Raw genomic sequence first — 144179 nt, 5'->3', positions numbered from 1 at the left:
GACCAATATCAATTGAGGAAATAGAAGAAACCATAAAAAGACTACCAACTAAGAAAAGCCCGGGACCGGATGGGTATACAGCAGAATTTTACAAAACCTTTAAAGAAGAACTAATACCAATACTTTTCAAGCTACTTCAGGAAATAGAAAAGGAGGGAGAACTTCCAAATTCATTCTATGAGGCCAACATCACCCTGATACCTAAACCAGACAAAGACACTTCAAAGAAAGAAAACTACAGACCAATATCTCTAATGAACCTAGATGCAAAAATCCTCAATAAAATTCTGGCGAATCAGATACAAAAACATATCAAAAAAATTGTACACCATGATCAAGTAGGATTCATCCCTGGGATGCAAGGCTGGTTCAATATACGGAAATCAATAAATGTTATTCACCACATCAATAGACTTAAAAATAAGAACCATATGATCATCTCGATAGATGTGGAAAAAGCATTCGACAAAGTACAGCATCCCTTTATGTTCAAAACTCTAGAAAAACTAGGGATAACAGGAACATACCTCAATATTGTAAAAGCAATCTATGCTAAGCCTCAGGCTAGCATCATTCTGAATGGAGAAAAACTGAAGGCATTCCCTCTAAAATCTGGAACAAGACAGGGATGCCCTCTCTCTCCACTTCTCTTCAACATAGTTCTCGAAACACTGGCCAGAGCAATTAGACAGACGAAAGAAATTAAAGGCATAAAAATAGGAAAAGAAGAACTTAAATTATCACTATTTGCTGATGACATGATTCTATACCTAGCAGACCCAAAAGGCTCTACAAAGAAACTATTAGAACTAATAAATGAATTCAGCAAAGTGGCAGGATATAAAATCAACACGCATAAATCAAAGGCATTCCTGTATATCAGCGACAAATCCTCTGAAATGGAAGTGAGGACAACCACTCCATTCACAATATCTTCAAAAAAAATAAAATACTTGGGAATCAACCTAACAAAAGAGGTGAAAGACTTATACAATGAAAACTACAGAACCCTAAAGAGAGAAATAGAAGAAGATCTTAGAAGATGGAAAAATATACCCTGTTCATGGATAGGCAGAACTAACATCATCAAAATGGCGATATTACCAAAAGTTCTCTATAGGTTTAATGCAATGCCAATCAAAATCCCAATGGCATTTCTTGTAGAAATAGAGAAAGCAATCATGAAATTCATATGGAAAAATAAAAGACCCAGAATAGCAAAAACAATGCTAAGCAGGAAGTGTGAATCAGGCGGTATAGCGATACCAGACTTCAAACTATACTACAGAGCAATAGTAACAAAAACAGCATGGTACTGGTACCAAAACAGGCGGGTGGACCAATGGTACAGAATAGAGGACACAGAAACCAATCCACAAAACTACAACTATCTTACATTTGATAAAGGGGCTAAAAGCATGCAATGGAGGAAGGATAGCATCTTCAACAAATGGTGCTGGGAAAACTGGAAATCCATATGCAACAAAATGAAACTGAATCCCTTTCTCTCGCCATGCACAAAAGTGAATTCAAAATGGATCAAGGAGCTTGATATCAAATCAGAGACACGCCGTCTGATAGAAGAAAAAGTTGGCTACGATCTACATTCGGTGGGGTTGGGCTCCAAATTCCTCAATAGGACACCCATAGCACAAAAGTTAATAACTAGAATCAACAAATGGGACTTACTCAAACTAAAAAGTTTTTTCTCAGCAAAAGAAACAATAAGAGAGGTAAATAGGGAGCCTACACCCTGGGAACAAATCTTTACTCCTCACACTTCAGATAGAGCCCTAATATCCAGAGTATACAAAGAACTCAAAAAATTAGACAATAAGAGAACAAACAACCCAATCAACAAATGGGCCAAGGACCTGAACAGACACTTCTCAGAGGAGGACATACAATCAATCAACAAGCACATGAAAAAATGCTCACCATCTCTAGCTGTCAGAGAAATGCAAATCAAAACCACCCTAAGATACCATCTCACTCCAGTAAGATTGGCAGCCATTATGAAGTCAAACAACAACAAGTGCTGGCGAGGATGTGGGGAAAAGGGTACACTTGTTCATTGCTGGTGGGACTGCAAATTGGTGCAGCCAATTTGGAAAGCAGTATGGAGATTTCTTGGAAAGCTGGGAATGGAGCCACCATTTGACCCAGCTATTCCCCTTCTCGGTCTATTCCCTAAAGACCTAAAAAGAGCATGCTACAGGGACACTGCTACATCGATGTTCATAGCAGCACAGTTCACAATAGCAAGACTGTGGAACCAACCTAGATGCCCTTCAATAGACGAATGGATAAAAAAAAATGTGGCATTTATACACAATGGAGTATTACTCTGCATTAAAAAATGACAAAATCATAGAATTTACAGGGAAATGGATGGCATTAGAGCAGATTATGCTAAGTGAAGCTAGCCAATCCCTAAAAATCAAATGCCAAATGTCTTCTTTGATATAAGGAGAGTAACAAAGATCAGAGTAGGGACGAAGAGCAGGAGAAGAAGATTAACATTTAACAGGGATGAGAGGTGGGAGGGAAAGGGAGAGAGAAGGGAAATTGCATGGTAATGGAAGGAGACCCTCAGGGTTATACAGTGGAGGAGGTAGAGAGAGAGGAGGGGAGGGGAGGGGAGAGGTGGGGAGGGGGGAGGGTGGAGGATGGGAAAGGCAGCGGAGCACAACAGACACTAGTATGGCAATATGTAAATCAATGGATGTGTAACTGATGTGATTCTGCAATCTGTGTATGGGGTGAAGGTGGAAGTTCATAACCCACTTGAATCAAAGTGTGGAATATGATATGTCAAGAAATTTGTAATGTTTTGAACAACCCACAATAAAAAATTAAAAATATAAAATAAAATAAAATAAAATAAAATTTAGCTGGAAACATTTAAAAAAAAAAAAAGATAGCATAGATTTTAAACCAAAGATACTGTAAGAAATCTACAGACCAATATACCTTATGAACAGACACAAAAATCTATTTTAAATATTATCAAATTAAATAAAACAAAATAGAAAAAGGAACAATTGCATTTCCAATGATGAATCCCAGATATACAAAGTCCAACACTGAAAAATGAACCTACCTGATTTACCTTATCAATAGAGTAATAAAGAAAAAAGAAAAAAAATGATCATCTCAATAGATGCAGACAAAGCACTTAGCAAAAAAAATAAATTCTGTGTAAAGTAGAAACCTCAGTGAGCCTAAATTGGAAAGGAACTTTCATTAAGGTCATTCCACAAAACACAGCTCATCGTATACTTAATGCAAAAACTAAACACAGTCTCCCTAAGATAAGGACAAGGGAAGGTTGTGGTCCCTCACTGATCCTGATAAATACTCTACTCCAGGTTATCGATACACCATGGCAAGAAAGGGAAGTAAAAGGCATATGTGTTGAAAGGAAGAGGTAAAACTTTTTATTCAACACTACCATCTACATAGAAAGACTCAAGAAATCTACAAAAAAAAAATCTACTGAAAACAATATACAAATTTAGCAAGGTTATAAAACACATTAAAAAAAACTATTGTATTTTTACTTACTGGCAAAAAAATATAATCCAAAATTAATTTTTTTAAAAATCCATTTACAATATCATCAAATGCCTTAAAATACTTCTGGCTGAATTTGATAAAATTACACAAAACCTATACATGGAACATTAGAAAATAACACTAAGTTTAAGAAACTAAACCAGTGAAAAGATACACCATGCTCCTAAATTGGAAGGTTCACTACTAAAATGTCAGTTCACAACTGCATCTATGGATTCAACACTGTGCCCATCAAAATCCCAGCAGATGTTTTTATAGAAATTGGCAAATGATTCTAAGATTTGAATGATTGTAAGTGCAAAAACTTAGAAAAGCCAAAATAATCTCAAAAAGAAAAAATTGGAGCACTTGTACAGACAATTTTAAGACTTACTAAGAGCTACTTACTATCAAGCTACAAACCAGTATGAGTAATAATAAACATAAATAAATCAGTGAAATGTAACAGTCCAGAAATAGACACACATACACTGTCACCTGATTCTTATTATTATAAGAGTGTCAGTGCAATTAAATGGGGGAAAGGAATAGTCTAATTAACAACAATGCCAGAGTAATGAAATGTCTCATTGGGGAAAAAAAATAAAATCTGACCCTATCTCACATGATACATAAAAATTAAATTAAAATGGATTTCAAGCCTAAGAATAAATCTAAAGCTTCTAGAAAAAAAGTGAGATAATATCTTCATGAATTTGCAGTAAGCAGAGCATCTTAGACTAGAGTTGGGAGTGGGGTAGGACACTAGCCACAAGGGAAAAATGGTAAGCTGGACTTCATTAAAATGTTTTAAATTATGTTCTTCAAACTTACATTAAAACAATGAAAGATCAAGTCACAGAATAGGAGAAAAGTTTTGAATATCTACAACTTATAATAGTGACAATCACCTAACAAGAAATGGACAAAAGATTTGAACATACATATCATAAAAGAAGATTAGATAAATGACCAGTGACATATGAAAAGATACTCAATGTCATTAGTCATCAGAGAAATTAAAATTAAAATTACAGTGAGGTCCACTTGATAACCCACAAGGAGAATGGCTACATTTAAAAGACTTATACTAATCAAGTGTTGCCAGAGATGTGAAACAACCAAACTTCTCACACATAGTTGAGGGGCATGCACTTTGGCACAAACATTTTGGAAAATATTTAGCAGTTTCTCATAAAGTTAAATATGCGTTTAGCATATGACACAGCAATTCTCCTCCAAATATTTATTCAAGAGAAACTGAATAATATTCACAAATGACTTGCATCAAATGTTCGTGACAGTTGTATATGCAATAGCCCAAAGGTAAACAAATTACTGTATATATACACAGTGGAATGCTTCCCAGGATTTAAAAAGAACAAATTTCTGGTAAGACAGCAACATGGATTATTTCACAAGACGTTACATTGAGCAGGGAGGCAAGAAACGACAACAACAACAACAAAAGCATATGTAGTATGAGGTCATGCACATGAGGGTCAGTATGTCTAATTGTTATGGTTAAGATGTGGTGTCCCCCAAAAGCCCACAGGTCAGACAATGCAAGAAGGTTTGGAGGAGAAATGATTGGGTTATAGCCTTAACCTAACTGGAGGCAGGTGGGGTGTGGCTGGAGGAAGTGGTTCTTTGGTGGATGTGGCTTTGGGGTACAGATTTTGTATCTGGCAAGTGGAGTCTCTCTGCTTCCTGATCACCATGTGAGCTGCTTCCCTCTGCCACACTCTCCTGCCATGATGTTCTGCCTCACCTGGAGCCCTAAGGAATGGAGCCAGCCTTCTATGGACTAAGACCACTGAAACTGTGAGCCTTCAAATAAACTTCTCCTATCCTACAATTGTGCTGCCTGGGCCCTTTAGTCACAGCAGCAAAAAAGCTGACTAAAACACTAATAGTCTAGGGGCTGGGGTTGTAGCTCAGCAGTAGAGCGTTCACCTAGCATGTGCGAGGCACTGGGTTCGATCCTCAGCACCACATAAAAATAAATAAATAAAAATAAAGGTATTGTGTCCAACTACGACTAAAAAAATATTTTTAGAAAACACTGATACTCTAGTAGTCAGACTAGTAGTTACCTCTGTAGGTTAAAAAAAAAGTTTAATCTGTACACTTAAGAGTTGAACACTTTAATGTATGTCAAATGCACATCAGTTTTATGCCCTCCAATAATTTTAAGCCACCACACTATGTCATTGATCATTTAACTGTTCCCTGCTCTTCTACTAACACAGTTATGCCCACAAGTACCCATATTCTTTGCCAACTTGGACGTTTCTTGAAATCCTTTCAATAGTGAGATTTCCTGCTCCTTCCCTCATTTGCTAGCAATTTAGTGTCCAGATCAGCTGCCATTTTAAATGCCAGCTACAAGTTCTGTTATAAACAGAATACATTAAAATATTCCATTGGAATATTTTCTCTTAGTTGAAAAACTTATTTTGTATTTTTCCAAATCATCAAAGACTTCATCTCTGATCTCTTGTCTGGCTGTGCAATAAGGATAATTAGTTTCAGACCAATAAATGGAATGCTACCCAACAATGAGACCATCCAGAGAGGCCTGCACAGACAGTTTATTGGAGACACCCCTGGGCACATGCCTGATCCACCAAGTTTCTCAAAGATTTGTGGAATTATTTAAGAGTTGGAAGAAAGACTGTATTGTCCAAAATGCTAAAATAAAATGACAAAATTGAAATTACAAGTGTATATTTAAATGTCTGCAAGATGTAATGTTAGCAGACTAAAAACTACCTCAACATATATGTAAATGACACTACATGAGATACATGGATGTATTTTAATACGTTTGATATGATGTAGAATGAGGCATCCAAAATGGCACAAAGGCCAGGAAAATATTTCTTTGATTATATGTCATGTTAGAACTTTTCTAACACCTTCCCTGACCCCCTTCTTATAGACATGGTGAATGCAATGGCTTCTTTCATTTCTGCAATCACAAAGGAAGTTAGCCTACATGGTCCTGGGAACCAGAGGCCCAAGCTCCTGAACGGAGAAACTGCTGTGGCCAGTGGACAAGAACTAGGCACCTGATGTTTGTCAGAGCCTCTCCCTTTTGAGATCCCTGAGCCTGAGGCACTTGTGGAGTCTTTCTGTTTCTTATTCTTCTGCCCTGCATGCCATCCGAAGGTTTATGAAGGAGACTGGCAGTTTCCTGGGTCACCTGATTTAGGATTGTGCCATCAAGCTACTTCCCTCAACACAACATCCCAGATTCTGGAAAATTCCTAGGGCATATGTCATTTGAATGTGTGCTACATTTTTTGTTTCCTCTGACCTTCAGGGTAGAGTGGAGGAATATTCTTTCAGAATGGAAATATTATGGGTTTAGAAATCACCCAGACCTGTGTCATTCACGTTCATCCCAGGAAAGTTCTCTGAGATCATCATTTAGCATGAGCTGGAAAAAGCCCTGGGCTAGGAGCTCTGGTCCAGGTTCTACTGTTTACAGGCTTTGTGGCCTCACATAAATACTTCCTGAGTCTCAGTTATCTCATCCATGAAATAAAGACTCCCAATTCCACAGAACTGCTTTCTCAAGAATTAGTAAAGTACGTGTACAACGCGGGCAGCTCAGCACCTGGCATGTAGTGGGTACTCAAAACACTGTCAGACAGAGGGAAGATGATGGTTGCCAGGGGCTGGGAAGTAGAAAGTGGGGAGCGACAGCCTAATGGGTACAGGTCACCTTGTGGAATGATAAAAATGTTCTGGAACTAGGTATTGGTGATGGTTTCATAACACTGTGAATGTACTGACTGGCACTCAATTGTACACTTGATTAAAACAATCTACTTTATATTACGTATATTTTATAACAATAAAAGGAAAATAACTGCCAGATTCTCTTCTTCACTCATGGGGTGAAGAGAAGAAGATCCTGAGTCCCATCCATGGGGAAAAGAGCCAAGAACCAAGACAAGAGCAAGCATTTGAAGGGTCACCAAGGTGGGGGGAAGGCAGAGCTGAATTGGGCACCATCGATCATGGCTGGAGGGGAGCGAGGGAAGAGCAAGGGAACGGGAGATACACAGCACAGCTTTTCAGACTTCAAGGGACCAGCTACACTGTGGTATGCAGAGTGTGAGCCATAGATTGGAAAGGAGATGGCAAGTCTGGAAAAAGTGAGTCATGGGAAAGGAAAGAAAATGTCAGTCATCCACAGAGGAAAAGGATGACCACAGGCAGCATGATAAGGTCCAGAGGGCTCCATGTGAGGCTCATTGATAGAATCGCCAAGAGTCACCCCTGCCTATCACACCACTCTGCCCTCCCCCAAACCTCCTGTGATTCTGCTTCTGGATGCGTAGGATGAGGCATGTGGTGGAAAAAGACCACACTTTGAAATTTCACTGCCATCTCCCCAACTTTGTAGCAGTATGGACAAGCCAACTGATTTTTCTCTATCTCAATTACTTTCTTTGTGCAATAGGAACCCCCACTCATTGAGTTGTTAGCACTAATGAAATGGGCAGGTAAAGTGCAGCAGGCTCCTAACACACAGATGCTGTCTTTCTCCTTCTCCAATGGCACGTGTACACCCATGAATCATTCATTTCTCTTCTATTAGGCCAGAAAGCAAGAGAAAAAAAAAAACAGAAGTGAATTTTGAATAGAAAACAGGATCTATGACCCATAATGAATGTGTGTAAAAGATGAGTTTTATTAAAACCAGCGCATAAGCAGCTTTATTCATAATAGTCAAAAATGGAAACAACCCAAATGTCTATCAACAGTGGACTAGATAAATCAATTATGTGATATATTAAGTACTTACACTGCAGTAAAGAAAATAAAACTACTGACACACACAGCGGCATGAATGTCAACAGACATTATATTCAGCAAAAGAAGACACAAAATAGCACAGGTTGTGTGACTGTATTCAGATGAAGCTTATGAGTAGACAAAACTAACCAGTGGTGATGGAAGTCAGAATAGTGGTTAGCTTTGGGGGTGTTGACTAGAGAAGAGGACAAAAGAAACTTCTAGATTGCTGGGAATATTCTGTATCTTGATTACTTAGGTTTATGCATATGTGAAAATTCATCCAGGTATGTACTTAAGATCAGTGCACCTTATTATATATATTATATCACAATGAGAGTGGGAGGGGGGACCTGCCACAGAAATCTGTAAAGATGTACTGCCACATTGCCCTAAAACCTGAAATACCAAGCCTGCAGTTATACAAATGGCTCAAAAACCTTTTTGACAGAAAGTATAAAGATTGGGAGCAAAAGAAATATTTGGCCAAGCCTGGGGTGGGGGAGCCAGCTTTAAATGAAACAAGAATAACAGGTAGTGAAAGGTAGTGAGGAAAGTGCTTCCCTGGTCTTCCCTTAATAGTGCTCAATAAAAGTGTCCTTTAAGTTTCAGTTTTTATTACTGTCAATCATCCATAGTTGTTGTTGTTTTTTGTTTTGTTTTGTTTGAGGGGGGCGGCGGTTCTTTTTTTGTGGTGCTGGGGATTGAACCCAGGGCCTTGTGCATGTGAGGCAAGCACTCTGCCAACTGAGCTATATCTCCAGCCCCCCATAGCTGTTTTAATTGAGTCCATTTTTATAGGGAAAGCATAACTAATAGAAAGGTGAGTTGTAGGCAGGTCTAACATTTTTGACACTTTTTACTCACACATTATTAGAAGATGAACTATGTGTACTTTATAGCCTTTGCTTCTCTGCTGCTCTATACCTATGTCACTTCCTAAGCTCTTTGCCTGCAACCATATGGAGCTGCTACCACATCAACAGTGGTGCCATTTTGATGGTCTTTGCAGTGATCTAAAGATAGGACCCACAGAGACAAAACACAACCAGGAAAATTCAGACCCACTGAGGCAGGCTTTTCATATTTCCCAGCTCCTTTGGACACCTTTCCTATATATGGTAAATTTCCCACATTTATGAGTCCCTCCTCTCCAAGACTCATGTCAGAAAACAATCTTCCCTACCCTCTCTTGGAGCTGGAGTATAAACACATGATCCAGGCTCTGCCCATCAAATACAAAATACACATGACTTTAAATAGAACAAATTGAGAAGCAGGCACCATGCAGAATCCACCTTCTGGCAAGGGCAGCGATAATAGCTGCCAGCTTTGTGGGCAGCAGGAGGAGGTTTTGGCAGCAAAGATATAATCAGAGGTGCCTACCTCTTGGGGTAACATCAGAGGCATCCTCACAGGATCAGTGGCCACTGTTCCTAGGCACAAAGCCTCCAAGCCTAATTCTCCGGATTCTCCTGAAGATTCCATGAGCTATGCAATGACCTTAATAAATGCCTTCCTACCTAAAAGGAATAGAGAAAGTCATGCTGTTTGCACTAAGAACCCTAAATGAATCACCCATATGTCAGTCAGGGTTCTCCAGAGAAACAGAACCAATGGAGTCTAAGTTTCTCCTATAATTAAGAAACATATTAGATACATGCTAGATAGAAAGAGACAGATATAGAGACATAGAGCTATAGATATGGATATATCTTTAATTTTAGGAGTTGGCTCACACAATTGTTGAGACTGGCAAGTCTGGAGTCCACAGGGCAGGATGGCAGGCTGGACACTTAGGAGGAGTGGATACTGCAGTTGTGAGGCTGAATTTCTCCTTTGCCAGAAAATCGGTTCTTATTCTGAAGGCCTTTCAACGGATTAAATAAAGCCCACCCACATTACCGAGATTAACCATCAAAGTCAACCAACAGGAGAGGTTACCCACATCTACAAAAAATACCTTCACAGACACATCTATATTAGTGTTTGGTCAAATAACTGGGCACAATAGCCCAGCCAAATAGACACACAAAACTAACGATCACACTCACCAAACCAAAACTTCAGAATGAGTGTTCAAAGTATGGCCTTCATTCTGATGAAGCCTTCCGGGTGCTCTTGACATGTTTCCATTTGTAAAAATCACATGTCCAGCTCAAGGGAGGAAACCCCCTGCAACCCATCCCATCCACCCACCATCATCACAGCCCTTACCTGGCTCCAACTGCTACTGTGTCTTGTTTGGACCATGGCCAAGATGTCCCATCCTTCCTGCTCTCTCTGCTGTCCAATCCACCAGAGGCTACTCTTTCCAAACTAGTGTGGTTGTGTTGTCTCTGACAAAAAGTCCCACAGAACCGTTATACTCCTTCTGTCAACCCATACCTGCAGCCATTAAGGTTTGGTTGTAAGCAACAGATATCAAGTCTGGTATAAGCAAAAGAGAGACCCTTGGAGCAGTCCACAGGATGAAAGGAAAAGGTCAAGGCTTGAGAAGGTCAGGAATCTGGATCTTGGAACTAATGGACAATCTTTTCAGATCCCAGCTGCAGGGATGAATGAGAGGCAGGCACCTTCATCTCCATGCCACACCACTTCTCAGGAGCAAATGTTCAAGGCCAGGGAAATAGCCCAGGATCCATTTACAGACCCACGCCTGGGCCAGGATATGCTCTTGATAGAACAAGACTGAAGTTAATAAGAGAAGGCAGGAAAATGGCGAAGTAGGGGATCTTAGAAGAGGGGAAACAGATTCTGGGCAACAAGAACAAGATACAGCGACCACGCCTACTTCTAGCACGAGCAACTGGGGGAGCAGAATTCTGCATGCAACGGGGCCAGGACGGCGTGATTGGAGCAGCCCTAACCAACTACAGAGAAATGAAAATTTTCTGGACTATAAGGTAGTTGGCCCAGCCCCAATTTCCCTTGTCGATTCTGGGCCAAGGTTCTCCTGAGAAATGTTGTCCAAAGTGTGGCACATATACACCTTCCCAACCTCTTACCTCACCCCTCTGGCCTTGCCTCTCTCTTTCCTGGCCACAAGGGTCTATGTAGCAGGGTTAATAAAGGCCTTGGACTGGAACTGGAGGGAGAGGGAACTGCCTGCCAGATCTCTGCCACTCCAACTCTGGTCTCCAAGGTGAAGTTCAGAGGACAAAGCAGACGGGGTGAGAAGGGAAGTCACGCTCGGCTTGAATTTATCCTATCTCATTGTTTTCTTCTACCTGCCCCCCCACACTAGAATGTGAGCCCTATATGGGCAGAAACCTTATCAACAGTGATCATTCACTGTGTATCCTGAAGCTCAGCAAAGTAACTGGCACATCGTAAGCACTTAGGACAATAAACATTTGCGACTGAATGAATAGCTAGCGTGTAAGGTGAAGGTTACACCCACCCTGGGTCTTGACCCTGAGCCAGACAAGCAACATGAGGCCTGGCACTGAGTCAAACCAGGGATGAGAAGAACACAGGCTCTAAACTCCACTGGAGCTGGGGTCCAAGCCTGTCTAAGGCACCTGTGGGGCAAGCATGTCACTCGGCCACTCTGAGGCTCAGTTTCCTCTGCTTTGAAATGGGGATTACTTCACCCACATCATACTGTTGAAAATAAATAAGAATCAGGTGTACAGAGTTGGTGCACGGTCGTGCTGTCCTCCCCACGGGCCTCTCCTCTCTGTTGTCTATTCTGTCAGGGAGGAAGTTGTTTAAATCAACTGGTGGGAACAGAATGTGACATCTCCAGTGCTGAGGAATTGGTTATTTTAGAAGAGTGGCCGGGAAAAAAGGAAGTGCTTGACCCACAGGGAGAAATGAAGCACCGAGGTATTCAAGTGTATTCAAGGTCAGCCCCAAGGATCCCCATGGAGAACCTCTGGTACACCTGGCTTGGGGCAAAAAGAAAGCCACTTTGGTGTTATCTCTGCACTTGGGGAATGAGACCACAAGAGATACATAGCAGGTAACTTTGGAAAGAGAATTTTATTAGCTTCATGAGAAACAGCTGCCATGAGTCAAGACCTGGATGGGGACGGAGCTCGAGTGGCTTCCAACCAATGGCATGGAAAAGCCCATCTGTTCTCTCTATATCCTTGGACCAGGTTCCTAGTGGGGGTACCAAGAAGAACACCCCACTTCTTTGCCCCTCCGTGCAAGAACACATTCAGGCAGTGCATTCTAGTTGGTCATTAGGTCCTTCTGGTCTACGGCTATCTCACTGAACAGGAAAATTAATCAAATTAACAGTCTAGACGTTCAGGTCAGGACCAGCTTCTGTTCTGGGTCATCAACCAGGAGCACAACATTCTGAATCACTAATCATACCATCAACATTCTGGAGGGCCACCCAGATTCTAGAATGCAAAATAAGAACCCCCTAACTTACTGAAGATTTCATAAGGAGCTCTATAATCTAGAATGCCTATATTCCCAGAAATCTGAAATTCAAGGTTGTCAACCAGAAACCCAGTGTTCTGACAGGCCAAATGAGAACCACTCCTAACATTCTGAATGGTTAACAAGGAATTTGGCATTCTAGAGTGACAAAATCATCATATTCCAGAGAAGGGGTGAGACCCAAAGTTCTAAATGTCAACCCCAACACTTCAAAGGCCAAACCCCCAAACCGCCATTTTGGAATATCAATCCTGACCTCAGCATTCTAGAATGACAAGCACAAAGCCCTACCCTCCAAAAGACTGCTTCCTAGTCCCTCTCAGAGTTCTGTGGATGGTCGCTCTACAACATGTCCATTGTCCTGACTGGAGTTTGGCACTTGGAAGGACACATAGGGACAGGTCTTGGTGTTGAGGCAGACGAGTTTCTTCAGTGTGGCCGTGTTGACAATGTTGAAGCCTACCTCGCCACCGAATGTGCTTGGTTTCCAGTACTCTGGAGAGCAGATGGGATTTCCTAGAAGACCCTTAAGGGAAAAGGGAGCCCCGATCTCTATCATACTCTCCCCAAAAATGGAGTTCGGTAGGCACTTTTCAAGCAGCAGCCCCGGGTAGAATTCCAAAGCATCGATGTCTCCATACAGCTCCTCCAACTCAGCTGCCATCTCCTTCTCTCCTACGATGGGGAGAAGCCAGAGTCAGAGTCATAGTGCCACTGAGGTTGACCTTGGGAGGGAACTTTCTAGGCCTGTCTCTTTCTGGAGACAATGGAAATTCCAAAATTTGAACAACTGAGCAGATGCCCTACAAAATCTGTTCTCTCTGGAATTGGGGGAAAGGGTCAGAAAGAAAAATACAAATTGACCTTCATCCTGGATGGAGTTTAGGAAAGGAATGGCTACTGAAGAAAGAGTCTAGGGACCTAGATCTGTCACCATAGTGCTTGTGACCTCAAGCAATTCATCCCCCAACTATGGGCCCAAAATACCTGGTCTTTACAATAGAGAGTGTGTGGTCTATGTGGCTTCCTTCTCAGGTAGATTTTAAGACCTTATCTTAGTCCAAGCCCCTTTGTATACTAGAGTTCAAGGGTACAATGTAACATGTCCAAGTTCACACAGACATCCAGTGGCAGCCTTCTCTCTGCCCCTCTGGACCACTAGTCATGAGAGATTAAAGAATGACAAAGACTGCTTTTCTGGGATCATGGGGAACTCATCCACTGCTCCCAGGATGCACTCTGAGACCCACATGTTCACAGACAGTGACCAAGGGAAGGCAGCAAGGGGCTTCCCTACCTGTTCTCCATAAGGCACTGTACAGGGGGCATGTCACACCCTGCTCCAGTGGTTCCTCATCATCTGTGACAAGGGTTTCCAACATCTGAGAATCTTAGGGGGAAAGGGGTGTGTGTGTGTGTGTGTGTGTGTGTGTGTGTGTGTGTGAGAGAGAGAGAGAGAGAGAGAACATGCGCATATACACATGCATGCAGATTCTTGAACACCAGAATCCCTGGAAGAGTATCTGAGAAGTGAATTTTTTAAAATATTTATTTATTTATGTATCTTTTAGTTTTTTAGGTGGATATATTAGTTTGTTTTTATGTGGTGCTGAGGATCAAACCCAGTGCGGGTCGATCCTCAGCACCTCATGCATGCTAGGTGAGCACTCTACCACTGAGCCACCACCCCAGCCCCAAGAAGTGAAGTTTTGATTATTTTGGTTTTGAGGATTGAAGCCAGGGCCTTGAGCAGGCTAAAGACACACCCTACCACTGAGCTACAACCCCAGCCAAATTTGGTATTTTAATAATATTTCTAAGTGATTCTTATGCAGCTGTCCATAAATGAGTATTGAGGAACCTTGAGGCAGAATAAAACTTAAAATCTTTAGCATGAAATCCAAGATCCAAGAGTCTACAGTTTGGCACCAATGCACACCCCACCACCAAGTCCCATCTTTAACTGTTCTACCCAGTGGGCACCTGCTAATTGCTCTTGCTCTTCCTACCTAAATGCTTCTCCCTCTATTTTCCATCTGGAAAATTCCTATTCATCCTTCAAACCAGCTGAAGTCACCTTCTCTCCTCAAGTGGGGTCGTTTGCCACCACTTATGCCCACAGTCACAGTGCTAGCCACCTGTGTTGTCCCGTTCTGTTTCCCTGATGTCTCTCTCACTTTACCACAAGTCCCTCCAGGGCAGGGGCTATGGCTGGGAAATGGCTGCTCACCTGTGAGCTCCTGGAAGGAGGTGTAGGGCTTCATGCCAAACCTCTTGCGGTACTCATTGAAGGGCTGCAGCCGCATCTCTCGAGACTCCTTGATGACATCCACAGCCACATGAAGAATGTGGTGGTCTATGTTCCTACCCCCACCGATCTGCCAAGAGACAAGCGCAGCTGTTGGTCTGAGAGTCATGCCAGACCATCTGGGAGCCTGCATAAGGCCTTAGGAAAGAACCTCATGAGTTCTTTCCAAGTGAGGACAGAGAGCTTGGCTCAGCCCATGATGATGCTGGGGGTCTGGCCTAGCTCTGCCATGCTATGCCCTTCAGATTCTCAGCTTCCTCAGTTTTGAAGCTGACCTCTACAGTTTCTCAAAAGCTGCACTGTTCCCCACTCCCTTGAGTCACATCAACACATGGTATAATCCTGTATAAAAGGAGAGAAATAAGGTTCAAAGCCCAGATGACCTGATGAGGTAAGGAAAGAAGTCTCCAGAAAAAGATTCCAATTTATAGTATTTGAGGAGCATTGGTCTAAAGAAAACTCTACGGCTCAGATGAAATGACAATGTGAATGCTAAAGAGACAAGTCTGTTTCCACAGAACAAGTATAATTGGTCAAGAAAAAAGAAAAACACAGTTGAATGAAACTAAACAGCTTGAAGCAAAGCAGACAAAGGAAGCAGAGGCTGGTACCAATCCCAGCTCAAACATTTACAAGTTGTCATGCTGTTGTAGGTTGAATTTTGTCCCTCCAAAAGGTGCACTGAAGTACTAACCTGCAGTGCCTATGAATGGGACCTTATTTGGAATACATTTGCCTCCTTACCCAGTTCTGCTCCAAAACTATTTAATGGAAAATTCCAGAAATAAACAATTCATAAGTCTTAAATTGCGTGCTGTTCTAAGTAGCATGATGAAATCTAGCTCAGCCCCACTCAGTCTTGCCCAGGATGTGAATCATCCCTTGGTCCAGCATATCCACACTTTGAGCTCCTGGCTAGTCAATCACTTAACAGCTTCTTGGTTATCAGATCAACTGTCACGATATCAGGGTGCTTATGTTCAAGTAACCCTTCTGTAGAAAACTAACCCTGAATCATATGCTGTGTCATTCATCTCACTTCATCCATTGCAGAAGGGTGAGTGCAGTACAATAAGATATTTTGAGAGACAAAGAAGACCACATTCACATACTTTTATTACAGTTATAGATATTCTATTTTATCATTAGTATTACGATATACCTCTTATTGTGCCTATTTTATAAATTGAACATTATCCTAAGTATGTATATATAGGAAGAAACAGTGTACATAGGGTTCAGTACCATCTGAAGTTTCAGACATCCATTGAGGGTCTTGGAAGGTATCCCTCACTGATAAGTGGAGACTTATTTGTACAGTCTTTACAGATAGATGTAATCATCAAGTTAAGAGGAAATCATACTTGATTAGGGTGGGCCCTAATCCAATAAGTCTATGTTCCGGTATCCTCGTAAGATGAGAATAAAGACACAGGGACAACACTGGTGACAACAGAGACAGAGATTGGACTGATAGACCTATAAGCCAAGGAGCATTGAGGATGTCAGCAACTGCCGGAAACTCAGGGAAAGACATGGAACGGATGGTGCCCTAGAGCATTCAGAGAGAGCATGGCCCTATTGCTACCTCAATCTCAGACTTCTAGTCTCCAGAACAGTGGAAGAATACATTTCTGTTGTTTTAGGCCACCCAGTTTGTGGGGGACTTTGTTATGCCAGACAAACATAGGGACCTTGGGCAGTTATTGAGCTAACTTTGCGTTTCCTCATATGCAAAAATGGGGAAGGTAAAAGCATCTACCTGATAGATTATGGTAAAATAAATGACAGAAAAGATGCAAAGCAGTTGGAGTGTTGGTCACATGGTCACCCCCCCAGAGAGTGGCCTTGTGAGATGATTTTCGGGGAAAGCCAGATTTGATCACTTCTCATGCTCTTTGGAATATCCTGAGAGTCAGTGCATTTCTGTTGCCCTTTTGTCTTGTCTTTCACGTGCATTGTCAAGGTCATTCTTAATAAATTCTTTGGAAACCACACAGTCTCACACAGGGGTTATTGTCTCTATTCACATCTGTGTCCCCACAAAGAACAGAGGCCATAAACCAACCACCATAGGCTGGTGGCAGCATGTGCTAACTCCAGTTGAAATCCCAGAAGGAAGTCCAAGTCTATATGGTGCCACAGCTTCCTACCAAGACAATCTGAGTGACTCTAATCTGAGTGTCTCAACCAACAGAAATTTATTTCTTCAGGGTTTGGAGGCTAGAAGTCCAAGACAAAATTGTCAGGGAACTGGTTTCTCCTGAGGCCTTTCTGCTTGGCTTGCAGAAGGCCATCTTCACCCTACATCTTCACAGTCTTCCCCCTGTGTGTATCCAAATCTTAATCTCTTCTTAGAAGAATACCAATCATATTAGATTGTGGCCCACCCTAATTTCCTCATTAGCCTTGATCAACTCTTTGAAGACATTATTTCCAAATATTCTGAAGTTTGAGGGGTTAGGATTTCATTGTACAAATTTGAGGGAAGATAGAGTTCAGTCCATGACAGAAGTGTGGATCTAAAAAACACGATGTACAAGATTTTTCTCATGTTACTATACCCTGGATGTCCTGTTCCTCAATTGCAAGTATGATTCTAATAACATCAGAACAGCACTGAGCACCATGCCTCACATACAGCAAGTGCTCAAATAATGTTAAACTGTCATAGGATGATTATCCCTTTCTGAGGTGTAAATGCCAAAGGAACAAGGACCCAAGACTCACATCAGTCTTGTTCATCAGTATATCCTCAGCACCTGCATTAATAATGTCTGGTGTTATCAAATGAACAAATGAACAAGACAATTCATGAAGGAATGCCTATAATCATCCTTTTAAAGTGACAACACCCCCACTTTACAGGGGAAGGAACTGGGATTTGAACCCAGGTCTATGGAGCCCAGAGCCCTCCTGAACCCACCCACATGGCTCCCAGGCTTACCCGGCCAGCTTTCTGGCGAGAGAAGGCATCCACCAGGGCCTCGACCCCGTAGTCCACCAGCATGGAGGTATTGAACAAGAACTGCTCGTAGGTGTACTCTTGGGAGCCCACCTTGAAAGAGTCGGGCATGAGCGGATGCCAGTGGTAGAGCTGGTTGAATTCCACGGCGATGCGGTTTTGGTACTGGAACTGGGCTCTGAACAGCAGCTCTGGGTCAAACTTTAACTGCAGGAAGTAGCCACTCAAATGCTGCACATAATCCTCAATGACAATCTTGATGGTCTCCCCTGCGCAGGGGAGGATTAGAAATCGGGTCAGGAGAGCACAGTGACAAGATACCTGGCTGGCAAAGCATGCCCACTCACAAAAAGTGCTGCTTGCTATGGTATCCTTATTGTTGCTAATTTTATTTGGCCACTTCCACTTTGTCTCCTTGAAACAGGGTATGAAAATAGAACTGTCTATTTCTCAGGTTTGACCAAGGTCCCAAGACAGAAACACCACTACTCCCACATCCCAAAGGGAAGTTCTAGTCCCACGTAAGCTGAACATGCAAAGGAGGTGTCCAAGGTTTGGTTTTGCAACTCATGGGTGACCACCCTCCCACAGCCCACTAAAATAGGTTGGAGTAGATAAGTAGAGCTCGACTTAATGAGGGCTCTCTATACTGGCACCCTGGAGGGGACTTCAAAGAGACGCCCCCTGACAGCTGTTACAGCAACCAAAGGAGGGACCCTAAGGACAGAAGGTGAGCCTCTCCGTGAATATGTTTGAAAAAAATACATTTCTTATAGGTTTTTATATATAAGAATTCTTATGGATAGATTTTTTTTCCTTTTCCCTCTCAGGAACCAGCTACATAGTAAATATCAGGGAAGAAGCAAATTGAACATTCCATAACAAAATAAAAACTGGGGCCAATTAGATATTAAAATAAACTAATATTTTGACCAATTAGCCATTAAACACAAATTGGATTTTAGTAAACTGAACAGGAGCCACAGAATTTGGAATGAGCAGACCTGGGTCCAAATCCTAATTTCGCCATTTGTAGACTCAGACCAAGATAGTTAGTTAATCTCTCTGAAGATTCGTTTAATCTCTCTTTCCTTATCTGTAAAATGTATATTAATCTCAGGATAACAATATTCATTGAATCAGACCTATTTCAAGTGTCCCTCTGCTGAGTGGCATTGGAAAATTCACTTAATCTCTCTGAATCTTAATTTTCACAAGTGTAATCTTATCTGGTTCAAACCAATAACGTTTAACTGTGGTGGAGTTACATGAAGCCCTGGATGTGCAGTGCCCTAGGATTCCCGCCTTTGGCCTTCAGAACCAGCTAGTGCAATGAGGGCCTCCAGCCTTACTCTTGCCCTCTCTGGTCAAGGTCTCTTCAGGGCTGGAACTTTGGAATCAGCCCCTCCACCCTCTTCGGGCAGTTCTTGCCTTCTAGGCTCCAGTGAATTAGGCACTATAATTGGGACCAGTCATGCCCAGTAGTGCCCAGAAGTGGGGGCAGGGGCTGGCTACTGGTGACTCAGAGAGACCATGTCTGGACAGGGGTGTGAGGAGCTAAGCTCCCAGGCAAGAAGCCTTCTGACATTTTAGGTTGCAGACTCGCCCCCGTAGGGAACACAAAAATATCCTGTCCCTGAGTCACCTAGAAGCTGCCCAACTCCAGAAAAGCAGACACATGCAGAGCAGGAAACAGGAAGATGCCTGAAGGCTGGGCAAGCAGGGGTTTGACCCTGTGTGTGCTGGGGACACCAAGTGTGCATCTGGGGGGCTGCTAATCAAATGTGCCGTGTGTCACTCAGTTCAGCTCATCATCAAACACCACAGTCACCCATTCTCTGCAGACCTACTAGGTGCATCCCATTCATCAACTCAGCACACCCTTTCAACCATGATCCGCCCCCAAGTACAGATTCCAGGACTGAGGCTCACAGACCTGGAGCAGCCTGCAAGCAGTTTCCCGGCAGGTAAGCAGAAGAGCCAGGATTCTAACCCCGGCCCTGTGTCTCAGGACTGAGCAGGTGGCCATCCTGGGCAGGGCTTGTTCGGAGGCCTCACCTATGAGGATGAGACGGGTGGTCTGGAAGAGCTGTTCATCATCCCAGGTTGGGTGCTCGGCTTTCAGCAGGTCACACACGCGGTTGTGCTCACGCAGCCAGAGTGTGGCATAGAGCATGAGCCCGGGAAGCAGCCCAAACACCTCCTGGCCCACCGCCATCTGGTTTTGGGGCGGGATGCCCCGTGGGTAGTGCATCAACACCGGAGCCTGGTCCACCGAAGGCGGGTACATCTCCCCATCCAACACCTGTGGGATGGAGTTGCCTGGCAACCTGGGGGCGGGGCATCCGCAGCGCCCAAGTCCCCACCCCCACACTTCAGCTGCTGCCTGACCTTTACCAAGGCTGTCAAGTCTACCTCCCGAACCTCTCTTCAAATCAGGCTCCTGCTCGCCAACTCTGCGAACACCACCCTTGTCCAACCCACCCTCATCTTCCTCCCGGATTCCACTCCCTAAATGGGCTCCCTGTGTCCACTCTTTACCCCACATAGTCCATTCTCTACACTGAAGTCAGCACCACCTTTTAAAAGACTCACATCTAATATCCCTCGCAGGCTTGAAACCCTTCCAAGTCCTCTCTCTGATCTTAGAAATCAGAAATCCTTACTATGGCCCCCTGCAGATATAAACACCCTCATTCAGAATCTTACATTTGATTGCTGGGTTCAGGAAATATCTTACATCCCCTCCAAGTCACCCAAGCTGCTTCCTGCCTCCAAGCCTTTGCACACACTGAACCTTCTACCTGGAGAGCCCTTACCCCTGCTTGGCCTCCCTAATCCCTCCTCCCTTTTATGCAATTCTCTCTTTATTCCTAACTTCCTAGAGAAGCCTTCCCCACCTCTGAACACTCTAAAAGCACCCACAGCTTCTCCTTAGTGGCAGCTGTTACCAGTGTAAATGGTTATATGGCAGTTCCTTCATTAATTAATTCATTCATTAAATAAAACTGATGAACTACTACATGCCAACTACTGTTCTTAGTCCAAAAGATTCAAAACTTTGTTTTGGTTTTTGCTCATTTAGATTTACAAAATCCAATAAGGTAGCCACTAGCCATGTGCAGATCTTAAGTACTAGAAATTTGGCTAGCGTGAATGAAGAACTGAATCTAATTTAAATTTTATTTAGATTTTTACTAGATTAAGATTTAAATTTTAAAACTGATACTGCAACTATTGTAAAATCTTTAGGTATGTTGAGAACAATTTGGCTATGTGAATCTACTTAACTATAAATTTTATAGAATCTAAATACAGATATTACCAGTGAAAATTTAGCATCCAAACTAAAATATTCTTCAAGTATAAATATACATCAGATTTTATAAGATTTAGTTTTAAAAGAGTAGTGTAAGATTTTTTTTTTCAATACCAGGAGTTGAACCCAGGGTCTGGTGCAAGCTAGGCAAGTACTCTGCCACTTCTGCATCCCCAAACCTTTTTTAAAATTTTATTTTGAGACAGGCACTCCCTATATTGCCTAGGGTGACCTCAAACTTGCAATCTTCCTGCCTCAGCCTCCTGAGTACCTAGGATTACAGATGTGTACCACTGTGCCTGGCTGAGGACTTTATTAATAATTTTTGTATTGATTGCATGTTGAAATAATAATATTCAGAAATACCATATCAAGTAAATATACTATTAAAATCTATTACACCTGCTTCTTTTTCATGGGGCAACTAGAAGATTTAAATTACCTATGTGGCTCACATTATGTTTCTGTAGGACATTGCTAGTTTAGACAGGAAGTTCTCATGGAACTTACCTCCTAGCATTTATGTCTGTGGCCCCTGACAGGTTGAGGTTTCCTGATGACAGGACTGCTCAATCACTTGTGCAAGGCACATCATGGCGCCCAATTAATATTGTGGAAAAATTAAATGAATGAATGCAAACTACAAATGTTTGAGACAGACAACCAAACCCCTCCCAGCAGGACACAGGGTGCCAGGAATGTTCCTCATTTGGTTTGCGTGACTGGCACTCCTTCCCAGGGTTTACTTACTGTCTCTTCTCCTGGCACACATCTCCAGCTCCCATGGCTGGCCCTTTGCGGACATGTCTCACCCTTCCCCACAGTAATTTGTGCCAGGAAGACCATGGGAGACCCTTCCCCCCGCCCCACCCCCAGGCCCAGCACTACCTGGTACTTGAGTTTCCCATCCTTAAAGAGCCGCAGGTGATACTGGCGTTCCAGATTGTCTCCATAAATGTGGCCCAGGTCTACCTGAGGACAGAGAGAGGTCCACTCACATCACCTGAGACCTGCCCCACCAGTAATGACCCGCAGGTACCAGGATAGGTTCACAGCAGTCCTGAGCCCCTCCTACATACTCACCCCATGGCCCAAGGCCTTGGTGAAGCCAGGACCCATTTTGCCAGAAGTTTTGAAGAACTGATGGGTGAAGTGTTGTGCAAAGAAGGCAAACATGAGGTTGGTGCCTTGGGGGTCAGGGATAAACTTCCTCCTGAGCAGGAAGCGGTGGCCCAGGAGCTGGGCATCTGGCAGCTGCTTCTTCCCTGGTGGCAGAGGTAGGAAATATAGCTGCCCGGATCCTGTCTGGGTCTTCTTGACCTAGGGATTTCTGGGCTCACCAAGCAAACTGGCCCAAGCAGGACACCCAGAGCAGCCTCCTCTGGACCACCTCCCCACCCACAGCAGTCCCTGTACCCTCTCTATCAAAAGACGTAGAAGTATTTATGGGTGATATTTGAAACTGATATCTGGAATCTGCTTTAAATAAAAATTAAATACTTCAATGAAAACTAAGATGGAATAGATGCAATATGATTGGAAAGCTGTAGTACTGAAACTAGGAAATGGGTACATAGTTCATTAAACTTTCTTCTTGACTTTTGTGTATATTTGAAATTTTTCCATAATGAAAAATTAACCACCCCCCTCCACACACAGGACTCAATTCCTGGCCCTGGAGCAAGGTATCCTGTGTTTGCAACTGGTAATGACACCTTCTTACTATGTGAACATAGATAAATCATCTCATTTCTCTGAACCTCAATTTCTTCATCTGTAAAATAGGGCAAATGATACCTATTTTGTAAGTGGATTTGAGGAACTTCCTAAGATGATGTAATCATGACAGAGAACTAGTGAGGTTGAATCTTTTTGACCAAGAGTCAGCAAACTTTAAAAAAAAAAAAAAAGCAGGTAATAAATATTTCAGGCTTCACAGACCACATGGTCTCTGTCTCATCTATTCAGTTTTGTAGGAAACCAAATAGCAGGGAAGCAGCCAAAGATAACCCACAGACAAATGAATGTGACTGTGTTCCAATAAAACTTTATTTACAAAAACAGAGGGCGGGCTGGATTTGGTTGGCAGGCTTTTTAGTTTGCCAACCAATTTACATGATGCCAGACTTTCTGTCTGAGGCTTAAAAAAATCATCATGAAGCAGGTGCCTGTCATTATGAGAATACATACTGAGAGTCCTTAATTATGAGTTGGCACCAAATCCCCCTCACAGAAAGGAATAATAGTTTTTTGGTTTTCTTTTTTTTTTTTAATGTTCTGATAAAGGTGTCCCTTCACCACACCTCATATAAGACTCAATGTTGAAGATTACAGAAAATGGAAACTCTTTGAAATGACATAGCCAGCTGGATTTCTCTGACAGAAAGAGATATCAAGTACCCCAAACGAAGATCAACAAAAGGAAAGTTAGAGGGAGTGGTTCATGACCCATAATTTGGAATCCTCACTCATTGACAATGGGCAAAAATTGATTCCAGCAGTGTTGGCAAGATCCAGGTGTGCTGGGAAAATAAGTTATGCTTTGGGAATAGTAGCTAACCATGTGCGTGAAAGCCATAGAGACCCAAGCCAGGACTTCAATACCTATGCAAGGCTTGAAACCTGCAAAAGTACGGCCACCAGGCTGCACAGAAACAGCTTCAGCAGCGACACCATGTGGTGGGAACTGGAGCAACAGCAGTGGTGGAATGATGAGCCTCTCTCCTTTTCTTGTTCTTGAAGCGGAATTGAACTGAATAACTCTGAACTGAGTAACCCCCAGGCTTCTGGATCATTAAGGATGGAGTGAGAAGAAGGTCTTAGAAGGAAGACCCTTGCCAATGAGGCCAAGTGGGTCTTGGACAACTAAAGAAAAACCCTAACCTTATTTGAACTTTACCCTGGTAAAGCATGGGAATGATTTACGTTAGTAAAGAACCAACACAAAGTTAGGACCCAACACAGCACCCCACTCACTCCTCCCCACATTTCCTCATCAAGTCACCCCTACCCCAGCAGAGTCCCCCTCATCAGTAGATAAGGTTCAGGCAGAGAGGTACCCTGGAAATAGGGAAACATTGGTCTCTCTCTGCCTCTGACATTTTTTAGGTGACCTCAGGCCTAACCCTTTGCTGTCCTTTCCTGTCCTCATCCCTGGTTCTGGATGTGTCAGCTGTCTTGCCTTGGTCTACCCATCCGTGAAATGGGTCAATAATTGCTCTTCTACCTCCATTTTGCCAACGAGGAGAACTGAGCACCCCATACAATCCCCAGGTACAGCTCCTCACCCCTTCCCATTACCTTTGGTCCCCATCGGCGTTGGGCAGTCTTGGGGCACAGAGGGCAGAATTTGGGTGTAATAGCTCGCATTGGAGAAGGACTCCCAGCTGATGTAGTTGTACGCTGTGTTGTACGTGGGAGGGCTGGGGATAAGGTTGGAACGCACTGCAGGGTGAAAATAATGGTGACAACAGTGTTCACACCCCAGCTGTACCCCCTTCCCTCCTCCTCTTGGGCTGGGGCTTGTTTTCTCTGGCATTGTAGAGTCTCCCCACCCGCTGCCTTTATCAGATGCCAAGAATCGCAAGAACTGGCAGGAGTTCTTGCTCCTCCGATTAGGGAGGCCCTGCCCCACACCCACCTGTGAGTACCAGGCGCATGAGCGTGTCTCGGATGAAGGTGGCATTGACAAACTCCCAGAGCCAGCGCCCGTGCGTGAGCAGGAAGTGGACAAAAGTGGGGCTGGGCCGCAAGGAATTCCGGAGCCAGGTCCAGAGTCCAGCTGCAGGGGTGGGGGGAGCCAGTCAGTCAGCCTTGCCGGCAGAACCAGAAGTAGCCAGGTGGCAGGTAGGGACTGGGAATGAGGGCCCGGAGGGAACAGAGTAGTACTGGTGGGACAGGGGTAAAGATGGAGACATGACAGAGCCAAAACCAGATGTGGGGCCAGGGGCCAGGGCCGGGGAGGGGGTAAAGAATTCCCACAGAGCCAGAACCAAGGAGTGTGGGAAGACCAGGAGCAAAAGCTCATGTAGAAGCCAGGCCAGCGAGAGGGTAGAGCCAGGCAAGGAAGAGAAGGTGGCCATGGACAGAGATGAGAACAGGAAACGGGGTCTGGGAGGAGGGTCCAGGGGCAGAAGAAAGCTGAGGAGAGGAGGGGTGGGGGTGGGGGCCTGGCTCACGGATGGTGCAGTTGGGGCCGGAATAGCCCGTGCGGGTACAGTCACACTGGTAGCGGTCCAGGCCGAAGCGGACACAGACACCCTGGTTCTGACACGGATAGTAACAACAGGGGTTCACTGTGGGTGAGAAACACGTGTCAAAGACCATGTGGGGACTCCTAACCCATCCAGCCCTAAGGGGGAGTGAGGGGCCCGAGGAATGGACTTGGGTTGCAGCTCTGTCCTAAATCAGGGGTAGCCCCTCTCTGTGGACACTGAGCGTCCCGTCCCCTAAGGGTGCCCTCTCCCCAGTTCCCACAACCAGGAGCATAAATCCCCATTCTGCATTTCCAGGCCCAGCTGCAGCCCACATTGGGTCCCAAGGGATAGTCCCCTCTTCCTCCCTGCTGCCACCAAAGGGGGCAGAGGAAGAGTCCAGACCCCCAGCTTTGTTGCCAAGGCTAGGAAATAGCTGATAAGAGGCTGTGGCCACAGGCTCAGGGAGCAATCACTTCCTGCCGAGTCAGAGCCCAGCACCAACAGCGGGGTTTGTAGGGTTCAGAAAGGGGACAGAGATGGGGGTGTTCTTCCAAACTAGCCCCCAATTTCTGAGCACCTGGACACTAAAAAAATGAGATCTGCCATCACAATGCCTACTTTGCAGAAGGGGAAACTGAGGCCAGAAAAATGGAAAGCCAGAGAGGATAGCAGACAACGGTCACACCAGACCATGCCTTCTCCTTCACTCCCCCACCGCCCCCGCTGGCTGGACAGCAAGTCCAGGGAAATTTTTCAGACCCTGGGGACAGAGTGTGCACTAGAGAGAGAAGGGAAACTCCAATGCCCCACATGCCTCAGCCCCCATTCCTGAGAGGCCCAGTCTTGACCTGTCAGGGTCCTGTCTGCACTCTAAGATCCTGAGGAAGGTCATGGACCAAGGGAACAGGAGAGACATGGCCAGCGAAGTCTCCGGAGAGGGTGAGTGGAGCTCAGTAGCCGCCTCCTTCCTCCTGGAGAAACCCCCAAGTTCCTCCCTGCATCTAATCCAGATCCCTGTGGCCACCCACCCTGACCTTGCTCAAATCTACACCACCTCAGTGATTCTTTAGTGGCAAAGTTAGACTCTTGAGGCTTATTCAGGTCCACCCCACCCCCCACCTCACAGAGTCCCCCTTGCCTGCTCAGCAGGAGAAACCAAGGCTAAGAGAGAGATGGAGACTTGGCCAAGGACACACAGCAGAACCAGGTAGACCCTAGACTCCTGGCTCCTGGCAGGAGGCTCCTTTCCTGGCCTTCTGCAGAAAATACCAGAAACCCTTCTGCAGACACTTCTTTAACTGGGCTCGGAGCCAATGGTATAGGGAACTCTTACTCTTTGTGCAACTGATCAGCGGGGGCCAAGAAGGTAGCAAAAGTAAGAGCAAACTGGTGTGAGACGGTCAGTCAGCGCAGGGTGCCAGGGTCAAAGGGCACTACCTTGGGCAAGTCCTGGCCCTCCAGTCTCCATGGCCTCTCGTCACAGCACGGGGTTTAGCCTGGGCAGCAGCTTCCTCCTACCTGCCCCCCACCCAAACCGCCTTCTGAGAGGGCCCCCAGCACCCCCCACACACACAAGAAAAAATAGCAAGACTCATGCAAAACGTTTTGCTTAAGCCCTAGTGATGCCCCACAGTCTCACAATGGCATCTCTGCGGCCAGCGGGGGTGTAGGAGGAAGGGGCCTAGGGGAAGAAGGCTGGACAGAAAGGCCTTATCAGGCTGCCACAGGCAGACCTGGCAGGCAAGACCCAGGGAAGGGGCCTCCCCTTCCCATGGCCACAGACCCAGAAAGGCCAAAGGGGCTCAGGATCGGTACTCCAGCTGGCTCAGGAATGTGGTCCCCCTCCCCGCCGGGATGCTCCTCCTTGATCCCTCCTGCCCAATTCACCTGCCCAGTAGCCCCTGGAGCTCCCCACTGCCCAGCTCCCAGTGATAGCAAGGCTCTCTAGCACCAGAGGTGCATGGGGCTAAGGCCAAGCCTCCCCTGGGCTCCAGGTCCCCATTTCCACCACAGCAGGGTTCTCAACAGGGTCCTGAAACTCAAGCATGCTGCCGCAGCCCCTCCCTCACCACCCAACAACCAAAGGCTTCTCCATCCTCATCCAGGTTTTGATCCTCCAGAGTCTCTTCCCCATCAACTGGACCCTCCCTTGGAGCCCTCACCCTGTCCCCCAAAGCTCCCCCCAATGTCCCCACACTTACTCCTCCCACTCTCCCTCCTCCTGGCTGTTCTCCACCACAAGCTTCCAAAAGAGGGGGCCACACCTTCCCCAGGGTCCTCCTCCCCACCCAGGCTGGGCACACAGCCTAGGCTCAGCCCAGGAACTAGGGGGATCCGGTCACTCAGGGAGCCAGATGAGGTGGCCAGAGCTTAACAAATGTCTGTGGAATTAATAAAAGGACATGAGGAGACTGGCCACTCCCGGGTTAGCCTTCACCCTCGCAGCCTACCCTCTGAGGCTAGAGGCAAGGCCTCCTGCTGTGCCCCCAGTTCTGCCCCTCCTGGGCGCTCAGGACCTTCAGTGGCTGCCCACACAAGGCCCCGCCCCTGCCAGGAGGACCCCTCCCTCCTTCCCCATCCCAGCTCTCCTTTCTCCTCCCCAAGCTGTTTCCATAAACTCCAGCTTCCCAGGACAAGAAAACTCCTGCCCAGTGAAGACAAGAGCCCTTGAGCCCCAGGGTGTCAGGGAGGAGACTGGTGCTGCTTGACCACAGCTGGACTGTCACCGTAGGGCTAGGAAGCCAGGGCTGTAGCTGAGCAAGTCTATGACCTTACATTCCTACACCCATTTATCTCCCCAGCACTCCCTAGGAGCGGGGAGGCCTCCCCATTGCACAATGAGGAACACAGGCCCAGAGGAGGCTGGAGACCTGCCGGAGCCCCTTGGCTTCCAAGTTGCAGAGCCAAGGCTTGAAGCCCTTTCTCTTCCCTCGCCTCCCCTCCCACTCCTGGAGGTGCCCAGGTCTAGATCTGGGGAGGAAAGGGAAAGGAGAGTCACTTTGATCCACAAGCTGGGAATGACCACTGGTGAGGTAGGTTCGTCCCTGTTCCTTCAAGATAACCCTTGAAAATCCTGAATGTGCAAAACCAAGACCCCAGTGATCGCCATCTCCTGATGCAACCAGACCTCCAGGACCTATTCATATGGAAGATTTCATTGAGTCTAGCTTCAATCCTGCATGTTTTCATTCCAATCCAGCTCCGTGCTCAATACAGGACACCCCTCCATCAAGGTCTCCAAGTGGGGAGGTGCAGGCACTGGTCTAGTTCACCTTGAATCTCCCTCACCCAGCACAGGCCAGGTATACCACATAGGTATACAGGAAAGGTAAATTAGAAAGTTACTATTCTTGTTGGCTGTGTGTCCTGTGTGTCCTTCAAGTCCCTTGAACACTCAGGGCCTTATTTTCCTTGTATGTCCTACTGAGGTGATGGAGCAGGCAGCTCAAAGGCAGCCTTCCCTGACCTCCCCGCCACATACACACACACGTAGGTGGAGTCAGTCTAGCTCTCTCCATCACTCTCATCAATGTCATCTCCACGTCCTGCCAGCAGAGAATTCTACCCCCTACTCTCGCTGAGGGCAGAGACCCTGAGGCTGCCCATAGACACACGGGCCTGGAGGTCAAGCCGGGCTACGTTCCCGCAGACAACCACTGTCCAGGACCACCTGGCTCCAGAGCCCTTCCGAGGATTTCGGCAAGAAAATGCCCCCAGCCCAAGAGCTGGGGCTCTGGACACAGGGCTGAGCGTGACTAGGAGACAGGCACAGCCAGGGAACACCAAGTCCTCCAGGATGTGGAGGCGGCAGGCAGCAAGAGAAGAGGCTGCACCCAAATCCCCTAAGAATAATATTTAGAGAAATCCACGGGCCTGACAGCCAAAGGGAAAAACTGGCCCCGAGTGGCCAGGCCCCGGGCAGCCCTACACCTCGCTGGGCTGGCAGCTCGAGGCCCTCACAGCCTAGCCGGCAGCTGGAGGAGCCCCGCTAGAGAGGAAGCCCCTCCTGCCCACAGGCCCAGCTGGTACTGGAGATTGGGAGCAGCAGGCTGCAGGCAGAGAGAGAGCCAGCACAGGCTGGGTCCCCACCCCACATGCCAAGGTTAGCTGGCCCTGGCTGCCCCACCTGGCACACAGCTCGAGTATCAGGTCGTGCCCAATCTATCCCTACCTAGGAAGAGGTCACAAAGCCAAACTCGGGAGCTGGAGGGAATGAAATTGAGTATTACAAAGCCCCCCGACACAGCCTTCCCCCCGACCCCGAGCTGGGCCCCATCTCTTCCCCTACATAGAGCAGAAGCCACACTCCCTGCGGACACCTGCCCTCTTGGGTAAGTCTGCAGCCTGGTCTTCTCATTTCTTGTCTCCTTTGACCTCCTCTGGGATTAGAAAGCCACAGACTTCAACTTCCTGGGGCAGATGCCCGGGTAGCTCGGGCTTGAATTTACTCACAGGGCATCCAAACCTCCTGCCCTGCACCCCATCGGCCATCCACTCTTTCCTTGAGCCTTGCTGGGTTTCTTGGCCCTCTGACTGGGTTCCTGGGCCTCCAGTCCTGCCTCAAGTCATTCATCCATCCTCTTTCTCTCACTCCCAATGACCCTCAGCTCTGGTCCCAGCTTCTCATGCTGCATCTGTAGGCCCTGTCATCCAGCACCTGCCTCAGGTCCTATGGCTCCCTACTCTCCCATCTACCTCTCAGTTCCTTGCACCTTGGCTCATGCCACTGCTTCTACCACAAAGACCTTTGTAGTGCTTCACCATAGTCCTGGTGTCTCTCCCACCTGCCACCTCCTTCAACGTCCAATTCAAATGTCACCACCTCCAAGAAGCCTTCCTCAATTCCTCACATTGAGAGGCAACTACTCCCCCTCAACTACTCTTAAGCCCCACCCCTTGCGTTCCTAAGCCATGGCCCTTGATCCCCTGGATAAACCGCTGTTAGCATTTGTCTCTCCCATCAGACTGTGCGCTCCTCCAGCCTATGTCTCCCAGCCCCAGCCAAAGACTGACAGAAGTAAGCCCTCGGGAATGAAGAGAGCAATTCTGTTGAAACGCTTATGATTAACAAGTAGAAAAAGTTAAAACTATACATATATATGTGGCTCAGGCTGTGGCTTCTTGTGCATCTCTGGTCATCAGTGCTCTGTCCTAGCAAGGAAGATGATACCAAGAAAAATCCAGGAGTGGACAGGGATAAACTTGAGCACTACGGATCCTCTGGCACAGCCTTGCCCCCCAAGACGGACTCCATCTCATCCCCCACAACAGGCACAAGCAACAAAGAGGCTGGACCCAGAGGCCTGGATGGGGTCAGATGGGACCTTAGAGAAAGGACTGGGCTCATCTGGGGACTAGCAAAATAGATCGTGGAGACAGCCTGGTCAGGCTGCTGCTCTGCCAGCTCACTGTGGGGCCTCAGACGAGTGGGCTCACCACCTCTGGACCTCCAGTCCCTCTTCCATAAAATGAGCCAAACACATCTCCTTCGCGGGACTGTTGTGAATTCCACAGAAGTCGATGCCCACAGCAAGCCTTTGTAAACTGTAAAGTGCTGGCCACATGGATCTTCCTTCTCCTCTTTCCACAAACCAGGTTTTTGCTGACCCAAATCCTTTCCTAGAGCCTCCATCCTTTCCTTGGCTTCCCCAATGCCATCAACTCAACCAGAGACCTGGTCCAACTCACAGCCCATGTAGAAACCGTTCCTCTCTCCTCTGAGCACCAAGTTCCTAAAGCATAGGGGCAGAAAGCAAGACCACCCCCCTCCTTTCCTGTCCTTTCTTAGTCCCATTTTACATACAGGAAATGGGAACTCAGAGAAGGATGGGCCAGGCAGGTGGTGGGGGTAGCTGCATTCCGAGTGTGCAAAGGTACACACACACAAACACACACACACACACACACAGTATAAGCTGGGGGAGGAAGACTGGCTGGATGAGGAGTGAATTCCTTCACCTGGCTCATGCCTGTGGGAGGGAGGGATGGAACTGCATAGAACTTGACTTTCCCCATAGTACTTGGTGATAAAATCAAAAGAGTTTGGGGCGGGCACTGCCAGCAGCCGGTAAGGGGAGCTTTCTGTGGAAAGACTTTGCAGAGTGCCTGGAGTCAGAGAGTCCTGTGTTCAAATCCTGAGCCCGCCATGTACTATGTGAGCCTGGGAGTGTCTGCACCTACTAAGCCTCAGTTTTCTCATCTGCTCAATGGAGACCTCATAGGTGAGGGAGGATTAAACCCCGGGAAGAGAATCCTGGCTCTGTAAATGAATGTCCACCTCCCATCCTCGCGGAATGGCTGATATAGTGGGGTCTTCACCAGGGGACACCTTCTCTACTGGGGCTGGGAATTAGGATAATTTCCCAGAAAATTAGAGGCTGCAGAAAGGGAACTCGTTGGTCGGCCAGCTTTTGCCTCAGCGCTTCCTGCAAAAGAGGCCCCTGCAGGAAACGGCGGGCTAGCCGGGGGAGCAGGCTTTTGCACAGCTGGGGCCCAGAACAGGTAAGGGGTCTGGAGAGGGGCTGTCCCTGCTGCCCCTCTGCCGCCGGCACGATTCCCTGCCTACCATCCCCTGTCCGGCGAAAAGAGCCTGGTAGTCCCCCAGCCACGGCCACACCCCGGGGGGTCTCCATCCCATCAACGGACTCGGCCCCCTCCGCTTTCGCAGGCGCTGCCCAGAAAGGGGAAGCTGTGCCCGCTGGAGGGGAGACGAGGGGCTTGGACCAAGCCAGGGGCGCAGCACCGGGCGCTCCCGTGGGCGCGGAGGGCGCCGCCTACCCGGTGCGGGCGCCCCAGGGTCCGCCGGCAGGACCGGAGACGGCGGGAGCAGGAGTAGGAGCAGCGGAAACCGGAGCGAGAGACTCCTCCCTGCAGAGGAGAGAGACAGGGCTGAGCCTGGCGTTCAAGGCTCCGCCGGGAGGCCGCGAGGACGCACGGGAAAGCGGGGTCCCACTCACGGCTCATGGCGCGGGGCAGCTGCGGGCGCGCGAGCGGACGGCCGACTGCGGGTGCGTCCTCAGGCTGCCCCAGCTCGGCCACCCGGCCCGCCCCCTCCCCACCCATCCCGGGGCTCCGCCCCGCCCCTCCCTCCAGCTGTCACCTCGGGCCGCGGCCGCTTACTTCCTCTGCTCCAGTCCCAGCCAAAACATTTTATTAATTATTGCATGATTGTCGCTAAGGCGGCTTTCCACCTGAGACCCTCAAGGCGCTTGGCCTTTTAAAGCCAGTCGGTGCCAGAAATGCGCTCATTTAGTAGATAGGAAACTGAGGATCACCGACCGTGGGCAAAGCTGAGGACAGCCGGGGCCTGGGGCAGAACTGAGGCTGGAAGCGACTAGCCTGAACAGTCCAGCCTGCACGTATTTCCCTGGATGGGACTCTCACCACCCCTCAGACAGGTCCCAGGTCCAACAGGGAGGATATACTTTCCCCATGGGCGGGACTCTACCCTCTGGGGCATTCTGTCGGCATTGTCTCCTCCACAAGAATCAATGTAAGTATTCAAGTCCAGACCCGAGTTTAAGTCCAGACTTCACAGCCTACTAGCTGTGTTACCTTGGACAAGGTACTAACTGTTGCTGGTCCTCAGTATTCTCATCTATAAAATGGGCATAACAACAAAAACATCCCATAAGGGTTTGTAAGCTTCAATACCATGGAGCTGGCATGCAGTAGGTGCTCAGCTAGCAGGAGGCTTCTTTATTTCTCTCTCTTTTTTCCCCAAAGATTTCCTAACTCAAATTCCAGGGACAGGTCTGATGCTCTAGCTGGACACTTTACAGAATCCTAGCATCTGGATCCTCTTTTTCACAGCTAGGTAGACAGAACCTAGAAGGGGCAAGGAACAGGGCCAAGGTCACAGTACACACCCACAGTTCCTCTTCCTCCGTTATCCCAGCATACCCCACCACTCTGTGGGCATCACGGTGAGAAGGCTTGGCAGAAGGATCTGAGATCCTTGTGCCAGCTCCCAGACATCTCTGGGTGCCAGGTGGGAACCATGCCAGGAGGGAGAGGTGAGACCTGCTGGGTGCCCCTCCTCCCTTCATGCCAGAGCTGTTCCCATGCTCTGCTGGGACCCACGCCAGCTGCCCCGGGGAGACAGAGCAAGCCAGGGCAGACTTGGGGAGGGACTGGGCCCCTGAGGGTGCTGGGGCCAGCTTTAGCCTTCCCACCACACCAGATGCAGGCCCCTTGGTAACTACCTAGACAGGCAAGAAGACATGAGCCATGGGATTATTAGCAAGAGGGATGGGGTCAAGATGGAGATTTGGGGTCCAATTGCCCAGAGAAAAGTAGACTTTCTGGTGGTAAAAAATGAGAGGAGCTGCAATGGGGTTCCATCCTCCACTCCCAGGCTCTTCCTCCCTGTGTGCCCTGGGCCCAGCGACTTACCACGCTTGTACCTCCTGCCAGCACCTTACTCCCAAGCCTCCCAGCCTGTACTCAGAACAACAAACACTGTGTGACCCTGGAAACAGGGGAAGCACCTTAAATCGGGAGAATTGAGTTCAAGTCTCACTTTTTCCATGCTGTAACCTCAGACAAAACTCTGGGCTTCTCTGGGGCTCTGTTTCCCATTTGCACAGCAGGATGACCAGATCAGACTGTTTCTGAGGACATGTCCAGTTCCAGCAGGAAGTGAATGACCAGGATTGGTGACCAACACTGCAGATCTCAAGATGAACGCACTGATGGGGAGGCCAAGAGAGAGGACACAGTGCAGTGCCGTCCTCCAGTGATAGGCTGGACAGAAGCATGGAATAGGAGGACGGGTGAAATGGTGGCCAAAGTTCCAGGGCTCACTGACCAGCTGGCACTGGAGCTTAGGGAAGAGATGGTGAGGGAACCTAGGCTTCCGGCTTGGTGTTGGCAACGGAAGGGGAGTCAGCTGGGCTAGATGGAGTTTGGATTTGGTGCACCTCATGCGAGGGGTCCAGCATGCAGCTGAATTCACAGGGGAGATGTCTGAGCTTGCCCTGTCCCAGCCCTGGGAGAGGGGCCACCACACAAGGTCGCCTTTCCCAGCCCCTCTGCTCCAAACCCTATAGCCTGAATGGTCAGGAGGTTTGCTGAGCCTATGATGGTGAGTTCCCCGGTCTGCTCCAGTGTCCTTAGAAAGCTTCCTCTGCAATCCCATCCCCTGTTCTCTCCCTTAGGCAGCTCCTGTGCCTTCCCCAGTCACAGCAGGGCTGCCTGGGTCACCCCTCTCTCCTCCTTACTGGATTCTGAGTGTCTTGGTCATTCTAAAGGACAAGGCCAAGCACAATATCTGCAGATAGAAACCTCCAATGATGTTGTTGCTCTGGCAAATCATTAAATGTAGACCTTCTGTAAGTGAGAGAGGGGTCCAGGGCCGGTTCATCCAGGTGACTACCAACCCATCCTTCTACTGTGACAACCTTTGAAAGTGTCAGTGCCTGCCTCAGTGACTCTGCCTTCCTCAGCTGGGCACATTGATCAGCAGTTCCAAGAGCCCCACAGGTTGAGCTCAGCCCAGGCCCTGAGCTCCTCCCAGTCAAGTCAGCAGGAACCCCTTCCCTATACCCCATTGGTAACAAAAGGTGAGGTTTCTGTCTCTGCAATCCCCCTGCCTACTGCTGCTGAGCCCCACCCACTGTTTAGAAATCCAGAGCTGACTCCTACCTGAATCACTCAGGGACCCGGCCCCACCCAGCCCCACCTCTGTGGGCAGGTTCACAGTCAGGCAGCAACGCTCTGGAATCAACCCAACAACTCTTCAAATTCCAGCCCCAAGCCCCCATCCCCAGCTCTTATTCAACAGCCAACTGCCCTTTGTGGGCCTCAGCTTCCCCATCTGTAAAGTGGGGTTAATAATTCTGTCTTCATAAGGGGTCATTGTGAGGATGACATAGTCTGTGTGAGCATCCCCAGCTGTCAGTGGGAGCTCAGTGTGGGTTCTTTACTGCCTCTCCCCTACTTTCCCTTCCTGAGCAAGAAGGTTCCATGGAAAGTTCTCTTTACCTGCTTAGTCTCCATGCTAGTTTATGTGAAAGGGAAAATTCAGGCCTGAAAGATTTCCCTAGATCATGCAGAGGGAGTAGCTTACAGTTGGACCGCTTTCTAGGCAGCACTCAAGATACTGAGGCTTTTGGGTACATCATCTACCTCAGTCCCATGAGGTAGATTTTCTTCTGGTTCCTATTTGTATAAACAGGAAAACCAACTGACTTGCTAAAGGCCACAGGCTATTAGGTGGTGGAGATGGGATTTGAGCCCTGATCTGTTTGATTTCAACATCACAAGCTTAATCAACTACCTGCTACACCCTGTGGCTGGTTCTCTTGGATCTTCAATCCTGTGTCTTTAAAACAAACACTCAAATCCTGGAGACAGCAGGCCAAGAAGAAAGATAAACAAGTGAGATGTTGGAAAGTGGAGAGTCCCCAAGCTCATCTGGGGAGTTTCCACTGCAGGGTCCCCTGTCCTACAGACCTCAACACTAGGCAGCTGTCGCCATCAGATTGGCACAGGGTGGCTGAGTGCTCATGCCACTGGTATTCTCCCACTCTCCACCATCAGAGTAATCTGCAGAACATCAGACATCAGCTCCTGGGATCAGGAGGCCCAGCTGCCTGTGACGGAGGAGCCCAGGGAGAGAGCAACTGTCTGGCTAAGGAACGGTAATTGCTCAAGAGGTTACTGGGGTTGTAAAATGTCAATCCCTCCGCCCTCTCCTTCTGCCACAGTTAAAAGAAGAAAAGCTTTCCACGGCCCTCCTTCAGCAGGTAGAATACTCTCCTAACTCTGCTGAGAACCTTCGGAAGCTCCCAGCAGCCCCCAGACGTCAGCCTGGACTTCAAGGCCCATCATTTGCTAAGCAGCAGGTTGTCACAGAAGAGCCCTGGAACAAAGACCCAGAAGACCTAACTTCTTGTAGCAGGACCCCCTAGAGTCACTGTGTGGCCTTTGTCAAGTTACTCTCCCTCCTGGACCTCAGTTTCCCTACTTGTTAGATCAGTCTGTTGAACTAGACCTGCTCAAGGTGAGGAGCAGATTCTGGAGTCAGGCAGACGTAGGTTCAGAGCGCAGATTCAGCGTTCTAGCTGTGTGGCTTGAAGCGAGTTATTTGTCTCTTCTGAGCCTCAGTTTCATCACCTGAGAATGAGGATAATAATAGTAGATTATTGTGAGGATAAGATTCACTTAATCTAGTTCCTAGTTGTCAGGAGGCATTGAGGAAGTGATCATTACTGTTGGAATAATTGTAATTAAGAATTATATAATTAATTCTGTCACTATGGTCTTCTGAGGTGTGAGGGCAGGAAATGTTCTAGACCCCTAGAAAGAATTTAAGAGAAGATGGTTGCAGGCAAGTGCTAGCTTACTGTGTCAGGAACGCACCTGGGAGCTGGGGGTTTGGCCCAGTGGCAGAGTGCTCACCTAACATGCACAAGGCCATGGATTCGATCCCCAGCACTGCCAAAAAAAAGAAAAAAGAAAAGAATGCATTCGGTTGCATGTAACAAAACTCCCAAACATAGAGGTTTAAACCTAAGAAGGGAGAGGGGACTCTTTTCCTCAAGTGACAGTACAGAGGTAAGCAGCACAGACGTGCTCAGTCATGCCTTCAGGGGTCCAGGCTCCTTCCATCTTTGTGCTCCACCATCCCAGAATGTGCTGCGATGCATCCTCATACATCTACCTCAGACCCCTGTTCCAAGCAGGAAGGGGTGGGGAGGAAACAGGCAGCCCTGCAGATTACAAGGTACATCTCTTTCACCAGAACTGTGTCACATGGCCTCATCCAGAGGCAAAGGAGGTTGGGAAATGGAATTTGGGGGACAGCAGGCAAGGCACAATGAGTTGGAAATGGAGATGGGGACAGTCAGCCATCAGTATCCACCAGACTCTAACAAGAGTCTCTTTCTGGTGTGGACTGGGGTTCTGATGTGTAGCTTCTCAGAAAAAATCAGGAACAAATAGATGCTTCAGACTTCAAGATGAGCAGCCTTTTCCTGTCCCAGAATGACGTCTGGGAATTGCAGGACCCTAGTGAGTCTCAGCCAAGAGTTCCCAAGAGAAAGTCTAATCCAGCCCCAGGCAGGTGACAGAATCAGACTCAGAGCAAAACAAGATATCTCTCCTCTGTGTCCTATGGCCTCTTATAAAATGAGCAACCTTGTAACAAACTGTATAAGAATCAGTTGTGCCTGATGCAAAAAGCACCTCATTCCTTGAAACCTGCACCCTGCGAATTGAAATTTAGAGGGCAGGAATTTATACTTCCAAACAGCTCTTCAGTTCTCAGGCAAGAGCTGTACAATTCTGTTGTCTGGAGCATTTCAGATAGAAATGGTCTGACTCACCCCGTGCATTGAATACATGTCCCTGTTTAGAACCCTGTTAATAACTTACTGCCATTTAGCCATCTACAGCTTGGAAAAACATCCTACTTACCTCACTTTCTCTTTTGATCTACTCAGCAACCTTTTCATATGTTTTCACCTATGAATAGGTAGCCCCTGAATAAGTCAGATGTTTTCCGATACAAGTGACAAACACCAGACTCTGATTTTGACAAAAGAATAGGAAGTGTAGTCTCTCAAGCTGAAAATCTGGAGACAGGTGTGGCTGATCCAGGTACCAGCTTCCCCTTGCGCTCTTATCACCCCTCTTTCCCTTTGGGTGCTCCCATAGTGGCATGAATAAGGACTCAGACATCTTCACGTCTATACTGTCCTCCGGCCCCAGTGCCCTTTGAGAATAGAATATCTTTTTTTCTGGCAGCCTCAAGAAAAGTTCCTGGGACACTTAAAGTGCCCATCCTTGAACCAATTGCTATGACCAGGAAGATAGAATGTCCTGATTCTGTTAGTCCTAGAATATGTGCCCACTGGACTGAGAAGGGGAGCAGGATGCTCCCCAAAAGAAAACTGGGTACAGTTATCAAAAGAGGCAGGAAAGGGTGAAGAGCAGGCAGGAACAACTGATGTCCACTGTACTCTCTTTCTCCACTGGACAGACAAGAAAAGCAGAGCTCAGAAACTTATGGCTTTTCCTGCAGCCTCAGAGCTGATGGATAGGGGTAGTCTGCTGACTTTTACTCTTAGGTCTGGATGGAGAGAAAAGAGAAGGTCCATGTGGGTGGGAGCTCCCCAGAGTCCAGTCTGCTTCAGTCTCCTCTGTAGGGATGCTGGGAGCCATGTTTGAACTGCTCTGTTCTTCCTGCCATTTGCTCGAGCAGGAAAAGACATTCGTGTTTGCTGAGCAACCAAGGCATGCTGGGTACTGCTGGGCCCTCTACAGACATAGTGCTTCCAACCATGTTTTTCAAAGGTGGGAGTTGAAGCTCAGAGAAGTGAAGCCATGTGCCCTAGTCACACAGTCTTGGAATGGAAGGGCTAGGACTCAAGCCAGGTCTAGAATGAGTCCAAAGCCTGTAACCTTTGCTCGAATGTTTTCTCGATGGGGTGCTACTGACATTTTGCGAAGGACGGTCCTGCACAGGATAGAAAGTCTAGCTGGCCCAGAGTAAGCTCAGTCACGGCGACAACCAAATATTGCTGCCCTTCATATCCAACCTCCAGCCCAGGAAGATACTTCTGCCTCCAGATAAGAACCACAACCACCACCCAAAGCAAGTCTGGCTCCTTTCTGTGGGCCCAAGACCTGACATTGAGAAAGCATTTGATAAATGTTTGCTGAGCAAATGAATGAAAAACTCTGGAGCAAAACACGACTAGTACAAATGCCAACTCTACCACTTACTAGCTATATGGCGTTAAGCAAGTCATTTGACCCTTCTTTTCCTCTGTTTCCATGTCTGCAAAATGGAAGCAATGCTTGCGTTATTCCTGTAGCATTGTTGAGGGGATTAAATGGGTCAATACCCATAGAATGAATGCTTAGGATGCTGCCTGATGCTTAATAAGCACTGTGCATCAGCATCTGTTGAAAAATTAAGCAGTTGAATGAGTGACTGTTGTATATGTGCTTGTGTGCACTTGTGTGTGTGTGTGTGTGTGTTTGTAAGCTCTAGGATCTTCATTATAGTGTACACACACTTTTCTGTTTGTTATTTCACTTAATCTTCTTCATTGCCTATAAGAGCACATTGTGCTCATTGCACAGATGACCAAACTCAGGCAAAGAGAGGCGAGTCGACACAGCAAGGGCCTTCTGTTTACTTAACAGCAGCTTCAGAATTTTAGACTGACTTCTCTGCATTTTCCATCCTTTGCAAATATACATTTTGTAAGTCAATGGTGAGTGAACAGGTGTGTTCAAGAGCTGCAAAGAGACCAACCTCTCAGATTCCCTGGCAAGAAGGGTCCATCCTGACCCCACAGCTGTGAGGAGCCGGTCTTCCCTCCATCCAATATGGGGCAGCCCAGTGGGAAGCGGAGTGTGTGTGAGTCACTGAGGCTGGCGAGAAGAAAGCCCAGCCATCTAACCAGGACCACAGGACCACAAGAAAGAACTGAGTGGTGAGCAAGCTCTGATCAGCTGCCTGCCCATAGCCACCCACTCTTTGAGGAGAAGAGCACTGGCTCTGTGGGCATCCCAGAACCCCAAAACTTTACCCCTCCCTCAGGCCACCCTCTGGACAGGAACTGGATATCTCCTCGGGCACCCAACACACAGCACATATGAATGACCTCACCGCTCTGCAATTCCTTTCTGTTCTACTGCACCCTTCCTACACTCATAAAATGGCATCTTGGCCAACCTCCAGACAGGCCACTGGACGGACACCTCTTCTCTCAAGGAGTTCTCAGACAAGGGGGTGAGCCTCAGGAACAGAAGACAAAGCATAAGGGAAGAGCCTTGGGAACCTTACAAGGACTCACCTGTCTAGATCTCCAGAAGGATCCCAATTTCCAAATGCTAGAGGGCCATTAACCAGAGCCTGGCCTTGCTGCTGCCTAGCTGAGGCTGCGGGTTCCATTTTCAGGCCTCCATTAGCATGGCCTCTCTGGGCTTCCCACTCTGAGTTCTCACCTCTTCTCCAACCCTGCAGTCCACCTTGCCTTCCCTTCAGTCTCCTCCGACGTTCACTCTCTCCCTCCCAATCCATCCTTCCCCCAGATTCTTCACTCCCTCTCACCTCCTTTGTCCACTGGTGTCCTTTTGGTCTTCTCCCATTCTCTTGGCATACAAGAACATACCTACCTGGGTTTACCTCACACCAGCTGTTGACACTGGCACTGGTGCTTAAATTCCTTAGGTCATAGATGCTCTACTATAAAGAGGAAGTATTTTTGTAAGGACTTAACACAACAGTGCATATACAAACGCCTAGCCTTCCTTTTCTCCAAAGGCTCCCACCCAAGAGTTGGGTTAGGAGATGGGGAGGGGAGACCTGACCTCTGTTCTCCCTTTCATTCTCCTTCAAAAATCTTCTTTACCAGGAATTCACCCAAACAGAACTCCTTTTCTGCAGGAGTGAAGATTCCATGAGGGAATTCTGATCTCAACTAGTACAGGCCCTAGCCTCGGAGGCATTTAGGAATCACTATCAATATTTGTTCAAATTACACACATAACACAATAACACACATGTGAGCACACACACATGCAATGAGTTTCCGATTCCCTTCTTTCCATCTCAAGATGCAGAGTTGTGAGCCTCCATTACCAATGGAGAGTAATGTTGAGACGGATCGTTTATATGGCAAACAGCTCAGGTTCACAGGTCTGCTTTGACCTCAGCCGTGGACATCTCCCTCGCCTGGTCTCTCCTTCCTGGGATCTCACTTCAACTTCCTGTGACGTGGTTCTCCTGGAGCTGCACTCCTCTTTACTCTTGTCTGCTTGGAGTCTTCTCACTTTCTTATCCAGACCAGCTCAGCCTAATTCAACTGGATGAACCCATTTCCACTCTCTGAAATTCAACTCAAGTCAACTTAGATCAATGCATTCCATTCAACCCAACCCAACCCAACCCAACTCATCCTAACACAGCTTAACTGAACGCAGGTCAAACCAACTTAACTCATCTCCACTCAACCAAATCCCCAATCCGACTCCATTTATTCAACCAAACTACACTTTATTCAGCCCAGTCAGCCCAGCATGACACAACACAACCCTACTCTAACCAAACCAACTACACTCAACCCAACACTGAGTAATTCAATGCAAACCCACCCTTACCCGGCTCAGTTGTCCCTTTGAATCTGTCTTCATTCCAACCTAAATACTTTCCTCTCCTCACTTACATGTCTGCCCCTAAATAGGGAGACACAGAGTCAATGACTAATCTAAAGAAAGGTGAAAACATTTTTCTTTGGACTTTCCACATCCGTGCTCTTCTCCCAACCTTGACCATATCCCCATATGGTTCAACCTTGACTTTACCACTTACCAGCACCCTTTAATGAAGACCTAAGGCGTGAACTCTTAGCCCTGTGAGGACTCTCACTCTCACTACCCCCAGGGAGGCAAGATCTGCAGGAGGTAAGAGATTAGAGGGTAATAGAGATCCAACCCCAAGGGACACTTGATGAACACAAGAGGGACAACCTGACTTGGGCACCTTGCAGGGAAAGTAGAGTCTGGCTTTACCCACAGAGAACTGAATCCTCTGTCCCTGATCCTCTGCCCCATCCACTTTGTCCTGCCTTCTCTGTCCTCCTTTTCTTCTTTTCCTACCTTTAACTCAGCTTTGGTCTCTCTTTCCCCTCCCCCCCATTATCTCTGCATCTGTCTCTGTGTGTCCTGTGTTTTCATCTCTGTCTTGGGCCCTCTCTTCCTCTTTCAGTATCTTTATATTGACATCTCTTTCAAACTGACTCTTCTATTCCCTTCCTGTCCCCGTCTTTACTCCTGGCACAATCTGCTCCATGTTCCAAGCTTTGGCTGAGGAGTTGTTTCTCCTGAACAAAGAAGCCTCCATCCGTCCCTTCCCTCCATCCTTCCCCACCAGGGGAACATCAGGTCACCCCAGGCTTCCTGAGAACCACTTAGAGGCTGCTTCCTAGGCCTGAGGCCTCCTGAACCCAGGAGCTCACTCTGGAGCCCCAGCCAGGAAATCAGCATCACGCACGCTAGAGCCGGAAGGAAATTTAAGCTGATCTTCTGTTTTTATGGATGAGGAAACAGACCCACAGACTGAAAGGGGTTACCCATGGCCATTTGGGAGTTAGTGGAATAAAAGAGAGACCCTGACTTTAGTGACCCCAAACTCTGAACCTCGAGGGAAATTGGGTACCAGCCTACTGGACAGGGAGTGGCAGAACTACAGTGCTGGCCACAAAAGCCATGTCTATGAATGGAACAACATCAGCCTTGCCACACATCTCAGAACAGGGCCCCTGGATCTCCTTATCTCTATTTCTCTCCCTCTCTCTCTTTATCTCATAAAGTATGTTATCTGGAGGGTGGACAGGAAAGAAGACAGGAAGCATTCAGGGGCCCTTCGGTGACAGTCACCCACTTCTGGTCAAAACCCAGACGTGGTTCTGAGAGCAGACAGGAGCCCTCCTAGGCCAGGGGAGTGGAGGCAACAGGTGTTTGACCTCAGGCACCCACGACAGCTCCCTGTGAAGGACAGGGGCAGAGTTTTAACAGACTGAATCCGTAAGGCAGCCACTGAGCCCTTGGCCACAGGCTCCCCGCCCCGCCAGGAACAGCCCCCAAGACTGTCCTGCTCAGGGTGAGTCTGCAGGCTGAGGGCCAGGACTGCATTCCTCCCTGCCCCACCCACTGCCCGCCTCCTGCGGGAAGCAGTGTCCCCTGGGGGCTGGGCCAGATCCAGGCCGGGGTGTCTCTCAAAGCCCCTGTGGTGTCCACCCAGCCCCTCCCCAGCCCAGAGTGGGGCTCTTTCTGATCCTCTCTTGCGCCCCAGATGCTGCACAGCCGACTGCACCCCCTCCAGCTCTGGAGACACCTCTGTCAGCAGCTCAGAGCTCCTGGGCAGGCGCCACTGGGCCTTCCTCAGAACCCTGGGATGTCCGAAAATAGAAAAGGAGAAGAGAAGGCTGTGGGCCGTGTGGCGGCAGAGGAGAAGCGGGAGTGGGGTGAGGAGGAACCAGGCTCAAAGGCGTTGGACAGACATCACCAAGACCCATCTGGACCTCGTGTCCATTTCCCTCTCTACCCTGCCCTGAGCCATTTGCTTCCTGATTCTAGAAGGGGTCTTAAGTCACTGAACCCAAACCTCCATTCAACAGATCAGGAGACTGATGCCCAGAGAGAGACAGAGCTTGCCCAAGGACACACAGCCGAGAAGCTGGAATCCAGGACTCCTGGCCTTTGGACCTGAGTTCTTCCCTAGAAGACTCTTAAGAAGGAGCTTGTTGGGAGCCCTGATGTCTGCCCCATCTGCCCAAGGAAACCCCGACCCCTGCCCCTGATAAGCCCTGTTTCTCAGATCCCAGAGCTCAGCCTGAGAGTGACCCTGAATCCCAGTTCCTCCCAGAAACTTAGGAAGCTCCTGCCCTCCTGCCCTCCTGCCCTCCTCCCCTCCTCCCCTCCTCCCCGTGCCCCTCCAGTGACCTCAGCTGCTCGGGTCTTCCTTCCCCTTTCCCCAGTATCCCCTTCCTCCCCTCAGCCTGGGCCCAGCTGAGATGGGGCAGACAGGGAAGGGGGATCTCCACCCTACTTCCCTGTGCTCAGCTACATCTGGACTTGGGGACACAACAGGTCCCCATCCTGTGGCAGACCTGTAAGGCCGGGGCTCATTGACTCCCTCCCCACCAGACAGTCCTCATTCTTAAAAGGTCTTGGGACAACAGAAATTGAAATCTACTTCCCTGGCCTCTGGCTGGCCCTGTTGCTGCCTCGGGAACCCATGGCTCAGGTCACATTCTCTGCCTAATGGCCCATCAGTGACAGGCAGGCTGGGGTCACAGTCCCTGGCAGCATCAATTCCAGAAGTGTGGGTGTGAGTTCCTCCAAGAGGCCTGAGTCCTGCCTCAGCCCCTAGTAGCTGTGTGACCCTGGGCAAGCCACTTGTCCAAGCAAAGAAACAGCGTGGGCAAGCGTGGCATGCAACGTGGGATCTGGTTAATCCCAGTAAATGATTAATATTATTATGAGGTCGAGGCTGTTCCCCAGTTCCGGCCACAGTTCTTCACTGGATTTGTACTACTTATTTTCAGATCCTTTCTCTGGGTCTAATCCAGTTTTTAAATTCTGTCCTTTAGTGGGGAATTCAACACTGAATAACCAGCTCCTTAATGCTTAACTTGTACTGGGGATGGCAGAGAATAAGACAGATCCTCCCAGGGTCCCAAAGCACCCATGCTCTGATGAGGAGGCAAGCATTCACCACTGAGCAGGTTATGACTTTAGGATAAATCCTGGGTCAAGGGGAAACAGTGCACCTAACTCAGTTCCAAGGATCTCCCGGGAGAAACTGTACTCTTCCCAGAGAGAATGCCATGTGCAAAGGCCCAGAGGCAGAGGAGCACTGTGAGGAGGGAGCAGGTGCAACGAACACATAACAACTAGTACTCTGACAACACTCACTAGAAGCTGGGCAGCGTTCTAAAGATTTCTGTGTAGTTATGAAATTGGTCTTGCCCTAAAAGAATGCCTGGCTTTTCTCTGGGCTTCCTGGAAGTAATCTTTGGGCATTTTGAATGTTATGCCTGATAGGAGACACTTTGTTTTCCTGGGGCCCGTGGGTCATACTAGATAGATTAATTGATGTGATTAGAATGGGCTGGCCACACCTGTAAAGTCTTAGGTGGGGGCTGGCCATGCCCCAAAGACCAAAACTGTGATCTTAGGCATGGGCTTTGGATCCTGCTATGTCAGCCAAACTGGAGAGAGATCGACCACATGAACAATCAGCCTAACAAGCAATCAGCCATGCCTACCAGGTGGGAACGGAACAGCGAGGCTCAGGAGAGCTTCTGTGCTTGGCAACACCCCAGACTTATGGTCAACACTAGCAGAATGATGATCCCTGATTCCACTGGCAGAGGACAATGGAATTATGTCTGGAAGGAGCCTCTGGGACTCTGCCTGTCTGAATGTGTATCTTCCCTATAATAAGCAGTAACCCAGAGTACAACATCCTTCTGGGAGTTGTGTGTCCAGCAAGCAATGAAAACTGAGGGTGATTTGGGTATCAGACCTTATTGGGTATCAGGTCCCATTTAGCACAGCTTCTTATATGCTATTTTATTGGCTGTTCATAGTAGCTCCCTAAGAAGGTTGTTGTCATTAATCCTGTTCTATAGATTGAGAGAGTGAGTTTACATAACCTGACTGGGATCACACAGTTATCAAATGACAAAGGTGAGATCTGAAAGCTGGCAGTCAGGCCCTAGAGTCTGGGCCTTAACCACTGTGTTAAGGAGGGGACCTGTGAGAGACGAGCTGGGAGGTAAGCCGCCCAAAGAGGTTTCCTGGCAAAGAGGCTGAGCTTTGTCCTGGGGGCAGGGGGAGCCCTTGCTGGTTTTAAGCAAGGGCTATTGGGTATCTGCGGGTTTCAGCAAGGTTCCTTGGATACAACGTGGAGAGTGGATTGTTGACAGGCCCGAACAGGAGGAAGACAAATGGGAAGTTACTGCGGCACATCAAATTAAGGTCAAGATATGGCTAGAGCCAAGCTGGTCTTAGGTATAGAGAGTAGATCTACCTAAAAAGTTGATAGGACAGGACTTGGGAGCCAAGATTTAAACCCAGGTTATGAATTAGACAATTAGGGTGCCCAGACCCTATTATCCAGAAAGACAGAAGAAAAAAACGGATTTGGGGTGGGTCATTAATGGTCCCAGAGTCCCCAAAAGGTCAATGCCCCAGAATAGGGCTTCTCCAACCCAAAGCTTGCAATCCCTTCAGTAGACCCTCAGTTAGCAGGACAATTCTGTTGAGTGACCACGAGATGGCAGCATAGGCCACCTTTTTCTAAGGCAGACCTGGCGGACTGGATGGAGAAGAGAGCTTCTGTCTGCAGGGGATGCAGATCCACCAGGGGAACACAGAAACTGGAATGGGGGTCACAGCCAGAGGCCTGAGAAGGCAAGTTCCTGCAAGTACAGAGTCCACAGAGCCCGAATGAAGAGGCGGGAGTCCTGAGTTCTAAATGCTGCCTGGGACCTAGCAGCAGCAAGAGCCTGCCCCTCTGCCACTCCTGTTTGAGAGATTTAATTCCTTCCCTGGCTTCCTACCTCTGATAGCTGTGGATTTTAAGCATATTTTTAGAGGCAGAAGCTTTTTTTTACAAACAAAATCCTAAGAACCACACCCCAACGCTACCCTATGTATAAAAGGGAGAACGGGCACACCGCTGTTCTGCTCTGCTGGGAACCCTTCCAAACTCACACAGAGGATAAAATCCAGACCCCTGTCATTGAGGTCTTTACTCCTACTCTCCAGTGCCATCTCCCGCCATGCTGTTCATCCCGTTCTCTCTAGACCTTGCCATCTATACCCACCCTGCAATGCCCTCTCCCTTTCCTCTTGATTAGTCCCTTAATGTCAGGTCCCCTGTGACCTCCTCCCTCCCCCACCCCCCACTGCCATGGCACTTGAGTTCTCCAGCAGCACCAAGCTCCTGCTGTGGCCAGGCACTTCAAACAAGGCGACATCACCTCCCTCCCCCCTGATTCTGTGTGCCTCCAGGGTGGGGACATGGCGGACTCCCCAGCACAGCAGAGGGTGTCCAGCTCACCCAGCAGGGAGCTGATAGACCGGCCTCTGCCTGACCAGGCTCCCTGGGCACACATGGGGCCCAGTGCAAAATGAAAACCTGATGTCCCTTGTTCACATATTAGTGTCTCAAGACAATGACAGTGGGACATTAAAACAAACACCAGTCACACCAAGGAAGCCACCCCGGGAGTCTGCACCACACACGGGGACTGAAATCCAGCCAACCGTGTCTAGGCTGAAGGCTTTGTCAGCCAAGAAGATGGTCACCCTCTTCTTCACTCAAGGTCACTTTCTGCTGATCAATCTGAGTCCCAGCAGTGCTGCATCCTCCCCAAACAATGGAACTCAGCCAAGTCACACAAAGGTGCTTGGCCAGCAGGCACCCTGCCCAAGGCCCCTGAGACTTCACGGCCCACCATGCAAACTGTGCTTCCAGACTGCTTGTTGGATGAGGAGAGGGAACGAACATCGACACAAGAAATTGGAGAGCAGGGACTAGCACAAAGTCTAGCACTCATATGTGGATCCATAATGTCTGATAAATGAGTAAATGAATGGACACATGGACAATGAAGACCCGACGCCACCACCACCACCACCACCACCACCACCACCCCATGGGCTGGGGATACAGCTCAGTTACTAGAGTGCTTGCCTCAAATGCACAAGGCCCTGGGTTCAATCCCCAGCACCACAAAAAAAAAACAAAAAAAAACAGACCTCTAAGTAGGAGCTTGAGGAATTACAGCACTGAAAAAAAGATGGGTAAATCCTCTAACAGAGTTTTCAAACTATGTTCTCCAAAGCTTAGGGACCTGCAAAGGTATCTTTGGGACAAGAGGACATGGGAAACACCAGGCACCAAGGAATGGGGCCCCATCCCACCATTCACACTTTAATTTGTCTTATGTACTGGGCTTCCCGTGTATACTTTTGTTTGAAGAATGCTCCTGGCTTAGGAAGGGCAAGAAACTTACCCAGAGTTCACACAGCAGAGACTGGAAAGAAGAGGCCTCTGAGACATGAGGTTAGAGGTCAGCCTGGAGAGACCAGATGAGAGCCAGAGGCACTAAAACACAGGCAGGAGAGTAAGTGTTGGAAACCAGAGTTTTACACTAAAAATGTGAAAGCAGGACAAACTGGAATCAGGGATAGCAAAGCTCTCACCAAAGAGATTCAAGGTCAAGTTCCACGTTCAGAGGTCAAAGGTGGGAGTTCCTTCATGGTTATAATCATTCAGTCAGTATTTACTGAGCACCTATTATGTACCAGGCAGCGTTCCAGGCCCTATGATATCCCAGGGCTCAGATTCTTGATGCGAGGAAATAAACATTATTATAAGAAAATAAATAAATGAGCCGACCAGCTAGAGATAAGTGAAATGAAGAAAATGAAATGGGCTGAGCAGGAGGGGCTGTCCGTAGGTGGGCTAGTTGATATAGAGTGGTCAGGGAGGGCCTCCCTGAGGAGGTGACATTTGAGCTGAGCTCTGAATGAGATGGGGCCAGCTGCAAGGCAAGGGGCAGGGGCGGAGCGGCCTGCCTGAGAGCTGCAGATCCACACTACGGAGGAGAAGGCTGGCGGCTGGCAGGAAGTCTGGCCCCTGTAACCATATCCCCAGGAAGGAGGAAGCCAGGAAGGCGCTTTCAGCAGTCGTATTCATCAAGGCCGCTGCTTCAACCCCGGGCACCACCAGAGCCTCCTCAGGGCCCATCCACCTTCCGTCACTTGAGGAGGGGACACTGAGGGAGGGAACGCGGCTGCGGCTGCGGCTGCAAGAGGGCCCTGGATTGTCTTCCAGACAATAAATGCTTCCAGGTTCCTGGGGAGCATTCCGTGGGTCACCGCTGCATCTGATCTCAATTACCCCCCACTCCACCCCCCCCCGGTGTAGGGTTCCTGGGCTGGGGGTGGGCAGGGGTGGAGGGGAGGCCATTCTCCATAATCAGAATCTCCTGGTGCAGCCGATGAGGTCACCTCTGGACAGGTCCCCAATATTTCAGGACGCAGGAAGGTTATGCCCAGAAGGACAGGTTGCACTTGAGTGGAGACAAAGCGAGTCTGCTTCACAGCCATTTTGCTCTGTGACCTAGTGCAACTCCCCTGACCTCTCCAGGCCCCCTGGGAAACTCTGAAGATCTTTTCTTTTCCTGCCTTTTTCCCACAATGAGGCAAAGTGGTCCAAGAGGGCAGAGCTCAGGGTTGGAACGAAGTGGAGTTGCTAACTGCTTACTTTTCCCTGCCTTGTCTAGATCTTAAATATATCCCTGCATAAAATCATCATGCAAGCTTATAGGGGTTAACATCTCCCAGAACAGACCAGGAGCAAGCTGTGGATCCTCAGCCTCTTTAGGGGAGACACTCCCCTCCCTGGGTCTCAAATGACTCATGCCCACTTGCCCAGAGTGAGGATTGGAGTAATAAGCACAAGCGGGTTAGCCCTCCTTGTTGTATATAACCCACAACCAAAAAACCGCCACACTTCCAAGCACAGGAAGAAAGCCCCTGGGCTTGGAAATTTTCTATATGACAGTGCTTTTTATTACTGATGATCTTGAGCAAGGCTCTCTCCTTCCAGCCCTCAAGTTTCTCCATCCATGATAGTGCTTGCACAGTGTCGCCCAGAAGAGGGTCTTTCAGGTCCCACCAGAGCAGTCCCTTTAGCAGGTAAAATTTCCCCCTGGGTTTCTCGGCCTGCGTCCCCTCGAGGGTGCCAAGGGACTCAGCTCGGCTAGGCTGCTGCAAAGGCAGGCCAGCTGACCTGGGGGCGGGAACGCGGCGAGCCCCCGCCTCTGGGGGGGGGCTCCAACCGCTCGCACTTTTCAGCCTCGGAGGCGGCGAGCCAGGATTCGAACCCGGGCCCCGCGGGCTGTAGGGCGGGGCCGCTCCTCCTTCCCGGGCCGTGCCCGGAGCGGATGCGGGGGTCAGCGGAGCGCCGAGCTGCGCTTCCTTCCAGGCTGCTGTCCGGCCGCGCTCTGCGGGCTCTGCTTTCTCCTTTTATGTCCGCGCGGGCCGGGAACTCCCTACCCGGCCGTGGCCCCCGAACAATGCGCCGCTTCCTGCCCGCCCCGCCGGTCTTGGCCCTCGCTCCACGCCCGAGCAGGGTCTCCCGCCCTCTCTCCGGGTCGCGCCCCGGGAGACCTCCGGGAGGGGCCTCCGCTGCCCTCTGAGGTCCACCGTTGCAGGGTCCAAGGAGACCCAGGGATGACGAGGCGGTAGCTGGGACGCGTTCATCATTTAAATGTGCCCGGAGCACCCCGATTACGCCCTGTGTTCATGCACCCACTATGCACACTTATAGTTTCTGTAGGTCACACTCTCCTTGTGTCATGCACGTGCCTGGGCTATGCACTTCAATCTCATCTACAGAGCGCACTTGCTCCCACATTGCTGCAACGCATACTGCGGACATGCACTTGTTGATTCAGCCAAAGGTGGTTGGGCATCTGAAATTGCCAGGCTCTGGGCCAGACACTGAGAACTCAGCAGTGAAGAACACTGCAATGGCCTTGGCCGCCTGACGCTTATATTCTAGTGAGGAGAAAACCCTGAACATCCTATTAAAGAACAGAATTATCTGTTATGGTAAATGATACTTTTATGGAGAAAGATAGAGAAGGAAATGGCCTGGGGAAGTGAGGCTGTTTTAAATAGGGTAGTTATTGGTATTTTAACTTTAGAAAGTGACATTTGAACAAGGACGCACAGAACTTGAACCACAAATAGATACATCTCAAAAGTATGTGCAATATACCCCCAATTATAAGCATTACACAAATGCATACCTTGTTTACACCAATATGCCTACATATATATTCCATGGTGAAACACTCCGCATCTATTTGCACCTACTGGACCAAACACATGCATGGTATACAGCACCCATGTCCACTCTGCATATCTCTATCTGTATCCACTGCATCTATGTCCACACTATTACGTGTCACCTCTGTGCTCATACACACACAAGTAAGCATGAAGCTTACTTCCCACAACTTTTCTGTGTGGTGAGGGTGGGGAGGTGTTACTGGGGATTGAATCCAGGGGCATTCTGCCACTGAGCCATCCCCCAGGCCCTTTTTATTTTGAGACCAGGTCTCACTAAATTGCCAAGGCTAGCCTCAAACTTGTGATCCTTCTGCCTCAGTATTCCAAGTCACTGGGAATACAGGCATGCACCACCATGACCGGCTCCTGCACCTTCTTTTGAAGCTGTTTTATAAGTTCCATATGCACGTATCATATGCCAATAACAGCAATGACATTTACTGGGTTATTGCTATGTGCTAAGACATCATGCAAGGTGGATTATGTCATTCTGAGTCCTTCAGACAAGCCCGTGCTATAGGTACTGCCATTAATTCTGGCAGTTGAAAACTCACACCATAGTCTGACTACAATGGCTTTGAGTCCTACTTCACTATTATTTAGCCTGTGGAGAGCTTCTGCTTCCCCATCTGTAAAATAGTAGTATTTTATAGAGTTATAGAGACATCAATGAGATAAGCTACAGCACAGCAGCAGGCATATAGTAAGTGCTCAGTAAATGTTAGGATTATTATTTTGCAGATGAGAAAAGTCAGTCTCCCAAAGGTTAAAAGACACCTGCAGTCACACTACCTGTCAGCAGAAGAGCCAGGCCCAGATGTCAGGTCTGTGTGATAGCATGGTACAGCCTCTTAAAGCATTCCATGGTCCTGGCTCCAAAGGTCATATTGCCAGATCACACAGTGGGACAGGGCTTCTCTCTCTCTCTCTCTCTCTCTCTCTCTCTCTCACACACACACACACACACACACACACACATACACACACAGATTCCATATGCTCAGATCTTTAAAATGTGCATCACACAGCTTTCTTGTACCCATTGAATAAACATAAACTCATTCAACATCTATATAACCATCACCCACCCACAATATGCCAGGCACATAGCTGGTGCTGGGGGACAGTGACCAAGAGGCAAAGCATTCTTCCTTCCAAAACTGTTTCGTTTATTCATTCAACCAATATATACTCAGCCCCTGAGTGAACACACCAGCACACACCCTGGTGAACACCCCAGCCAGCAGGGGCCATGAACACACGACCCACATACACATACCTCCCACGTGCCTCATTGAGAGATAAGCTGCATGTAAGCCTCATATCCTTTACACCTATGCTGTCACTTGTACCTGCCTCCAAACTCGCACTCCACAGGCAGTACACACACACAAATGTCCCTGCACCACATGTACCTCCTACACTGTGTCATTCCCACCCCATTAGCACACACTTCCCTTAGGTCATTTACCTGTAGACACACCTTACACATTCCCAGCCTGTGTGACTCATGTGCCTGATTCTCCCTGAGTGCCCTACATGGGCTGCTAGAGAGGCAGAGATCAGCTCCTTTGGCTGCCTCTGGCATGGGGCTGGGGAGGTCAAAGAGTCAGGAGCTGAACCCCCATGATACGAGAGAGAAGGTGGCCCCTGGCTTCACAGCCGGTCCCCAGGAAATTGTATTCAACACCAAACCAAAGCGGCCTCTTCATGGCCCAGGTAATCAGACCTCTCCCGGATTCAGCCTGACAGTTTAAATGTTCTAATTCCGCTGCCAGGGCCCAGCTTCCCCACTCCACTCTCAGCCCAGGCCCTGGCCCGCTGTCTTAATTAGACCCACATTTTCATTACCCTGAGATTAGACAGGTCCCCTCCGGCTGGCTGGAAGACGCCCACAGCTGCACGGGAACCATCCCCTACACGAACGCATTTACCTGATTATGGAGTTTATTTTATAGCAATTGCTCCAGAGCCCTAGAGGCCTCCTTTGTCCTGCCCCTGCTCCCCAGGCCCCAGAGGCCTCTACCAACCCCGGGACAAGTGGTTTCTGCCTAATGTTCTATTGCCTCTTCCCCCAGGCCCTGACATCCTGGAGGCCCCCTGCATGTACTGGGTCCCCTTTTTTAAATCACTTAAGGAATTTGGGGAGGGAAGGAAAAGCATTCTAAGAATTTTCTCCTGGGGTGCATATGGGGACCCCTAGGGAATCTTCTTTCCAAACCTGTGTTTCATTTATTCATTCAACAAACATGTATTCAGTCCCTGAGCTAAAATCAATCCCTTGCTGAGCAAGGGTGATCATTTGCTCCACAACAACTGTGCGCCAGAGAACACACACATGGCCACTGCCTTCCTGGAGGTCACAGGCTGGAGGCAAGACCTCGATTTTCACAGCATATATGCTTGGATTGGGGTGCTTGGACTGGGGCCTTGAAGGATGACACAGACAGGGAAGGTGGCACTTCAGGTAGGAGACACAGCAAGGCTTGCAGAGGGAGGAGGGCTGGGAGGTATGAGGAACTAAAAAAAAAAAAGAAAAAAAAATGATGCTGAAGTTTGAGGTGTGAGAGCCAGAGGTGAGACCCAAGACGGGAGCTAAGTGGGGTTCAGATCAGAAAGGGCCTTGAGACCAGACTAAATTGCCTGCACTTTATCCTGTGGATGTGGGGGCCATTAAAAGGGTGTTCATCTGTTTTTTTCTTCTTTTATTTTGTTTTGTTTTTTACTTTTTACTGAAGATTAAACCCAGGGCACTTAACCACTTAGCCACATCCCCAGCCCTGTTTCTGGTTTTTATTTAGAGCCAGGGTCTCACTATGTTGCTCAGGCTGGCCTAGAACTCCTGGCTCAAGAGATCCTCCTGCCTCTGCCCCCAGAGGAGCTGGGACTACAGGCTTTCACCACCGTGCCCAGCTCCATAGGAAGATCTTAGGTAAGGGAAGGACCCACATAGGCATGGTTCGAATGTCCTGCATGTATTGACTCACCCCAACATCAGCCCCACGTAGCAATTCCCCCAGGCCCACAATCCCTCATCCTCCACACTGTAGACATTCAAAAGCTTCACTAACTAAAATGGTTTTTCCTAGGTCTTATGCTGAAACTGACCTGAACTAATAAAGAGAGCCTGCTTTGGGGTCTTCATTTTATTACCTGGTGTGTGTATTCATAGGTTTTGTTGAAAAAAAAATGTGAATCAAGTGGGTGGGTTGGTTTGTTTTGGTGTTTGTGTGTGTGGAACTGGTAATTGAACCCAGGATGCTGTACCACTGAGCTACATCCCCAGCCCTTTTATTTTTTAGTTTGAGACAGGGTCTTGCTAAGTTGACCAGACCAGCCTCAAACTTGTGATCTTCCTGCCTCGGCCTCCCACCCACTTCATTCACATTTTTTGTTTGTTTTGTTTTTTGTTTTTGTTTTTGTACCAGGGATTGAACCCAGGGGCGCTTAACCACTGAGCCACACCCCCAGCCCTTTAAAAAAAAGGGCGGGGGTTTATTTAGAGACGGGGTCTCACTGAGTTCTTAGGGCCTCCTTAAGTTGCTGAGGCTGGCTTTGAACTTGGGATCCTCCTGCCTCAACCTCTAAGCTGAGCCTCCTGAGCTGCTGGGATTACAGGTATATGCCACCACACCCCTCTGCTCTTGGCCTTTGATGCACTGAAATGAGAGTGGTTCCTGATCCAGGGGTGAGAGGCCCCTGGGGATGGGAGAAGGAGTCAGTATGATCCAGCACTATCTCTGCACCTGGGCCTGTGTGCCTCTGCTAGCCCCTGACCTTGCAGGCAGTTTGTGGACATTACTAGCCCAATTTCATAGACAAGGTAAGTCAGAATCAGAGAGGCATTGGCTTGGCCAAAGTCCTACAGCAGGAGGCTAACAAAACTAGAAGAACCCTCACATCCTTTCCCAGGGACCAGCAAGATGGAGGCACAGCTGGGCCAGGTGGGGCCAAGAAATGGACCTCAGCCAAAAGCTGATCAGGATCAAGAGCCTCAGCTAGGCCATCAGGCAGCACAGCCTCTGCCTCCAGTGCCTGGGTGACAGCCACAGTCCCCATTTCCACTGCTGCTGCGTTTCTCTCTCTGCCCGCTCTCAGCTCCCCCGAGAAAGCCCTCCCCAGTTCATCTGCAGCCAGCTTCCACCTTGGGGGCCAGGACCCTCCCATGCTGCCTTCTTCACGCCCCTGCCCTAGCTAAAGCCTTTTTGAGTATCTGATGCCCGCAGCTTCCCCTGTCCAGGAATGTGGGGTCCTCCCTTTGGAAGGCCGAGTGGTGCTAAGAGACAGCACCAGGTCTGGAGCCAGGCCTGACCAGGGTTGGAGTCCTGGCTGCACCTGTTACGACAGTAAGATCCACGACAATCACTCTCCTCCTCTAGGTCCCGAATTGCTCAACTGTAACATGAGATTAACAGAAGCATCTTCCTCACAGGGCTGTCTTCAAGACCAGGTGAGGTGATGTTCTTCAAAGGCCACAGCTCAAGGCCTCAACTTATCTGGCGCCTGTTGCTACAGTCACTCTTAGCTACTTGGAGTGTTGATGACGGTAAGGTCCTCTGATCATTCTTTTCCCTGAAACAAGAGATGCTTGATTTTTAAAATAAATTTTATATATATATATATATATATATATTTTTTAAGTCCTTGAGCCTGGCCTAGACTTGCCAGGGTGTGGCCCCTGCCTCATTTCCTGACTGAAGCTTCCTCTGGGGAATCCTTGCTGCATCTGTGCAGAGCACTCACAGTTCCCTGTTGCTTCTCCAGGATTCCTATCCCCACACCCTTGCTTGTGCTATTCCTGATACCTGGCACTCCCTCTCTACATCCTATTTATGCAGATCTAGATCTATAATTCATTCAATATTATTCATTTATTCCTAATAACTGTTTGTTGAGTGTCTAGTCTGTGCCCAGTTCTGTATCAGGCACCTTCATATAAGTTAACCCTTGTGACAGCCTTTCAAGGGAAAGAGAGTGTCTGCATTTTTACAGAGGAGAAAACTGGCCTCAGAGAGGTTGTTGCTTGTCTGTGATGACCCAGCTAGCAGAGGCAGAGTTGGGACCTGGCACTGATCTATTAGCCCCCAGAACCCAGTTCTTTCCTCTTCACCCTCCATGTACCTGGCACAGGGTCAGAAAGCAGGCACCTTCGGGGAAGCAGCCCTCTGTGCCTGGGTGGGAGAGGTAAGTAGAAAGGGAAGGAGACTGGCCAGGTGGGCCAGGCCCAGATTTTGACTGGGTTAGGGAACATGTTCATTCTGCTGGGTGGTGCTAAAGGTGGGAAAGGCAGGCAGGGAACCTCCATAGGAGCTTGCCACAGACAACAGCAGACGTGGACCCAGTTGAAGACAGGAGTCTAGATAGGATGACCCCAGTCTGCCTGAGGAGTCAGTGAAGCCTTGGAATCCTCCCCACCAACTCCAGGCCTTCTTCCAGGCCTGTGTGAGGACAGAGGGGGCTATGAGACCCAGAATGAGAAATGGCTTCTTCCCTCCAGTTCTGGACTGGAGGGAAAGATGGAAGGCCCAGCGCAGGCCCATGCAGGAAGGCTCAGAAGAGATCAGAAACCAGCCCCACCCCAACCTTCTCCTTTAGGAGCCAGCGTTCAGAGTTCTCCTGGGGATAGGTCTGGGGTCTCAGATCTCCCAATTCCAGGCAGAGGCCAGTTCTGGCTAAACACATTGCTGAGAGCAAAGTAGCAGATGTAGCCTGGCAAAGGGACCAGGTGACTCGTTAGACACAGAGATGGAGAGAGGACCAGGGAAGCAGGTGAGAGGAGAGGAGGACCATAGAGCCGCAAGGAAGACAGAGACAGGGAGAGATGGAAAGAAATGCACACAGAAAACGAGCCTGAGAAGGCTAAGGAAGAGCTGAAGGCAAACTCATGAGCAGTGAGGGGCGGGACCATTTAGTGAGGGAAGAATGGACTTGTAACTACACATAGAAGGACAGAATGACAAGAGAATGGTCACCAGGGACAGCCAGAAGAAGAGGGAAGCAGTCCCCAGACCATATTAGGAGACTCTGGGTCCAATGCTGTGTGACTCTTTGCTAGACATTCCCCTCTCTGGACCTCAGTAGCCACCCCTGTAACATGGAAGCCCCATGCTTTGGTTCAGGTTCCTAGGTGTCTAGTCAAGGGTGGGACAGAAAAGAGCCTGGGCCTGGGGCTAAGCGTAGATGTGTCAAATTCATGCCTGTGGCTGGCTGTGGTTGTCTACATCAGAGTTCCGTCATGTCCTTAATGACAGTAGATCTGGTCACATCCCTGATGGGTCCCCTGACCACTTTTGCATCTACATGTCTCTCTCTCTCTCTCTCCCTCTGCCCCCGCCCCAGCCCTTCTCAGAGTCCCAGACCCTCCACCATCTGTGCCACCTGTGTTCCCATGTGCAGAAGGCTGAAGGAAGTGAGGTTGGGGCTGTGCGGTTCCCTGTCCTGATGCTGCCCATGGGGGGGTGCCCATGGGGCAGTATGAGGTGCACAGCCAGGTCCCCTCCCTTCTCCAGTCCCTTCCAGCCTTGATCCTGGTGTTGAATCCGGGCCTGGACTATTCCTGTGACAGCCACCAGGAGCATCTAGAGGACAGATCTGGGTGGGAATGGGAATCTGTCTTTAGAGAAGCTGCAGTCCTGGGTAGGGTGACTCAGCAGAGCCCAGTCACCACCTGCTGACCTCAGGGATCATCTTGGAAGTAAGCCAGCAGAGGCGGGTTATGAGACCCAGAGCACAGGGCTGGGGCAGGGCACAGGTGCTCTAGGAGTCACAGAAAACACCTCACCAAGGGGCTGTGTAAACAAGAGGAAAGACAGCCTCACCTGCAGAGAGGGAGCGCCCACCACTAAGGGAGAACCAGCCGGTGCCACGCCTCCCACAAGGGATGGTTAGGAGCCTCTTGAGGCCCAACTGCCCCAGGCTCTGAACTGCCCCACTCCCTTGGGCTGGCTTTGGACTTTTGCTGATTCGCCCTTCCAGCCATTGCTCAAGTCTCCAGGGTCAGTAATGGCCGCTTAAAATTGACACCAACACCAAAGGCAGCATTGGTGGCGACACAGCTGGGTGCAGCAGGGACGCACTGTCTGATTAGACCATCAAACCACCCCTATCAGTTGTTAAAGAGCCACGGCCCCAAGCGTCTTGGGCACACCTCTGTGAGCCCAGCTGCCAGCCCCAAAGGAATTCCATGTTCCTTTCTCTACCCAGAGCCAGAGGCCGCCCGATTCTGGGCATCCCCGTACTTCAGTTCACCAACATCCTGAACAGGGAGGCCAGCCTCAGCCATGGAGGCTGCTCACTGACGGGCACCCCCTCCCCGCGGCCCCTCTTCCAAAGCCTGAGCAATCAAGGCTAGCTGCCTCCCTGGGCCGGCGCAAGTACCCGCCTCCTCCCGGCCCCGCTCCTCGGCTGCAAACCCAGCTCATTTGCATGTGGATCGCGCCTGCCACCATGGGTGCTGGGGTCAATTGAAACTCAAGAAAAGAGAAGAAATTTATGCAAAACTGTTGATTGCATTTGTATGTAATGAAATCATCCAATATTCATCTGACTATAGAATCTAATCTGAGAAGAGAACTGAAGGACATGAGTGTCACTGCAAAACCGTAATGAGCCACTGTAGTGATTAAAAAAGCTCTTGAGCCTTCTGAAAATCCAGGCAGAAATAGCGTCTAATCAACTCTGAATACAGGAGGCGAGATTGGGCTGGCGCGCTGCGCACGGCCCGCCGCCGCGCTGGGGGTGCGTGGTAAACCCTGGCGGTCGCGGTCTGTGGGTGCCAATCGCCCGGCCACAATCAGCCGAGTCGTCGGTGCACAAAGCAATCGCCGCCTCTCGCCACGCAGAAGGAACCCAATCACAGCAGCTGTGAAGAGCAGCTTGAGGCTCTCACACCCGCCTTAAAAACCTCCCAAGGCCCCTTCTGTGTTCCTCGCTACAACTGGGAGGATGGGAGGGTTTGAGGATGTGGGACTGACACACCTGGACACATCTGGGACCCAGCCAGCCCCAGGCAGGGAGAGTCAATGTCTCAAAGGAGCCCTGGTTCATCAATGAAATGTCACCGCCTCCCAGAGGCCTTCCCTGATGACACCATCTAAATTCTCACACACATGGATTCTCTAACTCCTCCCCAGGCTGTTTCCTCCACCATGCTCAGCTCCACCTGGCATCATCTCAGGGATTCATCTGTTTAATGTCTTTCTCTCCCAAACAAACTGTGTGCACGGTGAGGGCAAAGGCCTTGTGATGGTTGGCTCATTGCTTCAGATCATGCAGAACCTGGCGTGGTGCTAAGGATGCTGTCATGGGCATGGGCTAAGATGCTGCCATGTTTGTTAAATAGATACATAAGTTTCATGAACAGCCAAATGTATTTATTCATGCATTCAGCAAATACTTGTTGAGCGTACAGTGTGTACAAGGCTTTGTTCTGGGCACTGAGTATGCTGTGGCAAATTTAGGACAGTCCCTGTCCTCTTGGAGTTCACAGTCTGGGCAGAGAACAGTTATTAAAAATGTTACATATAATCAGAATAGTGCGGTGCTGGGGACATCCAGAGACTGTGTGAACAGACTTCCCAACCAGGAAGTCTGCCAGGAGGCAGTGACAAGCAGTTGGGAGCTAAAGGATGCATAGGAGTTAGCAATAAGGTTGAGAGTGTCCTAGGCAGAGGGAAGGGAATGTGCCAAGTCCCCGGAGTGACAGATGCGTGTGGGGAGCTGAAAGAAACCAGTGTGGTAAGAGCCAGAGAAGGAGAGTTTGGAATGAGAGGGGTCAAACCTTGCCACTTTAGAACTTTGAGATCTTAAGAACTAAGGACTTTGGTCAGGCATGGGGAGGCATGCCTGTAATCCAAGCAGCTTGGGAGGCTGAGGTAGGAGGATTGCAAGTTTGAGATCAGCCTCAGTATCTTAGTGAAGTAAGCAACATAGGGAGACTCTCAAAAAAAAATTTAAAAGGGCTAATAGTAAAGCACCTCTGGTTACAACACCTAGTACAAAAAAAAAGGAAAAAAAGAAAGAGAAGAATTGTGAACTTTTTCCTGGGAGTGATAGAGTTTCTGACAGGAGTGTCATGGTTCATTTTGAAGAGCTCACCAAATGGAGAATGGCCAGAGGGTCAGCTAGCAGGGAAGGAGACTGGTTAAGAGGCAATTCAGTTTTCCAAGCAAGGGGGAGCCATTACACATTTTTGAGTAGGGCCACTCATGGCAACAGGTACGTTTTAAAATGGCTAATCTGACCCAGAGAGATGGAGCAGATGATGGGAAATCAGGTAGGAACCAGAAATCAGTCTGGCGGCCACTTCGTTCAACATTCCAGTCATCCCTGTGGGGAAGCATCCTCTCCACACACTAATTGATGGTTCCCAATCTGCTCTGGGTTTGGACACCCAGTCACCTATCATTAACATGGGTTCTAAGCTAGAGTCAGTTAGTTCTGAGAATCCAAGAGACTGTGGATCACAAGGCTGCTTTTTTTCAGCAAGAACTTTCCAACATCAAAGGGCTCTTGTGAGTCATTTGCTTCTTTAGGCCTTAAATTCATCACAACAAGCAGGGAGGCCGCCTAGATGATCAGTAAGGACCTTCCTTGCTCCCCAAACCCTACAATTTTATGTCCCATGATCACTTAAAGACATTCAAGCCCAGTGACTTAAAAATCTCAGCACGAGGTTGAACCTACTATGGGAGACCCCACTGGGCACCAGGGGAGCAGAAAGCAGCCAGGAAATCTGAGTTCAAGTCTCATCTTGCCTCACTTTGGTTGTCTATGGACAAGTTCTTGCCCCTCTGTGCCTCACTACCCCCTTTTGTACACCAAGGGACTTGTCTGGAAGTGGGGAGGGCTTAGCTTGCCTGGACCTAAGGCTCACCTGGACCCAACAGGTCAGACCAGAGCTCCACGTCCAGTACTTACTGCCCACTGTGACCTTGAGCAAGCCAGCCAGCCTTTCTGTCTGGCCTTCCTCATCTGTAACATGGGGATAATGAGATAGAAACCAGAGGGCTGTTAGCAGAATTAAATAAGGTAACAGCTCAGGGGCTGGGGTGGAGTAAATGCTCTGTAGATAGTGTCTGCCTGGGTAGATGGCCCAGGACTGATGGTCCTTATTTCCTCTCTACAATGACTCCATTTTAAAGCATCTTGGATTTTCTGGTGGCTTGTGGAATTTACCTACAGCTTTAGGTACAAGGATTAAATACGTTTCTGCCCCTTTGGGGTGGGTTTAGGGGACACTGCTGGTCTCTAGCTGGCAGCCTTTTAGCAGTACTGCCACAAACTGCCACAAACTGCCAGCAAACTAGCCATGGGGTGATTCCCTGGCCACATCAAACATGGCCTCCTCCTTTCTCCCTGAATATTTCTGAATAGCAGCTGCCCATCCATCCCTATTCTAGTAGCCATATTTAGAATTTCAGGAGCCCCACCACCCCACCCTTAGTGGGTTATATGTGTTGGATCTGAGATGGGGTCAGAGCCTTCCTGGTTTGCTTCCACGGTGGTAGGATGGGAGAACTAGGTTCAGTCTCAGATACCTCTGTGCAGCTCCCCTGTGCTGGCTGCCCCTGCTCTCAGGGGACTGCCATCTAGTGAGGTAAGACAGTCCCCAAACATCACAAGGGGAACACACAGGAGGAAAGTGCTTAGAACCCTGTAAAAAATACCACATCAGAATGGCTCCAGAAGACTTCCTACAGGAGTTGGCACTTGGCTGGTTTGAAAAAGAGCTACGATATTCTCTCTCTCTCTCTCTCTCTGGGAAAAAAAATTTAAAAGTACAGAGGGAAAGAAAATAAGGTAACAATCACTCCTATTTTCATAGTCCTGAATTAACATTATGTCAAGGTGTGTGTGGAGGGGGAGAGGTGTTTTGCTTTTGCTTTATACTGGGCACTGAACCCAGGGACACTTTACCACTGGGCTACATCTCTAGCCATTTTTATTTTTTGAGACAGGGTCTCTTTCTAAGTTTCCCAGGCCAACCTCCAACTTGCACCTCCCTCAGCCACTTGAGTCACTGGGATTACAGGTGTGGGTCACCACGCCCAGTTATGTCAACTTTTCATATATATATATATACACATACACATACATACACTTACAAATGTCCACACAAACTTCTACATGATCACCATTATGAATTGAGTAAGTATCCCTCACAATGCCTCCTTTCAAAATGTTACAATGCAAAAATTGAGTCAGAAATAATTTTATAAGAATCATTTTATGTTGTGTTATTATTACTTATATAAATCGAATGAAAGAGTCCATAGGAGTGCACTTGCTTTCTGCACTGTCCATATCATTTGAGCTTTGGGGGCTCACTGTCGAAACATATGGCCCTGGCTCAACAATGTACCAAATGAAGGTACCGGGTTTGCTGACCCTCCAAAAGGTGGGATTTACGTCCTCCATGGATAGATGTAATCAAGGGCCAACGTTCTTGGGAGAGGGAGTGGCAGAGGCAAAGGCCAGGGGATAGGAAAGCTGGGAGATGTCTGGGGAGGGTCCAGGACATGTGCAGGGGAGATGGGGGAGGCTCATGGCCAGGCAGGACTCTGCAGCTGGCACACTGGACATCAGAGAGTGTGTGGAAAGGCTCCCCACTCAGAGTTAATGGCATGCCCTCAATAATTCCACTTATCCACTCTGAGTCCTCCCTGGGGAGGCCTCTGTTGCTCTTTCCATTAATTGTCTCATTAATGACCCACCGAAGTCAAGTACCCATTGTTCCCTGGGTCTGGGGCAGCCTCCCTGGCTTTTCCCCCTGGGGATTTGTAAACGTCTTTCCTTCCCGGCTTCCCTTTGGCAGGCATCCTTATCTAGTCCCTGCAGCAGCCAGGGCTAATGCTGTACTTCCTCAGTCCACACCCCGCCCCAGGAGCTGGGGCTGGGCAGAACCCTGCAGCTCTCCCTCCTCTCCTCTGCCTCCTCAGTCTCTGTGTGAGCCTCATTCTGGTTGTCTTTTTCTCTCTCTGGTTTTCTCCCTGGACTTGTTGCCTTCTCTCCACATGTGCTTTGGCTCCCTCTGTCTCTGTCTCCATGTGTCTCAGTGCCTGCCTTTGTAAGTATCTTTCATGGTCTCTCTACACATGACACTGTCTCGTTTTTTGTTTTTTGTTTTTTTTTTTTTTTTGGTACTGAGGTTTAACCCAGGCATGCTTTCCCACTAACCTATATTCCCAGCCCTTTTTAAATTTTTTTTTTTTTTTTTTTTTTTTTAATATTGAGACAGGGTCTTGCTAGTTTTTGAGGCTGGCCTCGAACCTGTGATCTTCCTGTCTCAGTTTCCTGAGTCCTGAAATTAGAGCATGTAACAATAGGCCTGGCCACACTGTCATCATCTGTTTCTGTCTTTGGACTGCCATCCCCCGCCCCCTCTTGCTGGGTCTCTGTCTCTGGCTGGGGGTCTCTGTGCTTATAGTGTGCACGCGTGTACATGAATGTGTTTCTACTTTTGTCTGATTCTACCTCCGTCTCCCTCCCTCGTCCCTGTGTCTGTCTCTGTCTCCCTCCCTCTCTTCTGACTCACCTCCCCCTACCCATCCCTCCTTTCTTGTGGGTCTCTGAACCCTCCTGATTGACTATTGTCCTGTTTCCAACCTCTGCCTCACCACCACTCACTCACCCACAAGGTTCCTGACACCCACACAGGTCAAACCGCCTCCCTGGGTTGCTTCTCTCCCTAGCTACAGCACCATGGATGATAGCCTCAGGGACATCAGCACCAGGAGTAGGCGTGAGGTCCCACAGCTCTCAGACTCAGGAATTCAAGCATCTATAAAGTTAAAAAATAAAAATTTTAAATAAATAAATAAAGAGAACCATCAGAAATTGACCAACTATTCATTTTTCTAAGTGAGGAATTTTTTTTTGTTTTTTTTGTTTTTTAAGATCACTAACTTCTCATCATTTCATAATGGAAAGAACATTTTAATACCCAAAACAAAAGCAGGAAGAACAAGGTCTAGGAATATACTATAGTCTTTAATATTATTTTTAAATTAAATTTAGACAAAGTCCATAAATTTAATTTTATTAAAACATTTACCGCATTGCTTTTATTTTACTAATTTTACCCCATAAGGGTGAAGTTGTCGTCAGGAACCATCAGTTTCTCTGGCTCAGTTGGAAACCACCTATCCTATTCAATCCCCTCCCTGGTACACAGAAAAATGATGTGACCTTTATTGGAGGTAAAAAGAACAAAATTGGGGAAGGATCTGGAAGGTCTTGGTACCCACTCAGCACTGCACAAGGCCCTTTTCAGCCCCACTGGTCTCTAAATTTATAAGACTGCCTAGTGGGGGTCAGACACAAGACTCCCTGGGTTCCCTGGTCCCCTGGATGTCTTTGACCACGTAACTTCTCTAGTGCTTGTGTTCTCATTTGCAAAATGAGCAAAATTACTAGTTTCTAGAGTTACCAACAGTCAAGAGTCTAGTGCTTATTAGACACTATATCTGGAAGGAGGGGACTGTAAAGCAGTATCTTAGAAGAAGGGAAGCTATTTTGGTTGAGGCCAGTTCCTGGAAAGAAGAGTGGGAGGGGCAGGTGCTCTGCCAGGCAGGAGCTGCTATACTGGGAGATAAGAGAGGCTCTAGAGCCCAGCAAGGCTGCCTGGGAACTCAGGAGTCCAAGGCAGGTATGGGATTAGGGCAAAGACCGTCCCTGCCTCTCCAGGGATCCCACCCAGCCTGTTCAGGCACTCCAAGTCCAGAAGTCAGCATCGTGTCATAGATCATGCCAACCCACCAAGTAGCAGCAAAAGTGACACTTCCTCAAGTAGCATTCCTGGCTACAGATCCAGAACCAGGAGCCTGGGTAGGTGCCAGTGATTGTGGACACCAGGTAGTACCTTCAGCAGCTGTCTGGAAACTCTCAGAGGAAACTTAGGTAGAAGATATGAGCAAGCAGGTGAGAGAACTAGAAAAACTGGGTAACTGATGTAAATGTGACTCTATTTGTCCTCAAGCTCTGGCATGTTCATGAATCAGACTAATATTTCCTCCACATCTGCTCAGTACTAAGCACTGTGCTGGTCAGGGATGTAAAGACTAGAGGAAAAGGAGAATTTCTTGCTAGAAACTTACACAGGGATCATCTAGAGGAATCTGCCTCTGAAGTGGGCCTCTGAGCTCAGAGCCCAGGTAAACCCTGCCTGGGTCATGTGCCACATCTGTCCCCTGCTGAGCATCACCAGAAAGGAAAGTAGGAGTGCTTCAAAGGAAAACAGGACAGGTGACTTACTGGATGTGGCAGCAGGGCGTGAGGGAGATGAAGGCAAAAGTGGCTCCCAATATCCTGGTTGGGTACCTGAGTGGGCAGTGACTCTGACCCTGAGAAGGAAACAAGGGCAAGCAGCCAGGCTGTATTCCAGGCAGGGCTGGCTGAGGCTGAGTGTGATGCTTCTGAGGCAAGTGCAGGTCAAGGGAGCAGGAGAAATACCACGATGAGCGAATGAATGAGTTGGTGCAAGGGAGGTCAGAAAACTAAGAGGACTTTGAAGTCTAGATAAGTTTTGCCCATTGGGTGGGGCAGGGATTTAAGGGACACATATTAGATAAAGAAAAAAGCCTAAGGAAAGGCTAGGAGGTGGGAGAGAGGAGTACATAATTTCAGAAAAGCTAATAATTTGATTTAGCTTAGGCACTGGTTGTCAAGGTAGGTGTGAGAAGTACATCACAATTAAACAGATACATACGGGCCAGAATGCAGATCACAGAAGTCACTGAATGCCAAGGTGAAGAGTTTACATAATTTAGTAGGCAATGGGGAGCTATTGAAGGCTTTTGAGCAGAAGAGTAACATAATGAGAAGTTTCAGGTTGCTCTAATTTAACAGCATATAATAGATTAAAGGAGAGTCTACAAGAATGGAATACAATACAGGGATCATCACTACTTATTTTTCATTCAATGAAAACTGAACTCCTATGCAGAAGTAATCTTTCTCCTTAATATAATCTCTAGTCACTAATCTGCAGAGGGTTGATACTCCAAATCACTTAGTGTTAACACTGAATTATAAAGAAAGGAGTAAATGGCTTCTCTAAAATCAGTATTATCAATGAATGTACATGAGTTTAAGTTACCACTAAAAGGAGTTTCGTATATACAGACACTAGAATATTAGTCAGCCTTAAAGAAAAAGAAAGTCTGATTCATGCTACAACATGGATATCTTTTTTTTTTAATATTTATTTTTTAGATGTAGTTGGACGCACTTTTACTTGTTTGTTTGTTTGTTTTTATGTGGTGCTAAGGATCAAATCCAGGGCCTTGCACATACTAGGTGAGCACTCTACTGTGAGCTACAACCCCAGGCTCAACAACATGGATATCTTGAGGACATAATTAATGCTAAATGAAATAAGCCAATCCCAAAAAAGACAAAGTTCTCAGAGTAGTCAAATTCACAGACAGAAGGCAGAATGGTGATGCCAGGAGCTGTAAGAGGAAGAAATGGGGATTAGCATTAACTGGTGAAGAGTTTGAGTTTTGCAAGGTGAAAAGTATTCTGGAGGTTGACTTACAACATAAATGTACCTCACACTACTGAACTGTATGCTTAAAAATGGCTAAGACAGTGAATAATATGTGTATTTTACCACAATTAACAATAATAAGAAAAAAGAGTTTCAGAATGGTTCCTGGAACAGAACCCAACTCTAAAAAAGAAACATACCCAAAACATGGTGCATCTGAAAGGCTAAAAATAAAGAAACAGGGAAAGATACACCATGCAATGCAAACAGAAAGCAAGTAAGGGCTATGATCTTGGTATATAATGAGACAGAATTCATACTCAGTGCACAAAATAAAGATATAAGAGTTTGGAGTCTAGCTATGCATCAAAACAACATTTTCATAAAACAGAAATTATAGGAAGAAGAAATAGATATGTTAGTAACAGAAGACTGAAATACATAACTTCTAGTCCAGACTCATCAAAGAGTAAAAAATTCAGATAGAGAAAAACTAAACACTACATATCATATTTCCTGTATGTACAGAAAAATGTGTACCTCCTAGAAAATATTCCTTTTCAAGAGAACATCATGAAAATTAACCATATATTAGGACAAAGAAAGACTCAATAAGTGGCTTTTCAGGATATGAGCTTTAAAAAAAAAAAAACACACCTTTATTTTGTTTATTTTTATGTGGTGCTGAGGATTGAACCCAGGGCCTAGCACGTGCTACGTGAGCGCTCTACTGCTGAGCCACAACCCTAGCCCCCAGGATATGAACTTTTATTGATCATAATCTTTTTCTAACTTCACTAACTCAATAGTTTCAATGGAATAAAGGATGTAGAAGCCCACTGAAAACTAAAAAGTACCAACTAAATATTAGTTAGCCATTGTGTCAATACTATCACTGTCATTATTCACTGCTTCATGCTCATTTGCTTACTCCCTGGTTCTCTGACACTTAGAGAACTCTGACAATCAGCAAGGGGAGGCTATGAATACAGACAGCACTTCTTCAGTGCTTACTATGAATTCTGTATGTACAAACACCGATGGCCATTATTTCTGGGTTAAAAAACAAACTTCAGGTACTGTTCTATTTTACTGTATTCTTATTATCATAGCTTTCTAATTGTTTTATAAAGTAAGACTTCTGCTTCTCTTACGTCACCTTCCAGGCACAGAACATTACAATCCATATTTTGAGCAAGCAATCAGTGAAGCACTTGGATTAAGGACTCACATCAAAGTTAAATCTGGATTTGAGATTTTACTCTAGTACTCACTAACTATGTGATGACTATAGGCAAGTATTCCCTTTCTGAACTTCAGTTTTCTCATACATAAACAGAGAAAATTGTAGTATCTCTATCAACTAGGGTAAGTTTAAAGGTAGTGACACATGTCAAGGGTCTACATGTAGTCTACAGTAGGTATTCAATATTAGTCTGAGGTTGCAGAAAGAGGAGCACAATTTATCAAATTATCTTAGAATAGGGGTCCTTTTTTAATTAAAAAAGTCTGTGAGTAGAAATATTCTCCAGTGTACTTATTCAATAATACTATAGAGGCAAGAATTATAGTAGATCCCTATTATGAAATACTGTACTGCAAGGAAAGAATGAATTCTGTATGTACAAACACAGATGGCCATTATTTCTGGGTTAAAAACAAACTTCAGAATATGAAAGAGTTCCCCTCCCTCCTTTTAAAAAATTATTTATGTACAGAGAAAGATCTGGAAGGATATATACCCGATTTTAAAGGGGGGGTAAAACTAGAAAATTGTAAGAAGTCTTGCTTTTAATTTTTTCCCCCATTGTTGACGGACCTTTTTGTATTTATATGTAGTGCTGAAAATCAAACCCAGTGCCTCACACATTCAAGGAAAGCACTCTACCACTGAGCCACAACCCCAGCCCTTATTTTTAATTCTTTATATTGTTTCTTTTATAATTTCACACACACACACATACACGAAGGAAAAAAGTGGGGAAAAGCTCTTTGGCCTGTTGTGGGGGGTTGTTTTGATTTGATGGAACTTTAAAAGTTGATGAACTGAACAGAGGAGGTGGTTAATTCTTCTGCCAAATGTGAAAATTTCCAGTGCAGCTTTTACCTTAGAGAGGGAGAATGCAGGAGGGTGGGGGGAAAGACTGCTCAAGCATCCTTGTAACTCAGCACATCCTAGCAGGTAGTCTCATTCCTGCCACCACTGCAACCCTGACACACAGAACAACAGAGAAACTTTGATAAATGTCAACCGAAATGGAGCAATCAGCTGAAAGCCATTTGCTGAGCTATCTGACTGCCCTGGGCTTGAGACTTTCCTTTATTCATTTATCATGATATACGGCTTTGGCCAACATACACACAGGAGAGAAATTGTTGACATGTGGAACCCAAGTACAGAAAATCTTTCATTCTTTCCTCCCTGGTCTGTTCACCAAATAAGTTTTTGTTTATTTAAAGACTACAGAGGATTTGGCTGTTAAGAACCAAATGCCTTTGGAGTGGAGTTACAACATAATTTATCATTTCCTCTGTTTATTAAAAAATCCTGCATCTTTGAAAAGCACATTTGCAGTGAGTTGGGGATTTCGGCCACTCATGAAAGACTGTTGCAAAGCCCCTGTGGCTGTCCCCCAAAGGGGCTCCTTTGCTCTCTTCCTGTTCTTCAATTTATCCTGTGCTAGCCACCAAGGGGTGGTGAAGGAGATGTGAGGACAGGTAAACCCGGCAGGAGATTATGTTAGTTCCTTTCATCTTGGACCTAATCCTGACCTTAAATCCTCACTGGCTATTTCATAGCAGTTCCCACCAGGATAAGCAGAGGAAACAGCATAACTTTCTTACCTATAGCAGAGGACCGAGTCTGGAGGAGTCAACTAGTAGAGAGAAGCAAGATGTTGCATCAAAGGAACTCAGCCAGGGTCTGCTGCTGTCCAAGTAGCTCCAATCCCAAGGCAGATGCCTGGCTGAACTAGAACTCCAGCCAAGACACTATAAATAGCAACTTAGCTTGGTGTACTAGCTACCACTAGAACGTGGGTCACATCTTGCACATTTTTTTATTCCTGGCACAAAGGACAGTATCTGATAAACAACCAATGCTCACTAAATGCTTGCACAGGCCTCAGGATGCTGTGGCATCCTCCAGGTGACTGAACACTAGGAGATATGAGAGGGTGGCTTGCCCAGAGAGGCCATGGGAGCTCGGTGTAATACCCCCGCTCCCACAGCTGCCTCTGTGCACCTCTTCATCTGGCTGCTCACCTATGTCCTTCACAATAAACCAGTAAACTCATTTCCCTTAGTTCTATATGCCATCCCAGCCAATTACCTGAATCATGGTCAAGGAGGGGGCTGGAAAACCAGTTTGTAGCCCCTGATTTGTGACTGGCATTGAAGTGGGGGCAGTTTTGTGGGGTTGAGCCCTTAACCTGTGGGATGTGATACTGTCTCCAGGTAGATAGGGTCAGAACTGAAGTTCAGTGTAAGACATACGGTTGGTGGCCACTGGAGAACTGCCTGCGTGTTGGGGGAGACCTCACACATCTTTGTCACAGAAGTGATCCACACTTGAGTGTGAGAGAGTAGGAAAAAGCAGTGTTTTCCACTCATTAGTGAGCAGAGCAGGCTTTAGAATCAGGCCTCAATTTGAACCCCAGCTCTGCCACTTGTTAGCTATGTAAATCTGGGCAAGAAACTTTACCTTTGTAAAATGAGACTGACCATAAATAATAAAAATCCTCTACCACCTTCCAGCTCTGTTACTTGAGGAGGATCAGTTGCCTAATATTGTCAAATCTTAGTTTGCTATTTTGTGGGGGAGATTGAACATTGGAGATTGAACCCAGGGATAGGTTACCACTGAGCTATATCCTCAGACATTTAAAATTTTTATTTTGAAACAGGATCTTGCTTAGTTGCAGAGGCTGGCCTCAAACTTGCTGCCTTCCTGCCTCAGCCTTCCCAGTAGCTGGGATCACAGGCATATGCCACACAGGCCAGCTCCAGTTTTCTTATTTAAAAGGAGGTAATATACACCTGTTAAGTTTACTATGCATTATAACTATAAAGCTTTAGCTGACTCTAGCTCACAGTGGCTATATTGTGAATGGATGAAAGAAAAAAATAATTGGGGATAGGGATTAACTTAACTTGGCACTCAAAGATGGGCCAAAATAAACCACATGTCTATCAACAACAGGCAGTAGGCCCTGGGGGTGGAGAAGGTATCTAATTACAGTAAAAGTTGAGATTAAGGACAAGAGTAGAAAAAGACAAAAGGACTGTTACATCACAGAAGAAACCAGCATTTATTAGGTAGCTACTATGTGCAATTTATTCACAATGCGAAAATACGAATGCCTTCTATATTCCGGGTATTATGCCAAGTCATAGACTAACTGGTAAAATAATAATAATCATAGTTTGGGTACAAATAAAAGCATTAGATTGAACTGAGAGCCAACAGTGGGGGTTTTAGGTTAGGGGGTAAAGGAAGGATTCCCAGATGACATGATAAGAAAAGTAAACAGGCCTGGCCTGTTGGTGAGGAGTAGAAAAATGATCCAGGCAGAGAATGGAGCATGCATGAAGTTGATCCACAGGCAAAAGCTGTTCTTGGTTGCTTTAAATACAGGTACTTAGAGATCATCCACCCCAACCAACTATGTCCTTTCTTTTGTAGCTGTTATTCTTTCCGATTTTTTAAAATTTTTTCATTTGGTAGAAATGGGCCTCTAGCAAAGGGGTTCAGTCAGAGCAGAAGGCCCACATCAGTCTGAACAGAGTTTAAAATTAGGAACAGGGCTTGATTTACTGTTTGAAAAAGGAGGCTCCTGAGATGAGGAGCAGGCAGTTCAAAGCCTGCTAATGATCCCCATCCCTTGGAGACATCGTGGTCAAGGCAAATGCCCAAGTAAAGACACTCTGCCAGCAGTAGATGTTCTCTGAGGGCTAACCAGGCCAGAAGGCTCAGAGTAGAATGGGGTGAGCAGGGGGAAGGAGGAAGAGAATGAGCAGATCTGAGTATCCCACTGGAAGGCAGAGCCTTCCCTGCACTGACAGCACAGTGACAGACTTCCACGTGGATGGAAATGGGGGTGGGAGGTGCCAATTTGCCCCCATGGGATCCACCAGAAACTGGCTGGTGTGTGGTTGGGCTCTGACAGACTTTCATCCAAGGAGTTCTTTGGTCTTCACTGCCAGATGCCTGTCTAGCTCTGCAACTGTGTCATCGGCCATTTGGCTGATCTGCAAGAACACAAAATGAGATAGCTTTTTAACCAAGGCTGCAGAAAGATAGGGGACAAACATTCCAGAAATATGAAAAGGTTATCTAGGAAAAATTACAGTGATAAAAGTTCACATTAACTGAGTACCAGCCAGCTGTACTAATAACTTCAAATATACATTCTTGTCGATTCCCAACAGTAATCCTGTGAGTCAGATACTATCATTATCCCCATTTTACAAATAAGGAAACTGAAGCAGTTGGATCACTACTTACAGGGTAAAGAGCTAGAAAGCTGCAATGCCAAAATCTAAACCAAGGTAGTCTGACTCCACAGCCTACATTCTTAACTATTATATGAAACAAAGAAGCCAGACTGTCTCTTAATGGGCCTCTAGAATTCTTACACCTCAGCTAGTCTACCAGTTTAGAATGTTTTCAGATGAACTGATAAAAAGAATATTAAGATCCCAAGAGTTAAGCAGAAAAAAAAAATGCCTTCAAAAAAGATGAAGTACATCTGGTTAACAAACATGGAAAATTCAATAGACACTGAGGAAATGCAAATTAAAACAAGATACAGTTTGGCTATCATAGTTAGCAAAATTTGATGTGTTTTTTAATTACAATATTCAATGGATAAGCTCATAGATCACTGATAGGAATTTAAATGATGCGAATGTTCCTATCATTTAATCCCTGAATTCTCAACTGGGAAATTATCATATGAACAGGATCTGAAAAATTTTTAAGCTCTAAACACATAGATATTTATCCTGATTTTATTTTTAATAATGAAAAATCAGAAAACCCAAAGTTATGGAATGGAGAAGTAGCTGAATATATACAGTCATTAAAAATGGGTGAGACTGTGTCTGGGGCTGTAGCTCAGTGGCAGAGCACTTGCCTACCATGCATGAGGCACTAGGTTCGATCCTGAGCACCACATAAAAACAAATAAAATAAAGGCATTCTGCCACCTACAACTACAAAAAATAAAACTTTAAAAAAAAAAAAAAACCTAAAAATAATTTTTAAAAATTGGGTGAGACCATCTACTTTTCATGGAGAGAATGCACACAGGTAAACTTCCAGTTTGAATGTTTTATAACAAGTATGGGTACATTTGTAATGAGAACAAAAATGTCTGTTTCAATAATTCAAATAGAGACATACTCATGTTATCCTTCACTTAAAGCAAAATCAAGATTCAAAATTCTCTGTGTATATGTTTTATATATATGTATATTTTATATATATATTTATATGTATATATATATGTTTTTTATATAGGTCTATGTGTATATATGTCTATGTACATATGAATATATATTAGAATTATAAATATACATATATATTTTATATATCAGAAATAATCTATAAAATATGTAAACAAAAAAAGGCCTAGCCAGGCATGGTGGCACACACCTGTAATTCCCACAGCTTGGGAGGCTGAGACAGGAGGATTGTGAGTTCAAAGCCAGCCTCAGCAACGGTGAGGCACTAAGCAACTCGGGAGACCCTGTCTCTAAATAAAATACAAAATAGGGCTGGGGCTGGGGCTCAATGGGTGAATGCTCCTGAGTTCAATTCCTGGTACCAAAAGAAAAAAGGAAAAAAAATGGCATATTTTTTAAAAGAAGAAGGAAACTTACCAAAATATTAACAGTGGTTATCTTTTAGTGATAGGAAGATAGAAATATATTATTCATGTCTCTTATCAGTCACATCCCACCTAGCACATCTCAAGTTCTCAGAAAGCATTTAGTAAGTGAATAATTATTAAAGTTTTCTATGCTTTTTCTATGTTTTCCAAATTTTTTGCATTAAGCATATATATATGCCTCTAAGAATAAAAAAAAAAAAGCCAGTATGATTTACTAGGTACTAAAGCCTCCCCCTCTGTCTATATGGGACTGAAGGGAAGAAGCTTAGGTGGGAAGCTTTGAGGTAGCAGCATAGTGCCCAGGATCTGTGTGCTAAGCTGTTTGACATTTTGATGTGTGAACCCCAAGCTTTGGTCAGGAATTGGAAACTAAATGCGCTAGAAAGAGTAGAAACTAAAAAAGACTTGCAACTGGTCCCATGTAGGGAGGCAGCCATCTCTCACCATAGCAACAGCTGTACATTTTTAAGCTGGAAAAGTAAAGCTCCTGAGGTTGCCAGACACTTTTCTAGACTGAATTTAGAATGGCAGTTTGGTCTCTCCTCACTAAGCCAGTCAAAACCCCTTGAAATGTTTCTGGCCTCTGCAACTGCTTTGCATGAGGTGGAGCACACTGCCCAGCAGGACTCCAGCCATAAGCCTCCTCTACAGAAATGGCACTGAGTACAGTTTGGCATAGGGATGGGGAAAAAAAGAAGACACAGCACCCAGGGTAACAATATGACGACATGGAGAGACAATGTGCAAGTCATTTTCCCACTCTGAGCCTCAGTTTCCTATCTATCAAATGAGGATGCCAGTCCCTTCCTCAGAGAGTGGTTGTGAAGGTTAAACAAAATCATGAACATATGAGCACATTTAAAACTGGGTATTTTCTGTGCAAATAGTTGTTACTGTGATTTTTACTATCATTTCCTAACTTCTTTTCAAATTAATCAATCAATGGAAATATTTACTAACTTTTTACCATATTATAAGTACAAAGTGTCCTTGGGAACAGTCTACCTGCAGGTTCATCTTTTCCATCTCTATCTGACTTCTTAAAATACTGGTAATCAACACCAACATACCAAGAACAGCTTCCACTTACTGAATGTTCACTACATGCCAGATACTACATGTTCACTAGGCTACATTTTCACACACTTTGTTGCACAGAATCCTCACAACATAGGGGATACAATTAAGTCTTTTTAACATATTATGAAGACTTTTTCACCAGCCTGTTGCATAATTGTTCCTACTGTGCCAAAGTTTTTCATCCTCTGTTCCTTCAATTAATGCAATCATCTCACACAACCCCTGTACAGACTGGACAGGCATTATCCCTATTTTACAGAGGATTAAGCAAGGCATAGAACATTAACTTCTCTGCCCCAAAATCACATAAAAAGTCAGTAGTGTGGCCAGGCTAGGAACTCACCCACCCATAATGGTCAGTATGATGCTCCTGCTCCCACTGAGGGGTCTAAGTACCTGGCCTAAGTCCTTCCTCATTCCAGCCTGGCTATGATAGGGTCATTAAAAGTTATCAATCCTAGTACCCTTAAAGTCCCAAGGTTGGGAGAGGAATGACATGGGACAAACATAGTAAAAATTACCAAGGACAAGCAACCATGAGTCACTTCTAAATATGCTGTATCATTCATTTGGTCTTTATGTCAATCTTTTCAGATGAGCAGATGCTCAGAAAAGTGAAGCCACATTCATGGCACAGAAGTAAAGGAGCTAGGATTTGAATTCTTAATTCTATTTGAATATCTTAATTCTAAAGCAAAAGCCCTTTCATTATCATATGACTTGTAAAGATTATGATATTATCACCAACATCATTGTCTTGAGAATTACTTTTGCACTTAACAAGTTCAGGGAAATAAAAGGCAGGAACAGAGATATGGAAAGAACACAGCACACAGCTCTGGGACAGGCTTGCATACAAGTCATCCTTCTTGAGGCCTGGCTTGGGACCCCCACTGCTCACCAGTCTGGCCTCCCTGCCTGCAGCCCAGTCTGCCAAGAGCCCTCCCCTCCTTCATCCTCACCAGCACGGGGCTTCACTCATTTCAGAGCAGGCTGTTTCTCAGAGAAAGGCAGCAGTGAAAGGATATTGGCTAGAGTCACTGGTGGTTTCTGCCAAGTACTTTAATGTTCAACAGACCCATTTATAGCAAACTGAAGTGAAGGTGAAACAGCAGGCAGGCAGATGTCAGTGTCCTGAGCAGAAAGACCGTGGTCCTTCTTCAGCAGAGCTGGCCAGGGCTGGGGAAGTATGGAGGGGCTGGGGGAGTTTGGGGGTCAGATGCGATGGCTGAGACAGAAACTACAACTGAATCATCGTTTGATTCTAACATAACAAAGATGAAAGAAACAGTGTTTTTATAAAGTTAAAAAAAAATGACCTCAAAAGAATTTTGGAAAAAACTTTAAAAAGAAAACCTCACAGGGGCTGGCTGGGGATGTGGCTCAAGCGGTAACGCACTCGCCTGGCATGTACGGGATGCTGGGTTCCATCCTCAGCACCACATACAAATAAATAAAGATGTTGTGTCCACCAAAAAAAATCTGAAAAATATTAAAAAAAAACTCACAAAAAATGAAATAAAAATTGTCCATAATTCTATCATCTGATATATATAAGCTGCCAACTGTTCTATGTATATGTGACTTTTCTTTATAAAAATGGCATCATGTTATATAACTTAAAGTATATTCTAAAAAAATTTCCTGTCTATAAAAATATTTTTACTGTTTTTCTATGCAGATTTCAATGAGTAGCTATAAAACAATTATTTTCCCACTGTCAGAAATTTAGACAGCTATTATACATAATACATCGAAGAACATCCCTTTAGATAAAAAATTCGCAACAATTTAATTCGGATAAATTCCCAAATTACTAACTGAATTAGAAATGTATGGGTTTTGGTATATGGTGCCATATTATCCTCTAGAAAGGCTATATGAATTTATATTAAAAAAACAATCTTCTCTATATAGTGTAGGAGTAAAAACAATAGTTTCAAGACATCAATATTTTAAGCTCACATTAAAACTTCTAGGTTTGAGTTAGAAAAGGCAAAATTTTAGCACACATATTTTTTAAATCTTAAGTGATTTAGACAGTATATACTAAGAACTTTAAAAATATGTATTTCCTCTACATAGTACTTCCACACTTGGGACATTCTATCCTAAGGAATTATAAAGACTTATAATGATATGCACTGCAATCTTAAAAAAAAAAATTAAAACAAACTAAATGTCCAAAAAGAGGGCTTCAAAAAGTGAATCATGGGTAAAACCTCAAGACAAACTAGCAGGAATTAGAAATGGCCATTTATAATGACAAGGAAATGTTAATGTCTTTAATGCCAAATGGAAAATGAAAAGCTGGATGTAAAATTGTATATACACTATACGTACTCATCATGTTTACAATTACATAGTGTTAAAAACAAACAAACAAAAGGAACAGAAGAATTATTCCAAAATATTAAGAGGAGCCACTTGTGCAATGTGGGCTTGTGATATGCATTTTCCCCCATTTTTGAAAATAGTCTTCTGTACTCTATATTTTCTATAATGAGCAGACATTACTTTGATAATCAGGAATAAAAAAAGTAAACACATAAGTTTTTTAAAACTGTTTATGAAGCAACAATCCACTGCATCCTTGCTTATATGAAACAATAACAAAAAAACCCACACTAAAAACTCAAATTTTGGTGACTTCTGACACGGAAAAAGAACAAAATGAAGCATACACAAGGCTGTCTCCTGAATATTTTCTCCCATCCTTTAATTACGTAATAGCAAGTGAAGTTACCACCAATAACGGTCAGAGCCAACATTAACATGACAGCATCTGTAAGCGGAGTGTGGTGGTGCACAGCTGTGATATCTCAGTGACTTGGGAAACTGAAGCAAGAGGATCAAAAGTTTGAGGTCAGCCTCAGCAACTTAGCTAGGCCCTGCCTCAAAGTGAAAAAAGAGGTGGGGATGTAGCCTGGTGACAGTTCCTCCCTGAGTTCAATCCCCAATACCACACACACACACACACACACACACACACGCAAAGGATATCTTTATTAAAGATTTTTACAATGGAAAAATGATAAATTTTATAGATCACTGGTATTTTATAGATCACATATACGCTTACAGAAATAGCCTGAAGAACAGCACTAAAATGTTAGTAATGGTCATCTCTTAGTGACAAGACTTCAATGACTTTCTTCATTATTATTATTATTTTTTGGGGGGGCACTGGGGATTAAACCCAGGAGTGCTTAACCACTGAGTCACATCTCCAGCCGTTTTTATTTTCTAATTTGAAACAGGGTTTCACTAAGTTACTTAGGCCTCATTAAGTTTCCTTGAGCTTGCAATCCTCCTGACTCAGCTGTCCAAGTCCCAGGGATTACAGGCATGCACCACCACACCCAGCACTTCATTCCTTTTATAATAAACATGTATTACTTAAGTATTAGGAAAACTAATGGAAGTTATTTTTGCTTTGAAAAAAATAATAATAATCAACATAAAGAAGGGAGAGCCAGGCACAGTGGCATCTGCTCTTGCCAAGTAAAGACGCCCTGGAAATTTATTGACTCTGGAAGATTTTTATAAAGCAGACTTGAACCCAGTCCAAGATCTGCAGCCAAGTTCCCTGAGAGCCCAGCCTAGAACAGCTACTACCTAGCTTAACCATGGAAACAAGAGTAACAAATAATGCTTTGAAACTATAAATCACTGAGTTTTGAAGTAGCTGGTCATACAGCATTACTACGGCCACAGGTGACCGCTATGGATGCACAGCCAATGTGGGAAACTATGGTCATGTTAAAATTTAAACTCCTCAACCTGGTCTTCAAGACCTTCCATCTTCTCTACTCACTCCCTAGTCTTAGCCTAGGTTAAAGCCCCACTGATCTATGTGACAAGCCTCTTTTATATCATCATCCCGGTGCACATGCTGTTCTTGTCTCTTTTCTTCTTGTCTCTCACTCTTTTATCCAAGAGCTCCTTTAAGACTTGCTCAAGTGCTACTACTCAGCACACTGACAACGTAAGTACTTACTTCTCAGCAACCAGAAAACCAGAGAAGAGAGCATTAGCAGGTAGGCTCTGAGATCAGCCTGCCTGTCTCTGGATGCCCTTTCTTCCATGTACCAGCAACATGATTGGGCTCGTCACTGAACTTTTCCTCACAGTTCTATAGTGACGAGAATTAATGAAGTAATATAAAGTGTTTAGCAGAGAGCCTAGCACAAGTAAAAAGTCAACAGCATCTTATCCTCTTTTATGGATCCCTCCAGGGCCCAGCATGAGGACAGAGACTTGGTCAATATTGTCATGTGAATGAAAGGACCAGAGACGTTTGTTTAAACTGTCTTTGCTTCACACATGAATGAATGATTCCTTGGGTTGGAAACATAAACTCCACATCTGTCGGCAACAGTACCTGCTTCTCTATGAGCCTAATGGTATCTTCCGAAGTCTTGTCTTTTGATTTCTTCAGCTTATTCATCGCATTGGTGCGAACCCTCCGTAAAGAGTCCTTGGCCTTGTTGGTGTTCTGTTTGGCCAGTTTCACCAGCATTTCCCTGTGCTCCCTGGTTACTCTGATAAAAGAAAAAACAACAACAACAAAAAATCAACAAAATCATCTAGACATTAGCCTCTAGCAAAGAATTTAATATCACTCAATTAACTCCACAGTCTATAACTTTTACTCTGAACATTGTTGACACATGCCTATGGATATGCTCAAGGTCAAGTATGTTGAGTTAGCTAAGGACAGCCCATAAGAATACTGCTTAAAAGCTCAGTTCACAATAGGTAAGCTATGGAATCAACCTAGGTGCCCTTCAACAGATGAATGGATAAAGAAAACATGGTATACATACACAATGGAATATTACTCAGCCATAAAGAAGAATGAAATTATGGCATTTGCCAGTAAATGGATGGTAATGGAGATTATCTTGCCAAGTGAAAATAAGCCAATCTCAAAAAACCAAGGGCCAAATGTTCTTTCTTATATGCAGATGCTAGCACACTATAACTGGGGTGGTGGCAGAAGAAGAGAAGTTCACTGGATTAGACAAAAGGGAATTTTAAATGAAGGGAAGAAGGTGGAAATAGGAAAGACAGTAGAATGAATAGGACATAACTTTCTTATATTCTTATATGAATACATGACCAGTATAACTCCACATCATGTATAACCACAAAAAAATGGGAAGTTATACTCCATGTATGTATGATATGTCAAAATACTGTCATGATAACTAAAAAGAACAAACAAAAAATTTTCAAAAAGAATACTGTTAAAAGTACAAGAGGAAGTCTACACAGACCTGGGGTCAAATTCTGATCATGCTACTAATGAGACACATACATGGTCTCCTTTCCTCAGAGTGCCCATCTAATGTGGATTCAAGGAGTGATGTAAAAAATTAATGATATGATGCATGTGAATTATTTAGCACTGACCCCGGTACATTTTAAGTGCTCAATTAAACAATCAAAAATGAGCCATAACTCTACCTCCTTCCTGCTAAAGAAAGCAATGCAAATAAGTGATGATGTTATAGAAATAGCAGCATCTCTGATCGCTAAATCATCCAAAACAAGTAGTAACTTCATAATCTTATTAAAACAAATGACTTTCAATTGATTTCAAAACCAAACAATATGTAACACGAGTCACAATGTAACATGGGCAAACCACTATGCCAGTTAACTTCCAAAAAGTACCCAGGAAATGTCTATCACATTATAAATGTTTAATAAATATTAGTTTTTACTTAATATCCTCATCATAACAGCAAAGAGCATACTGAAGGCTGACAATAGGCCACTGAGACAGGCACTTATACACTAATCCTTACAACCACCACAGATAGTTATTAGTTTACATTCAATAATCACAACAACCTAGCAAACTAGCCTAACATGTTTGCCCGGCCTTCCTTTTTCCATTTGTATAAACTGAGTGCCTACCACTTATCAAAACTTTTTTCCATTTTATAAACTGAGTGCTAGGCACTGAGGATATTACCATGAAGATGACAGACCACTGTTTGCTCTTAAGGAGCTGCAATAGGAGTGAAGCAAGCAGTGACATTTACAATGGAGTATGAGCAGTGCTATGGAAAGGGATATGGGGAAGGCCAAGGTGCCACAGGAAAAAACCCACTCAGCTAAATCACCTAGGACTGCCCAAGTTTAGGGAAGGGGCAGTAAGGGAAGATTTTCCTAGAGAAATGATATCTAAACATGATAGTCATTAGGTCCGTTTACCAGTATTATGGTTCTTATCCTTCTGGGCACATAGGAGAAATGCACGTTTTGACCCCTTCCAAAGCTAAGCTACACAGCTTTCAGTCCCTTCTGGACTGACCTACTTGAATGTATTCTCAACATAAAAATGAAATGGCCAATGAAATCTGAGCAGAAATGATGGGTATCACCTCAGGATAGAAGCTTCCAGAAGAAATGCATGCTCTATCACATTTGTTTTCCTTGGCCACAGTACAAGTTGAGATAAGAATTTCCATCAGCTCAGGTCCCAGAATGACCATGACGAACAGCCTCTAGAATGCAGCATGAGCAAAAAATAAACTTCTATTGCTATAAGCCATGGAGATGTTGGGATTGCTTGTTAACGCAGCATAGCTCATTCTGACTAATATACCTTATTAGAATCAAAAAAGTCCAAACTGCCAGTACAGGCAGAGTAAGGGGAGACATGTAGGAGGAGGAAAGAGCATACAAAAAGGCTTGAAGCTGTGAAGCTGTGAACATGTTTCATCACAGGAACTGGCTGGAGCACAAGTAACAAAGTAAGGAGTCATAAGAGAAGAGGCTGAGTGGTTAGGGCGGTGGCTTAGTGGTAGAGTACTTGCCTGGCACATCTCAGGCACAGGGTTCAATTCTTAGCACCCATATAAATAAATAAAGATCCACTGACAACTAAAAGAAATAAATATATATATATATATTTATATATATATAAATTTTAACTTTTTAATTCACTGAACAAAAATCATGCTGACATGTTTAGGTCTCTTTTTTTGTTCTGCCAAAGCATATGTCAGTGTAAGGAAGGAACAGGAAAAAAAAATTTATATATATATATATATATATATATATATATATATATATATATATATATTTTTTTTTTTTTAAAGAGAGAGAAGAGGCTGGGAAGCCATATCATGGAGGGTCTTTTATAAGGCCATGAACCCCATTTTATAAATAAAGAAAATGAGGTCCAAAGAGTTTACTATCTTATTCAAAGTCAAACTCAGGCTGACCTGTCTCAAAGTCAATGAAGTTCTGAGTATAACAAAATTTCTCTGTCCTGAAATTAACATCACTGGTATTTGCTCCCTGACCCTCAAATCAGTGTGGTTCTTGCTGAGTAAGGATAATCCCACATTCTGGGTACATGTTCAGTGTGGAATAGTGATAAGTAGCTACTGAACATTTAGTGATACCTATCTGATATTTTCTCTCATGAGAAAAAGAATTCAAAGAATTCTAAGAAAGGAAAAGCTCTGAAAATGAAGTGGACGGTTGTATTATAAGTAAATTCTTCTGGACTGACCTACTTGAAGGTATTCTCAAAATAAAAATGATTCTGATCACTACCACTATTAAACCCCTCTATACCAGGTGAGTACTTCTGAATATGTGGTCTCACTGATTCTCACAAAAATTCTTCAGATTGAAGTCTAATACCCCCATTTTCCAATGCGGAAATTGAGGCTCACAGATGTCAAGGGACTTGCCAAGGGGCTTGAGTGACAGAACTGGGATTCAAATTCAAATCTTTCTGGACTGTATTCTTTCCACTACTCCAGGCTGCTTACCCCTTATAATCTATTTCAAATAAATCATGCACTTCTGCTTCCAGACAGAAAGCTTTTCAAAGTCAGTAACATGAATCTTGGGGCTGAAAAGGACAAAACCACCATGTCAGGAGTTTAGGGATTTGGATCAGATCTTGTTACTTTTATGGTTTTTAATTCATTGAACAAAAATCATGCTGACATGTTTAGGTCTCTTTTTTGTTCTGCCAAAGCATATGTCAGTGTAAGGAAGGAACAGGAAAATTAAAACTTGATCCACTGATTCAAAAAACTTAATCCTGCTGAAATCCTAGGAGGGGCATAAAATAAATGCATTTAAGACTGTAAGAAACCTCTTAAACTTCCCTAAAAAGACCTCATTGAAGTATTTCAATCTTGTTTTTCATATATAACTTGAAATAGATATTCCACTGCTTTAGAAAATCTTCTAACCAACTTTACAATACATTGTTATATTTTAAATGGAAAAAAATATTTTTATTAGTGCACTGTAATTATATATATATATATATATATATATATATATATTTTTTTTTAATATAAATTGGGACCAAAAATCTTACTAGTAAAAGGTTATATAAAAAAAAACAAAATCATACGTGATTTGATCTTCTTAAAAACGTATTATTTTGTAGTATCTGTTAATACAAATATGACATTACCACACAATTAACACCAGTTTCTAAATGAGATAGTGTACAATTAGTATTGATATTGTCAAAAACATTTCTGCTTCAGGATACAAATACAGACTCAATCATCTAAAAGATACTAACAGGAAATGGAGAAGGAGGCACAATGAGGAGTGGGGAAAGGGTGAAAGAGGGAAAGAGCAGGGGATGCTGGACACAGGAAGGGCTGAGAGGAAGAAGGCAAATGCATGCCAGTTTGGGGTGCTGAGCTGAAAATACAAGACTAGACATTTAGGGTAATGGCAATGAACTGGTTTGAAGATCAATCTCGTTTGCAGATCAATCTCAGTTTGCAGATCAATCTCATTCCTCTATTACTCACTCAAAAGTTGACTATCAGGGCTGGGGATATAGCTCAGTTGGTAGAGTGTGTGCCTCGAATGCACAAGGCCCTGGATTCAATCCCCAGCCAAAAAAAAAAAAAAACTGACTATCTTTGGGCAAGCTACTTAATCTTTCTGAGCCTCAGTTTCCTTGTCTCTAAAATGAAGATTTTAAAGCATGATTGGGAAAAGCAGATATGACAGATTAAAAATACCACAAACACAGCAATATAAGCCTTGAATAAATGATAGCATTTATAAATGTTTAATCAAACACATTTAATTACTCCCTCATGAAACAATAAGGACACATCTGTTTTAGAAAAGAAACATATTGTATTATGGAAATATTTTAATTTCTTTCCAAAGCAGTGAATAATACATTTCATCATCTACACCTCCCATTCATGGAGTTCTGTGAGTGGGCATGGTGATGGTTGGTGGTAGGGGGTGTACTCCAGGCTTCTGACCTTGGCTGGCTAGTTCTGAGTGCCCACTCAGCATCAGTTACCAAACACTGATTGAGCCCCCTGTGTTCCATGCCAGATTCTGAACCAAGCTGAGGTGCTCCAGAGAGGAAACAGGTCTGGTCCAACTTTTCCAGACTCAGTCATGTGGTAGAAATAGACTTGTCAGTCATTATTTTAAAAGATTTGACCACCTCTAGGTCAGTAGGATGGACCTTCTATGGGGGAATCATGCAGAAAAAATAATTCTTTTGTTCTGAGATCTGGAAAATGCCTTTGAGATGCACAGTAACTTGTTGCCTGCAGAAGAAAGGAAAGGGCATTTTGGGGAGAAGTATAGAGGAAGATGTAATGGTGGGAGGGCAAGTATGAGACTGGAAAGGACACACCAGGGTTGAAATTGTTCTACAGGCCTGGAATTTTCAAATTCTTTAACCACAAAACCCTGGCTTCAAAGAAAAGCAAGGTAGTGGCCCTGTTTGTAAATAAACAATAAAAAGAGACTACTCCAGTTGATGAGCAAAGGGTGCTGTGGGAGGGGCATACTTTATCCATGGTTTACCCCCACTTCTTGACCTGTCACTTATAGGCTAAGTTACCTTAAGCAAGTTATTTAAACTAAGTAAGCCCTGGTCATCTAATCTAGAAGTAGCAATTAAAAACAAAACAGCACCTCCATTTCAGAGTAATCACAAGACTAAGATGAAATAATATCTGGAAAGCAGCCAGCACCAAACCTGGTGTAAAATGTAAACTGTCCTTTACTGTTGCTGCTGTTCGGGTTTTGGCAACCCCTCAGGCATCTTCAAATAATAAAGTTTATATTCATGAGACATTTTTATCAACAAGAAATGACAGGACAAAGATCTATGCTTCAGCAAGATGACCTTTTGCAATCTGATGCATAACTGCACATTTCATATACGTTTTGGGATCCAAATCCAGCATGTAGCCTTGAAATTTTCTTTTTTCGGTATTGATTCATTCATTCAACTTTTAGCTTCATTTAACCTGTTAACTGGGCAACTATTCCAGTTACTATGGCAGAAACAAGGGATATAACAGTAAACACATGAGTTTACAGTCTAGCAAGGAAGGCAGCTATTAAACAGACGCATGCATAACTAATCACTATGTTACCCCAGGAAGTAAATGTAGAGATAAAAGTAAGATGATCTTTTAATTAAGATGAGGAAGAGTGGAAAGGATAGTGGTGGAAGATCATTCTCACCAGAGGGAATGGCACGTGGAAAGGCTTTTATTCCCAGGTCAAGAATAAGCAGTAAGAACATACTGCTTCTGAGGGACAGGAAAAAGTGTGGCTAGAGAACAGAAAGCAGAAAGCAGAGGGTAAAGACGACCCCAAATGAGAAGGCTGGAAAGGCTGGCAAGGGCAATGCTACAGGCCTTCAATGTCATACTGAGTCTCAAATATATACAAACGATGGAATATTACTCAGTCTTAAAGTAATGAGATCCTAATACATGGTAAATGTGGATGAACCCTGAACACTTTATGCTAAGTGAAATAAGATAGATTCAAAAGGATAAATATTGTATGATTCCACTTATACGAGGTTCCTGGAATTGTTAAATTCACAGAGGCAGAAAAAATAGTGGCAACCAAGTCTAGGGGTAGGGGAGAGAGGGAAATGCAGAATTATTTAATGGGTATAGTGTTTCAATATGGCAGGAAGAAAGCAATCTGGAGACTGGCTGTATTGCAAAGTGAATGTATTTAATCCTTCTGAATTGTATACTTCAGAGATAAACAAAATGTTAATTTTTTAGTGTATATTTGAAGATTTTTAAAAATGAAAAAAAAAAAAAAGAGTCCTAGTAGATTGTTCCTAGAAAAACAAAAGAAGTGTTTCAAGGGACAAAGAAAACTTGATAAGACCTGGGTTCTGTAGAGACTGCAATGCACAAACCAGAGCTAAGCATGGTTCTTCTAACAACACAGAAGCCCCCAGGCAGGTAGATGGAGAGCCCAGGTTCCACCCTGCAGCGGCTTCTTGGCTCCAAAGCTCCATGATGAAGACAGCAGTCTTTTCTCTGGGGTCAGAGAGCCTGCCAGCATAAGGCAGGGGTTTTGGCTGAACTGGCAGGGTCACACTTTGTTTGCACAAACTTTACCAGGCAGATCTCTCAGTAACATCCTGGAAGGGGGCCCTCCTGCAAAATTTCTGGAGCATGTTCCCATGAACCATAAGCAGAGGGCATGCCCCATGGGTAAGCAGCACAAAAGAGAATCCCACTAACTGAAATGATACTTCCTATTGTTTCAAGGAGAATGGGACACATGTACAAAACCACATGTAAACAGGTAAACCAGTTATAGTGCTGAGAGACGCTCTACTTCAGAAGGATCTCTGGCCACTTAAAGGGGCCCTTAAAGCCAAGAAGACCTAAACTGAAATCCCAGCTCTGCCACTTATTAGCTTCAGAACTCTGAAGAGAATGTATATTACCAGGAGAATGGACATGAGGATTAAATGAAATGAGGGGTGGCAGGGGTCCAGCATATTTCAAGTGCATATGCACTACAAAAGCTCAACACAAGGGGGTTGTACTAATATTACGAAATCTCCAGGACTTGGGGACAACAGGATGTGAGTGGTGAGGAAGAAAATACTCAAAAAGGATTTGGTCACTTGTGCTAGGGCTGTAGAATAGATGGTGAGCGGAAAGGAACAGAAGAGGAACAGATGATAGTAGCAAGCAGTGGGGGTTGTGGGAGTCATGAGTTCTGTGCCAGTGGCTAAGCAGAGGGAAGCAGCACTCCAGGGAATGGCAAATAAAAACACATTTCTGACAGTTCCACTGAGGAGGTTCCTTGCTACCTCCTCACTGGGCTGCTGGGAGACTTCCCCCCAGTAGGAGCGTTGGCCTGCAATCAGTAGCAGACACAGTCCTTGCTTCATTGTTTGCCAGTGGGAGCTGCCCACTGCCCTGGAGCTACTGGCCCTGAAGGAAATGTTTTTGTTTGAGTAGCCCAGCCAGATTTCCGATGCTTCTGGGTGCATCATGCCCACTCCTCCCACTAGCCTGTCTCACATGTATTAATGTCTCATAAAGACATCAGACCAAAGGAAATTATACATTTGGGAAGGATTTCTCCCACAAGCAGTAATTTTAGTTCTCTCCGGGGACAAAACTGGCCACCAGCTTTCAAAGGACTTCTCTGTGACTGAAGCCTGGCTGAACATCCTGAAATACAGTCCAGAATGACAGAAAGAGAAAGAGCTAAGGTCAAGGATCCCAGCTCCATGTTCGAAGCTGAGTGCCCTTGATTAAATCACTTATCTTTTCCTTCCCTGTCACCCAGAAGGAGGGGAACCCAAGTCCTGGGTCTGTCAAATTTGTATAATACCGTTTACTTAGTCAGATCGTTGTGAGGATTAAACGTTAATAAATATGTTGGCACGTAGTGATGTGCTCGATAAACATTATGTTACTATTTCCTCAACTATCAAATTGAAGTGGGGTTGGGGGATTTAAGATGCTACCTTTATTTCACAGTGTTGTGAGCAAATGAGAGATGATGTTTCAAGAATTTTGAATATGTATGTGCTATACTATTCTAAATTAATAATAATATATAAGTAATAAAATTAATGGTGGGCTGGGGATGTAGCTCAGTGGTGCAAGGCCCTGGGTTGGATCCCGAATACTCCAAATAAATAAATAAATAGAAATGTCTACTAAGAGAGAGCAAAGTACAGTGACTATATGCCCAGGCTATGGAGAAAAACTGTCTGTTCTTCCACTTAACTATGTGATACTGGGTGCAATGAACCTCCTTCCTCTGTGACTCAGTTTCTTCATCTACAAAATAGGGATAATTTCACACTGATCTTAAAAAGACTGCTATAAATATACTAGCTAATACACAAATAGTGCCTGGAACAGCAGTGAGCACATAGTGAGCGTTCATATTCACTTACTCCACAAACACTCCATGACTCATACCTATTACATGCTAGGCCCTATTCCAGGGCTAGGAATGACAACACTCCTCCCTCCTCTCAAAGCATTCACATTCTAGTGAAGGGGAGGTAAACAAATAAATATATAAAAATGACAAATAAGTGATATGAAAAAAATAAAGCAAGAGAAGACAATAAGGAGGGATTTTATTATACAATAAGGGCCCCATTTATATCTGCCTCATCATTTGACCCCAATGTCATCTGCATCTCTTCAGTGATAATAATAAAATCTAACATTTGCAAAGCTCTGTCAATGTGCCAAGCTCTGAGCTGAGGCAATCTCCATGCAATACCTCAGTGAATCTTCATAATACTCTTATGACATTAGTGGTATTTCTACATGAATTTCACAGATTAGAAAAAAACGTTGTTTACAGATCAAATAAACTGCCCAGGATCACACAATGACTTCCTGGTGGACCTGACAGTTGAACCCAGTGTGTTCTGTCTCCTAAATTCCAGGCCCTCTGCTATATTTTCTCCATGTTGGGACTGGACAAACATAGCTCCTATTCTTACTAGTGGTAGCAATAAGTACAGCACTGTTCTTAAATATTAAGACCTGCTGAGACAGATAATTCACTGCAACTCTCAAGGTTCTGACATATTCAAGAGCAGTGGGGGAAAAAGAATCTACAGAGGAATGCAATGGACCTACAGCAGTCAATTGCTAGGTACTTACATAATACAAAGGGTAGAGAACACAGAAGAGGCAGGGAAAAGGGAAACATGTCCTTTGTGTGCAGCTTTTGCACAAATATTGGTGGCAACTTTCTCCTCAGCCCAGGTTCCATTCTTTCCTGATTGTACTTCCTTGAGTGTTTCAATCAGCACATGTGTGCGGGGAGGGAGTCCCCGTCCCACACACTTGGAGCCTGTAATAGCAGGAGACGCTTCTGAAACACCACAGGCCAGATGGGAAGCAACACTAAACAGGACTGGGCAGGCATCCTGAACCTGCACGGAGGCTCACTGGATCTAGAAGGTAGAAAACAAATGTACTGAACTAATCTTGAAATGAATGGCCCTGAAAAGCAGCAATTGCAAACAGGCAGTGGGAATGAAAGGGTAGAAAACGCAGCTGTAGTTGTTCAAATGCAGTTTGTGGCTGCCCAAGCCCAAGTCAGGTCATCAGGCATTCTTTTATGATTTTCATTTTTCCTTTCAAGATCACTAACGCTATGTGTTTAGCTCACATAAGAAAAAGATATTACCAAAACTTCCTGGAATGTGCAAATTATACACACTACCCTGTAACTAGATCTACAAGGCAATATAGCAGCTAGCACAAGGAGGTCAGAACTAGAAGGAAACAGATGCCAGGTCATCAGCCCACGTAACAATGTGATAACATGGTAAGAACATGGACTCTGGAAACAGACAGGTTCAAGTTTGAATATACACTCCTCCGCTTACTGATCTGTAACCTTGGGAAAGTTACTTAAACTTTCTGATCCCCAGTTTCCACATCTTATTATGCTCATCTCAAAAGGATATTTCCAGAAAGCCAAAAAAAAACAATGAGATTGCTATGAAATGCACACAATATTGTTAATTCAAGAACAAAAGAAAAAGAAAGAAAGATAGTTGTGATACTATAGAAATTTAATCTCATTTATGTAAACTAAATTACAAAGGCTCTTTGACTTATGATGGGTATATATCTGATGCATTCACTGTAAACTGAAAACATCCTAAGTCAAAAATTCATTTCATATAGCTAACCCCTTGAATAACATAACTTAGCAATACAGCATGCTGTAGAATGTGGCCGCTTCCCTGACTGCTTTACATGACTGACTGGGAGCTGCTACTCACTGCCAGGATCACAAGAAAGTACTATACTGCATACTGCCCGCCCACAAAAGATCAAAATTCAAAGTGCAGTTTCTATTGACTGCATATTGCTTTCACATCATCATAAAGTCAAAAAACCTTAAATTGAACCATAATAGGTCAACAACCACCTATACATATATATGGGAATACATATGCATCTTTTAAAATCTAGAAGATACATATTGAACTTAGAAGTGGCTATTTCTGGAAAGAATACTTGGGGAATTGTAAATGAATTTTTCTTTTTATATTTCTGTAGCATCTGAATTTTTGTGATAAGTATGTATAATTTTTGCAATTAGAAAGAGATGAAGGGGCTGGGATTGTGGTTCAGTGGTAGAGCACTCGCCTAGCATATGTGAGGCACTGGGTTCGATCCTCAGCACCACATAAAGATAAATAAATAAAGGTATTGCGTCCATCTACAACTAAAAAATATTTTTTAAAAAATGTTAGAAAACTAGATGCCCTTCAATAGATGAATGGATAAAAAAAATGTAGCATATATATACAATGGAATATTACTCAGCAATAAAAGAGAATAAAATCATGGTATTTGCAGGTAAATGGATGAAGTTAGAGAAGATAATGCTACGTGAAGTTAGCCAATCCCAAATAACCAAATGCCGAATGTTTTCTCTGATATAAGGAGTCTGATTCATAGTGGGATAGGGAGGGGGACCATGGAAGGAATAGATGAACTCTAGATGGGGCAGAGGGGTGGGAGGGGAAGGGAGGAGGCAGGGGGTTGGAAATGATGATGGAATGTGATGGACAGTATTATCCAAAGTACATGTATAAAGACATAAATTGGTGTGAATATACTTTGTATACAACCAGAGATATGAAAAATTGTGTTCTATATGTGGAATAAGAATTGTAATGCATTCCACTGTCATACATATATTTAAAAAGTAATTTAAAAAGTTAGGAAAGGGGCTGGGATTGTGGCTCAGTGGTAGAGGGCTCGCCTAGCACATGTGAGGTCCGGGGTTCGATCCTCAGCACCACGTAAAAATAAATAAAATAAAGATATTGTGTCCAATTGCAACTAAAAAATAAATATTAAAAAAAAGTTAAGAAAGTTTTTTTAAAAAAAGAGAGATAAAAATCATAAACCTAATATGTCCAACAGCCAAAATATATATTAAAAACACTCGTAACTCAACAAAGGGATGAACAACCCAATTTAAAAAAAGGCAAAGGACTTGAACAGACATTTTTCTACAGAAAATACAAAGGACCAACAAGCACATGAAAGATGTTCAACATCATTAGCCATTAGGGAAACCATAATGAAATACCCCTTCACATCCATTAGGATAGTAATCATAATAAAAATAACAAGTGTTGGTGAGGAGATGGAGAAAATAGAACCCTCAGATATTGTTGGGAGGAATGTAAAGCATGCAATCCCTGTGAGAAAGTTTGGCAGTTCCTCAAGAAGTTAAGTAGACTTACCATATAACCCAGCAATTCTACTCCCAGGTATACACCTAAGAAAATTAAAACCATGTTCACACAAAAAACTTGTACAATAATATTCACAGCAGTATTATTCACAAAAGCCCTGAAGTAGAAATAACCCAAATGTTTATCAACCTAGGAATGAGTAAATAAAATGTGAGGAATGAATAAATATGAAACCTAAAATTGTGGTGATAGCTGCACACCTCCGTGGACAAACGCCAAAGCTGTCCACTTGCAGTAGGTCAATTAGAGCCCAATAAAGCTGTTGAAAATCTATAGGCCTCTAGCATCCTCCCTGAACACAACTGGGGGGCCACCTGCCTCAGACAGTGAAAGAAATACTCCCAGAAACAGCTAATAATCACCATGCAGAAAAGGCCACAGGATAGTCACTAACAGCAGCAAACATGAGGAGGACAATTTTAAAAACCACATGAATGCTCCTTTATGGACCTCTTTCCTTTCTTCGCTGGTGTGAGACTGCGAATGGCTTTCCCTTGTCTACTCTTGTTCCCTCTCTTCATCTTTCACAGGAGTTTCCTTCAATAAATGTTCATGAAAGCAAATGTGTTTATTATTCCATCTTATAGACAAGAAATTAAGGGTCAGAGAGTTGAAATAACTAGCCTGTAACTAGAAAGTCTTGCATTGATTTTCTTAGAATTTTTCTGACTGGAACCTTGGATCCTCGGGTCATCCATTCTCGCTTTCCCTGGCTGTACAGCAGCTTCCTCTCCCCATATGACTCAGCCTGGGAACCATTCTTCTATGCCAACCCAGCTTGCTCTCCCTGGAAAAATCTGGGCATCATCCATGAGAAACTGCATATTAGCATAGGGTGGAGGAAAAAACAAAGGCGGAATTTAACCTGAAAGAACTATAACTCAAGGCTTTTTAATGTTATCTGGGAAATTACCTGCTCTGATTCTAAGGAGAGTTCTCCTTCCTCCCACCTTGGGAAAAGTCTGGCTTCAGAAAATCAGTCTAGGTATTAGGTCTACCATCCCCAACAGTGCCCCCCAAAAAGAGAGCTGATGATGGCAAAAAGCCAACGACCATGAGGCCTTGGGGAGCAGTTCTAAGTAGAGAGAGCCAAGGAGAGCCAAGGTCCCTCAACTTCACCACAAGCACGGTAAATCTCACACCACAGGCAGGACTCGGCACAAGGTTTTCTTATTTGGGATATACCTTCTAGGAGGTCTTGATCACCATAATTCATATTCAAAGAACAAAACCAAGTGCTTATTAACAATCAAACTACAACGTTCCTGAGCAACTTAAATTCCAAGATAATTACAACATAATGACTCAACTCCTCCCATCCCTAAAAGTGGAGGGGAAAATAGGGGGTAAAATGAACATGGGTTTAGAAGAGGATTTACTGAGTAAGGAAGCAAAAACAGCATTAAGGATGAAAAGAGAAATCAGAAAACACACTTAAAATATCTTTGGTTTTACTCCTAAATAACCAGAAAAAAAAGATAGTTTCTAAGAGCTCCTTAAGCAGGAGAAGAGATGATGAGCACTATAAGATAAAGGGGTTAAATTTTATTAAGTACATATAATATACCTTACATTTGCAGCCTCATATAAAATATCCAATCAGTTTTCATAACCATTGACTAATTATTCCCATTTTACAGATAAAGAGACTTCTGCCTCAAAAAATCATGCAACTTTCCCATGGTTGCTGAAGTGGGAGGTATGCTACTCTGATAGCCCTCCAAGAGAACTGGTTTGACAAATAGGGACAAAATCTGTTCTTCTCTTACCCAACACCTCCTCACATAACCTGCTCTAGCTCAGTAAACGGTAACTTTATCCCTCCAGTTGCTCAGGCCAAACCCTTGGAGTCATCCTTGAGTCCTCTCTAAATTCACATTCAATCCATCAGCTAATCTTGGCAGCTTTTCCTTTAAAACTCATCTAGAATTCAACCATTCTCACCAACCGCCCCATTACAACACTAATTCAGGTCACCATCATCTCTTCTCTGCATTACTGCCATAGCTCCTAACTGGCCCTGTTTTCACCCTTGCTTTCCTACAATACAATTCTCAAAATTTTAACAACCAGAATGGACCTTTCAAAACCTACATCATTACACCCCTGCTCAAAACCCTCCAATGGTTTCCTATTTCATTCCAAACAGAAGCCAAATCCTTATCATGGTCTATTAAGACCTTACATGATTTGGCCACCTCATTCCACTCCTGACTTTATCTCCTATTTGTCTTTCCTCATTCACCCATGCTATGGCCACATGCTATGCTAAACATCCTAGGCAGACTCCCATCTCAGGATATTTGCACTTTCTGCTTTTGTGCCTTGGTGCCAAATGCAGGCCTACTGTGCCACCCCACACCTTCAGTTCTCTGCTCAATTATCACCTTCCTCTATAGGCTTCATGAACACCCTTCTTAACAGTGAACCCCCACCAGCCCCACCCATGGCATTTTTTATTTCCTTTCACTGCTTTATATACCTCCACTGAGAGAAAAACAAGTCAGGTCTCTCTCTCTCTCTCTCTCTCTCTCTCTCTCTCTCACACACACACACACACACACACACAAATGTTTGTGTGCTACTGACCATCTCCCCAGTAGAAGTTACATAAGGCAAAGGCTTTGTCTAGCTTGTTCACTACTTTATTCTCAGTGTCTAGAACTATGCTGGGCATGTAGTAGATATTCAATAACTATCTGCTGAACACATTTATGAAGTTTTACACTTCAGCATAAATACATTTATATATATATATATATATATATATATATATATATTTTAGATATATTCTATTCTTTAAAAAGTAGAAAAGGAGGAGACGTGAGGAACGACCAATAGGCAGACAAGAAATTCTTGGGATAACTGAATTGTTTCTATATCTTGATTGAGGTAGTAGTTACAAGGACATATATATCTATCAAAACTTCACATCGTGTACACTTGAAATGGGTTCATTTTGTCATATGTAAGTTATTCCTCAACATATTTAGATTTTAATAAGTACCCTGTATCCCCATATTGCCTATCTAACCAAAAAGTGACATACAAATTCACTGTCAGATTATGCTCCCGATTTGAGCTTTGGAAATTATGTTCCACAGAGTTTGGATTATCACATAATTAAAATTTAAAACATCAACTGTTGTCCTTTATTATAAAAACAAGCAAACAAAACAAAAACAAATCACTTTAGAAGTCCATAAATGCAAAAATACAGACTTTGGAATAAACAGACTCAAGTTTGAATCCTGCTCAACTCTACTAACTAAATGAACTTGAGCATATTTGTTTAACCGCTCTTAAGCTTACATTGTTCAGATAGAAAAGCAGAGAGTAACATAATGAAGTAAGTTAAATAACAGCACACAGTTTGCACTGAGTACACAGTAAGTTTGCTGGCTATGAGTGATGCCATGCAGTGAGCCAGAGGCACTCAAGTACCAATGAGGCTTCCTAAGTGAGTGATGAGAAGTTTGAGTCTGAGAACCAATGGAGGGATCACTTGGTGTGCTGCAGATGGTCATCTGGCCCTGAAATGTCCATGTCCCTAAGCAACTCACACTGTGCGCAGTGCTGTTGCCAAGTACCCAAGCAATCAAGCAGCAAAAGCAATACCAATTTCTTTCCCAACTGCAGTCTCCCCGCCACCACTTCCCACTCCCAGCAGAAGAGGGAGCCAAGCCTCAGAAGATCACAAAAAGTTACTTGAAAAAAAAAAAAAATTAACCAAGAGTTTTCACTATGTATAAATTGCAAACACTATGCAGCCTTTAAAAGGAGTGAGGAAGAAGTCTCATCAGAGAGAACAACAACATATTAAATTCCTTTTTAAAAATGTACATAACAGTATGTAGAGTATATTCCCATATCATTGCAAGAAAAATGGAGGAGGTAAAGACACGTGCTTGACTACACATAGAAAAAAGTCTAGAAAATCAAGGTGGCAAAAGTGATTCCCTCTGAAGAACAGGATGGAGGGTTTTTTTGTTTGTTTGTTTTTAATTCTACTTAAAATAAAATGAACATAGACCCTGATGAAAAAAGAGGACAATAAAGGAAGGCTGCAACCTCAGGGGGCAATGAGCCAATCATACAAGCAGTTTTGTCTCTTGGGTCAATTCGTGATTGCCTTATAGCATTTATTTAAAGCCAAAAATGAACCCAGTGATCTCAAACCAAAGCAATCTGGTAAAGCAATGAGTAAGGGAATGTGTTTATTTATTTGTGTCTGTTTGGTGCGGCATAATGAAGACATGAATAAGGTGGAGGCAGAAATCTGCTCTGATCAAAACCAACTATTGCTCAGTACTTCTCAGGACCCCAAACAGGTCACAAGAACAGGAAGAAAGACAGTAACAAAGACTCCAGTTCTAATCTTGCTTCTGCCACTTACAGCTATCTGACCTGGGGCATTAACATCTGTGAGCTACAGATCTCTAATCAAAGGAGCTTCAGAATGGCCATGAATGAGCTTCAGAATGGATCCCTCACCCCACAGTATTGACACAATCTGGGGACAAACTGTAAAGCGGTCGTCTCAGCACCTCCAGGTGCTACATATCTAGAGAGGATGGTTAATAAGTGGAACCCAAAATGTGATTACAGAAATAGAAAAGTAGAAGAAACTATTTCATCAAGTCTCATTTAATGGAAATGTTCAAAGATTTGATCCAGTTTACCGACTTACCTAAATAAAAGAAGAAAAGAAAAACAGAGAAGAAAAACAAAGCTTACACACCGTCCATGGGGAAGGAAATAAACAGCCCACAGTCTCTGGGACTAACAGTATTTTACCAAAAGACAGAGCCTCAATAAAAACTTACAGCCACAAAGAGCTGATCCTCAGAGGCTACAAAAACAGGACTTGGTGATAAGGACCACTCAGATTCCAAGTCTGACCTGTTATTGATTAAGGATTTATCTTCTACCTATTCCCCAAAAAAGATCAGACACAGATATTCAGTAGACTCATTTAAATAAGAATATGAGAATCAGAGGAGTATAATGAAGATGAGGCAGTAGCTGGGATCTGCTGCAACCGAAAATAAAATTCAGTTCTGGGCAACCAGCTTAAGGCAAAAAAGCAAACTTGCAGATGATCATTAGGCAGAGGGAGACTTGTGATCAACCAGGAAAGGCAAATTTCTTAGAACTAATCTTGAAATCTTATGATCAGAATCTGATTCTGAGGATTTATGCTTCTTATTCCCTATCCCTTCTTTAACTCCTAAGTTAAGCTTTGGTGATTTTCCTTCTCACAACTTTGCCAATTACAAACTGCATGACCCAGAGTCAATGCTTCACCTCTCTAAATCTCAATTTTCTCAACCCTAAATAGGGTTAGCATATATTCTCTATATGCTAACCCTATTTGAGAAAGAAAATGAAGGACACAGCATCATTCTCCAACATTAACTGGATGCTTACTACGCATCAAAAGCTTCATGTACATTATCACACTGAAAGCTCCCAAAACTATATAAAGCAAATCCATTAATTTTTATTTTATAGATAAACTCTGTGAAATTCTAAGAGGCAAAGACAGTTGCCACTTTCACTCAGGTAAAAAGCAGAAGAGGTGAAACTCAATTTCATGTTTATGTGACGCCAAGGCATAATTTAACCAGTATACTTTTCTGCTTCCCTGTATACGTCAAGTACCTAAAAGGTCTTGGCAGAGTGTAGGTGCTCAACATATTAGTTTCGTGCCTCGCTCATTTCTCTTCTTCTAAAATTACATATAAACAGAAATTAAGTTTATAAAATAAGATTATTGGGCTGGGACTTAGCTCAGTGGTAGAGCATTTTCCTAGCATGTGTGAGGCACTGAGTTCGATCTTCAGTACCACATAAAAATAGATAAAATGAAGAAGGTATTCTGTCCATCCACAACTAAAAAAAAAATTAAAAATTAAAAAAATCTTATTAGCATCTTATAGTTCGGTAGTTTAAAGAAATCATACTACTTTATTTTCTCTATTGATCTCTAACCATCATTGTGCACTATATCAACTACTTCACAAATAAGGAACTAAAAGGCAGCAAGCTGCTAGGTGATGTGGCCAGAGACATATGGAAGTCACTGCCAAAACCTAATAAAAACCTCAGTCCTCTTACTTCTAAAATCAACTTTTTCCCCTCACATGTCACAGCCACTATAATAAAGAACAGATCATTCATTTTTTTATCTGGAAAAGTACCAAACACATAATTCAGTATGGGGCCTCATGACCCTACCACCTTGTCAAAGGGAACAAAGTATATAAAAAATGAGGTTTGCAGGAGCAGACGGTTTTGGTCCATCAACTTTCTCTTGGATTACACCCATTAACCAAAATAAAATAATGTAAAAAATAATGTAACAGATCCCCATGTCTTTGGAAATTCACATTAAACTCACTGATCCTTCAAACTTATGTACAACCCACGAAGGGCAATTGTTAACTCCTTTGGGGCTGCAAAGGTACATTATGTCAACCCAGTCTTTGAAAGAAAAATACGACATGTGATTGAGCTACCCTAAAAGAATCCAAGTCAGCAATGAATATCTGGCAACACAAATTCATAGCATCACAGAAGGGAACTGGCAGAACTGAGAAAGACCCTTTCACATGGTATATGAGGAAACCGAGTCTCAGGGAAGTAAAGTGACTTGTCCAAGATTTCACAGACAGTAGAATAAGAACTAGAAAATTAAACTGATGACTACAATGTACATCACTTGTAAATCTTGGGTAATCCAAGAATACCCTTAGAACTTTCCAGAATTACTCATCCACATAGAGAGTAAAAGAGAAACTCAGGATTCAAATCCTGACTGCCATTTATTGGCCATATGATCTTAGACAGTCCTTTAGTTTTTCTGAGCTTCAGTTTTGTCTATAAACTGGGTCACAGTAAGTTTCACAAGTAAGCTGGAGGTAATATAAACGAGAGGCCTGGCACACAACGTGTGAGAAGGAGAACATCAAGTTCGTATATTCCCAGCAGAGTTAGGTACCCACTCTATGAAGGCTCACTGAACAAATCACCAAGAAAACAGGTATTGGACTTGAAACAGGTCAATATATAGCTTTTAAATACCAGGTTATATTGCTTTCAATTTGCACGATTTCAAAGCTGAGTGTTGATTCAGCCTTATAGAGTACTGAGAATATAAGAAAACAAAATAGCCATTTTCTGGCCATAACACATGAAAGTTCAGCAGGAACGTTTCTGGTCTCTCAACACTGGGATTAATTCTTGTTGCTATAATGAGGCTTTGGAATTACCTAAAATTAGACTTAGGTCTCAGCTCTAGTATGAGCTAAATGGCTTCAAAGATTACCACTTTACCTCTCTGAGCCTAAATTTCCATAGCTGGAGGAAAAAAACCTACTTTACAGGAATTATATGATAAATGAGGCAAAATACCATATTTCACTGCATAATTGTTGCCGGTTTGTTTTATGCCCATTTTTTTTTTTTTTTTTTTTTTTGCAAAAAAGTAGGATGTGACCATTATGTGAAGCTTTAAAAAAAAAAAATTGTGCTGATATTACTTTAAAATCCTTTAAACTGTCTTTGATGAAAGATTAAGATGCACAGAACACTTGTGAATATATGCTAACACAGTGGCGACAATTACGCAGTGAAATATATAAAAGAACACAGGATGATGTGTAGCTCAGAAGGAAATCTGACTAGAGTTACACTTCATTTCCCTTTTAGTTCTCTGGAAGCTTCATTCACTCATTTGCTTTACATTCATTCAAATGTCACTTCCTTCCCAACCCTCTCCATCTATAACAAAGCCCCTTAATAGATCTTATTACCTTCTCTGTTTTTCTTCATGGTCCTAATGATTACTTGACATTACATTATGCATTTATTTTTCTGTGCATTGTGCCTATTCAACCATCAGGTAAGCAGGAACCTTTTGTTTCAACAACTAGGAAAGTTCCTAGCATGAAGTTAGAGCTTAAAAAAATACTGTTGAATTACTGAACAAATAATTTAATAAGTATGTGAGGCACCATGTAGAAAGGGCACTTAAATCTGCTATGGAATCTGACACTATATGTCACCTGGACTGTTGCAGCTGCCTCTAACTGTTCTGTCTTACTGTCCCTTACATTCCACTTGTTATCCAGTAGCCAGACAGACCCTCACAAATCCACATCAGATCAATCCTTTGATTCAATCCCTCCAGTGGCTTTCCATCACAACTGGAATAAAGTCCTAACTCCGTTCCATAGCCAATCAAGCCTAGACCATCAGCTCTCCCGACTAGTCAACCTCTTCTCTTAACACTCTCCGGAGTATCAGATATACTAGCTTTTCTCTTTCTTGAATATGCCAAGATATTGTCTTAAATTTTTTTTTTTTTTTTTTAGTTGTAGATGAACACAATACCTTTATTTTATTTATTTATTTTTATATGGTGCTGAGGATCGAATCCAGTGCCTCACATGTGCTAGGCAAGTGCTCTACCACTGAGCCACAACCCCAACCACTTTTTAAATTTATAAATAAACATACATTTTTATTCATTTAAAACTTTAAGTACTATATATTTGTAATTAACAATATTCTGTTCTTATATCTAAAATTCTTCAACTAGCAAAGACAATGTAAAAATAGCTCTTCGAGGAATATGAATTAGAGATTATAAGTGTCAAGGCCTTTAAGGCCTTTGTGCTTGCTGTTCACTCTGTCTGGAAGGCTTTTTCCCTAGGCTGATGGTGTTCTTCCTCAACATTTAGCTCTCAGCAGAAATGTTACCTCCTAGCCAGCCATGGTGGCACATGTCTGTAATCCCAGCAACTCAGGAGGTTGAGGGAGGAGGACTGTAAGTTCAAGGCCAGCCTTGGTAACTTAGTAAGACCCTAAGCAACTTAGTGAAACCCTGTCTCAAAAAATAAAAAAGGCTGGGGATGTGGCTCAGTGGTTAAGTACCCCGGGTTCAATCCCCAGTTACCGCCCCGCCACCAAAAAAAAAAGTAGGTTACCTCCTTCTAGAGTCCTCCCAGGTGAAAGCTGCCCCAACCACTATCACCCTCATCAAGTCACTCTCTGTTGGATACCAACAGCATTTCATCACCTGGAAATGACTTTATCTATTTATTTGTCCTAAGTTTCTAACCAGAATTTAAACTACATGGGGACAGATATTTCTCAAGCTTACTGACTGCTTCACACTCAAGCATCTAGCACTAAATAAGCACTCAAAAAATAATTCTGAATCAGTAAAGTGGATCTGAAAAGATGTTTGCTAGGATGAAAGGTGTAGGTAAGGTATGCTATTGGCCTAACAGTATAGTAGGGCACTGGTTTCCTTCTAAGGGATGATCACCCCCATTTCATTGAATTTCACTGAATTTCAGCCACACTTACATGGGAATGGGTACCCGAATTAGTGTCCCTTCCAATTCTGGGTTCAGATTCATTCCACTTTCTCTTATAGCCTTGATAGCTGCAGCTGTACACTGAAAACCAGATCAAAAGGTAAACAGAATTAGTAAATAATTATTACCAGATGCAAGCCCTCTGCCGATAACTGGCAACCCATCTTGGCAGAACATGGAAACATTTAGTTCTGTTACCAGTAAGATCAGGAAGTTACATTGGTGTAGAGTGCTTTGATCAAGCTGAATAGCAAACTATGTCCACTCCTGGTACCAGTGTACTGTGGAAGGAAAAAAAGAAAGAGAAGAAAAAAATAAAAGGAAAACACAGCTCTGCTTCTTTGAAAAGATTTCAATGGTTTGAGGCAACACAGATCAAAACCACAATAAATCCTCAAGGGAGGAGGGCTGGTCTGTGCAAAGATTGGTGTAAAGACAGATGAAAGATTTCATACGTTAAAATTCCAGTTGACATTTTACACTCAAAATATACCAGTGCCGATTTGGAAGGGGTAAATAAATTTAACTCATTCGCATCTACACTCATACCAAATTTATTCATGTTTTGAATGACAATGAATCTTAGCTAGTGTGTGCTCCAGAAAAGGTAGTATGGTACAATCACTGAAATAATGAGCTCTGGTGTCAGAAAGATCTTAGTTCAATATCCCCAACCTCTACCCACTCTGATAACCATATGACCCTGAGCAATAAGCTTACCCTCTTTGAGTTGTCATTTCATAATCTCAGACAATACGACATATAAACCTCAGAGTAGTTAGATAACATGAGCAATGCATGTTGCTCTGTGCCTGATACAAAGTAACACCCACTTAAGGGCAGATATTATATAAATGTTATATACACTTATTAAAAATGCATTAAGCTGGGCATGATTGTTTATGCCTATAATCTCAGCTACTTGTGAAGCGGTGATAGGATAATGGCAAGTTTAAAGCCAGAGTGGGCAACTCATCAAGACCCCATCTCAAAATATAAAATAAAAAGGGCTGAGATGTGGTTCAGAAGCAAGTTCTAGGGGGGGAAAAAATCCATAAAACCCCCAAACAAGGCTGAGTTAATGCCATCATCTAGCTAATGCACACCCCCTTCTCCACATCTTTTAGGGGCTTCTTCAGGTTTGCCCTGAAGTGCTAGTTGGCATACTAGATACTGATTTCCTGAAGTGCCCCACCTCATACTCAAACATTATAACTATACCTGGTATTCAATTCTAAAGGATAACAAGAAAACAGTGTAAGAGAGAGATACTGCCTTTGGCATGTCAATGTGGAATTCATAAAAACAAAGTGTCTGACATTTTCAAAAAAATTTTAGGTTTGATGAGAGCCAATCCACATCATTGGGTTTACAGGTTAATTCTTGACTTTTGAGTTCCTTCCTAGACTTTGTGGTTTAAACGAATACTTTATTTTTTTAGGTGGTTTGTTGTTTTCATTTTGGAAGATATGCCTCTTAAAAAGCTCACCCATTTCATTTTTGTTGTTGCTACTAAGAAGAGGTCTTGCTATATTGCCCATGCTATTCTCAAACTCAAGTGATCCTCCTGCCTCAGCCTCCCAAGTAGCTGGGACTATAGGCAAATGCCTGGTTTCATTTCATTTTTATTTTATGTATGTATGTATGTTCATTCCGCAGTGACAGGAATTGAACCCAGGGCTTTGTGTACACTAGGCAAGCACTCTATCAGAGCTACACCCCCAGTCTTTCATTTAATTTTTAAATGACCTTAATTTGACACTATACAGTTATCAGAACTTCCACATATAAATGGATGAATTATCCCCTAAGGAGGCTGTACATGGAGTCTAAGTGTATACAATGTAAGTATACAAAGAATCCAAGTGTGGCCACTGATTAAAACAGTTAATTCCTAAAATGATGCCTTTAACCATAGATAATAATAGTTGGAAGGGAATCTCTGACCTAACCAAGCACAACCTGTTCATTATGTATTCAGAGACCTGCAAGGTATGGTCAAATCCCTAAGCACAGACATGGTCTTCCCTGAGAGTCCAAGAAAGATGGAAGACCCGATCTATCATACTTCTAGTTACTGGCAGAGTTAAGAGGAGACTAAACAGAGGTTCTTCCAATGATATTACTTTGTCTATTTTTTTTTCCAGATCCCCAAGCTCAATGTATGCAATAATATGACACAGGAAGGTAAATATAAGTTAACTGGGCAAAGAAATGAACTTAATTTTCCTTTGCAAGAGAACAGCTATCTCCCTTACTAAAATTAAATATTTCTAAAGTTAATAAAGAATCTCCACATTAAAGGGGGAATATCCTGATCTCAAATCTCCCATTCTTCTTCCGCAGCTTCTCAGTGCATGACATAATCTACTGTTGTGACATCCCAGCATCTCCCCCTTCTCAGAGCCTGGCCAAAGTAACTCTATACAAACCTCCCCCTGTAGTATAAGAGCACCCGCTACTAACACCAAGATAGGTAGGAACTATGCCTTGATATTTACATTTTTCAGTATAAAGCACAACGCCAGGTACCTGTGCCCAGTAAAAGCTGCTGAATGAATACATTAATGATCTGGTTAAATCTATTTTTAAAACTTATCTCCTTACTTTATTTAATGTACACATCCCCTGAAAACCTCATTTTATACTTTAGCTTCTTCTGTGTCTTTCCATATGAGAAAAAAATGCTACTCATTGAGGTCATTTTACAAAGAAACCTACTGAAAAAGGAATTCTTTTTTTTTTTTTTTTTTTTTTGGAATTCTTCAAGTATATTCTAGATTATATATTTTATATTTTGCATTGACATAGAATGCAGAATCTCAGGGAATTAAGAGTCATTTTCCCAGCATGACGTTTGAACTACCCATGGTTTAAAGTAAAAAGGCATACATTTTTATAGAATTTTCACCTCTTATCTTTCATCCCCTCACTAAAGGAAGATGCAGTACTCCAAGGCAAACTGGTTGCTCTCAAATGGCAACACTAATCAACTGGCTATGGCGGCTTGGAGTATGATGTCAACAAACATCAGGAAAAGTACGGTGATCAGTTAGCAAGGTCTGTCATCACTAATCTTAAGCTTATCTATACTACAGGACAAAAGATGACAAAACTTCTATAGACAGGTGAACAAATCCTTGAGAAGCTGGACTCAAGTCAACTCTGTTAGTGCCATGGCAATTACTGGCCTTCCATCTTCTTTATATCCCAATAGGTCCCTAGAATGTTAGGTATATGAAAATATAAACTCAGTCTGTCTTAATCATCAATGAATTCCCAGCACCTCTAATCACATATATGGACTCCAAAAATATGCACTGAATTGAGTGAATGAATGAATCTTGAAAGGAGCACAGACTTTCATGTCAAACACAGCTATATTCAAATACTGGCCTATCACAAGGTGTAAAACTAGGGGAGATATTTTACTTCTCTGAGCCTGCATTTCCTCAACTATAAAATGACATAATACTAATTTTACTGTTCCTCATGTGAAACTAAACATGAGAATGTGGTTGGCAATACAGGAGACACCCAATGCACACTGGCTCTCTTTTCTCCATAAGAGTAATAATGGAGCCTGCAGAATTTTTTCTATTATTTCTATTAGTTCAAATACACACTGGGAAATGGGAAATGACTCTTACTTTTTTGATATTTTGCATTATTATTTTTCTGTTGTTTTATTTGAATGATGCTGTAGTTTGTATTTACTTCTTTCCTTTCCCATCATTAACTCCAGTTTCAAGCAAGTTTATGGAAGGGAGGAGCCATGTGTATCATTTATCAAGCTGGACACGTGTTAAACAAATGCAACACAGTTTTCTGTCTTCAATGCATTTGAAAAGATTACACATGTAAATCTGCATCATGTCACCACAGGATGACACAGAAACACTCAGGTTTGAAAAAAAAGCCAACTACATGTGAAGTAGAAAGAAATTATATAAACACAGAGAGGATTAGCTCAGCATTTTGAAGCTATGAACCTGAGTACTCTACAGACAGCTTCTACGCTGGAGGAAGGAAATGTTTAGTTAGAGCTATTTGTTTAATATATACACCAGATGAGATAAAGGAATTCAAAAGACAATGCAACTTATACTTCCTCACTTTGTCCCTATAAATGAATATTTCTACTGATCTGCTTGTTAAGCTTTTTTTCAAAACCCAGGGAATTTCAACTTAGGAGAATTGCAAAGATGCTTTGGTTGAAAAATGAAGATATACTTCAACTTCCTAAGAAAAAATTAAGCTGTTAATATCTCTTTCTGCCTCATAAGATGCTCTGGTGGCCAATCCAGTGCTTCTTCTGTCAATGCCATTTGCTATTTAAAAACAGAAGTGGCTGGCCCTGTAAAACAATCTGCCTGATGAGGTCTTCAAGCTGTGTAATTAGGAGGCTATTCCCTAAATTGTTCTGCAGTGCCTATGGGATTAGATGAACAAGGCAGAGAGGCACAGTGGTTCGGAGGGGGCCAGTAAGGACAAAGAGTTGACAATTTTCTTTTTGCCCACTTCTCTGCTCCTTAGAAACACCAAGAATAAGATTTTCCCTTCCATCAGCCTAATAGTATTCATCCACTCAAGGAAAGTTTACTGAGCACTTATTATGTGCCAAGCACTGTGTTTGGTGCTGGACACAATGAATATGTTAGATATGATTCCTACATTCCAAGCTTACAATCTCATAAAAGTGCTATGGGGAATTTGGGGGATAAGCATGTAAATATATGTATGAGCTTTTTTTTTTTTTTTTGTACCAAGGATTAAACCCAGGGAATTTAACCACTGAGCCACATCCCCAGCCCTTTGCTTTTTATGTTTTATTTTGAGACAGGGCTCACTAAGTTGCTGAGGCTGAATTTGAACCTGTGACCCTCCTGCCTCAGCCTCCTGAGCTTCTGGGATTACAGGCATGTGCCACTGCACTCAGTTATGTATAACTATTAATAGTGATATCTGCAATAAAAACAACAATAACAATAACAACAACAAAATGTGCTGTATAAGAGAGTTAAATGTGAAAGAACAATTTAGATTGCACAGATTAGGAAAGTCTTTCCTATAAAAGTGACATTAATGTTATTACTAATGTCTATTCCAACAGAGACCAGAGAGGGACCCTTTCAGCAAGGCTATCTTACCTCTGGGAAGCTGGCCATATTCACCAAAATCAACTGTGGCGACTTCATGGAGATCTGGCTGATCTGGTTTAAAGCAAGCTTCCCATCAGCAGTTACCACAGTAATATGATCAAGGGATCCTAAAAGAAAAATTATAGGGTTTTAGAATTCTGCAGAACTTTAGAAACTCCACATCTAATTCTCTATCTAATCCAGATTCAATAAACATTTAGGGATCCGTTATCAGTGTGACTCATAGAAGCAGCAGTGTCATGTGATATAAAGCTTGAAATGATACAATTTGGTTAAATTCCTTTCTGGCAACTAGGGGGACAACCATTCTGGTTCACCTGAACCCCAGGGGTTTCTTGCAACACAGAACTTTCAGAACTAAAACCACTAAGAACTGTTTCCCTTCCAGCAACTATGCCATTTAATAGCTATAAAACCTCTGGCAAATAAGGGAAAAATGAAATTATAGCATTTGCAGGAAAATGGGTAGAACTAGAGACCATCATGTTAAGCGAAATAAATCAAACTCAAAAAGTCAAGGGTCATATGTTTTCTCTCATGTGCAGAAGCTGGAGAGGAAAAAGGAAAACAAAAGTCGAGGTACTCTCCTAAAAATCAAAATAAGACCAATAGAGGAAAGGAGCCAAGGAGTTGGGGGAGGGTGAGATAAGTGCTGGGGAGTAATTTGATCAAATTATATTGTTACATTGTTTCTACAAATGAATATGTAACAACAAATCCCATCAATACGTACAACTATAATGTACCAATACAAAAGATTTTTAAAAATCCTTGGCAGGTCACTAATTTTATCTGCACTGTGGTTTCCAGCTCAGTTTAAAAGAACAAAAAAACACCTTACAGAATTAAAGTGAGTACTGTAGCTAATGGATTGTAGCTAAATATGCACAACCAAGTATCTAACAAATACCCAAGAATTAGCATTAAAAAGGTTACAGGTTACCCTGTAACATTGTATTGCTACCTCACCTTTTCAGATGAGAAAATGGAGATTTGAGAAGGATAAATGGACCAACAGAACAAAAGGAAAAAACAATCAAGAACCAAGACTCACACTCCGTTGTGCTTAATTTTGATTTTGATTAAGGTTCTTATAAAAGTAGAACTCAAATCTGGGTGTGAATCAGAATCACCAGAGTCTTTTAATTTAGATTCTTTGACCCTACCCCAGAGATCCTGATTATGCAGAGACTTGGGAATTTGTGATTTAGGGGGAGTCTGAATTTTTTAACTTCACCACATGATTCTGACACACAGCCAGGTTTACAACCATTCCCTTATGCCACTCTTAATATTGGTGCCCATATCCCCTTTAGAAGCAAGCCTATTTGAAAATAAACAAACAAAAACTCTATTAATACTTCATTATTATCCTGGATCTGATCTTTATCTCCCTCTAAATTCTGGAAAACTCTGGGCAAAATTTCCAGAAATCCAAGAAGGCAAGCAATAAAGTAAGCTACAGAGAGGACATTATTCACACTTACTGGCTTCCCATGCAAATGATAATGAGAAGAAAACCCTTACCATTCACAGTAGGAACCACTCATGGGTGGCTCATTCAACACAAGGGGAGTTGGGAGAACAAGTCTTAAATAAACTGGAGTTGTCCTGGTAATATACTGTTAGAATGCAGTACAATACTATGGCCCAAAAATGTGATCTGAAGTACTCAGTTGTATTCAATATCATCACAAGATAGAAGGTTGTTGATCTTAAGAGCTTCAATCAGGAAAATCCAGAAGGCATAAATGGTAAAGTTGCCATGATTCTAAAGACCAAAGACCTAAGTTCAAATACCAACTCTGCCACTTCAAGATGGTGATACCTTGGGCAGATCCCTTCAACTTTATGTGCTTCTGTTTCCTTATCTCTAAATGGGACATGAAAAATTGTATTTATAGGGTTTTTTGAGTTTTGTTTGTTTGTTTGGTTGGTTGGTTGGGTTTTTTTGGTACTAGGGAAATAATCCAGGGGCACTTTACCACTGAACTACATCCCCAGCCCTTTTCTTTATGTTTTATTTTAAGACAGGGTCTTGCTAAGTTGCTTAAGGCCTTGCTAAGTTGCTGAGGCTGGCCTCCAACTTGCAATCCTCTTGCCTCAGCCTCTGAGTCACTGGGATTACAGGCATGCGCCACCACACCCAGCTGCCATTTATAGGCTTTTTAATGAGGATTCAAGAGTATATGAAAAGCCTTTGTAACTATGTCCCAATGATGTTAACTATTATTCCTATTGACATTTTTCTATATTTGAAACAAACTGACCTACTTAAAATTCCTCTAAAATACTTTTCTCACCTCAGGACCCTTGCATATTTTTCTTCTACTGCTCAAATACCTTCCTTCCTTTCTGCTCAGATAACTCCTGATCATTCATTAACAGTCAGCTATACTAGCAGCTAATAACAGAAATCTTTTCTGACCTCAGCTAGATTACAAACCCCTAATATAAGGCCCTAAGAATCCTGCATACATTTCTATAAATAATAATGATAACTTGAACTTACTGAATACTCCTATGTGCAAACATATCATGCTAAATGCTTTGCATAATTTACTGGCTTTCATTATAACAATAATCCTATAATACAGTTATTATTACTTCCACCATTTTATAGATGAAGAAATATAAGACATAGAGAGTAGCTTTCTCAAGGTTATGACAGCTCTTAGTAATGGAGCCTAAATTCAACTCAAGTCTGACCATCTCCAAAGTCATAATCCTCACCACTCTGTATGGCTCTGCTGTATGGTTTTAAATCTTCTGCTTAACTTGTCTATTCCTTCAAGTTAGACTTTGAAAGGCAGAAACAATGTTTCTTTTCTCTAATCTCCAAATCACCTATTAAACAGCAAACAGCCAGACATGGTGGTGCATGCCTGTAATCCCAGTGACTGAGGAGGCTGAAGCAGGAGGATCACAAGTTCAAGGCCAGACTCAGCAACTTAGCAAGGTCCTCGGCAACTCAATGAGACCCTGTCTCAAAATAAAAAATAAAAATGGCTGGAGATGTATCTAAGTGCCAAAGTGCCTCTGGGATTCAATCCCTAATACCAAAAAAAAGAAAAAGAAATTTTAAATAAGCAGCAGAGAATAAGTGGTCAATAACGCTACCATTAGTAAATGGATGGATGGAAGAAGGGACAGATGAAAGGAAAAGAGGAAAAGAACAAACAAAACAACCATAACAAACAAAACAACCATATCTCAGACAACTGTTAAAAGGTGTCACTATCTTGAAGATAAAAATTTAGACATGAAAGTGTAAGAAGAAAAGAATCTGCTGGTTTAGACAGCAATGAAAGATGATACAGAGAATCTGGAAAAAAAAGACTGCCTAGGTTTTAACCTGTTTCACCCAGTCTCTTTACGGCTCCAAGTTCTACCCAGAATGTCACACAAACATAACCCTAAAGAAAAAGAAGCAAAGAGGAAATACCAATGGGAGGCCTTTTGAAAATGGATCTTAACTCAGCCTTCCTGATTTGCCATAAGATCCTCTGCCACAGAAGTCCCAACATGGGCATTTAGGCATGCAATTGTGGTGGTTCCCATTCCCTAAATCTGTATCGACATAATGCATCAAATCCTGTTCCCTCAATCCGTCCCCAGTGAGAATCTCCCTCAGCCTCATTCCTGCCCCTCATTTTCTCAGAGGTTAACATTTAACAAATTACACTCCCAACCTCTTTCCAGGCCCATCATCTTTTTAAGTTCAACAAGAGTGGAGCTTGCTGGCTAATTTTAAGTATCACATTTCTCCCTGAGCTCCTCTCAAACTGTTCTCTGGTTTCGACTGCAGAATGTTAACAGGCCAGAAAGCACAAGGGAGACACAGCACTTTATCAGCTTCATACCTAAAATAATAAGCAAGTTTAAAATAAACAGTTGGGAGAGAGTGGACGGCACGCTCTACTGTCAGCAAAGGCAGAAATGCACCATTCCAAAGGTTGACAAATGACGGGAATGGTCTTCCACTTTCACACTGGATCTCATCTCTGAACTCCGTATGTTTCTGATAGTGTTTATAAATGAAGCTGTGTATTTTTCACTAGGCTTCCTTTAGAATTAGTTCATGAAATACTTTCTAGCTTCCTTATGAACTTCTCCAATCAAGATGTGAGTGGGAGCGGCCCCAGCTCCATAGATACCTTTAGAGGGGGTCCCAGGCTTAACTATAGGATGATGACAATTTGCAAAAGGCCAATTTAACAGCAATTGGATTTTTCCTGCCTGCTTGCACCATTAGCTGACAACTCACTTCTCTATCACATCTGCAAACAGTTCCCCTAGACAGTTCTGACATTTCCCACTTAGAAAAGCCACTTTCAGGAAGTTATTAACCCAAACGGAATCTTCCTGGTCAAGCTCAGGGGTATAGAAAAGCCTCAGGTGGGCAGGTTTGCAGCCATTTGGTTCCCAATAAGGGATAAGAACTACCAAATAGGACAAAGTGGAAAAATCAGACAAAAGGTATCAGATCATGAGTCTAAATACCTAGATGTGTTTATACTGTAATCACAATAAAACTCCCTGTTTTCTTAAAAGTAAATTCCATTAGAACAAAGACCATGACTATTTGTTCACTACTGTGCATTAGCACAAAGCCTCATTCACAGTAGAAAAACATTTGCTGAATGGATAAAAAAAATGTAGTGTTAACAATGTGTAAGCACTGTATCTATTTTAATACCCGCCTCAACACTATAAGGTAAGAATCAGACAAGGAAATTGAGGGTCTGAAAAGTAAACTAATATTAGTAAACTAATAGTAAACTAATTGGTGGGTAATCAGTGTCAAAAGTGGGACTAAAACTCAGCTCAGCCAAAGCCATGCTCCCCCACCGTTAGCCTGCAACATACACAAAGCAATGCTCAGATACTAACCTGGTGAGGTCCTTATATTGAGAGTCTTATTGAAATTATCCTTAAGTGCTTCTATCACAGATTTCATTTCTTCATCCACCTCTTCCAAGTTTATTATATCCTCAACCAAGGTTATGTTAATATTCACTCTGGTTTGGGACAGTCCTTTTCCTTTAGCTAGAAAGTCAACATTCAGTAAAAAAACAAAAAACAGCAGCATAAACAAACAATAAGAAACTGATTTATAAAAGTGCCTACTGTGTGCAGGGCAAAATGTCAAGTGCTATAAAATTATAAAATATTACCTTGGCCCTAAAAAAGAGAGCCTCTATTTATTAAATATCACTATGTACCCAGCACTGTGCTAAACATTTTTGTAGACATTAAAGAGGGCACAGACTTTATAATTAGAAAGTTCAGGTTAAAATCCCGGCTGTAGTCTATGGCCATATCACTCTGAATGTGCCTGACCTTGTTATAAAATCCTGGTTATAACACAGACTAGCTTTTGACACTACACAAGTTATTCAATCTTCTTCAGTATCAGATTCTCTACTTGTAAAACAGAGAAATATTAATACCTGTGTTGTAAAATTGCTACAAGAATATAAATTAAGTCATTCAAATACCTAAAACAGTACTACCCACACCGCAGGAAATCCATAAGTAATCCATTCCTTATTTTTCAGAAAAATAAACAGAAGATGAGAGAGGTAAAGTGACTTGCCTAATGTCACCGGTCAGGAAATGATAAAGTCAAGATTTGGTCCCCAAACTGCCTAATTTTAAATCCATGAACTTTGCATTAGACCATCTCTACAAAATCTAATTGGAGAGAGAGGAAATATGTTAACTCATTTAAAAATGAATATTAAGACAAGGTTACACAGAACATTAGTTGGCTGGTACAAAGAAGAGTAGTTTAGAGACATTAAATGTTACCAATGATAAGTGAAAATGGCTTATATTTTAGAAAATCAACTGCTCTGGAAGCTGAGTAAAATTTTATTTTGTGTCTAAACCATCATAGTGATTTTCCATATGCATTTTATAATGTTATGTGACACAAATATTCTTGTATTTTCTATGGGCCCAAGAAAGGATAAAAAGAGCAAAAAACATTTAAATAATACCTTTGATAATGAATATTATACTATCATTAAATATCTGACAAACTTTTTAGTCACTCAACAAATTTTATTGAGTATCTACAGTGAGCTCAATCCTGTGCTACTTCTATAGCATATTCTAATTTCCAATACAATTGAGTACATTCTTCTATTTGATATTCAAAATAGCTCTCTGAGGTAGGAAGAATAGAGATAATTATTGTGTCCAGTGTACAGATGAGAATCTAAGGCAAAAGTCATTTAAATCTCTTCCCCAAAGTAACCAAGCAGTAAACAGCACAATGATTTTTCAAAAAACATTTATTCATTTACTCATGTCACCATCATGCTTGAAACACTATTACTCTTGAGTTAATAGGCTAATAGCTAAGAATTTTTTAGAACTGCTGAAAGATACTGATGTTTAAATTCAGAAATGCAAGTTCCAAACAGGAACTTAATAATAAAAGTAAACCTATACCTAGACATCTTATGATTGTAGAAAACCAAGGACAGAAATATTGAAAAGGCCAGAGAAAAGACAAATAATCCATAAGGGATCAAAATTTAGAATACTTTCTAAGAATAACAGCAGGAGCCAGACACAATGGAAATAATATCTTCAACCTTTTTTTTTTTTTTTAAATATCTTTTTTTCCCTTGGTGTTTGGGATAAAGCCTAGGGCCCTGTGCACAACTTCTGACACTTTTTTTTAATGTTGCTGGCAATCAAACTCAAGGCATACATGCCAGGCAAGCACTCTACCACTGAGCCACATCCCTAGCCACAACTTAAGACTCTTTAAACGAAGTATCCAGTTAAAAATTTAAAGAGATGTCCATTAATATTAAAATGGATAAACAGTGGTATTTAGGAATGAAATGCCATGCAGCCATGAGAGAGAATGCTCTACAACTTCAAAGAATTTGAAAAGAGACCAGATAAAAAAAAGTTCAGACTTACAATACAGAAGCCATATACAAAAAAAATACACTGAACAGTACAAAACAAACCTATGCCATTAGAAATCACAATGATAATTAATTGCAAGGGGTAAAAGGTGGTACTTACTAGATGGGAACACAGAGGGGTCTTTGACGTGCTAAGAATGTTCTATTCTTTAATTTGGGTGCTGGTTTCACATGTGATTTCATTGTGTGAAAATTATCAAGAGAAATATAAAATGGAAATTATAAAATGCACAGAAATGAGCATAATAAAAATACTGTCAACCAAAAACCTGTTGGAAGTACTCAAAGTTGTGTTTAAATAGAAACTTATAGGATTGAGTTCCTATAAGAAAAGAACAGCTGGGCATGGTGGGCAAGATTTGGGAAGCTAAGGCAAGAAGAACACAAGTCTGAGGCCAACCTGAGCAATTTAGCAAGACCCTAAGCAAATTAGCAAGACCCTGTCTCAAAATAATAAAATAAAGAGAGCTGGGGATGCAGCTTAATGGTAAAGCAACCCTGAGCTAAATCCCCAGGAGCATAAATAAATAAAGAATAAAAAGAAAAGAGAGATGCATTCCCCTATTTATATCGTGAGGCTAATATACTCTTAATGTTAAAAACAGACAACAGTAATAAAGAAAACTTTTATGCCCATCAATATTAGAAAAGTTACATTAAGGCTAATCTCACATAGAAATATAAACTAAAAAATCCTGATACTTAATCCTAAATATAAACTTAATAAATCCAGAAACATATATGCAGATTATATATCAAGAAATGTACATGCAAATTATGTATCAAGAACAAGTAAGGTGGGCTGGGGATGTGGCTCAAGCGGTAGCGCGCTCACCTGGCGTGCGTGCGGCCCGGGTTTGATCCTCAGGACCACATACAAACAAAGACGTTGTGTCCACCAAAAACTAAAAAAAAAAAAAAAAAAAAAAAAAAAATATATATATATATATATATATATATTTTTTTTTTTTTTTTTAAAAAAGAACAAGTAAGATTTGTACCAAGAATTTAACAGTGGTTTAACATCAGAAAAGCTACTGACATTGAATTATCATATTAATAGATTAAAAGAGAGGAAGAGCTAAGCACTGTGTCACACACCTGTAATCATAGCAGCTTGGGAGGATGAGGCAGGAGGATTGCAAGTTCAAAGCCAGCTTAGCCTGAAGCCCTAAGCTACTCAATGAAATCCTGTCTCAAAAAATAAATAAATAAATAAATAAACTAATTAAAAGGGCTGGGGATGTGGCTCAGTGGTTAAGCACCCCTGGATTCAATCCCTGGTTACAACAAAAAAAAAAAAAAAGGGCAAGGGTTGGAGATGTAGCTCAGTGGCAGAGTGCTTGTGTAGCATATGTGAGTGAGGTCCTAAATTCAATGCCCAGCACCACCAAAAAAAAAAAAAATTAATACATATATACACACACACACACACACACACACACACACAAGAATGTTCCTAACAGCCTTATTTATTTTAGCTCAAAACTAAAAGCAAACTCAAATGTCCATATATACATATATACCTATTCAAAATGAAAACTTTTGGCAAAATAGGGACAAAAATATTTGATTAAAAGAGACTACCAAAAACCAAGCAAACAAAACTCTTGATGTGAACATATAAGAAGTGTTCCCTGTAAAGTCAGGAATAAAACAAGAATGCCTATTATCACCAATTACATTGATCATTCTGAATATGGTGTGCTTTAAAAAATCTAATTGTTTCTTTTCCATTGGGTCACACGTCATGTCATCATATCCTGTTATAGCCTATTCTTTCCTCCAGATTTGTAAAACCTCCTCTGTTTCTAGCCAATCTAGTGAAGGAGGGGGACAAAGAGAAAAGGAGAAGCAGAGAAGGAAACATATGTACTTCGTGTACAAGAATGTTCCCAACAGCCTTATTTATTTTAGCTCAAAACTAAAAGCAAACTCAAATGTCCATCAACTATAGAATGGATACAAAAATTGTGGTATACGCATTCAGCAGAAGACTACAAAGAAAGGAAAATGCACAAACAACTGTTTCACAAATCCCACAAATAGACTGTTATCAGAGCCAGACAAAAAAAGAATCCATGGAGCTTGAAAAGAATAAAACTATCCTATGTTAAAATCAATATAGTAAGCTATCTTTCAGAGGGTGAAAGGGACATGAAAGGGACATGAGGGAAGCTTCCAGAATACAAGCAGCATTCTATTTCTTAATCTAGGTGATGGTTACATGGTTGTATTCATTTTATGTCAATTCATGAACTACACACTTTACAATTTAGGAATGCACTTTTCTGGATATATGTTATCACTAAAATTTTTTAAATGTTTCATACATAAAAGTAACAAAAATGATATACTACTAACAAAAATAAATCGATTAAAAAATTGTGCAAATATTTCTGGTGAAAACTTGACAATGTGATTATAAATTTCATATAGAAGAGCAAAAAGCCAAGAAGAAAAAGTATATGTCTGATGGAGGGAAAGATCTGTACCACTACATCAAGACTTTCTGACAGTGATTCAGGTAGTAAGGAATTTAGTGCAGGGAGAGAAAGGTAACTCAACAAAATAAAAGCTCCAAAATTAAAAATATTCATACAAAGAAACCTGACATTCAACAGAGAAGGCATTACAAATCTGGAGAAAAGAATGGGCTACAACAAGTGATGGTGACACAGTCTGTGTCCCCTATGGAAAAGAAACTTAAAATTAGATTTCTCAATGCACTCCATATTCAGAAACAAATCACCTTGGGATAGGAAGAATTTTTTGAGGAACACATAAAAAGCCCAAATAATAAAGGAAAGGACTAAAATTATGACTCCATTAAAACTTATGTTCAACAAAGATACCAGAAACAAAGTAAAAAGCAAAGAAGACACTTGTAACACATATAATCAACAAAGAATTAGTATCCCTAATGCAGAAAGACTCCAATATCTAAGAGAAAAAGTCAGGGGCTGGGGATGTGGCTCAAGTGGTAGTACGCTCGCCTGGCATGCGTGCGGCCCGGGTTCGATCCTCAACACCACATACAAACAAAGATGTTGTGTCCGCCGAAAACAAAAGAATAAATATTAAAAAATTCTCTCTCTCTCTCTCTCTTTAAAAAAAAAAAAAGTCAAGCAATCTTATAAGGAGGCAATCAAAGGAGATGGAACTGAGCAGCCTATAGACTATGCAAAGATGCTGCTGACAGACTGTGGTAGAGTCTAAAGCTGCAACGCCAGGTTTGTAGTTCACCCACTAGCTAGATATGACCACAGGCAAATTATTTTTACAAATGTACCATGCTCTTCTCATTTGTAGAATAGTGTGATCTCAATTCACTAGAAAATCATAATTCCTTTAATGGATAAGGATTGAATGAGTAAATAAATGCATGATAACTTTTAAAAATATGTAATACAATAAATACAAATCAAATGTTGTGGCTAATTATCACTCTTCAGAATATAAGTCTTTTAAGCACTAAAGCTCTTTCAGCATTTAATTTTCCTTCCAACAAAAAGGAGGTCTGCATGAAACCAGAAAAGGAAAGTCAGTGGGAAAATATTCAGCATATTTCTAGCACCATCCTTGGGAGTGGACTGCCCGACCCCCACTGCAAACAGCTGGTCTGCCTGACAATTTTCTGTCACTCATTTAATTCAGTCAACAAAATATTTTAATATATACTATGTGTCAGGCCCTGTTAGGTGTTAAATAACAAAGAAAGAGACTATCTTCATTGGATCCAATATGGAAGGCAGGTAACAAATAAAAATAAATCTTATGATTGAGCAATTAATTAATGATTGCTCTTCTAAGTGCATCAGAGGTAAAATAACTGTGTGCACAAGTACATGTAATGGGAACTGACCTAATTTAAGAGGTCAGGGAAGGCTTCCCTGAGGAAGTGGCATTTAAGCTAAGACCTGTGGTACATCAAAATCTCATTCTTGGATGACACAAGCCATTAAGATCATCCATCTAACTCCGTGGTTTAATACCCCCTTCACCAAAAACCTTCTGGTTTTAATTATACTTCCAACATGCATCTTCCCGTAAGGAAGAGAATTCATTGATCCCGTCACAAGCATTCTAGTTTGCTGGGCACTTCTATCTCTAATTCTAAATAAAAAATAAATAAATTGAGCATTTTTTGAGCCACCAAGAAAATAAATGAACCAGCATGATAATAAGAAAACAGGCCCTGGGTTCTAACAGTCTCTCACTGTGACCTTTAAACTAATCATCTGAACTGTTTTGAGATATCATTACCTCATATGGATTAAGGGGAGAAATTCAGTACATCTCTGAGATCCCTGCCAGTCATGATAAGTCAAGTGCCAAATATAAGAAAACGACTAGGAGGGAGAGGGATTCATGTATCTCTACCTTTGGCTTTCTTGGTTGCAAAGTGGCGAACTGGTACAGCTGAATAGGCCATGTGTTGCTTATGGTCATGTTGTCTTCCACTCACTGTCTTCAGTGTAATATTTGAAACAGGTCTGGTCAAGGCTGCAAGGTAATTGCAAAAGGCAGGATGCATCAAGCGGAAGCACTTTAATCCCAAAGCCATGACTGAAGATAATTCCTGTGAATATCCACTAAAAAAAAGATAAATAAATAGAGACATAAAGTAGACCTAAGTAAAAGTGATGCTACTGTAAATTCAGAAAATAATTCATTCCAATATCAAGCTATAAATTCAGCTATAGACTAGGCAAATTAAACACATTATTTCTAACCTTCCTTCTAACAGCCATACAAGGAAATATTAGCCTCCTTTTACAGGATTAAGAATATGGGGCTTAAGTAACTTGCCCATAGTTTGTAGGACTCTGAACCCTAAGTTCTTTTGACAGCACCAAAATGCCTCTATTAAGCAAATGTGCAGCAACACAAATCTTTAATGAAGCTAATTAAACCCTTATATGAGGAAAAGCACAAAATCTTGATAAAGTTGAAGGGTGGGGGAGTACTAGAAGAGGGCTTTAAACTAAATAAGAAAACCATTTCAACAGGCATAAAATGACTGGAAAATTTACACGACAGCATTTAATTAAAATTTTCTTTGGTTCCTTATGCACTGATTACCAATTAGAATGCACTTTACTTTAATGTGAGTCTGAAGCATGATTGAGGTTTCAGGTCTCCCATGGTATAGAACTAAAGCTCTGCTAAATGCCATCCTCCACCGGGTTAAAAAAAAGTTACACAATGTACTTCTAAGGTCTTTGACCATGGAAAGATGCTATTCCCTCAACTACCTCTGAAATAGAACACAATCCTAGCCAACAAATGGAGTACTAATAGCTTCTGCCAGGAATCTGGCTATCACTCAGCTAAACAATTACCATCAAATATCTGGAAGCTGCTATCTTTGAAAATCAGTTCTACACATCCTCAAATTTTGATGCACTATGATAATTAGACTGAATTAAAAAAGCAAGGACTTCGTAGCAAGAAAGGCCCAAAATCCAATCCCAGCTCCACTACTGACTAAATGTTCCTGAGTGTTTCTGTACCTTGATTTCCTCTACTGTAAAATAGGGATAATTATGCTTATTTCTTAGAATTGAGAATAATGAGGTTAGTCAGGTAAAATACTTGGCAAGGACCTAGCAGACAGCAGGAGACCCAAAATGGTATCTATTAATAACTATCACTTTTCCTTTCAAAGATATTTATTCCAAGGTCATATTCAGTAAAGATATCTTATACATATGTCATTACTGATCTGTAAGGAGGCCCTGAGTCAGACCTGGATGCAAATTTCTACTTTGGGTAATTCATTCTTTTGGGGGGAGAAGGGCATCACTTTCCTCATCAATGAGAAAAATAACTATGATCTTAAAATAATGAATGCATGTAAAACATAGCTAATGCACAGAATATGACAGCTGCTTAATAAATGTGGCTGTCATTATCATTATTTTTTAAGAAAGCAAATTAGTTCAAAGGCACATAATTTTTCCTGGTGGAATTTGTAACAGCAAGTCATACAGATTTCAGCAATCAGTGTATGAAGTCTGTACAAATAGATCTGGATGAAAAATGAAGTAGCATTTTTTCTTCTTCTTTGTCATCAATGGCTTCTATTCATTGTGGTTTGGCCTGGGCTGCTTATTGTATCCGTATCATTTTATTTTACCTGTCAATAATGCTACAAATGAAGTATAACATTCCCCATTTTACAGATCTTGAAACTGAGGCTCAGAGAGGTTGTTACTATCTAAGAACATGGAACTATTAGCCTAGCTCTACTGAAGAACTGTTCACAAAAATTTGGCTAGGAGTAAGGTTTCTATATCTAGGTTTTTGCCTAATATAGCCAATGCCTAACTCACACTTATATCCAAATATGGCTGCATAATAACTTGTTTGGTTTTTTTTAAATCTACAGGGTCTCAATCTGGCTGCTCCATTTATGACTGGTTTCCTGGTGTTCCTGTTGCAGGTCATAATACCAATCCACAAAGCAACAGGAAATCAAAATGGGTTAGAAATAAACAACCTTTGACAGAAAACACAGCACCCAAAAGCAGACCCAGTACACGTGAACCGGAAGACAATTCTATAAATAAACCACATTGCTGAAATGCTTAAGGCGTAGATCTTAATTGCATAGAAATCAGGAAATTCGGAAGTGGAGGTTCAAAGAGGCAGTCCCTTGGATCTTTTACCTTATGGACATGCACATTAACATTCAGTTCAGCACAGATACAGAATTCAAGTTAAGGAAAGAAGCTTGTTATTAGAGTACAAATATTATTCAACAAAATTAACCCATATACAGAAGCAATATAACTAAAGTGTCTAAACTTCAGACATAGTCTGGAACTGGAATCTCATTTTTCCCCTTATTAAATGTGTGACCTTAAGTAGGTCATTTAACTTCTCTGAGCTACAGATTCCACCACATTAAAATATTAGTGACATTTTAACATAATTATAATATTAATAAGAACAAATAACCATTTATATAGTAACCAGAAATCATTCCAAGTACTTAATAACCTCTTCTGAATCTCAAGATGTAAGTATCTCAAGCTATAATTAGTGATTATTACCATTTTACAGATGAGAAAAGAGGCTCAAATAAATTGACCCATATTTGAACACAGGCAATATAGCTGCAGTCTATGCTCTTAACAATTATACTATATTGTGTACATAAAACACTCAACACAATATCTGGCTTCCAGCAGGAGTACAATAAGGAGTAGCTAGCTATTACATTACTTCAACTTCTGCAATATTTTCAAACTATGTGAAAAATGCATTCTTTCCCAAAGTTGAGGGTTTCAAAACTCAAATTTCCCTGTTCTTTGGAGAAGGTACATTTTAATTTTGGAAAGAACTAGATAATGAACTCAACTCCTGACCCATTCACTGTCCCAGCAATCCCTTCTAATCTATTAACTTACAATATGCACATTATTTATAAATATGTGTGTACAAACTGACCCCTGTATATAAAATTCTTTCACATTATAATATTTGATTACAAATCACATTTTACAAATAAACTGATCTTTCATTTCCTCGGGGGCTCCTTCATGACTCAACATCTTCAAATATGCCACTGAATCTGCTTGGAATGATCTTCCCTCACCTATTTACCTCCCATTTTTCTTTCAGACTTCAGCTTAACCATCACTTCCTCAAAGTATGTATTCCTGTTGAGTGTGGTGGTGTATGCCTGTAATCCCAGTGGCTTAGAAGGCTGAGGCTGGAAGACCACAAGTTCAAAGTCAATCTCAACAATTTAGCAAGGACCTACGTGACTTAGGGAGATAATTTCAAAAAATGAAATAAAAATAAAAAGGGCTGGATATGACTTGGTGATAAAGCATCCCTGGGCTAAATTTCTAGTACCAAAAAACAAAAGGTCTTTCTTGGCCACCTCCTCCTACTCAATTAGGTCATAGGTCCTGTATCCCAGTTTCATAACACCCTCATGATAGCATTTAACTTTTCATGATACAAGTTAACATTTGTGTAATTACTTTATTATTGTCTAAAGGTCTCCAGATGGCCACATGCACTACAAAGCACTACTATGGCAGTCTTGATTGCCTCTGCATCCTCCTCCATGCCTAGCACAGTGCCTGAACACAGAAGATACCATCTACATGATGAAAACATGAATGAAAGCCCAGAAAGAGTAAATCTTTATCCAAGGTCAAAACGCTGGCACCAAAGTTGGAATTACTCTGATGGCAGGTCCTGGGTTCTACTTCCAAGAACTACTTCCATTATCCCTTGGTTTGCCAGGTTTTTGCTGAGAGTAGAGCATGCTCTTCTTTAAATTCAGTGCCATGTAAAGAAATATATTTGTAATATGACCCTACACAGAATCACTATGTCCTTGGTACAACTGAAAAAGGAATTTAGAAATTTTAACAAGTGGAGAACTTGTGCCCAAGAACTATGAGATGTGGATTTCAATTTTCCTACCTCAGCACTCCCTGCCATCCATCTCCTTTAGATCCACAACAACCCCTGTATTCAAAAAAACATCTATGGCAGCTCTATCACTCCTTGGACCAAATTATTTCTCCTCCCTAGACTTTATTTCCCCAACTACAAAATGAAGGGGGGGTCAGGCTAGGTTTTCATCCTTTTCATCTATAAAGCTCTGCTAGATCCTGGAAAATATAATAGAGTGTGATTAAAGAAAAAGCCACCAAATTTAGACAACACCTAATAGAATCATTTCCAGCACTTCCTAAATATGTGACCTTAGATTGGTCAAACTCTCTGGGCTTCAAGCTCATCTGTAAAATGTGTCAGGGTTCTTGCTCTGGGCTGCAGAGAGTAGTGGTTAAAAGCTCAAGTTTAGAGTCAGCCCTAGGTTTGAATTTATACTTCATCACTTATCAACCGCGTGACCCTGGGAAAGTTATCTCTTCGAGCTTCCGTTTCTTCATCACGGAGAGTAATAACACCTTCTCCCACGGGACTGTTCTGAAAATGAAATGTTCCTGTCAGGTTGTGTGCTACTTATTTGTTAAGTCCCTCGACGACCCTGAAAGTCCTAGCTGATGAGACAGCCCCGCCCCCACCCGGGAGCCTCGCTCTGAAGCCACAAGTCCCGCCCCCCGCCTTAAGGTCAGGCGGGACTCGAACCGGGCGGGAGCGGGAGTCTGGTGCCATAAGGGCCTAGGTCCTTGAAGAAGGGTCTCTGGCACCTGGACCCTGCGCGCGCCGCGAGACCCTTGGAGGCCACTCACCAGCTATTGCCCAGGTTACTAGGGCAAGCCTCGTGCGACAGCGACGGCGACGGCGGCGGCGCGGGCGTCGTGACGTCACGGGGCGGCGCGGCGGCGCAGGCGTATCGCGTCACGGGCGGCCTGGCTGCGGGCGGGTGTTGAAGCGGACGGAGCTACACGTCCGTCGGACCCGGAGTTAGGACCTGCTTTCGGGGCATGAGCTGAGGATACAACGCCGAGGCCACCAGGTGAGTCCGGCTGCGACGTGTTCCTGCACCTCACCGGCAGCCCTGCGAGGAGGTCTTAGAAGAGGCCGCCTGGCAGGACCGCTCGCAGGCCCCGCCCCGGATTGTCCTGCTGCTGCCCGGAAATAACAATCCGAGTAATAACCTCTCGCCTCTGGGAATCCGCAGCCAAGAATTGGGAAGCCGGGGTTCCAGGCTTGACGCCTTTGTTAGTCTGGGGGAGCAGGTCCCTTTGCTTCTTTGGAGTTGAGTTTCCCCGAATAACTATTATTGGCTTACCAGGGTTGTTGCTGCTCAGCTGGGAGGACAGGTGTCGACTGTGAACTCTGTTAACCTAAGGGTTTATCGCCATTGCAGATCTAAAGAATTTTGATAGTCCTGTGCCGTCTTGATCTTTTATGACACCTTATTGTACCTCGAAAAACCCTGTGCTGAGCTGTCGCCAGTATAGTCTTACTTAAGGCCCAGAACGACCTCAGAGATAGGAATGTTTGTACCCATTCTAGGAAGGAAGCAGAAACTGAGGCTTCAACTGGAGAAGTGCCTTGTTGCATTCATTCACTTACTAAATATTGAGCACCGGCCATGAGCCGCCAGGCAGTGTACTAAGTGCATAATCAAGATTGGCAAGGCCTTGTTCTCTTTGAGCTTAGCTACTAGTGAGGGTAACAGAAAATAAGCCCTTAACTGACTCCTTGAATTCATATTATATGGGAATACAAAAAGTGACTGATAGAGAATCAAGGAGACTCTACTCTGTTGGGAGAGATGACGTTACTTATTACAGTAACTTGGTTCAAAAGTCAGGATTCAAATCCAGATCTCTCCAGCCCTGTATTTTGCATTCTTCCCATCAAAACATAGTACCTTTTTGCACTATTAAGTAGCTTTTGGTTTTGTTGGTGGTTTTAGATATGAAAAATTTAGAAGTTTCTATCATTCAAATTTCAACTCAAATGTCATCATCTTCAGAGAGGCCTTCCCTCTCCATTCAATCTAAGGTAATCCAAAACCATGTCAGATCACCCAGATTAATTGTGTTTGCAGCATTTATCACTAGTTATATCTAATTTCGTTCCAAATACAAGCATATTGAGGGCAGGAACTTGCTTCTTCACTGCCCAATAATTAACTACACATTACCTAGAAAATTGAAACTCAATTTTTTTTTTTTTTTGAAAGAATGAACTGTGAGAAAATAGAGGGGGAAAAAAGCAGGATGAAGACAAAATGTTTCTCCCATTTTCACTCCTGGGATTCTATATATGTCTGTATCACCTTCCTCTCAGGAAGTAAGGGCAAGAGCTGTGGCTTATTCGTTTCTTTGTTTTCAGTGCATAGCTCAGGCTTTAGCAGCTCATAATTGCTTGTCACATGTTACTGAACAGGTTAAAGATGTGACTGGGAAAGCAAGAAAAATACCCTAGTGTGAAGGGAATAGATAAGCATGCTCAACAAACAGCTAAACCAGGGACTGCTGTGTGCTAGGTTTTGTGGGTGTACTTAGAAGAATAAACGGTAATGGCAGTGTCAATATATGTCAGCTATTGTTAAGACAGTTTCTACAGTGCTGAGCCCTTTGGAATATATAGGACATGTTTTTTTCTAGCAGGGAGTTCTGAAGTCTGGCACAGCCTGCCCTCTTCCTAACCCCTTTATCTCTTTTTTCTCGATCACATTATACATTTATTATCTCTTTTTACCTGTCATCTCATTTTTTGTTCTCTCAGCAACCTTAACTTATAAGCAAGGCAAAGCCTATTACTTAAAGATGAGGAAACAAGCTCAGAGAAGCAACTTCCAGTGGAAATGCCACAGTTCAAAGCTAGGTGTTCTGACACCAAGCTTTCTGCTCTTTCCATTGCTGTGTCCATTGAAATCCTTATTCCCCTTAGCCATAACATGAGGTACTAAGACTGGTGATAATTTACCAGTCTTGAATGCTTCCTAGGTGCCATGCACTGTTCTGAATGCTTTAGGCCTGTAACTTACTGAATCTGCACTACTCAGTGAGGTATTATGCCCATTTTGCAGATAAGAAAACCAAGGCAAAAGTGGTTAAGTAACTTACCCAGTTACTCAACTAGCAAATCGTGGAACTGGAATAACTAGGGGTAAATTAGTCTCTTCAACCCACTTTCTCTCCGGATATTAAACAGGATAATAACTGATATTGATAACTTACTATTGGTAGATATAGTGCTTAGTGGCTTTTTTCATGTACTATCTTTAATCTTCACAATAATTCTATAATATAAGAATTATCATCTCTATTAGTATATTTGAGAAATTTGAATCACAGAAAGTTCAAATAATTCACCAAGTCACACAAGCTGCTTTCAGACCAGTCCTAACTCCAAAATCTGCAGATTTTCTATATTGCCTCTTCCTTTGGCAATATTGCTTCTTCCATGAGGAAACGGGATATAACACTGCTCTTCTCTGACCATCCTCTTCAGTGGTGTTAATGTTCTTCCAAAGCTTATTTCAGTGACAGTCATTAAACTCAAGTGTCATGTAGTAATAGAATCTTTGGCCTCCTGCCCTGTCAGCCTCTAGCTGCAGAGGAGGAAAGCTTGAATTTCTCCACACAGCCACTCCTCTTTCACCTGAAATGGCAGCTTCTGTGCTCTAGCTACTGGAGGAGCTGTCTCAAGGGAACTGGTTTGGGGCCATTGTTGTGGAGTAACTGAGGCCTCAGAAAGTCTGCCTGGAGGACATGCCCTCCTTGAGTAAATGTTTGCTGGGTTGAATTTGAAGACTCATGTTCATACAGGGTTGCTCCTCTCCTGCCTGAATGTTCACATTGCCTTTAGTATTTCATAGAGATTGATGGAAGCAGAAACCAAAACTCTTCCCTTGGAGAACGCATCCATCCTTTCAGAGGGCTCTCTACAGGAAGGGCACAGATTATGGATTGGCAACCTGGACCCCAAAATCACAGAGTAAGTCTAAGTCACCTTAATTCATTACCTATAAAGTTGGGATGTTTGTGGTGGTGCTGCTCAGAAGAATTTCAAAAGGGTATACTATGTATTTTTTACCTTGTTATTTATGTTTTGTCTTTGAATGGAAAATGATGTCATTTGCCTGTTATTTTGTCATTTTTCTTGTATTTGCACTCTGCTACTGTGAGAACACAGACTTGGGAATCCTTTAAAACATATACCTCTTTTTTCCTACTTGCCAAAGATGTTCTCCAATTTCCAACTGTTGAATCCTTGTACCCAGTGGCTACAGGGAATTGTTTTTGAAAATCAGCCTGGGACATATTTTGTCTCCTAGTGTGATAGAATAAGCAGAGTCTCCGTACCTTTGCAGATAAGCATAGGGGTGCCACTTGACTCCAATTCCTGTAAGCAACTACAGAATCACAGAAGGCGAAAGTGGGAAGAGATCTCAGAGATCATCCCAGTTCCTTTGTTTTTTTTTATTGTTATTTATCAAATGATTTGAGTGTCAATTGTGTGCCATGCTAAATGGTTTTCAGGCTTTTTAAATCTGAGGGATGCTGTTATAAAGTGAAAATAATCAGAAACTATATATAAAATAAAAGCTTATAGCTACTCTGATGTCAAAAAGGATATATATCCAAAGCCTTTTGTTAGCTGCCATTCTTTCTGTGGCAATCCTGAAGAAACTCTGTGGAACTTCCAGGGCTCCATGGAGCACACTTGAAAACCTCTGATACAATCCAGCTCTCTTAAACTACAATAGAGAAAAGTGGGGCCTAAAAGTCACAAGGTCACAGATAATTGAGAGGTTTTTTCCTCTTTTCCCAGTTGTTTTTTGCAGGGGGAAGGTGAGGGTTGGTAGCAGAGTAGTAATGGGTGAAGGAACTGAGCTGAGCCAATGAATCAAGCAGGTGTGGAGTATTTCATCAGCCCTAGAAAGTTACTCTCTTTGGAATAGTGTCAAAGGGAAGAAGAGAGGAGAGAGCTGCTTGGCATGAGAGGAGGTGTATTTAAGGATCAGGATGAGGAGAGAAGAAAAGGTATGTAAATTTATAGGTCTGGGTCATGATAGAAAGTTTAGCTCCTTAAATCTGATGGAGCTCAGATCAGCTAACTGTAGATAAGTGTGGGTCCCTCTAGAAATTATGATGGTATATAAGATATGTTGCTCCTATATTATACTACCTTGGTCACAGGGACCCCAGAATGTAGCATATATTTCAGTTCTCTTTAATGGTCCATGGCTTTGAGGATGAATGTGAATCTGCTCAATCTCTCAATGTCTATTCATCAGAGAAACTTTTTCCATCACCTAAAACCCTAGCTCAGGGGATGCTGCTTCCAAGAGTGGTTTCCATTCCCACCTCTGCTTGTCTGAATGGAAATCTCAAGCCTGGAAACAGTGTTGGTTGTGTTGGCTGCAATTCCATTAAATGCTAATTGTGTCCTGCTTGTCAGGAAGGTGCGATGGGCATTGGCCATCTCCATTTATGTCATAAGTTGGAGTATTATGAAATTTTTTCAGTTAGAGCTTTAACAAGAACATTAAATCAAAACTTTCCTACTGACACCTCTGTCCTTTTTACATGAGGCCAAAGGTCGACATCAAGTACCAAACTGCAGATTACGGCCTTTCCAGCCAGAAGTGTGTGTTCTGTCTAGGGTGTCCCACTTCTGTATATATTTTTGCTAGTCTTCTTCTATGGATTCCTTACCTAAAAACATTTCATCTATTAAACTGATTTATTAAATAGTAATTGATTTATTTTTAAATAAAGACATAACTACTTTATGGTTAACATGAAAGTCTAGCATTTCCTCATTTAATTTACTTAATTCTAAGCAAAAAAAAACATAACATTTTAGTAAAGTCTTAACTTATGGAAATATATGATTTCCTTCCAAGGTTGTTGAAATATATAAACTTTTGGATCCCTCTCCTCTCAGGGTAAATAACAGTGAGTCTAGATGTATAATTAACAGTCATTCCCTATGTGTGTGTGTGTGTGTGTGTATACACACACACACACACACACAGATTCACATAAGGTATATCTTATAAATTTTCAGAAAGTATTAACTGAATCTAAATCTCTAAACTTGTAATGACTCTTGACAGAGGTTTGCAGAGCATCCTCCAGTTTTCCCAATTAAACTTATTCCCCACCCACAAATTGCTGCCAGTTCCTACTGTTTCCCCATCAGTTGACCCTTCTTATCTCTCTGTCCTATGTATGTATCCTTATTCTTTACCACCTCTCCTCTTGATCTCTTTCATAAACTGAACTGAATGTCTGTCCTATACAAATGTTTTCTGACCTCTTTTAGAAAACAAATTACAGTATATATTTACTATCAGTATTTACAAGAATATGTAAAACAGGTAATTTTCAAAAACAGCACTTTCCCATTCAGTTTTTCTGAGTTTATTTTGTGATTGGTTCTGGTCATTGTGTGTCTGTGTGTCTGTGTGCGTGCGCGCTTCTTGGTTATTAATCCGAATCCTACTCAAGTTATGGTAGAAAGTCCATCAGTCTAAACAGAACATGCATTCCTTACTAACTGCCTAATTAATTAGGTTTCTTGTTATTGTGGTATTGACCTATTTAGCCTATACTACATACCAGAAATATAGGTAAAGACTAAGTAGATCTTAAGAGACTTGGATTTGAGGAAGTAGTGATGAACACTTATTTATGGAAGTGACAGAGTCCAAACCCATGTTCTTTCAACTATAATTCCTTAACTACATTTTAACTCATATTTCTTACGGTAAAATGAGAGTGTTCACCTAAATGATATGAACACATCTTCTAATTCTAATATTGTATAGTGACCTTATTTAAGCTCACAACAAATTTGGGAGATAAGTGGAACAGATATTATTTTCCTTATTTTATAGGAAAAAAAAGAGTTAAATGAGTTGGCTTAATTTACTGAAGTAGTTAATCATAGAACTAATTTACCACTGTCTAATTTAGTGCACTTTGTACAAATACTCTAATAGTCTGAGTAATTGAACAGTCATGACCTAAGGTATCCTGTTTTAAATTTAAACATGTAAGGATTTCTTTTAAATTGTGGGACCCAGTTGAACTATAAGGGTTAAACGTATCTTTAAATATCACTACCAGTGCCTTCAATGGAAAAAACCAAAAAAGCTGATATACTTAGACATCTATTTTCCCGAATTGTAGTTTTTCTCTAAAAGGGTTAATACTGGCTTTTTTCAGTATTGAATGTGCTATGTAGAAAGCCAAAATAATAACTACTACATTATACATAAGAAGGAAAAGTGTGAGAACAAAGCTAGTATAATTTAATAGAAAAAGCATCCTAAGTGAAGGTAAAATAATAAATAAAAATATAAGAGTAGGAATAAGAAAGATCTTTATGTGTGAGCAGAATATTTTGGCTGAAGGAGAGGTTAAAAAGTAAATGGTAATTAAGCTGGTGTGGTGGCACATGCCTGTAATCCCAGAGGCTTTCAAGGATGAGACAGGAGGATCTCCAGTTCAAAGCTAGCCCCAGCAAGGGTGAGGCACTAAACAACTCAGTGAGACCCTATCTCTAAATAAAATACAAAATAGGGCTGGGGATGTGCCTCAGTGGTTGAGTGCCCCGAGTTCAATCCCTGCTACCAAAAAAAAAAAAAAAAGTAAGAGTAGTCAGATGGATAGATAGAATACCATCAGGTTAAGACAGAGTCTAAAATTTAAGAAGACGCTTTTGAATTCCATGTAGAAGAGATTTATTGTGGGGGATTTTGTTTGTTTGTTTTGTAGGTTGTTGGCAGGAGACTGACTTCATGAAAGTGATGTTTTAATTGAGAAATTAGACCTCAAGCATATAGGATGAATTGGAAGACCAGAAACTGAAGCTCAAGATTAGTTAGGATAGGCTACCATAAACCAGGCCAGCCATCACTGTCAACCTAGGTAGAGACAGTGAACTTATAGACAGTAGGTGAGTCTGAGATAGGAAGAACATGATTAAAGAAAAGAGTTGAAGAAGATCTTGAGAGGTTTTTTGTTTTCATTTTCATTTTACGTGGCTGAGGACACCTGAGGGGTTTTGCCTGAGGAATATAAATAATTCATGTCCCCGCAGGGACCATAGAGTAGCTAAAAAGAGCCATCCCAGTTTGTAGTGGGGAGGTCAATTTGGAGTATATTAAGTAAACTTAAAATCAGTGGAGAGCCAGCTAATTGGAAGTGTCCTCCTGATGCAAACTTTCAGGGATTCACTAGATAAACTAGAATGCAAGGGAAACTAAATGCAGGAGCATGTGAGAGCATTGTTTTTACCCCCGAGAAACCTGTTTCTTTCTCAACCCATTTCTTATTTTTCCTTCTGTCTCCAAGTTTCTTTTTATGTCTTGGTTTGCATGAAACAGCCTTTACTATTAGGTTACTTAAATCTGAACTGCAATAAAACCATTTAACAAGGTACATAGCATAGAATATAAAGACCTCAGTAACTTCTATGTGCTTTTAAAGAAATTCTTCTCTAAGATAAATCATGCACCAAAAAAAAAAACCCAACTTTTTTTTTTTTTTTTTTTTTAAACATGCACAGTGGTACATTTATGTAATCCTAGCTATCTCAGAGGCTGAGACAGGAAGATTGCAAGAAACCAAGGCTAGCCTGGGCAACACAGTGAGACCCCATCTCAGAAAACAAAAATCTTATTTTGGGGGGGTTGGGGGTTGAACCCAGAACCTTGGGTCTGCTAGGCAAGCACTCCACCAATGAACTCCCCAGCTCTTAGAGATAATTGTAAATGTCATTCCATTGACTTCCTACTGCATACAACATCAAATTTAAATTCCCTAAGCATACAACATCCTTCATACCCTATCCCCTGCCTGCTGTTAGACTCTCCTCCCTTGGATCGGACTCTTTTTTATCTTTGTATCTTTATATGTGGTATCTACTCAAACTGACACACCTCACTCAGATGCCACATCTTTCACAAATCTTTCCTGAATTACCACCTTCCCTACACAGTTGAACTTTCTTCATCTGTGCCTGTAAGCATCACACCATTTTACAGTTGTTTGATTACATATCACTGCCAGAATGTAAGGGCCTTAAAAACAGTTTATTCATCTGGATAGTCCAAGTGCTAAATTGGTTCTTGACACATAGTAGGTGTCTGTTTTAATATTTGTATAGATTACTTCTGTGCAACCGGGCAGGAACACTTTTTAAAAACTCATTACGGGAAACACTGATTTAAGCTGCAGAGATGTGATGGAACTGGGGTGCTAATTCTCACTCCAGTGGGCAGTGGGGCACACATTTCATAAGTGCAGCAAGCCTCTGTTGAGTAGCAGCTCTCCTGTGCTCCTGCAGCAGATAAAAGTGCTTGCAGATGTGAGAGCAAGATCTTCAGGCTTTTTTCACTATCAGAGCTTGCAGTCCCCATCTCCAGGAAGGAAAATAGTAAACATTTCATTCCTTTTGTTTCAGTGTTCCGATAATTTCAAGAAATTATCAAACAAGAAAAGAAATCCTGTAGAAGTTGAAAGACACAGACCTAAGCAGATGTTCTTGGAATCTTAAGGTCGCACTTCTCAGGCAGAATGTGTTTGTTAGCTTTACAATGAATAATCTGTTGGCTTTTTTTTTTTCCTGAGTAAATTAAAATTCATTTCCTAGGAAATGCCAATCACATTACCTTCCTGCTATTAAGCAGAATGAAACTAATGAAAAGATGGCCAGCCCCACAGTAGCCTTAGATTTTTTTTTTTTTAATGGGTTTCACCCACCATTCCACAGCACTGTATAAAAGTTGAATGGGTATAGTAAGTGGAAGGTGCAGCTGCAAATGAAAGACCCTGGGGAGACTCTAACCTGTCTTGTCTATTGTCTGAGAGACTCAGCCCTTGCTGTAAGCCTTTTAGATAATCAAGTCACAAAAGAAATTTGCACTCAAGGTGTCTCCCTTTCTCCTGTAGAGTCACCTCCTATATTCTCACTGGTTGTTGAGGTCTTCTGATGGGAGTTGGGAATTAAGAAAGTAGGGGGTCCTGGTTTTTTTCCCTTCAAAACAAGTTCCCAAGACTGGATTACTATCCACAATATGCCTTGGGATCCTTCCATCCTGCCCCAGTACTAGTCTGTATTATTTCTTCTTTGCTCCACAGTGTCAGATACTTGATCCAGGATAATGGGCTTACTTGTTGATGTACATTAGTATCAAATTTAGTATAGCTTATGATCTATTTGATATCTTTCTGCCTCCCAAAGGAGATTCTTGCTCAAGAATAAAATTCTGATGAGCTTCTCCTAGAAAACAATGTAAATATAAATGTGGCTATAATGACATCTTGACTGACTCCCTCTGGGGTAGAATTCCCAGTAATAACAGATTTAGCATGTGGGCTGATACCTTTTTAGTATCACAGGGACATTATTGTTTAGAGAAAGCCTTGACTCCATTTCAATAGCACGGAGGATGCCAGGAGGAAGGCCAAAGGAAAAGGAAACAGGAGAGCTGTTGGTTTGTCTCACTCTTACATCAGATGACAGGAAGTCGGGATTGAGATTGGCCACAGCAACCTGTTAAGGCCACATCTGTTTGAATAACTTAAAAGCCCTATTGAAACCAAGTACCTTTTAGAGTAAGGAATCCAAGAAAAGGATGAAGAGCAGAGTGGCAAGCAATAGCTTGGAGTGAACATCCTGCCAGGAATAAATTTCTTCCTTGACAATCTACTTTCTTTACTGATCATACCCCACAGTATAAACTGCATTAAGGTGACCGAAGTTGGTTAATTACCTATGTATAACTGGATGATTCACAGGGTCTAGTCTGATTCCCCTGCCCTGTGTGAGACTAGTCCTGGTCCCATAGTTCCATATAGTTCTGATGTCCAGGACATCAGGGATTGAAACTCTCAAGCACTGAATGGAAGTGCCACTAGCTGTAGTTTAGTTTTTGGCATTTCTTACAAGTACAATTTGGGTCTAATGATTAACTACAAAATCTAGGGAAGTCTTCCAGCCCTGTTTTAGTTTGCTTGCTTGTATGAATGTATATGTGTTTGTTACTTTGTTTATCTTTGAGATAGGATAGGCTTTGGCTTTTGGAGTGTGGACATATATTTCTGATAAAGTAACAGTTATTCACAAATACAGTTTCATTGCCAAGAAATTAAAAATAAATAAATTGACACTATTTTTGAGCTTTTCTCCAAAAGAAAAACAAATGATGCTTGTGGGCCAGACAGCTGTTTGTTACATGTGGGTTTTTTGTTTGGTGTTTTTATGTTGGACAGACACTTGGGTATGAGAGTTCCTAGTTCCCATTCCAAAGAGAGTCAAACAACTCTGATTGCCAAGTAAACAGCAGTTTGGAGGAAGACAGGGGCAAGGGCAAGAGATTTATCCTTAAGACACATTATTTCCTACTCTTATCTCTCACTTGAGGCTGAGAGGCCAGCAGAATTCCCAGTGATCTCATAGCCTCTTCTTTTTCCACAGATACCACCTCCTCAAACTCCTCCAGAAGTTTGGTAAGGTGAAGCAGTTCGACTTCCTCTTCCACAAGTCAGGTGCTTTGGAGGGACAGCCTCGAGGGTACTGTTTTGTTAACTTTGAAACTAAACAGGTAATTTTGCTTTCCTCCCCCTTTCCTGGTAATTGCCACACTCCATAATCATTTGTGCATCTCTTGTGTACTAGACCAGCAGTTTCTTGTTGCCTGTGTGCCTTATGGCAAATACTAAAAGGGGCACAGTTAAGGAATGGCTTGCAAGATCTCCTCTCCCCAGGCTCAAGGTATAAGACGACCAACCTACTTTATTTAGCAAAGGATTTGGGATACCCATATGGAGTGTGTGGGTATTCCCCCTTCCTATCCTGTTTTGTTTCTTTATTGGCTGGCCAACAAAACCTCCTTTTCTTTCAGAATTTTTACCCTGTGGTACAGAAACTTTGTAGTGCACCACCCACAAACTTCATTTTATTTTGATTTCTTAAAAATGTACCCTTCTCAGGGCTGGAATTGTGGCTCAGTGGTAGAGTGCTTGCCTCACACATGTGAGGCACTGGGTTCAATTCTCAGGATCACATAAAAAGTAAATAAATCTAATAAAGGTATTGTGTCCATCTATATATATATATATATCTTCTTATATTTAAATTTAGTTTTTGCAGTAGAAATACATTGATAAGAGATAGAACTGGAATGTTATTAAATGTAAAGATGCGGGGCTGGGGTTGTAGCTCAGCAGTAGAGTGCTCGCCTAGCACGTGTGAGGCCCTGGGTTCGATCCTCAGCACCATGTAAAAATAAACAAAATAAATGTATGTATGTATATATATAGATAGATAGATAGATGCTACCTGGTATTCTCTATAACTTTGTTATATGTTAGCAACATTGCCTAGTCACTGTTTTATTAAGAATAACTTACAGACAGGTGTAATGGCACGTGCCTGTAATCCCACTAGCTGGAGAGGCTGAGGCAGGAGCATCATAGTTCAAAGCCAGCCTCGGCAACTTAGCAAGACCCTATCTCTAAAATAAAATATAAAAAAGGCTAAGGATGTGGCTCAGTAGTTAAGTGCCCCTGGGTTCAATCCCGGTACCAAAAAAACAAAGTAATACATGCTTATTTTGGATGAATATAAGAAACCAAAAAATTTTTCAAGCCCTAAGCCCAATACACAGAAATCATTTAATATTTAGTGATGTATCTTTCCAGTTTTATTCTTTCTTCACATTCACACACGTACACATATATACAGATAAACAAATAAGATCATATTATTATGTTAGCCCCTCAAAATATATTAAAACTTTTTGTCATCATGTGACTTACAGTGCAAGTAAAAGTTAATGACTTTTTTTAATATTTATTTTTTAGTTGTAGTTGGACACAATATCTTTATTTTATTCATATATTTTTATGTGGTGCTAAGGATCGAACCCAGAGTCTCGCATGTGCAAGGTGAGCACTCTACTGCTGAGCCACAACCTCAGCCCAGCTAATGACATTTTCATGACTGTATATTTCATTATATAACATATGACTGATCCCAAATTCTTAAAATTTTTAAAAACAAATAATCTGAAACAGTATTTCAAAGTTCAAGTATTCGATGTCTTAAGCTGCTTAAGTTATCTCCAATGTTTGACTAGTGTAACATCACAATAATGAATATCTTCTCTATCTATATGTGTATATGTAATTATATATTATATGTATGTAATTATATGTATAAATATGTTTTTCACATTTCTGGAAATGGATTGGCACCTCAAAGGTCATGCATATAGGGTTTTTTTATTGTTTTATACAGTTATCAAAATGCCTTCTAGAAATGTTGTATCAATATGTTCTGAGACTGTTTGAGGGTGTTATTTGTTCCTGTCGGTCCTGGGTATTTTTTATTTTCTCTAATTTTGTAAATAGTAATAAGTGATATGTTATTCTAATTATTCAAGTTTTTTGAGAGAAGTGAAAGAATACCCATATAGTTAGTATTCTTAAATACTTTATTTTTCCTTACTGATAATAGTGTGATGAGGATTCTTACAGACTCCTAAAATCAGAAGTCATGTTGGGAACAAATGCTGGTTTAAAAACATTGGATTAAAAGTCACAAAACATACCTGTATTTTCAACTCTTTTATTTACTGACTTTGAGCATATGTCTCAACTTCTTTTGGCTTCAATTTTTGTTGAAAAATGTACATTATAATGGGATGTTGTGTTACAGAAAGAATAAATGAAAACACAGTTGACATTCAGTGTCATCGAATACTTGAACTTTGAAATAATGTTTTAGATTATTTGTTTTTAAAAACACTTATCCCTTGCTGACATCTTACTATTGCTGATACCTCAGAACTAATAGAATACCATATAAGTTCTAATTTATCAAATGAAATCTAAAAAGGATAATGTGTCTCTTATTTAGCAGTCTGACTTATTATTTTGTAGAGAAACCAGGATGGTCAATTAATATCCAATGCCTGACACACAATGGGTACCAAAAAGAATATTTGTTGAATGCCATGCTGATGAGCTTTGGAGGGACAGAACATAAGACAAATAAGCACTGGTTTTACTGTTAAACCATACTAGAGTGCTTATTTGTCTTATGCTCAGTTTTAGACTCTCCCTGCCCTCTAGGACTTTCTATTCATCTTCTGTTCCTTAAGGACTTCTTTGCCTCCACTAAATTTGGGTTACATTTGGCTCAGTGCCTCATGGACAGAAATAGGGCAAAACAGATGTGTCAGGATGAGAAAGTATAGCCAGGTTTCCTGGGAGTGACCTAGAGTGACTGTTATCCAGCTTCAGGAATTCCTCTCAACCTTGTTGCTCCAATATCTGATGGGGAAAGGGTCAGGGAATTTGTGGCTCTTAAAACCAGGTGCATAGATTGACTCACACAGATACCTTGTTCAATCTCTTTGACTCAATCCTGCTTTTTCCGGCCTAGTTTCCTTCACTCCCATATCCTTTGAAGCCATTGCTGTTTTTCACTTTGGATCCAGGGAGTAAGTCCTGGTCTAGGATATAGTTCTATTGTCCATGTAGGGATTAAAATTTCTGGAGGTGTATAGAAAGGTATCACTGAATAAGAACCATGCTGTTTGCTAACATTTGTTAATTGCTTACCATATGTTCCACACTTTCCATGCACTCTGAATCCTTACAGCCACCACTGAGGAGCATGTAATAGTATACCATATTTTATAGGTGACAAAGCTAGAGACATTAAGTGACCTGCCAGACATTATACTGCCAACAAGTAACAGCCAGAATTTGAATTTTGTCTTACTTTTAAAGACTTATACCTTTTTTTTAACTCTGCCTTTTAAAATTATAAACCCTTTGCCAAGCATTTACCAAAAGTAATTTGGTTAGAAACTCAGCCATCAAAGCTAATAAGGCCCTGTAAGAATACAAAGTGATAAATAAGCTTTTGAATTTATGACCAACTTTCATCTCTTTTCTGGACAGGAAGCAGAACAAGCCATCCAGTGTCTCAATGGCAAGCTGGCACTGTCTAAGAAGCTGGTGGTACGATGGGCACATGCTCAAGTAAAGGTATGGCTAAGTGGCTAGAAAAACAGTTTCTTGCCTCATCCTCAGGGAGTCTCTGAAAGACAGTTGCCCATGTCTCCATTTGCATCCCAGCCTCTTCGCATCTGGAACAGCCATACTTTGGTCTCCTACTTGTATTTACCATGTGTGTTGCCAGATTTTTCTTTTGAGAAGCATCTCGTAGGGATTAAGTTCCTTCGTTGTTTCTCTCCACATGCCCACAGATCCTGCTTTTGATTGATTTTTCCATGTGGCTGATGTGTATACTCAGGCCTCTATCATTTTTTCAGTGGGGGTTGTTCTTCAGAGGGAAAAAATGTATTTATTTTTAAAATTAGTTGCTTTAGGCATTATTAGACTCTTCCCAGCTTCTTGTCTCTATGGAGAGTTTGAATTTGTTTATTCTAAAAGCTTGAGAAATGGGTAGTTTCTCTTGAGTGCTTATAGCACTGGCATCTCCTTACTCCAGAGATCTTGAGAATTATTAGAGTGCGAGTTTGTGGGACTTTGCAGTGCCTATATTGTCTCCAAACCTGAGAAGTGGCAAACTGCCCTGTTCATCCTGCAGTTGGTCTCTTGGGAGAAGGCACTAGGAAAGCTATAGCCATTAAAATAAAAGAAAAAGAAGATGAATGGTATTCTGTTCCAGCTGGCACAGAGCTGGTGAAGTGTGTGGACTGGAGCAGTCCCAAGAATCAGTTTTCCTTCTGCAGTGTGTCTTGACAGACCTGCCTGCAAAAAAAAATTTCTGACAGTCAGAGTTGGGGCTTTGGCTGTTAGCTATATGAGCATAGTTTTCAACCCTACCCAACAAGCTTCCCCGTTAAGAATCATAGAAACTAAACAGACTTTCAAGCACTAAGTCCAAACTGAAAAACAAAAGCTTAGACACTGGATCCTTATGAGCATTTCAGGTAATCACAGAGCCTTCTGAATTTCTAGGACACTTTGCCTTAAAAATAGAAACAAGAAGAATTACCAAATGCTTTTTTATTCAAAAGAAAATCAAGTCTCTTTTGCCAAACTGGCTGTCGTTTTCTTGCTCTGCATCTCATTGAAAAGGCATGCAAGAGAAATCATCCTTCATTCCTGTCTTTCATTTGAAAATCTGTACCTCGTGGTTCTCTTCCTGTAAATCTTTGACCAGAGGCTCCTGATTGCTCTCTTAATATTTTATTTACTTCTTACAAGAAATATGTAATTATCTGGCATCAAATTAAACTCCTTTACTATACAATGTTTTCTGTATCAGCAACTGAAAGCTGTTAATATTTTTTTCTTCCACTCAGTCCTGTTGAGTTAAATATTATGCTTGGTACTTTGCAAAAGCTAACAGGATTTTAAAGTGCTTTGGATAAAGCAAATATTGTAAGAGGCGATATGTGACAGTTAAAATAAAAATGTAAGAGGGCAACCCTGCTGCTTATTTGCACCATCTGTGAATTCAAACATTGAAATTCTTTTCCTACCAAATAAGGAGGACTAATGGCTAGATGGAAGCTTCTCAACTGTTTTCTAAACTTGCAGCTTTCAGACCAACTTGTATACAGTTTTGCATTAATTCTAGGTAAAGCAGTCCTAAAATTATCTGGAAAATGTTGATGAAAAACTGGGTGGGATTAGCATTTTTGAACCCATGCACTGAAATAAAGGACTGGTTTCTGCTCACATAAAGTAATACCTCTTTTCTTTCAGAGATACGATCATAACAAAAATGACAAGATTCTTCCAATCAGTCTTGAACCTTCCTCAAGCACTGAGCCTACTCAGTCTAATCTAAGGTAAGACAGTGTACCATAGAAGGACACAGTTGTTCAAGAGCCCGAGCTCTCTTTGTTGCACACCTTCACTTACAGAACATAGTGGATCTTTAGACTCTTAATTTAGAATAGAATCTGCTAACTTGATGTGTTGAGAAATGGGTTCAGTTAACCTCTAGAATGTATAAATTTTCCTCTCCTTACATCTCCCCCAAGATCATGTACACCCCATAATCCTGTACTCCCCATTTATAGAATGCACTCACTTTAAAAGGGCAGGTTTAGTTACTACACATTAGCTCGATACAGTGGCACACACTTTTAATCCCAGCAGTTTTGGTAGCTGAGGCAAGAGCCAGCCTTAGCAATTTAGCAAAACCCTAAGCAACTTAGGAAGCCCTTGTCTCAAAATAAAAAGAGGCCAGGAATGTGGCTCAGTAGTTAAGTGCCCCTGGGTTCAATCCCCAGTACCAAAAAAAAAAAAAATTGCTACACACCAAGCCTTGTGCTTAACACTGGAGATGCAAAGATATATCAGACACAGCTCTCACCTTAAAAACAAGCATTTTAGTAAAACCTTGGGTCCCTTTGGCATTTGCCATTATACACTGATTTCCTCACTATCCCTGAGTTCATTTATATAAATTTTCGTTTTCAGGTATTTAATTCTATGTACCATTCATCAACTATAATAGTTTTGGTTCTAGTTTCTATGAATTGTCAGTTATTTCTTTGGAGCTAATTCAAAACAGGGACACTAAGGGTTGGGTAGAGAAAGGGGAAGGTAAATGAGTAGTAGAACAGAAGTAGAAGTTGGGCTTTTTGTTTTGTTTTCTTTCTCCCCCTCTTTTTTTTTCTTTTTTTTTTTTTTTCACATTGTAGCCTACGAGAAATTTTTAGTAATAATAACAATGCCCAGGATTTAACAACCTTACTATGAAGCAAGCACTGTGCTGAACACTTTATATGCAGTATGTCATTTAAGTATAATAAAAATCACTTTATATATGAAAAAACTGAAGTTTAGAGAAGTGAAGTATCTTGGCCATTATGTAAGTAGCAAATAGCAGAGTTAGAATTCAAAGCAAGGTCTAACAGACTTGAGAATTTAATCTTTATATTGGATGTGATGGCACATGCTTGTAATTCCAGCGAGTTGGGAGGCTGAAGTAGGAGGATCAGAATTTCAAGACGAGCCTCAGCAATTTAGTCAGACCCTGTCTCAAAATTAAATAAAAAGGGCTAGGGATGTAGCTCAGTGGTAAAGCGCTCCTGAATTTAATCCCCAGTCCAAAAATAAAAAATATATATATATATATATATATATATATATATATAAAATCAGTCCTTTAGTCCTGAAGTAATAACTTCAGGGTCGCTCCAGACAGTAAATGTAGGAATATAGATCTAAAGATTTTTCCATGGCAGGGGAAGATATGTGAAGGAACATAAGTGATACATAAGGATCAGAAGTCAATAGTCATAAAGTTAGGAAAGTGATGTCTATTTGGATGAAACACCAAACAGGAGGGGAAAATGCCTTTCTCATATATCATCTCCACCAAACCAAACTGAAGGGGGATTGATCCTGGAATATTTTCAGGAATGATAAACTGGTAAATTGAAATTAATTTTATACTTATTTATATAAGTTTAATGTCATGATTTTTCTTTATTTTATATTGCCTTTATTGTTCTGTGCTTCTGGAAATTTTAAAAAATAAAAGTTTTACAAAACATTTATGGATTTTTCTAGATTCACTGGGAGTTTATATCCACTATACTCTTCTCCCCATAAGATCTGAACCTCCTCAATCACAGGTCAATCTCCATGGAGGTTATCATAAATCTTACTGCATGAGTGACTAGACTCATTTTTTAATATCTCCATATTACAATGATCATGTGTTTAGCTTCTTATGACCAGTATTTGCTACTTATTTACCAGATAGCCTAGTGTTTTCCATCTCTGTTTTAATCCAAAGAATCTCAACTTACATTTTTCTACTAACATCTAAGCCTAATTAGAGAAGGTTGTTTTTTAAACAGAACGAAGGGCTGTCACTTTAATAGATGTGGAGCCAAAATGCATCCTGGTAATACCTCAATACTCTTTTTATTGTAACTTGAGGGTTTCTTTTAAATTTTCTAATTGACACATAAAATTGCACATTTATAAGGTGCTATTTGATGTTCAACACGTGTATATTGTGTAATATTCAAGTCAGGATAAACATCTGTTTAAACATTTAATTGTTTCTTTATGAGAACTTAGTTTTAAACTTCTTGCCTCTGAAAATTTATGGATATGTATAGCAGATGTATACCTATTGAGGATCCCTAGAAGACCATATATACACTGCTTCCAAATTTCTCTCACTACAATAGACCATTGCCAGCATCAAGAATGGAAAATAAAGGAATCCATGGGCCAAAAAATTCCCATTGTCTGAGTGCTTTCTTGTGTGGAGTTAGCAGTGACCTCAGTCAGAAACAGATTCCTCACAACTTCACAGCCTCTCCTTTCTATGTAATACAAAGTTGCTGGATTCCCACTTTGATGGAGAGGAAAGAGCGAAGACATTGGTGATGAACTGGGGTTGAATTGTAGCTGTGCAGTTTGTAAACTGTGTGAAACTTGAACATATTTCTGCTCGTGCAATTGCTTATTCACCCATAAAATATGAACGGCTAAACCTTATAGGCTTATTATACGGATTAGAAACAACATAAATAAAATGCTGGATACTATGCCTGGTTCATTGTAAATAAAACATATCTGTTATCTGTTATAAGTCTCCCTTTTAATAAAGGGAGACTTCATAGGATCTCCAGAATATTTTTTTCCATTATTATTCAGTGATTCAAAAGGTGATGCAGTGTGATGGTTAATAGCATAGGCTATGAAATCACTTTGTTTTCAAATCTCAGTTCAATCATTTACTATTTAACATTGGTCAAATTAACCTCCCTCTGTCTCACTTTCTTCTGCAAAATAAAGACTATAAACTGATGCCATGTTTTAATCCTCCTTGAGCACCTACTCTGCTAAGCACTAAAGTGCAGAATAGCATCTGTGAAGAATTAAAGAATTAAATATAACAACATGTGAAGTTAAGAATGTCTAGGCCTGTATTAAAAATTTAATCATGCTTCAGAGTTGATTTTTTTCCTTAAAATGACAGGGTTTTGTTTTTTGGGGTTTTTTTTTACCTCTTTCTCTCTTTTATATGAAATGTTTAAGTGTTTGTAATTAAATATCTCTTTGCTTCTAAAGAGGCACAAGGAGATGAAATATACAAGTACGTTCTGAAAGAACATAGGCCCATTCTGATCCTTTGCTGTTTTTCAGTGTCACTGCGAAGATTAAAGCCATTGAAGCAAAGCTGAAAATGATGGCAGAAAATCCTGATGCGGAGTATCCAGCAGCACCTGTTTATTCCTACTTTAAGCCACCAGATAAAAAAAGGACTACTCCTTATTCTAGAACAGCTTGGAAATCTCGAAGATGATGGTTGTGAATTACTGTGGCAGCAAAAGCAAATTGGTCTCCACACCTGACTCCTCTGCCTTGGTACTTTGTAGATGTGGATGGTACTATCCAACAGAGCACAATCACATGTTAGAGTTTGGTAACATAACATTTTGGATGTTCTTATGGATGTGTCTTCCCTGAACTATGTGTAGAATTGAGCATCATCCAGAATAAATAGGATTGTGTCCAAAATTTTGATTTGAACACTGGGATGCTCTAGTTGGCTGGTTTGTTTGGATTCATAACTACAGAAACATTATATAGTATGCCAGAGAGAAAGTCAAACATACAAAATGTTATTATTTAATCAGGAAACTAAATTTATTAACCTCTGTCAAAAGAACATTTTTCTGTGCACATGTCTTTACAACATAAAGAAAAAGTTAAGAGACAGGGAGGAAAGTAAGACATTTTAAATCATGTTTAGAACTGCTGTTCAAGAATTTATAACAGAAATTCCTCCAACTAAACTGAAAAAGAGAGTTCTTGGCAAAAGGGAGCTTGTCCTTTGAGCAAACATTATAGTAATCTGCTTAAGAATTATGCTTATTGTTTCAAAATCCCAATTAGGAAAATGTGGTGTAGATCTTAAAATTGTTTGCATCAATGGACTATAGCGTCAAATTTAGCATTTTATACCACAATGAAATGTTTGTTTGGAAATCTAATTTTTATTCTATAGTAATCATTTTTTTAAATCCAAATAATCTTGCCTCTTATAATACCAAATGTTGTTATTAACACAGGACTTTTAAAATTGCACTTATTGCATGAGATTGTTTTTAAAGCATGAGATTGTTCTATTTGGAATTGTATCATGATCAATCTGAATAGAAAGCAAAATTTTTTGGAAAATCTAAACATTGTTATGTTGGTCATTATCAAATATGTTATTTTCTGATAATCATGTAGAGGTCTGAGTAGAAGAGGTCAAATGATCTTGGGCAGAAAGTCAGTGGAGCAGGCATCATTCTGGCACCAAGATTTCAAACACCTCATGTTTTATGTAGTTTTAAAAAACTGCATGACTTGAAAGTCATCCTTCATTTATGGAACATACTTTACCCTAGATATTTTTTCCATTTTGAACATTCAAAATATAACAACTTAGATAGATATATATACTGACAGATTTGAGATTTGTTCCTTCACAGTTGTGGTCATTTTGGTGCCACACTTGACCGACTATTTCACTGGGCAGCATTGTTGCTTCATTACTAGGTCAATCACTTTGTTACTTACTCTAGGTGCCATTCATGATGATTACAGACTGTTTTCCACCATCATTTCTAGCAAGAGGAAGCTTTCATTATGGGAATTTAAGTCTTCCTTGAGTTTAAATGAATTTAAGACATTGGAAATCAAAATTCAGTTCAGTGAAGTTTCATAATCCACAGAACTGATTCAGAGAAATTCTTATCACTTTTCCCAAGGTCAGTGTTTTTAGATATCTTTAGATAGCAAATAATTTCTGCATTTATTAGCTATGTTATCTATGATGCAAGTAATTCTCTTTCCAGTTGAGGGTTATAGTTCAGGGAGGTGGGTAAACTATCTCCCATCTTTCTGGTGACTTCTTGGAGTATAGAATTCACCACTTATCCTTACGTCCTCAAAGGGTTATGGTGGAGTAGAACTTAATGCAAATAGCCTTCTATTTTTAATAGGAATTTAGAAAATACTTAACTTAGAATTATATAGAATTGTTTTCTTTAGAAACCAGAACTATTTATTTGTATTTAAAGCACTGTTTATTATTTGTACCGATTCTTACCCTTGCGTGTGAATAAATGCTAGACAGTTTCTGTGTGGTTGTGTCTTCTCTGGTCCATTTATTGGAATGAAGACTGCAGCTCTCTAGTAGGCTTATTTCCACTCAGGGGGTCCAGGTTGAGTTCTGCTTCCAGGTGTCTTCTCTGCAGAGGGCTCCAGTTGGAGAATTCACCTGAGAGGCAGTTTTCTTCACCCTTTTGCCTACCTTCCTCTATTGTTAACGATAAGAAAAGATACTAGCTATTCTCATTGCAAATGTGACTATTTGAACTTACAGTTCATACCTTAGTGAGTCTCCCTCTCAAAATAGAAGTTTCAAAAGAAATATGTATATCATAAATATGCTGAAAGAAGTCTCATGAAAGGCTTGTAAAATACAAGTGTTAACTTGGTCTACTATTATAGAGGTAACCTGTACTTTAAGTAAAATTATTCTTTGGTTTACTCTTGCTAAAATCATGTCACTTATCATTTTATTTATATAAGAGTGAAGAAAATATTAAGAATTATGAACTGTCTTCTTAATTTCAGCTCCTATTTTATCAAATGCAAAATGTGACTGTCTGTGGTTGGCATCTCAGTAATGGGAGAAAGGATCAAATGAAGAGCGATTTTTTTTTTTCCAAAATATGCTTTAAATCATTTGCCCCAGTTTTATGAATCTAGATATTCCACAACCCTGTCCCTTGTGTATTAAGATGTGCAGTTAATTTTCAAATAAGACAATATATCTGTGGATTTTTCTACTGTATAAAAGAACAAGATCTCTTCTTCTTGCCTTATAAGTTAAATGTTACCCAGTTATAATGGCACACACCTATAATCCCAACAGATCAGAAGCTGAGGCAAGAGGATCACAATTTCAAAGCCAGCCTCAGCAACTTAGTGAGACCCTGAGCATCTCAGTGAGACCCGGTCTCTAAATAAATATAAAAAGAGCTGAGGATGTGGTTCAGTGGTGAAGTGCCCCTGGGTTCAATCCTCAGTACCAAAAAGTTAAGTTAAATGTTAACCATTTCCTGTGTGTAATCATTATGTTCCTAAAATACAATTTGATTCCATCTTATTTATCCTTGATTTCTCTTTCTCTCCTGCTTCTATCCAATCCTTGGATAA

At 42.6% G+C, this 144179-nt stretch overlaps 3 protein-coding genes across 20 annotated transcripts; 1 reads left to right on the top strand and 2 right to left on the bottom strand.

Annotated features, from left to right (window-relative positions):
- Nucleotides 1–12338: 12338 nt before the first annotated feature.
- Nucleotides 12339–32597, bottom strand: Ptgs1 (prostaglandin-endoperoxide synthase 1). The gene is made up of 11 exons (XM_046451871.1): nt 32516–32597; nt 32337–32426; nt 25542–25658; nt 25004–25144; nt 24664–24807; nt 22447–22628; nt 22252–22335; nt 20103–20349; nt 18027–18313; nt 15002–15149; nt 12339–13446 (listed from the first exon to the last, which is right to left on the bottom strand). Exons 1-11 carry the CDS (start codon nt 32520–32522, stop codon nt 13091–13093), a joined length of 1803 nt encoding a protein of 600 aa, XP_046307827.1. The 5' UTR covers nt 32523–32597; the 3' UTR covers nt 12339–13090.
- Nucleotides 32598–70741: 38144 nt separating this feature from the next.
- Nucleotides 70742–121864, bottom strand: Mrrf (mitochondrial ribosome recycling factor). 17 transcript variants are annotated; one of them, XM_046451342.2, is made up of 9 exons: nt 121746–121864; nt 121381–121479; nt 120133–120241; nt 116902–117024; nt 110459–110614; nt 105554–105672; nt 100393–100484; nt 78811–78970; nt 70742–71700 (listed from the first exon to the last, which is right to left on the bottom strand). In XM_046451342.2, the coding sequence occupies exons 3-9, from the start codon at nt 120164–120166 to the stop codon at nt 71623–71625; spliced, it is 762 nt and encodes a 253-aa protein (XP_046307298.1). In that variant the 5' UTR covers nt 120167–120241; nt 121381–121479; nt 121746–121864; the 3' UTR covers nt 70742–71622. The 17 variants fall into 17 exon arrangements, 16 of the variants coding, with proteins under 16 accessions (XP_046307298.1, XP_046307299.1, XP_058437677.1 ...); XM_046451343.2 differs by lacking the exon at nt 120133–120241 and adding an exon at nt 113354–113423 and having other exon boundaries at nt 116902–117113; XM_058581694.1 differs by lacking the exon at nt 120133–120241 and adding an exon at nt 111165–111262 and having other exon boundaries at nt 116902–117113.
- Nucleotides 121839–143093, top strand: Rbm18 (RNA binding motif protein 18). 2 transcript variants are annotated; one of them, XM_046451354.2, is made up of 6 exons: nt 121839–121972; nt 124796–124914; nt 132415–132541; nt 135912–135998; nt 137691–137776; nt 141108–143093. In XM_046451354.2, the coding sequence occupies exons 2-6, from the start codon at nt 124802–124804 to the stop codon at nt 141265–141267; spliced, it is 573 nt and encodes a 190-aa protein (XP_046307310.1). In that variant the 5' UTR covers nt 121839–121972; nt 124796–124801; the 3' UTR covers nt 141268–143093. The 2 variants fall into 2 exon arrangements, with proteins under 2 accessions (XP_046307310.1, XP_046307309.1); XM_046451353.2 differs by having other exon boundaries at nt 121841–121972; nt 124786–124914.
- The last annotated feature ends 1086 nt before the right edge of the window (nt 143094–144179 follow it).

Source organism: Marmota monax, unplaced genomic scaffold, assembly GCF_021218885.2.
Source record: "Marmota monax isolate L192 unplaced genomic scaffold, Marmota_monax_Labrador192_F-V1.1 WCK01_AAM20220418_F8-fsc00020, whole genome shotgun sequence".
Taxonomy (NCBI): Eukaryota; Metazoa; Chordata; class Mammalia; order Rodentia; family Sciuridae; genus Marmota; species Marmota monax.
Note: the sequence above shows the minus strand (reverse complement) of the source record. Positions and strands in the feature narration are given on the sequence as shown.

What these genes read in the sequence shown, in the direction of transcription:
- Mrrf (XM_046451338.2), bottom strand. Translation starts at nt 119,215, where the DNA reads ATGTTAATGTGCATGTCCATAAG. An exon ending in ATATGGCCAGCTTCCCAGAG is followed by an intron (nt 100,485 to 105,553) that starts GTAAGATAGCCT and finishes TCTGGTTTTCAG; the next exon opens with TGTACAGCTGCAGCTATCAA. An exon ending in ATTCGGGTACCCATTCCCAT is followed by an intron (nt 78,971 to 100,392) that starts GTAAGTGTGGCT and finishes TTCTTTTATCAG; the next exon opens with AGTAACCAGGGAGCACAGGG.
- Rbm18 (XM_046451354.2), top strand. Translation starts at nt 124,802, where the DNA reads ATGGAAGCAGAAACCAAAACTCTTCCCTTGGAGAACGCATCCATCCTT. An exon ending in CTGGACCCCAAAATCACAGA is followed by an intron (nt 124,915 to 132,414) that starts GTAAGTCTAAGT and finishes CTTTTTCCACAG; the next exon opens with ATACCACCTCCTCAAACTCC. An exon ending in TTAACTTTGAAACTAAACAG is followed by an intron (nt 132,542 to 135,911) that starts GTAATTTTGCTT and finishes TTTTCTGGACAG; the next exon opens with GAAGCAGAACAAGCCATCCA.
- Ptgs1 (XM_046451871.1), bottom strand. An exon ending in CCCTGGGGCGCCCGCACCGG is followed by an intron (nt 25,659 to 32,336) that starts GTAGGCGGCGCC and finishes TCTCACCCACAG; the next exon opens with TGAACCCCTGTTGTTACTAT. An exon ending in CCAAGGCCTTGGGCCATGGG is followed by an intron (nt 22,336 to 22,446) that starts GTGAGTATGTAG and finishes CTCTGTCCTCAG; the next exon opens with GTAGACCTGGGCCACATTTA.